Below are 144179 nucleotides of genomic sequence, written 5' to 3'. Positions count from 1 at the left end.
ACCATTGGCTATGCTGGGAGGAGTTCAATATCTGAAGGATGCTGTGTTGGCCACCTGTGATCTAATGGGAAGCTGGCATTTTCAGGAAAAATGACATTTTGTCAATTATGTTTATTGATTTCCCATTTACTTTTAACAGATTGTCACCAAATTAATACAAATTTAAAAGCTGACATTTTGAATGTGATTTGTTTGACAGTAGAACCAAGAATAAGTTCAGGAGAAAATAGAAGCAAAGCAGTACTGTTGAAAGATAGAGTTTGATTTGAACCAAAGCTTCCTTTGGGTTTAGTCCCAGAATCACGTTTTAGGCTTAGCTCTTGGGCATATGAACAAATAAGGGAAGAGTCCTTCTGAGGATGTGCAGAAGCCCTTTGACCATGTTCCTGAGTTCTCTTGGGCAGCCCTTGAACATCTGCAGTTATAAACAAGACCAGAAGTCCTCCAGATGTTGCTGGACTCCAGCTCCCATCAACCCCTTCCGACAGCATGGCTAATGGTCAGGGATTTGGGGAGCTGGAATCCAAAACCATTTAGAGGGCTGCAGGTTCCCCAACCCTGATTTAAAGGCAGGCTTAAGACTCGGTGCGTCTCCCTTGAGAAATTTAGCACTGCCACAGACTGGTCTTGTTTAAGTCTTGATGTCTTGATCTGTGCAAAAAAGGGAAGAAGAAAAGAACACCTGGGAAGGTCATTCGGCAATTCTAGCCCCATGAAAAGCTGTCTGTTGAAAGCTGCCAACAACAGCTCATTTGCCCGGCCTGCAACTGAGCTGACATTTCCAGACCAGGTATTAAAATCTGACTTAACAAAAGCACAGATTGTTGGATAATATTTCTCCCTTTTGGCAAAATGCTGAGCACTGAAGCAACGCTAGTTTGGCCACAGGTGGGGGATATCACTGATGAATGCTCCACTGTGTTCAAACAACAACAGCAACCCTACAGCCTACAAGTGGAGAACCTCCACATCAGGGAGAAAGGGGTCAGCAACCTTTTTCAGCCATGGGCTGGTCCACTGTCCCTCAGACCTTGGGGGGGCTGGACTATATGGGGGGGGATGAACGAATTCCTATGCCCCACAAATAACCCAGAGATGCATTTTAAATAAAATGACACATTCTTCTCATGTAAAAACACACTGATTCCCGGACCATCTGTGGGCCAGATTGAGAAAGTGATTGAGCCACATCCGGCCCCTGGGCCTTAGGTTGTCTACCCCTGGTCTAATCCAACCTTATTGCTGTTCCTCTAGTTTTTTTATTTCAGGGAAGCATTCAGAAAGTTCCCCCCTACCCCTATTCACACACTTATGTGGATCAGTAAATCAAAGCTGTTGCTAGGAGTTTTGGCAGCTAAAAGCATTACAGTGATTAGCAATAGGAGTGCTATAATGGGCAGGCAGAGACTCCTGACCCCACAGATAGTAAGGGCAAGTTTATATATGCACAGAGCAGGGGGTAATGCACCAGGGTCACTTTGTGTGCTTAAGAGCTGTCGGATTCTGCCCCATGCATATAGCCATAGACTGACGAAGGAGCACTATAAACAGAGACTGTTCTCATTTATGTATACAGGTAAGAATCATCCGCAGGAAACAAGGCAAGGGAGATTTCATCAGCTGGGGCCAAGCTGCATTCTATTTCATTATGTCTATCAGTGTGTTGCCAATGGTTAAGTAGTGCTAATAAAACATATTGAGGTCTAGTAACTTTTATAGTCTTTCTTACATGGCTGAATTACAAAGCGAATTCTGTCCAGCTTCTCATTTTCTATCTGGTTAAATTTTTCCTGCTTGTTGATTGTCTCTTTGCCATTTCTCATATTGCCCAATGGATGACTCAAACCGTGTGGTGTTTTCGGGGGTGTGGGGGGGAATTATTGCATAAGCCAGAGGCATGCTGATAGAAAGAAAAGCTTCATTAAACTCATAATAGTATGTCATTACTTCTGAGAAGTGATCGCTGTGGATTTGCTCAATAAACAATGCAGCATTAATTGCTTTAGGAACGAATTTGTATCAGCTGGCTGAGAGATCTTATCACACTGTGATGGGCAAGCCTCTTTTGAAAAATGCATTGAAGAGCTTAAGGCCGCTCTGACCCACAAAGCTCCCATCAAAGTCAGTTCTTTAAACACCCACACGTATCAAACTTTGCAGCTCTCAGATAAGTTATTTTTCAGATAAAGTTATAACTATTGAAGAAGGGCCTGTGAAATATCGTCTCAGCTTCCAGCACCCTTCATGCACTTCTTCTTCTTCTTTGGTGATTCCTCGTAGCCGAGTAAGATTGTCTTCCATGAACACGGTTTTAACAGTGAATCCGTAAGTGACTGTGGAGGCCAATTTTGGATCCACACGTTCTTCCACTGTGGGGACATAGGCAGGAGTTGATCACGGTGAGGGTTTGCCAAGTGTGCCTTCCTCTTAGCACATTTCTCCCTTTCCTCCTGAGTTCGAGCATCTTCAAAGCCCATGACACCTTTGGTAAAGGCTGTTCTCCAGGCTTGCAAGCCATTGTTTCCCAGTTGTGGGTGCTTATACTACATTTTTTTATATTTGCCTTGAGAGAGTCTTTAAACGTCTTTTGTTGACCACCAGCATTACACTTTCCATTTTTATTTTCGGAATAGAGAAGTTGCTTTGGAAGATAATAATCAGGCATCTGTGCAACATGACCAGTCCAATGAAGTTGATATTGAAGAATTATTGCTTTAACACTGGTGATCTTGGCTTCTTCCAGCACACTGGCATTAGTTCTCCTGTCTTCCCAAATGATGTGTAAATGTTTTCGGAGACACCGTTCATGGAATCTTTAGAGGAGTTGGAGATAATGGCGTCACAACAGGGGGTGGGGGTGGGAGGGTGCCATGTCTGGGGGGTGACAAGAAGGCACTCCGTGGGGGCTCGCAGTGTTGAGAGCAGCCACCGTGCCTCCGCAGCTGCATGTGAAGGATCCTCTGTTTGTGGCTGCAGCCGTGAGCAGAAGATCCCAGTGCCAGTGGCAAACCGCTATGTACAGTGCATGCGCTGTACATAATGATGCCACACATGCACTGTACATAGTGGTTTGCCACCATCGTCGCTCGAGTACCGTACGGACGGCGCTGGGATCCCTCCATCGCTGCTACAGCCACATGTAGAGGATCCTCCGTTCACAGCTGTAGCAGTGATGGAGGGATCCTGGCACTGTTCATATGGTGCTGGAGTGGCGCTGCTGGCAAACCGCTATGTACAGCGAATGTGCAGCATTGCTATGTATGGCGCATGTGTCGTACGTAGCAAAGCCCTGCCCCAGGTGTTACAATGCCTTCATTCTCCCCTGGTTGGAGATGGCATTTATAAGTGGTCCACGTTTCACAAGCATACAATGAGGTTGGTAGTACAATAGCTTTGTAAACAAACATTTTGGTTTACCCGTGAATGTCCTGGTCCTCAAACACTCTGCACTTCAATAGGGAGAAAGCTGCATTCACAGAGCTCAGGCCCAGGCAGATGCTAGTCCAAACCTGAAGAGTATTGAGATGAGTTGGGGAGACCCTTCTAACCCCTGGATTCAGCAACTGTGGAAATATAAGCCAGGCTAGCTTCCTGGTGAGGTGATTGCCTGGGTGATGGGCCATTAAGTGGAACAAAGGAAGTGGGTCTGTGTGAGATGACAAATGGATGGGGCCCTCTCCCCCAACTTGTGCATAGTTAGAAGGATGAAGTCAGTGTTGAGGGCATAGAGTTGGAGTGATTTGAGCTAAAAGCAAAGCAGCAAGCTGGAGAGAAGAAGATAATCCTTGCTGCAGATTTATAGTGTTACCCCCCCACCACCACCACTCAGAGAGAATCCCTGAATTCTTTGTTGATTTAAATGTGTTGTCTTGCTCCCATCTTCACTGAGGGAATTTGTCACAGCAGGGACAAGAAGAAAAACTCTTTATCTACCCGCTACAAATCAGTCAATGATGCAAAGCTAGGTTTGTTTTTGTTTCTTTAAGAATTCTTACTTGCTTTCATGTCTTTTAAGTTCTTTCATTTTCTTCTCCTTTTATATTTCCTTTGCTTGTTCTTTTTGGATATGCGTATTTGTTTAGATTTATGTATCTATGATTTGGTATAATAACCTTATTGTGAATCATATGTAAATATTTTTATTTATTCTTTATAAATAAAATAAATTGGCAAACAGGTACTTCTAGAGCTAAGCCAACACAACACTCTTCACTAAGAAGTAACTGGCCATAGTTAACAGCAGCAAGGACATCTTAGACACTGCTGGGTAGAGCTGTTCCCCCAACAAACAACCTGATCAAAAGTGCAAAACTAAGGTTTGGTCTCCCCTAGCCATAGCTGCCAACTTTTCCCTTTTCTTGCGAGGAATCCTATTCAGAATAAGGGAATTTCCTTTAAAAGGGGGAAAAGTTGATAGCTATGCCCCTAGCACAGCAATCATCACTGCCAACCTTAGGGGAAAAGACTGGAGAGTATAGCATTAATTCAAAACACGATCAGGTAAGCTATGGTTTGTGAGCGCTCCCTGCAAGAGCTGGTGTAGCTGCTAGGAAAATGTTAAATAAAACATTCAGCCCCTGGTGAGGTATGGAGAACAGCCCCACACCTCGTGTCAGGTGTACCTGCACTATCATTACCAGATTCTCTTGAGCCCAGCCCTGCTCTTTGTCTTCCTCTGCACTCCCTTCCATCACCAATATCTGGAGATGGAAGTTAATTGGGAGAGGCGAAGCAGGAGCAGAGGTAGGCAGAATTTCCCAGAGTGTGTGTGCTATAATTTGCAGCTGGTTCCTGCTGGGCTGAAGCTTGCAAGCTGCGTGCACCGTCTCCTTATTTTTATAGATTCAAGCTCTCTACCTGCTACCTGGAGGGGGCTAGGCAAACCTGCAGACTTCAGATCAGCTCTGGAAAACCAGCAGCCCTTGCTGTATTACTGCAGAAGCAGTCAGGGTCCCAGGTACAAATCTGAGGCCTTATCTACACTATATACTTAAAGCATTAACAAACCACCCTAAAGAGTCATGGTTTCCACCCCAAAAATCCTGGGAATTATAGGATGCTGAAAGTTGTGAGGAGACCCCTGCTCCTCTCACTTGGCCTGTTTTTGTTTTAGAGGAGCAGAGAGGAAATCAATTTTGTGGACAAGAAATACCATCCTTTTTGACAAATGGCTTATAATTTAGATACTTCTGTTTCATCCCCTGGCCTTTGAACCTCAGTCCTCCTTGCATGGGGGGTGGGAAGCAGGGTAATTTTCTGGTGTTCTTGAAGACATAATTGCTTCCTCTGTGACACAAAATCAGTACTTATTGAGTTGTCCTCAAAAAGCCAAGTATTAAATATTGGTTTAATAGCTGTGGTAATGTTTTCATGGGAAACCTATCCTTAAAAAGCCACTTCTTTCCTTCCCCTCAACAACTGCAAAAACCAGGGGCCAAAAAAGTTCCCAAAATACACCTGACGTTTAGGCCTTCAGACAGCAAACATCGATTTCTGATTGGACTCAGCAGAGGTCCATGCGACAGAAGTGACAGAAAGGCTTCCAAAAATTCCATGTCAAAACTAATCCATCAGAGCTGGTGCGTTGTTAAGAGGTTATTGTCTGCTTGGATCGATTGAGCCATTTTGCAAATGAAACTTTAATATTGATAGTAACTAGAATTTTAATACTGGCCCAGCATGACACTATTGATTGGGAGGCTGGGAGGAAAGTTTTTGGTTTTGCTGCAAAATAAATCCTGCTACTATCTCTGATGCCTTCCTCTTGGACGGGTAAATTACTTTCATCCCTGCAAAATGGGAAAAGGCTACAGTGATCTCCATCGTCCGATCTTCCACATGCCTTGATTCACCTGGCTGAGTTTTCTGTAGCAGTTTATTGCAGTGTCCAGTCTAGATTAATTATGAGCTATATATATCTCATGAGCTCCTTTTAAATGCTCCTTGTTTACAGAGGACATTTTGGATGAAGTGGATTCTAGTCCATGAAAGTTTATGTAACAATAAATTTGTTAGTCTTTATGGTGCCACAAGACTCTCTGGGCCCCTGCGGACTGGCGTTTTATCGCAGGTGTTTTCTGCAAAATATTCTTGGCTCAATAATAGTGCATTGGTGGTGTATTTATTCTGCTTTAGTTTGTTTTGCGTGCTGAGGTCCCACAAAACCCCTACCCCAATAACTCAGACATCACACATAATTTTTGTTTGGTTTTTGGCATAATTTTTGGCCACAACTTTATTTTATACAAATTGAGAGTGGTTGCTTAGGCATTGGTATGACTACCTGTCCCCCCCCCCCCCGCCTTGGGGGACAGCACTGACTCCTTAGCCAGTCCCGGAGGAATCATGGTCAGAGTCAGATGGAGCTGCGTAACAGACTCTCACTGCTCCGCGCATGTTCCTTGAAGCTTACGCGGCCCGCACCCTGCCGTCAGGGTTTGGACGAAGGGGATGGTAAGCTTCAGAATTCCTTTAACGGAATACCCGTCAGCAGCAGCATTGGAGGGGCAGGCACAGCCAATCCATACCCCTCCACCAACCAATTTTTACCAATGCCTAACCGCCAACCTTACAAGTTGTGACGATTTGCTAAGCAGTAGGCAAAACCCAAAGGCACGCACTAATCAGCCAATTGGGCAAATTCCTACTGGGCCCTCGCACCAATGCGAGCGACCCCATGACAGGCAGAGCAAGGTCAAAGCGCAAGCCCAAATCAAGGGAGGGCGGGCGGGAGATCCGATGTCCACAGCAAAAGAGAAAGAGAAAGCTGTGGACCCTGCTTATATATGGGGACTAAACCCACCCCTAAATTGGCAACATCATTTTTGCCCCAGTAACAACTTCAACCAATCTGCTCCAGCCCATTGCCCTTAATGGGCTGGTCACTAGCTGGGTTTTTGTTTGGCCCCATCCGCAACACGTGCTCTCTCTTTTATGAGAACACGCTTTGCGTGCTGAGGTCCCACAAAACCCCTACCCCAATAACTCAGACATCACACATAATTTTTGTTTGGTTTTTGGCATAATTTTTGGCCACAACTTTATTTTATACAAATTGAGAGTGGTTGCTTAGGCATTGGTATGACTAACTGTCCCCCCCCCCCCCCCGCCTTGGGGGACAGCACTGACTCCTTAGCCAGTCCCGGAGGAATCATGGTCAGAGTCAGATGGAGCTGCGTAACAGACTCTCACTGCTCCGCGCATGTTCCTTGAAGCTTACGCGGCCCGCACCCTGCCGTCAGGGTTTGGACGAAGGGGATGGTAAGCTTCAGAATTCCTTTAACGGAATACCCGTCAGCAGCAGCATTGGAGGGGCAGGCACAGCCAATCCATACCCCTCCACCAACCAATTTTTACCAATGCCTAACCGCCATTCGAGCTCTTATGCTCGCCGCCAACCACTCACAGATTAAACCACACCCTCAGCCTGGACACTAGAGCATCCAACCACACATCATTCCCAACTGGCGAGAGATGAACCCCATCATCCCTATAAAATTCAATCGCCTTGAATGAAATCAGAGGGTGAGGGATTACAGCCCCGCCCAGATTCACCACCAGATTGCTTGCTGCGGAATTAATCCGCCTCCTTACACGTTCGGTGGCAACCGGGCAAGGACTACCTCGCCAAATACGGCGTTGCAATAGCTGTGACCAAATTAGCTTAGTTGACGGCACCAGTGCCGCCAACTCTCCAAGGTCCTGTAATATGGTAGCACGCAGCACATAGCAGGAAGAGGAAACCATATCGTTCTCCCCGAGCTGCACCACGATCGCTGAAGGAGGGCCACATTGGAGGACACGCCTTCGCATGAGGGGTAAAAATTCCCTCCACAGCATCCCCCTTCTGGAAATCCAGGACAATACGCTGGTGAGGAATTACAAACCCACCCAGTCCTACCACCAACTTTCCCACCGCGGAATTAATCCGCTTCCTTGCGCGTTCGGTGGCAACTGGGCAGGGACTACCCTGCCAATTACAGCGTTGGCGTAATTGTGACCAAAAAAGCCTGGAATCAGGCACCAAGGCCGCCAGATCCTTTAGAGCCTGAATGATGGCAGCACGTAACCCATAACACGAAGAGGAAACCAAAGCATTTTCCCCAAGCTGCACCACTATTGCCGCAGGAGGGCCTGCCAGGAGAACGCGCCGTTGCATGAGTGGCAAAAATTAAAATGCTTTCCGGCCTCTTCGGTGGTAGTTTGTCTAGGCATTGGTTCCCAACTAGCTGCACCTGACCTCAGCAGGGCAGCACTGACGACTGGGCCCCACCATATCATCAGTACAAGCAAACATTGCGGGGGAGCAATGAATTCCAAAGCAACCGCATCTAGCGGTTGGAGGGGACAGGTGCTCCAACCCCCCCTCCAGACCAACTTGAACCAATGCCTTAATTATTTTGAGTCCAGGGAGAGCTGCCATCAACTCGAACCAAGCCCTCTTGCATGCAGGAATGCAAACTTATGCTGGAGGAAGACGGCAAATCATTCTTGTCCAGCTGTACCACCAGCACTGCGGGAGGACCAGCACAGGTCACACTCGACCGCCAAAGGAAGGATCTCCTCCCAAAGCATTCCCCATCTGGACATCCAGTATATGTTCACATGGGCAAGAAGACTGAGATGGCGCCCAGTCCAGACTCGTCAGCGCGCTTGCCAGCCCAGCGTACAATGCTGTGGCCCAAATGTGCACAGCTGCTCCTATGAAAAAAGGAAATAACAGACAAGCATCAGCAGAGACATCATTGTGACGCTTCCTGAGATCACCCTTCTCAGCATCAGACATTCAATGACTTCACAAACCTGTCTACTGACAGGCCCCCAGTGTGCAGCCTTTGCAGCAGCCCTATTTGGAAGGAATGAGGCGTGTTCAGCGGTAGGCAAGCCGCAGGCTGTAATAACTGGTGCACAACGTAACTGGGCAAGGGCCCTCCTTACCTGTGACAGGAAGCCAGATTGTGGCACTCCTGCCCACTAAGTCTGTTTTAGAGTTCCCAACTCTAATGACAAGCTCCAAAGCAGATAAGGAAAAGTCCTGAAGCAATAAGCCTCCAGACTCTCAGCTCCGTGCTAGCTACAACAACCATTTCCCCAACCCTCAGTGTACCAAAAAGCAATGGAATACTGAAAGGAGTCTCGCCTTGATCTTTTACCAGCAGATAAGTTTTAACTTGTTGCAGATACTGCATAGGTAATAATTGACCGACTTCCTGCCCACTGTCCTATAAGGTTGGAGCCTATTCCAACCTTCCAAGGCCCTGCACACAACAAACTTTATACAAGGGTCTCTGAAAAATAAAGCTTCAGTATAACAGACATTGCAGCGGACTGAATTCTTATAGTTATAACAGCACACCCAATCTGCAGCAGGTGGACCAAATACTGCAGGATCTGCTCAGAGGATGGGGGCCAGTTCATCTGAATGGCCAAGGACTGCCAGCTTAAAGCTAAGAAATCCATCCAGGCCTTCCCATAAGAGCTAAAAGCAGAAGGGGAAATGGAAGCTGCTGCTCTCTGTAATTACTAATTGTGAATGCCACAGGTGGTCTGGAAAAGTCTGGCAGTAGCTGAGTGTCTGGAGCCCAGGATCTGAAGCGCTCCATCTGAAAATGGGATAGAGTGTCAGCGACATCATTAGAGGATCCCGTAATCAGGAGCAGAAAGCACAATATTGAACCTTAAGCGGCGCAGCTCAAAAGCATGAGCGGAGGGGCGGAGACTCAGCTAGAGCGTGAGGACCGTTTTGCCAAGACGCTCACCACTGCCTGGTTATCAGACCAAAAGCAGATCCAATGTTCACTGAACTCCTAGGGCCACATGTGAACTGCTATTACAATGGGGAAAAACCTCAAGAAAAGTTAGGTCACATGATTGCCTCACCACACCGGGCTTGAGGCCATGGCTTTGCACCAGCAGCTCCTGAAATAAATAAATAAATAAAATAAAATAAAATAAAATAAAACCAAAGGGCAAAGATCCAGCAGCATCAGCATGAACCTGAAAATCCCTGTGCAAGTTCCAGGTATCCATGCCATGGCCAACTACTATTGCATACATTTTGGAATTGCAACCATTGCATGAGATCCCATTGCATGAGAAAGGCAAGGGGACCTCAATATTTAGGAATTGCAACCATTGCATGAGAAAGGTAAGGGGACCTCAGGCCGCAGGCAGCCTGGCCTAGTGGGAAGGGAAGGGGCGGCCTGGGGCAACCACTCTGCATGCAAGATTAATTAAGTGACCCAGCAAGATCGGATCTGATGAAGCATCACTTGCTACAGAGGAAGTATTACAAAATAAATTCCTTCAAGGCAGACAGCTACTCCATAGGCAAGTGGTATGTTTTTGCAACGATATCCATCTGGATCCCCAAATAAAATGGGAATATGACAAAAGGTATTGAGGTATTGCTTGCCAGCTTCCAGCCCCCTCTTGGGCAGGGGGCATCTTGTGCTGCCATCATAATACGTAAATTTACAGGGCCGACGCTAGCCAGAACCCCTAAAGAAGTTCTGACAAAGCTGCCGCTGAGCCAGCTTCCTTTTCAGACACACACTCTGTGTAATGCAAAAAACACACTCCGTGCAGCACACACACACTCCATGCAATGCAACTACACTCCGCTCAACACAACTACACACTCCGTGCAATGCAAAAACGCACCCCGTGCAATGCAACTACGCTCCATGGAATGCAGCTACACTCCATGCAATGCAACTACACACTCCGTGCAATGCAACTACAAACGCCGTTGAATGCAACTACACACTCCGTGCAATGCAACTACACACTCCGTGCAATGCAAAAACGCACTCAGTGCAATGCAAAAACACACTTCAAGCAATGAAACTACCCTCCATGCAATGCAGCTACACTCCATGCAATGCAACTACACACTCCGTGCAATGCAACTACAAACTCCGTTCAATGCAACTACACACTCCGTGCAATGCAACTACACACTCCGTGCAATGCAAAAACGCACTCAGTGCAATGCAAAAACACTCTTCAAGCAATGAAACTACCCTCCATGCAATGCAGCTACACTCCATGCAATGCAACTACACACTCCGTGCAATGCAACTACACACTCTGAGCCATGCAAAAAACACACTCTGTGCAATGCAACTACACCCTCCGTGCAATGCACACACACTCCATGCAATGCAACTACACACTCCGCGCAATACAACAACTAGCTCCGCGCAATGCAACTACACACTCTGTGCGCTGCACACACCCTCCGTTCAATGCAACTACATACTCCGTGCAATGCTCACACACTTGGTGCAATGCAACTACACACTCCGTACAATGTGCCCACACCCACACACTCCGTGCAATGCAACAACACACTCTGTGCAATGCAACAACACACTCTGTGCAATGCACACCTCTGTGCAATGCAAATGCAAATCTCTCACGCAATGCAATGCAAATGCAGACCGTGCAGCGCTGTGCCCTGCAATGCACAGAGCAAACTGCAATGCGGGCACGCAAAGGTGCTTTCTCCCGCTTGCATATTGCAAACGTGGTGCCTGTTACATCCCTCGCAGTGAGGGAACCACCAAAAGGCCCTCGACACTAGGCCTAAGTGTCCAGGTAGAGCAATGGGGGAGCATGCAGCTGTCCCATATAGGGACCAATCCTGCAACCTAGGCATTACCGGCACTATGCACTGACCAGCTGAGCTATCCAGGATGATCCCTAAAGACGCAGGACAGCCTCACCCTGACCCCTATAGAGGTCCTGTCATAGTCTGCAAAAACTAAACCATGTAGGGAACCGGTGAAACCAATGCTTCATGGACCACATGGGGACAATATTCAGGCCGGAAACGCTTCCAGGCCATCGAATTCTAGGGCAAAGCCCTAGGATCACCTGCTAGGCCAGGCATAAATGTCTCCAGTGAAATAGCAGAGTTGAGGTAGCCCACAGCCTGTCCAGGTACCCCTGCTTGCCCTTTTAGAGGGAAGCACCCCTTCAAGAAACCCAAAGTTCTTTTACCACAAATGGGCCGAACTACAGAATAGCCCAAAAGGAGCAGTTTGTTCTGCTTTGTGATAACAATGGCTAAGAGGGGGATATGAACCCTGTCTCCCAGGTCCTAGTCCTACACTTTAGCCACTAAACCACAATGCCTCGTCTCTAAAATGGCAGTCGCCACTATCAGGGCAAAACAAACTCAACGAAAATAAACTTGTTCAGAAACAGCATAGTTCAAGAGCATATACAGAGTGCTCATAGTCATTGGAGGCACAGGGAGCCTCTGCCGCCCTGTCTGCCTCAGATATACATTAGCAGCAACTGAGCCTGCAAGCAGGTACATTCTTATAGAGAGGTCAGAGACTTAACAATTAACTGCTACCTGTAGCAAACTTAGGCTTGGAAATTATGTGCAGGCCAAATAGGCCTCCCCGCCTCTGCTCTTGAGAATCTTAGTCTCCTAGCAATATTAAAAGAACTCAAAATAGTGCTCCTGCCCAAGGCTAGATTAATATTTGGCCAACAGCGCTGCACACACTCAAATAAAGCCAACCTTTGGGGGTGCTATAAACGAAAATGATCCCAGCTAAGCTGGGAACAGCCCTGACTAGCCCCACAATTTACAACAGGAGGAATGGGGGAAACCTTTTTGCGAAAGAAAGCCCCTACCAGGGGCCCTCTCCCTATTGGGAAAGGCAAGCCACAGATACAGGGAGAATCTTCCCATAGGGCAGGGTAAGGGGTGGGGTGGGAAATCGAACAGGAAAAAGGGGGGAATTAAATTATTTAAGGGACTAAAGAGGTTTAAAAGAAGGGGGAAATAAATAAATGTAACCAGACAATGAGAAGATTGCATCACTGTCCTCCAGACAGTCCAAGCACTCCATGTGATCCGATGTCCACAGCAAAAGAGAAAGAGAAAGCTGTGGACCCTGCTTATATATGGGGACTAAACCCACCCCTAAATTGGCAACATCATTTTTGCCCCAGTAACAACTTCAACCAATCTGCTCCAGCCCATTGCCCTTAATGGGCTGGTCACTAGCTGGGTTTTTGTTTGGCCCCATCCGCAACACGTGCTCTCTCTTTTATGAGAACACGCTTTGTGATGCTTCCCCAGTGCTACCACATTATCAATGTCCAAAAGTTCTATAGCACAACAAAAATGTAACCAGAACACTTGTTGGTAAGTTACAAGATTTCAATAGGACATTATGGGGCATGCACTGATGGGAAACGAAACAGTGCAACCACCCAATAAAATGGATGTCTGGAGAGGTCCTCTGTTGATTTTGCTACAACAGACTAAGGCCACATTTACACCATATGGTCACAGCACTATCATGGCTTTCCCCAAGAATTCTGGGGGCTGTAGTTTGTTAAGGATGCTGAACGTTATTAAGAGACCTTCCATTCTCCCCACAGAGCTATGATTCGCAGAGTCCCCTGTGAATAGGGAATGATAATAATTAATAACAATAATAATAATAATATTTGGCTGGGTTTCCCCAGGCACTCTGGACAGCTCCCAACAGAAAATTAAAAGCACAATAAAACGTCAAACTTCCCTAAACAGGGCTGCCTTCAGATGTCTTCTAAAAGTCAGAAAGTTGTTTACAGTGGTACCTCAGGTTAAGTACTTAATTCGGTCTGGAGGTCTGTTCTTAACCTGAAACTGTTCTTAACCTGAAGTACCACTTTAGCTAATGGGGCCTCCTGCTGCCGCCGGGCCACCAGAGCACGATTTCTGATCTCATCCTGAAGCAAAGTTTTTAACTTGAGGTACTATTTCTGGGTTAGCGGAGTCTGTAACCTGAAGCGTATGTAACCCGAGGTACCACTGTATTTCCTTGACATCTGATGGGAGGGCAATCCACAGGGTGGGTGCCACTACCGAGAAGGCACTCTGCCTGGTTTCCTGTAATCTCACTTCTTGCAGTGAGGGAACCATCAAAAGGCCCTTGGTGCTGGACCTCAGTGTCAGGGCTGAAAGATGGGGGTGGAGATGCTGTTTCGGGTATACTGGGCTGAGGCCTTTTAGGGCTTTAAAGATCAGCAGCAACACTTTGAATTGTGCTTGGAAACGTACTGGGAGCCAATGTAGGTCTTTCAGGACCAGTATTATATGGCCTCAGTGACCACTCCCAGTTACCAGTCTAGCTGCTGCATTCTGGATTAGTTGTTCTACTACCCTGAGAATTGTAGCGCTGTGAGGGGAAATAGGGGTCTCCTAACCACTTTCAGCACATCACTTAACAAACCACAGTTCCCAGGATTCTTTGTGGAAACCGTTTAAAGTGGTTTCACAGTGCTTGAAATGTGTACTGTGAATGTGGCATAATACAGCTACAGAGCACAAAGAATAACCTCTGGAAATGGCTAGTTTTGTCTCTTAGGGATGCCTTGTTAAACGTTTATTAGTTCAAGTTGCTAGAGTTGCCACCTCAACTGACCCTTGTGAAGAACCCCTGCAAGTAGTTCTGACCCCAGCTGGAGAATAAGGATGCCCTCTGAATGTTTTGGACTACAGCTCCCATCAGCCCAATGATATAATGTCTTATTGAGATCAGTGAACTGCTCACCAGCACAGGTGAAAAGTAATTAATCAGCAAAGTGCCTTGGTGTTGTGTTCCTTCTCTTGATATGTGTTGTGGCTGTGTAGGTGTGTGATTGTACTTGCTTACCTTTGGATAAAAGAATAAACTTGTTGTGGCATTCGTATGGAGCCCCTGGTCGTCTCATGGACTATTGACCCGTACACCACTAATCCGCTGCCACCAACCAGGTTCTCCCTGGTAAATCACTTAGTCTCAGTCGGGTTCTCAAGTTAACAATGAAGTTTGTAGTTTATTGCAAACACAAATAAACTTTAAATGCATTTGAAACGCTGTTACCCTTTACCCTCTTAGTCTTATTTTATCCTGTCTCTAATTCTTCTAGCTCCCCTCACACAAGAACCAACTGCACTAACTGTCTCTCTTATTTCCATCTGTCTTCCAACTGCTCTGTCTTCCAACTGCTCTTTCCCAACTGTCTAAACCTCTGGCTAAGCCTTTTAAAAACAGGTAGGCTCCGCCTCTGGCTTTCTATTGGTCTACCTATTAACCCTTTCTCTCCCCCTGTACAGATGTTTCCAAAAGAATGGGCAAACACCACATTTGTATGCTGTACGGGGGGGGGGGTGTTGAGCAGCATCGAGTTTGTTCCACAGAACCTTTGAGAACCAGATATTACCATTACTAGCCAGCACAGCTGTGCTGCCTGGAGCGGTTGGGAGTTTTAGTCCAGAAAATAATGGAAGGCAGCTTTGGGATTTACAAAACACAAGACATTTTGCAGCCTTGGAGTGGGTGGTAAATGGCTTGCAGGGGTGGATATTGGGGGAGGTGGACAATAGGGATAAAATACAACACTTTTTTCCAGCCAGAATTTGCCAAAACTCAATTCTGGCACCTCTCAGAACATTTGGTGCCATTGCCATCCTAAGAGAATGAGGGAAGTGTTTTTGGTGAGTTCTGGCACCTCTTTTTCTAGAAAAACAGCACTGGTAAAAGAGAATTTGGTCTGATATGACTATTGAAATTGTAGTCTGCCTATATTTTCCTTTCAGCCTGTCCATATTTGGGGTTGGTTTAGAAGGCATCTCTTATCACTGGAAAGGTAAGTGTTTGGCTTATTGCACTGAACATACATAGCTTTGCCTTTCATTGGCAGAGTCCACATCTCTTCAATTTAGGTGAGGTGTGTGTTCTCTGGACAAGCAGCAACTGTTTTTTTGGTAACATCCAGCATGTTTTAACCCAGGCTTTCCCAACCTGGCAGCCTCCAAATGTTTGGAAATACAATGGACATACAGGTTGGTGCTGATGGGGATTGTATTACAAAACATCTGTAGGGCATGGAGAAGGCTGCCTTCAACCATGCCCGTGTTGACAGGCCACTCTTCAAGATTAAATAACCTCAGTCCTAAACATACTTACACACATTTGCTTGCAGTCACTTTAAAATTAATGGGACTCACTTTCAAGCAAAGGTGGCTAGTCTCTCCATTTACATTCTGTGGGTGTTTGTTTGCTGCTTGTTTTTAAGTGGAAGGAGGTGGAACAAACCAAGTGTGACATTTAACCAGCACTTCTGGACTCATCACTTCTGCAGGCCTCAGTTTTAAATAGCCTTGCATCATGCTGTTAAATGTTTAATTTCTCGCGGATAGGCAATCATGTTTGTTTGCCGTTGACTTCATTTCCCTGAAGGTGCTTTGTTGTTCTTTAAAAGCCCATCTCCAATATTAAAGATCTTTGTTTTCTTCATGTAGAACAGGCTTTGTGTACACTGAGAAGGATTTTAATGGCATCGGCTGAGCTGGCGTCCTCTGGGGGCAGCCTCAATGAAGGAAGTGTTTTTGATGCTGGCTACCATCTTGGAGGTGCGCTCCCGTTGCTCGGTCCCAGCGCCTGCCAACCTAGCAGTTCGAAAGCACCCTCGGGTGCAAGTAGATAAATAGGGACCGCTTACTAGCGGGAAGGTAAACAGCGTTTCCGTGTACAGCTCTGGCTCACCAGAGCAGCGATGTCATGCTGGCCACGTGACCCGGAAGTGTCTTCGGACAGCGCTGGCCCCTGGCCTCTTGAGTGAGATGGGCGCACAACCCCAGAGTCTGGCAAGACTGGCCCGTACGGGCAGGGGTACCTTTACCTTTACCTTTACCATCTTGGAGTAGGTTTGGTTATGTCAATGCTACAAAAGCAAGCAGGTGTACTTGTAGAAGGTCACCTGTGTAGCATCTGGCCCCACAGACATGGAATATGTTGTTACCGTCTTCAAGAAGATGTACTGGGACACCGTTGTCAAGACAAGCTGATAATATTGAACCAACTCAATGTATGATGATAAAAGAGTGTAAGAAGAGCCTTGCTAGCTATGAACAGGTTTCTTGGATCATACCAAAGGTCCATTTAGTGCAGCTCATAATGATCAACAAGATTCATCTGAGAAGCTCAAAAGCAGGGGACAGTGGGTTTTTTTGTTTAAAAAAACTCAGAAGCCTTTTTATTAGGAATTGTAGGTACCAATATTCCAAAGGAGCAGAAAAGACTTGTTATGTATGTGACAACAGCCACACGGATGCTACTAACCCAGAGATGGAAAGAAGGCAAAGTCCCTACCAGAGAGGAATGGCAAGCCAAGCTGGTGGACTACGCCGAAATGGCAAAACTGACCAGAAAACTCAAGAACCAAGAAGACAAAAGCTTCAAGAAAGAATGGGAAAAAAATTATAATTTATTTAGGAGACCACTGTAAGCAGATGAAAACTTTAGCAGTATTTTAATAAGCCTTGTAATGTAACAAACAATGTGAACAATATGGACAGATACAAAATATAGATCATAAAATAATATGCAGTTGAAAATGTTGACAATAAGACCCATGGAGGGAAGTCTCGAGAATCAGATAAATCTCTATATGGATATGTATTTGGTACTGTTATAACTTTGTAAAATGAAATAAAAACGATCTCCCCCCCCCCAAAAAAAGCAGGGGACATTGCTAACCGTCCTCCTGCTGGTATTCAGAGGCATTCTGCTTCTGAGGTTGTGGCTATTAAGAGTCTGGATGAATCACTCTGTTGTTGTTGTTTTTAATTTTTATTCAAAATTAAAACAAAACATATTATCCAGAAACATATCATCCTTATTTCCCCCCCATTTTTCCTCCCTCCCTCCTCCCACCCTCCCACACAAAAACCCCCCACCCCCACCCCCCCAGCTTCCCTCAGTTCCAGTCTTTGATTTCTCTAAGAATGCTGTTTTCTGCATGATACACAGTTGTATAGATCCTCAAACTATTTTGCTGATTATTATCAATAAAAAGTTTGTGAATGTTTATTCAAAGCCAGCCAAGGAGTCCAGTTCTCTTTGTTGCGTCTTCAAATACTTTGTATTGAAGGGTTCCCATTCATCTTTAAAGTCACAGTTATCTTGTCCTGAGAATCACTCTGCTTTGAGCCCTTCTCCCATTTACATTTGTTCAGATATAAGTCCGTCTCCATATTAATCTGCTAAAAAGAAAATACGCACAACTACTTCCATTTAAATACATACGTTTTAAAGCAAGATTGGGGATTTGACCTCCTTGAAGAATCATTGCCCTATCACTGGCCTCAGCACCTATGGAGTTGAAGATGGAACCTATGGAGATGGAGTGGAACCTGGGAAATCCCCTGAAGAACACCATTCCAGGATGTGCCCCATTCAAGAATGCAAAGATGTGGTGCACCCTGACTCATCTCACCTCATGCCGGGGAAGGGTACTTCTTCACACAGCACATAGTTAATCTTGGAAATCGCTCCCACAGGAGGCAGAAATGGCCTCCATCATTGAGGAGAAGGCTCTCAATAGCTACTAGCCATGATGGGTATGCCTTGTGTTATGTATTCAGTGGTCGGTGTTTGCCTGAGGTTGAGTCTGGACCAATGATTCTGAGCTCCTGTGTTCTGATTCAATACATGATGTCCCATCATAGAACATTTCAGGATTTGGGCCTCTGCCATTGGCCCTTGAGCTCTGAGTCGTGATTCGCAGCTTGGAAGTTTAGACAGCCAATCACGTTGGGACTGGGAGTGGCCCAGATTTTCAGGAATGTATATAAGCAGCTGCTTTGCCCTTGTTGTCCAGTTCTGTAGTTCAATAAAGGTTCTTGCTCTTATACCTGTGTCTTGCCTCGTGGGAACCTACCTACACTTCACTTTGCCTCCATGATCAGAAGCAGTACACCCAAGAGGCTCCGTGGTTTAGACCACAGCACCACCCGCATCCTAGTTGCTGAAAACTACAAATAGGAAGATTACCCTAGTGGTTAGATCCTGTTTGCAGGTTTCCCATGGGTATTTGGGTCATACTGTGAGAACAAGTTGCTTGACTAGATGTACAATATTGGTCTGATCCAGCAGAATCTTCTTATGCTCTTAATGAAGGGGACTCATCTTCTGCCGCATGATCTGACTCAGCAGAAACAATTCCCGGAGGGTGCTGAGTGCCAGTTTGTTCCCCTGGTTGCCTTTGATGTTCTGACTTAAGAAGTTTGCGAAAGCCAATAAAACTGGTCCTAAGCCATCACAACAACACTTACCAAAGTGGGCTTGATTCCAAGGTATTGTCCTCTAGCTAAGCAGCTTATCTTAACTTTAGTGCCGCAATTAATCATTTGTGTTGCTCTTGTTAAAGTCCCTATTTAGTTTGTTCTTACAAGGACTCTGGTTAGCTCATTACCGTCCTTCCCATTTTTTATTTTTTTATTTTTGCAATGTAGAGCTCAAGTTCAGACTCAGCATTTGCTGCCAAAAACCACTTGAAAAACATTGGGCACTTGCTACTTTTGCTTTCATGCCTAGTTCAGTGAACAAGTACATAAGAACATATGAACTACTACCCCTCCCCTAACACCCCATACAACATGACCATATCATTGGCTCTGGGTTGTATCCAACTTTTAAAAAAAAGGTAAATGACAACTCGGCGGTTAAGTCCAGTCAATGGCGACTATGGGGTTGCGGCACTCATCTCGCTTCCAGGGCAAGGGAGCTGACATTTGTCCACAGACAGCTTTCCAGGTCATGTGGCCAGCATGACTACACTGCTTCTAGCACAACGTAACACCATGGCGGGAACCAGCATGCACAGAAACGGTGTTTACCTTCCTGCCACAGCAGTACCTATTTATCTACTTGCACTGGCGTGCTTTCGAACTGCTAGGTGGGCAGAAGCTGGGACAGAGCAACGGGAGCTCACCACCGTCGCATGGATTCAAACCACCAACCTTCTGATTGGCAAGCCCAAGAGGTTCAGGGGTTTACGACTGCAGCGCCACCCACATCCCAACTAAGCTGTACTCAAGCAGACATATTGAAATGAATGCATCCAAGTGACACATGTTCATTCACTTCAATGGATTTACTTTGAGTAAGCAACATTGGCTACAACCCTCTTTTTTTCCAAGGCAAGAATAGGGGACCTGTGGCTTTCTAAATGTTGTTGGACTCCAGATTCCATCATCCACGGGCAATACTGGCTGGGCCAATGGGAACGGTTCTCTCTCCCTGTTCAAGTGAATTTAAATCCATTCACTAGAGATAATAATATTGATATTGTTTACAAGTCAAGAACATAAGAACAGCTCAAGGTCCTCCCTGTGGAATGTCTTCCCTTCTGATGTCAGGGAGATAAAGAATTACACAACTTTTAGAAGACATCTGAAGGCAGCCCTGTATTGGAAACTTTTTAATGCTTGACGTTTTTATTATATTTTTTGATATGCTGTAAGCCACCCAGAGTGTCTGGGGAAACACAGCCAGATGGGCGGGGTATATTATTATTATTATTATTATTATTATTATTATTATTATTAGCCTCAAGGACTGCCTCTCCCCGTATGAACCAACGCAGACCCTGCAATCATCATCTGATTCCCTTCTGTGAGAGGTCTAAAGGGCGGCAGGATGAGAAAAAGCCTTCTCTGCGGTGGCTCCCTGCTTATGGAATGCTCTCCCCAGGGAGCTTCACCTGGCACCTTCATTATACATCTTTAGGCACCAGGCAAAAACATTCCTCTTCTCCCAGGCCTTTGGCTAATTATAAGATCTATGGCCTTTTGAACTGTGGGGAAGCATTGCTTTGTTTGTTACTATGGTGTGTATTTTTGTGTTTTTGTATTGTAAGTTGGTCGACATTGCCTCCTGTAGGAGTATGTTCCATAGTTTTGACTGCACCATCAGAGGTGAGTTAGTGGCTCCTGATCTTGCAAAGGATTTGCTAATTCTCCTTTGCCTGCTTTAACTTCTAATTTGTCCCTGGAACAGGTCAACAAATAAGAAGATGGAGTGGCTTCAGCTGGAGAGGGGATTATCCCAGGACCACTGGGATTGCATCAATAACTCTAGACAGGCAAGGCTAAATATCCTGAAAATTCCTATTTATCATTACTAAGCATCCAGCTCTCCAACAGGGAGGAGGGAGGAACCTATGAAAATGCTTTGGCAAGCCGCACAAAGGAGCTACAATTCAATTTTGTTTCCCTTTATTTCTTTTGATTCTCGTCTAACGAGATATTAGATTAGCTGCTTTTGCAATTAGGAGAAGAAAAACGAAAAAAGAGCAATCTTATTACTTAGGGGGGAAATTGTCCTTCTGTGGAAAGACAGTTCTGGTTTCTGGCAGCTGACCAACACATGTTACTGGGTCCTTCTCTCCCCCCCCCCTTTAGAAAGCTATCCTTTTGACATTTCATTGCAGCTGTTCTCCATGTATGCTTATGAAATTGCCCTAATATGGACACCTGTGCACAGGGCAGCTGTGCTGCCAAGCCTTAGGGTCAGCAATGACCAACATTTTCCAAGCAGTAGCTTACAGCAGAGGGCATAGAAGAACTTGGTAAGCCGATGTTGACACATCGTTCCACATTTGTAAGAAATCAGTCTTTCAGTGAGGCAGCACCAACCCTTGGGAACTCCCTGCCTATTGACATTAGGTAAGCAATTTCACTGTACCCATTTTGACACCCGCTAAAAACGTTTTTCCCCCCTTTTGGCAGGCCTGTCCAGACAAATAGGATATCGACATGTGTTTTAATCCAGTTCATCACTGATATAGATTCATAGATAGATAGATCGATAGATAGATGACAGATATAATCGTTTATTTTAATTACTTTTCAACATCACTAGAGCATAAGACTTTACCTCAGGATAAGAAGAGAAATCGTGCGTGGGGCATGGGGGCAATGGGAGGCCCCATTAGCTAAAGTTGTACCTCAGGTTAAGAGCAGTTTTAGGTTAAGAATGGACCTCCAGAATGAATTAAGTTCATAACCAGAGGTACCACTGTAATCCATTGGTAGCCTCATTATAACAGTTCCAAATTATATTACAATTACTAATCCCAATCATTCAAATGCCAAAATATATAATTTAGGTGGCCTCATGCATGCTAGAATTGATGGTTTACTTTGTTTCTGCATTTCAAAATCTTATTCATCCTCAATTACATTCCAGTCATAATAATAAACCCTTATACAACAACTGCAATATTAACGACATCCATTCATCTTGACATGTTGAATGATTTATAAACCCATAGCGAAGCATTCCTTATTCCTCCTGTGTGTGACAATTATTCTGTCCATGGTGTTTCTTCCCGTCCTTGTAAAATGTTACATCTATCTATTCCCAGCCATTGCTGCTCTCCATCGCGCCTTGGGAGGAGCTGGAGTCCAACAACATTGTTGTTCCAGAAGTTCTCCATTGCTCTTAAATAGTTGTTTTTAACTGATTATTTCATTGCTTTCTTCTTCTTTTGTATACAGCTTGGAGGTTTTTATTGCAGTCAAGTGGTATATAAATCTTGAGAGATAAAGTGAAAAATAAATAAATATTGAGGTGGAAGAATCAGGGGTAGGAATCTTAACAACCTGGGCTCCACCCTTTCTGCCCACCTCTGTACAGCAGCCTGTTTCCACCGCAAACCTAGTAGTCTGGCTTCTGTGCTTTGCAGATGCTGTCTAGGCTGCAGTACCAACCCCATCACCTGACTATGTCAGCTGACAAAAAGAGCCGATCCCTGATCCTCAGACTCTATAAAGTACCACCATGTCTTAAATGTCTATTTCACTCTTGTGAAAGCAGTCTCAGTTGTGCTTCTTGAACTTGTCTTTGACAGTAATAATCAATTATTAGTATTACTATTACTAAAGCACCACCAAAGTGTTTGGTTTGTTTGGGATGGCGATGAGTTTGACGCTTTTAACGAAATCTTTACATTTGTCTCCAATGTTAATCTTTCCCGGAATAGGCCTATTGACGTCAGTGGAAGCAACTGGTTTAGATCCATTGATTTCCACAGGTCCACACTGCATATGTTAGTTGGATGCAACCTTTCGTAAGCTGGGGAGGAAATGCTTTTGCACTGTAGGGTAGGAATTCATAAGATGAAGCAAACAGAGGAAGTATATGCATTTCTTTCAGTCGCATGCATCTTAGCCTGACTACAGTGGGTTATGCCAAGGGATTCGTTGAAAAAGTCGGCTCACATGGGATGTCAAATGTGTAAATGCATATATCCATTTTTGCCTTTTGCACAAGGAGCAGTCTTAACACCCTTGCCCTCCCACCCACCCCCATCCCACAATACTGTGGTCCCAATGAAAACTGCCCTACCATGTTGAAGTTGGTATTAGGCCCATGATGGAAACTTCCATTAGCAGGGTTTTTTTGGGGGGTGGAAGGATTTTCAGTGGCCTCAGTGGTGATAAAAGTTACCCCCTCCCATCCCTGTGTGCCATGGTCCTGAATGGCCAAGCCCTCCACCACCCTTGGGCTCTTAATTTGAGAAAGTCAGAAAACAGGCATGCTAATTGCATTCCCACATACAGTCGTACCTTGGCTGTCAAAAGGAATCTGTTCTGGAAGTCCGTTCGACTTCTGAAAACCTTCGACAACCAAGGCGCGTCTTCCGATTGGCTGCAGGAGTTTCCTGCACATAATCAGGAGCCGCAGAAGCTGCGTCAGATGTTTGGCTTCCAAAGAACGTTCGCAAACCAGAACACTCACTTCCGGGTTTGTGGCATTCGGGAGCCAGAACGTTCAGAGTCACAAGACGTTCGAAATCCAAGGTACGACTGTAGAACCTTTTGCCTGTTTTGCAGGCTAGCAGATGAAGGAAGCCACTGTGGCATCACCCTGGTTGCATATAAGATTGCAGGACTGTCCAGAAATGTCACGATTGCAGGAATCCAAGCTTGGAGCATGACTTCAATAAACAAAAACACCCACCGCAGATTTATTTTCAGTGCATCCGTTCCCAGAGCTTGTTGCCCAACAAGTTCCCTGGATGTCGGAAATGAATTGGCCCTCGGCCTCCCCTAAGGTGATATTTTATCAAAGCTCGGGGGGGGGGGTTAAAGCAACCCCCTCGTTTCCTGTTAAAGAGGGATGCCTTTCGCAGCCTGCCATCCAAAAGTTGCAATTTCACAGCGGAACATTAAATATTGATTTGAGGTAGGAATAGTGCAGAGCAAAGCCCTAAGTGCAGAAAAGGGTTTCTTGGGAACAGATGCCAAGAAAGGCAATGGAGCCGCGATGCATATCCGGTGTCAAGAGAGGCTTTTAATCACCTGGTGTTGTGGGTTTATGACAGACCCCCTCCAGGCGTTTCTGAACCCTCCACCTTTCTGTGGTTTCCTTGTGGTTTTATGAGCCTTTCTTACCAGACTGAAATGTGTACGACGGTTGACTTTGGGGTACTGTGATCTGTCAGGTGTCAAGCGAATCTGCAAAAAGGTGAAGTTGACGTGCCAAGGGATTTCTACTGTTCTGAAGGAAAGGCTCCTTCTTGGGTTTCAAAGGCAAAGCCATCCCTTTTCCCCACCTGGAGGGTAGATGACATCCACATATGGCATTAGCATCTCTTCCATTGTTTAAGCCAGGCATAGGCAACCTCGGCCCTCCAGGTGTTTTGAGACTACAGTTCCCATCATCCCTGACCACTGGCCCTTTTAGCTAGGGATCATGGGAGTTGTAGTCCCCAAACATCTGGAGGGCCAAGGCTGCCTATGCCTGATTTAAGCCATCAGAATACAGTGGTACCTCGGGTTAAGTACTTAATTCGTTCCAGAGGTCCATTCTTAACCTGAAACTGTTCTTAACCTGAATCACCACTTTAGCTATTGGGGCCTCCTGCTGTCACCACGCCGCTGGAGCATGATTTCTGTTCTTATCCTGAAGCAAAGTTCTCAACCCGAGGTAATATTTCTGGGTTAGCAGAGTCTGTAACCTGAAGCGTATGTAACCCGAGGTACCACTGTAGCTCATATCCCCCCCTCCACATAGTATTTTGCATTCATTTTTAGCCTAAATGTTAAAGCCCATTAACGAATAAAAGTTCTAATAAACATTGCAGCAGATGAAGTAATTGCTCTTCCATTGTTTCAGCAGTATTTATGCTCGCTCTTTTCTTCCCAAATGACAGCCACTGAGGTTTTCTGACACTTTCTCATCAAGCCTTATTAGCATCTCATTATGCCAGCCCCTGAGTGATGGGAGACCAGCTTAGCATGGAGAATGGCCTAATCCAGCAAAGATTGGCTTGAGAAGAGTGGGAGGCCAAGGGAAGGGGAGGGTCAGGTGTCTGTGGCATGGTGGACATGCCAAATTTCCCCTGGATAATGACAGCCATAGCTGTCAAATCATCCTGCTGATCTACCCTTCACACCAGCTCATTACATTCTCCTAGGAAAATATGAGCGACAACTGGCAGGTGCTTAAAGGGAATCGATCAGAGGTTTGGCACTTGAGGTTCTCTTCTCGGATTGAGCAGAATTCACCCGCCCCTCAAAGATCCAGAGGGTGGATGGAAGGCAGAGAAGGTGCTGTTTCATTCATCAAGGGGAGGCAGGTTGCTCCCTTTGTGCAGGTTCAAAGTGGGTGCTCTCGGCCTCTTGTGCTGTCCTGTGCATTAGTTGACAGACGCAGCCTTTCACTGTGAAATGTAAAAAGGCAACGGTAAATGAACCCTGGACAGTTAAGTCCAGTCAAAGGGGACTATGGGGTTGTGGAGCTCATTTCATTTTCAGGCCGAGAGAGCCAGCGTTTGTCCACAGACAGCTTTCTGGGTCATGTGGCCAGCATGACTAAACCGCTTCTGGAGCCACAGAACACCGGGTTGGAAAGCAGAGCAAGCTGATCGGGCACCTGGGGCGACATGCATTCCCTGCACCCAGGGGTGGGGCCAGCTGGGGCAGGATACTCTGTGGGGCCTCCGAGGAGTACGCCTACCTCTTCCCACTCAGCTGCCCTATGGCTGAAGGGGAGGTGGTGGGAGGACTGTTTGGGGCAGCACAGAGCCTGCAGGCACCCAAGCCACAGTGTCACTCCCAGGAGAGACGCGTGGCTCAGGCGTGCTGCAGGCCCTGCAGTGAATGCCATCCAGCATTTTGTTACCCTCCTCAGTGGTGACACCCTGGGCAGCCCACTCCCACTGCACCCCCCTTCCTCTGCCCCTGCAGAGCACATGGAAATGCCTTTTACCTTCCTGCCATAGCGGCACCTGTTTATCTAGAGTGGAACCTCGGGTTGTGAACGTGATCTGTGCTGGAGGCACTTTTGCAACCCACAGCATTCGCAACCTGCAGTGCCATGCCTGTGCATGCACGGGTCACAATTCGGCACCTCTGCGCATGTGCAAAGCACGATTTAGCGCTTCTGTGCATGAGTGAACGCAGAAACTGGAAGTAACCCATTCCGGTACTTCTAGGTTCGGCGCATTGCGCAACCCGGAAAAACGTAACCTGAAGCGTCTGTAACCCGAGGTACCACTGTACTTGCACTAGTGTGCTTTTGAGCTGCTAGGTTGGCAGGAGCTGTGACAGAGCAACGGGAGCTCACCCAGTCGCAGGGATTTGAACCGCCAACCTTCTGATTGGCAAGCCCGAGAGGCTCAGTGGTTTAGACCACTGCGCCACCTGCGTCCCAAGTGAAATGTAATTGTCTCCATTTATTTGTTTCCATGCAACACCCACAAAGTACAAGAGGACATAAGAGCCTGCTGGATCAGCCAAGGGGAAGTCATCTAGTCCAATATCGTTTTTCTTATAGTGACCAAGCACATGCCTCTGGGAAGCCTGCAATTAGTATTCTCTCCTCCTGCAATTTCCAGCAATTAGTATTCAGAAGCATGCTGCCTTCAATGGGGTGTATGGGGTGTTAGGGGAAGGGTAATACCTCTGGTGTGGGACACGTCATGCTCCTTCTGAGGTAGTTGGCCCACCTTTGTTCCCCAGCCTGCACTCACCTGTGGCTCCTAGAAGTTGTCACCTTGTGACAGTGGCCACACCTCAAAAATGGCTTCAACTCACTGGCTAAACCAGGTGAGATTTGAAGTACAATAAATAATTGGGGGGGATATAGGGGGAGGAAGAACTGTAAAAATGCTCAAAGGGGCTTGAACATGGTCACATCCACACCACTTTCCTAAAAGAAATCCTGGGAAATGTAGTTTGTTAAGCGTGCTGAGAATTGCAGTTCTGTGGAGGGGTCTCCTAACAACAAATGATTTCTTGGGGAAAACCATGAGTGCTAAAGTGGAAAAGAATGCTTTAAATGTATTGGGGGGGGGGGCTGACTTTGGTGGCTACAAAATGCTGACTCTGGGCAAGGGGAAATGGAAATCTGCAGCAAAATGCAATGGAATATCCGGCCTGAAGGCATAGCTGGAGCAGAACAGAAGTGTTGCAAAGTGAAGCATTTTACTGCCAGTGCCATTTGTCTTGACTATAATGTGAATCGGGCTTCCAATCTCAGTCCAGTTTCTCTTTCAATCCAATCCAATTCCAATCTTGATTCAGAACAGTGCCTCTGTTTGGAAATACCTGGTTTCATTTTTGCAGGAACCTCACTTAAAGCTACCCAGTATTTTTCATGAGGTACTATCAACAACAACAACAAAATCTATCCTAGTACAGGAAAGTACAACTCCTGTTTCTGGGTCCAGAGGTGTTTTGCCGTGGAAACCATATCCCTTTCTGTGTGCACTTGTGTGTATGTCCAGCCATCAGACTTTTGATCCTGCTCTGCCATCAAATGGCAGTGGGACAGCAATTCACCCTGGGGGCCAGGACATCTTTCAGGACAGGAAGATATGGGAGTGTACTATTCCATCGTGAGGCTGAAAGCTTTTCTTGCACCCTAGTTGGTTTGCATTGCCTAATAAACCCAGAAGGATTCTTTGCATTTCAAGTGCCACTTTTCTGCATTGGCAAGGACTTCAGAGCTGCATGAACAACAAAGTGCATAGAAAAAACACCTCTGCTGTCATAGAACCATGGCTATTGTCCTGAGCCCTGCACAGACTTTTGCCCAGTGAGGCAGACTCCCTTGCACATATCTTTGAGATTTTTGCCTTCAGCATCTTTATTAACATTGGTTGCGATTGGAGGAAAGACGCTCCTTCTGTAATTGGACAGAAACTGGAGCCCCAGCAGGAACAGCATTGGACATTAAGCTCTTGCTACTTCTAATTTTACTGCAGCCTGCCAGTTGTTTAAAGGCACAGCCTTCCAAGCAACAAGATATCTGGCAGTGCACACCTAGCATCACACCTTATTCCGACCTACTTCTGCCTGCGCAGCGCTTTGCCTGGATGTTCAAACCAGCCAGAACGGTTGTTTAGCACGTTAAGCAGCTGTCGTTCCCTTCTGATTTGAAACACTATCTCTCCTGATGCCTGCTTCAGTACTCTGTCACAAACCATGTCAGGAGCAACATGCAAATAATCTTGTAAATAACCTTATAAATAATCTTATGCGGATGGAAGCAGTTAGCAAAATGTGTGAAGTTGACTTTTGCCGATAGAACCTTATGAAAAAGACGTTTGTGAAAGGAAGGTTTTGAGTGTGTTGTATCTTTTTAGTTAATCCTTACCTTTTATTCCTTTGCGATTGACATTTTGATTTACTGTGGGTTTTAAAGGGAGTATGTGCATAATATGTTTTATACATATGAACTTAGTGATCTGGCTCCAGAAAGGCAAGTAACCTTCTCTGCCAGGTAGCTCATGCCAATTTGAATTCTGGATGTCGTAGCAGTTTTTTTAAAATAAATAAATAAATATTTTTTAAGAAAAAAGAAAAAACACCTCTGCAAATGAGGTGCAATAAATAGCAAAGCCATACCATCCAAAATAGGGACCGCCTATTCCATTTGTTGTTGTTGTTGTTGTTGTTGCTGTTGTTTACACCCCGTCCATCTGACTGGGTTTTCCCAGCCACTCTGGTCAGCTTCCAACATATATTAAAACATAATAAAACATCTAACAACTTCCCTAGACAAGGCTGCCTTCAGATGTCTTCTAAAGGTTCTATATTTACTTATTTCCTTGGCTTGGGTGCTGCACAACTCCATGGCTTCTAACCTTTCTCCAATGAAAATAGGGACATTCTAAGCAAAAGCAGGACATTCCAGGATCAAATTAGAAACTGGGACAGCGACCGTAAATCTGGGACTGTCCCTGGGAAATAGGGACACGGAGTCATAGGGACACAGTCATGACGGCTTCTGGGCTTGATGAGGCATGTGACCTGAGCCATCTCCAGCTAGCAAGCCCCACCTGGGCTGTGGGTCCTTGCCTGCCTTCCCTTAGAACTGACAGCTGTAAGTTCTGGAATCCTGAGATCAGGGATGGTCCTATTTCACCACTTAAGGCAAAACAGGAAGTGCCATCCTGCTCTCTGCCACACTACCACCACCAGTGGGGCACTCACCACCACTGAGCCACCTGCCAGTGGTACTGCAGCTGTACCACCAGCTGTGCCACCTCTGCCGCTTGTGGAGAAGCAGTGGAGGCATTGGTCCCCGAAAGAGCTTGCAAGATCTCTCCCAAATCTCAAGAGATACTTTGCTCTCCTAGACATCTTGCAAGACTTTGATGAAAACTCGCAAGATCTTGCAGGAAATCACCTATCTGTTTCCCTGCAAGCACACACCTTTATTTATGTATAATACAAGTTTCTCAATCTACCAGATCTGCACAAAACATCAGACTGTGTGTGTGTGTGTTGCTTCAAGGAAGGAAAGCTGAGATCCATGGGTATTTGTTTACATGTGCACATACGCCTTTTGTGATCTACCATGCTTGCACAAAAGAGCAGTCCAAGAATGAAAATAAGTGATGCCTCACTCCAGACAAGGTAAGGATTGGGAGTTGTTCACATGAACAGCCTGTTGCTTCATATCCTCATGCAGGCGTGGCCAGGATGCAGGCCATCTTGCAAGACTTTGATGAGATCTATCAAGATCTTGTAGGAAATCTGTAGGAAATCAGCACCTATCCTGGCACCACTTCTTGGCCAGGATGCAGGCCTGGTGTGAGGGTGCTGTCAGCGGCTCACGGATGTTTGCCTAGGAAAGTATAATGACAAGGGAAAGTTTTTTAGTCCTTTTTTATTTCAAACTTTACAGAGAGAGGCTATAAAACCCAGCCTCTTGGATAATGGTGTTGTCCCGAGTGAATCTCCACCCTCCCCATCTCTTCCACTTCCTCATTTGTCATCATCATCACCTTCTCTATGAGTGCCGCTAAGTGCCCTCTGTCTTTGAACTCTCTGCTCTCCTACTTTTAAGGCTCAACGGGTTCTGGGAGATGGAGGGTCTGGAATGCTTTCTAGTGGCAACGTGTCAGCCAGCTGCTGCTCCTCCTCTCCCATAATTTTCCCACTTTCCCCCTCATCTGCCTCTGAGCTGTGACCTCCTGCAAATCACTGTTGTAAATCTATACTGTCTTCTTCTTCCTCCTCCTCCCTGGAAGGGTCAGGATGAGGAGATGGTGTCCACAATTCCTCCTCCTCTGCCCAGCCCCTGACACACAGTTTCACCAAAAACCCACCATCATTCAGTGAAAATGCTGCGTTTCACTGCCTTACCACAAAATGAGCTGAGCCCTCGGTGCCCTAAACTGTGGGGTCATGGTTTCACCAGAAACCCAACATTGTCTGATTTTCTCCCAAGTGGCACCAAACACCTGCAAAAGGATTCCTACAATGTTTGTTGGTGAAAATGCTGTGTTTCACAATGCCCGACAAAATCAGCCTTTGGCACCCTAGCTCAAAGGTGTCCCATACAAGGGTTGTTTGTGTCCACATGGAGACAAAGTAGGCCATGCCTTCTTTGAATGTGACCTTCAGAGAGAGGAACACAATAAATTGTCTTGTCCCCTTATGAGGAAACACCCTGGAAGGACACTGGAATGTTCCCTGGAATATTTATTGGCTGATACAAACAAGCTAATAGCAAATCTAGTGCCCATGTTCTCTGTTCAAAGGTGTTGCAAGATAATGATATCATTTTTACCTTTTGCAGCATGAGATATTCTAAATATGTGTGTTATATCCTTTGTATTATATTGGATTTTAACCAAATATATATTTTAATGCTCATGCTTTTATTCTTTGTTTGCTGTGTTTTCATGGGTCTGTGACCTTATAATAAGAGATTTGATTGATGCTTCTCAAATTGCATTGGGGACAAATAACAGCAGAGACCCATTGTGTTCATAGCTTGCTTCTGTTAAGCTGCTCAGCACTGCCTGGCTAATCACAAGGGTCCTTGGTGCAATCCAGCAGAACTCATCTTATGTGCTACCTGCTCTGTAGTTAGCTCATCCCAGGACTATGACACAGGGCTGTAGTTCAGGGGCAAAGTACCTGCCTTGGGTGCAGAAGGACCCAGGTTCAATCCTTGAATGTCTCCTGTGTAAAAAGCCTGGAGAGACATTGCAGATCTGTGCAGACAACACTGAGTTAAATGATCTGGTGGTCTGACTTGATGTAAGCAGCTACGTATAATTGTTGCCTTGCATACTTAACGCACAAGCTGCTCACCCGAAACTTATGAGTGGAACCTGAACGCACCTAACCCAGCTACAATTTCTACAGCTGTTGTAAGGGGGGATTTTGCAACCCACAATTGTTCTTAATTTTCCAACTAACTGAACCTGATCAAATGGAACTCTCGCCTTCTGCAAGTTCCTCCGCCTTGCAAAGGTTTGAAGGACTGTAAAGAGTCTAACAGGTTCCCCCAATTTCATACCACAATAGTTCACTTGCAGCTCTGGAGCTATAGAGGGGTTTCCACAATCCACAACCACTTTTCTGTAAAACAATTTGCTGGGAATTTGCCATAAACCTATTCCCAGAGGAATTACAGTGGGGTTCCTGAACAGTTCGGGTAAGACTACAGGTGATTTGAGAAAGAGGGATCTTGGTGCTTTTCAGCACCATCTTTTAAAGTTTGTGGCTTATTATACTTTCTATCACCTTCCCTTCATGCTCTCCAAATCAGCTAAATTCTATCCCTTTACTAAACTTTTTTTTTTGAAATAGTAATAATCATAAATAAATAAGAATAAAAATGTGCACCCCACCACCAAGACCATTCCATTGTAACTATCCAACCTCCCAAAATTTCAACTCCTCTTGTGATGGTTTGACCCCTTTCTGTTTTAACAGTACAAATTCTACAAACACCCTCCATATCTCCTCAAAATCATTTCTCCTGCATATGCCCTGTCTTACCTTAATGACACATGTTAATTTATCATTAATAGCTATATCCCACACCTCTTTATACCATTCTTCCATTTTATGTTTTGCTTGCCCCTTCCAATTCCTAGCTATTATAATTCAGGCAGCAGTCAATAAATTTGTGAGCAAGTCCTTCATCGCCTGTGAACCTTCCACCCCATTGCAAATTGATAATAATGCTGCCTGTGGACTTTCGGTCAGCTTTAACCCTGTGATTTCTGCTATCTCCTTAAACACCCTTTGCCAAAATGATTGTACGTATTTACACCCCCACCACATGTGAACATATACTAAATTTAAGCTTATGGGGAGTCTTCCCTCTCCACAGTCTGTGTACACATCAGTATATACACTTTCACAGAACCAGTTGTGCATGTGTAGAGTCAGCTTGTACCCATATTCAGTTAATGTGTGAACCAGCCTATAGCTAACCATTCTCGGTTCTGCCTTAAGTAAATGTTTTTGTGAAGGTGCATAAATCAACAGCATGAAAAATGCTTTGTCCTTAGATGCTGTGAGTTTAGTTCCTCAGCCTTCTCACTCAGTACTCCCTCCTCCTCTTTAACTCCCTCTCTTTACCTATAATTAATCATGATAAAGTTACATTCGGTAGAGAAAACGTCCCTTGGAGAAATGGCAGTTCATAATCAGTATGATCGCAAATAATTAAAGGTACCTGTGGCGAAGCAAAGAAAGGATGGAGCAAAATTTGCCAGCTCGATATTAGTTTCCAAAATGAAGAAATACCTGCCCGTTTGCATTCAAAACTATTCCCAATTAAAATTGGTTAGTTTTGTTAAATCCGGCCCTAGCCAAAGTTTCCATTAGATTTCTATTTTTGTTGGACCGTCTGGTGTTTTCCCTTCATCCTTCAATCTTCCCTCTTACTGCTATTATATTTAAAATCCATTTGACATCTTCTTTAGCTCTCCCACATCCCAGCAATAAATGCAAAGGCTCCAGAGGGATATTGTATACAGTCATTATTAATGCCTGAGCCCCACCACCAGCAATATATAAAACTAGAGTTTAAATGTACCATATTACCAATAAGACCAAATTAGAATGATAAATCTTATTCAAGTATCATCTGTAATAGACTTTCAAAGAAGCTTATTTTACATTAGATGCTAATATAAAGATTTTATATTAGCAGTTATTTTTCTTTATAATCCTAAAACTCATTCTGATTGAAATAAGAATAGAAACTGGGGGGCAGGAATTAACAGCATGTCATATATTTCTCTTAGAAGTTCTTTAGGTTGCTAGTTAGAACTACGACACAGTGCCTCTCTAGCCATGTGAGTAGTCCCTTAATATTTTATCTTTCTCACTGAACAAATCTCTACGGTAGTGGTGGGGAACCTCAGTGCCAAGCCTGGATGACCCTACTTCTCCAGAAGTTTCACCACATGAGCAACTCATCACCTCCATGGCCTGTGCAGCCATCTGGGGACTCCAGAAACCACCAAGGAACCGCAGTCTCCTAAGTCTCCTAAACAGCACAGGAACCAACATTTGCTAAATCAGCCAAGGTTCGTTTAACTACAAGAGACACTTCCCAGCCTGAGTGGCTGCTTTATTTAAGCGTGGCTGCCTTATTTAAGTTTAGTGCTGTCTGCTGCTGAAACAACATCCAAGCCTACTTGTGTCAGTCGCCAGCCTGAGTGCCATTTGAAGCTGTCTGAGGTGCTGCCTTGAACTGGAACTCTTGCCTTGCCTCTATCCCTCAAAGCTGTGTTCTATTTATTCAGGGCTTCTAGCTTTTGTGGGCTGTAATCCACGAAAAAGTCATGCTTAGAATTAAATAATTCTTATCCAATAAATCATTTTTGAGCACCAGAATTGGACATATCTCACAGTCCTTCCATATATCAAAAACACACAAATGGTTACCTCAACCTGCTGTTAAACAGTTGGGATCTTGTGTTTATCTACTGCAAGCCACTCAAAGATCCACTAGTACAATGTTCTTGTGGGATGTAATCCATCGGAGCAGTCAAATACAACATTCCTTTTATCCCTAGAGTGGGCACAAGCAGGGGGATGTTACTCCAGTCAGTATAACTTCCTGTTCCACTGGTCTGGAGTGTCCCCTCCCTGCATGTGACCAGGGAGATGGGTGTGACCCTGGTTGACTCCATAAAAGAGCCGAGTCACGCAGCCATCTTTCTCTCTCTCTCTTGATGCCATGCTGCTCTCCTGCAGCCATTTTGTTCGCTTGATGCTGTTCTCTTAATGTATTTTGCTGTCTGCTGGCTCTCAGCCAGCAGCACATGGGCTCAATCCCCATAAGGGATGAACTCACACTATGTTCTGAAACTACAAGCTAAAGCCTGCCTTCAGGGATCATTCTGTGAACTGAATGTGAGTTAACTTCTTGTAACTTTTAAGGAAAGACTCTTGTGTCTTGATTCTTTTAAGAGGGATCAAAGGGGATACCAGGAATAATCTTAACTAAAGAGATTCAAACGATTCTGCAAACTAGCTTCCTGCTGTATTGAGGGGGATCTGCTCTCCTACATGACTCACTAGCATGAGTGAAGGAAGGATAATCTTTAATCAATATATCCTCTTCTACTATCCTTAACAGCTTTTAGCAAATGCAAGCAGGGCAAGCAGGCACGGATTTGCATCTGCTTTAATTGCAACATGCTTTCATACTTGCAATTCTTAATTATCTGCTTTTTTGTTTTGGTTTTTTGCAATTCATCTTTACTGATTTCTTTTACAAACATTCATAAAATTGCATTGTAACATTACAATTTTTCTTGTCATTAAACATGTGATTGTGAAACATAATAAAGAAAAAATATACTCTCAATCATTTAATTCATTTGAACTCCCATTTACCCTTGATGTCCCTCCCCTTCTTACTTGGGTCCTCTATTTTACTTAGTTGAATGCCCGTATATATATTTGGTAACCTACTTTTCCACTATATTTTAATTTATCTCCTTACAAGGTTTATTCTAAACTAGTAAAAAAAAATTACTTCTCCATAATGGTCTTTCAGATACTGTTTAAATATATTCCAATCATTTCTAAATGTTTGTTTTGTTTGATCTCTTATCTGCCCTGTCAGCTTATCCATTTCAGTGTACTCCATCAATTTAATCAGCCACGCTTTCTTTGTTGGTAAGATCTCTGATTTCCAATTCTGAGCGTAATTATCTACTTTTAGTGTATTTGTTTACAAAAACATGTCCTGTGATTCCATTGACATTAAAAGGTGTCATTACATCTTAAGCCCTGTAAATGTATGGCACAATATTATTTTCCTTCACAAGTCTGTGTCGAATTCCCTGTAGTTGCTCCAGGTGGGTATACATTCCTGCTTCTACAGTTCTCACTGCAGGTGGTGCTGTGGTCTAAACCACGGAGCCTCTTGGGCTTGCTGATCGGAAGGTCAGCAGTTCGAATCCCTGTGACGGAACGAGCTCCCATTGCTCTGTCCCAGCCCCTGCCAACCTACCAGTTTGAAAGCACACCAGTGCAGGTACATAAATAGGTACCACTGTGGTGGGAAGGCAAATGCCGTTTCCTTGCACCCTGGCTTCCGTCACGGTGTTCTGTTGCACCAGAAACAGTTTAGTCATGCTGGCCACATGAGCCAGAAAGTTGTCTGTGGACAAACATTGGCTCCCTCAGCCTGAAAGTGAGATGAGCACTGCAGCCCCATAGTTGCCTTTGACTGGACTTAACCATTCAGGGGTCCTTTACCTTTACCTTACATCACTGTTTCTACAGTTCTCACTGCCCACCCGCCCCAGTTTTGCACACCTTGGCAAAGCTAAGGAAGACCTATGAGCATCTTCTCTCTTCCAAGCAGTGGTCTCAGGTTAAGCAAAGTTCAAGTCCCAGCAAGGGAAGGTCATGGAAACCATAAGCTAAGTCCAGAAAAGCAAGCTCCACGTCCCAAAGGCAAACAAGCAATGTGAGTAGCACCCTGGACAGTTCCAAGTAGAACAAACACAGACCGAGTCTTGAATGGAACTGCAGCTTCTTTTGAATAGTTAGCCCCAGCCCTGATGAGAGGTTTTTTTTTAATTTATTGACTCCAAATATTTTTCCGAGCACAATTCAAAGTGTTGCTGCTGACCTTTAAAGCCCTAGACGGCCTCGGCCCAGTATACCTGAAGAAGCATCTCCACACACATAATTTAGCCTTTACACTGAGGTCCAGCTCCGAGGGCCTTCTGGTGGTTCCCTCACTGCGAGAAGTGAGGTTACAGGGAACCAGGGAGAGGGCCTTCTCAGTAGTGGCACCAGCCCTGTGGAATGCCCTCCCATCAGATGTCAAAGAAATAAACAACTACCCGACTTTTAGAAAACATCTGAAGGTAGCCTTCAGGAAGCTTTTAATGTTTGATGTTTATTATTATTATTATTATTATTATTATTATTATTATTATTATTATTATTTTCTAAGGGGCCCAACCTCATTTATGAGCCTTGGACTCTGGTGGTGCAGTGGAGGCCATGGTTCTACTATGGACCCCAAAGCTGGAGCCACTGGAGTCTGAAGACAGTCATGTACCCTCTTCAGGCCATAAAGGCACTGGAACCACCAGTTCTTCTAATGCTGGGATGTCTCAGGTAGTGGGTGCATCAAAGGCTGGTTCCGAGAGCAAATGCTTCGGGTTAGATATCAACACACACACACAACACCCATATCATGTGATATTAAGGACAGAGGGAAAGTAAATGGTTTTGACATATAAAGTCTTAAATGGCTCAGGACCACCATACCCGAGCCTCTTTCCATATGCCTCTTTCCATATGAGCCTACCCAGACCCTGAGATCATCTTCTGAGGCCCTCCTTTGTGCGCCCCCTCCTTGAGAGGTCCAGAGGGTGGCAACACAAGAACGGGGCCTTCTCTGCAGTGGCTTCCGATCTATGGGATGCTCTCCCCAGGGAGGTTTGCCTGGCGCCTTCATTATACACCTTCAGGAGCTAGGCAAACCAAGCCTTTGGTTGAACTGATTTATATTCTATGCCCTTTTAAAACATGTGTTTTTTGGGGGGGGCTATTGAGTTGTTTTTATTTTTATTAGGTATATTGTGGTTTTACATCTTGATTTTATTCTGTGAACTGCTCTGAGACCCCCGAGGTATAGGGCAGTATATAAATTCAATCAATCAATTAATATTGAGTGTCAATTCCTGTTCTTTTAAAAATATAACATTGCAAACTCTACAAATTTAATGCAGAAATTAACAATCAGGCATAAGAGTACATCTTGGAAAAGGCCCAGAAATTAAACACTCGTGTCTGAATGATGTTGAAGAGCATTCATTTATATAAACTTTTCCAGCACTATTCAGGAGTGCATGAGGCTTAATAGCAATTTCTATTTTCCTTTTGCCCATTTTCAGAGGACCACAGAGGCAGCAGCTGCAGCTGCCTTTCTCCCCCAGAAGGGAACAACCGAGCGCAGCTAAAGTTTTCTGCTCAGAAGTTTCCTAAGGGATGCTTGAAATCCCCAAATGAGTCAGCAACAGCATCTTGGCAGAAGCCCCAGGCGAGAGAGAGAAAGAGGGATAAGCAGGAAGTTGATCAAATTGTTCTCATTTCCCAAGATGGATGGCACACCATCAGCTTGTCAGGGAAACTGACGGGTTTTGACTTGCAGCAATTGAAACACATGCTGTTGAGCAGATAAGAAGCGTTTAATGGAAACACATGTCTCAAAGAGTGAAATTCCCAGAAGATGCTATATAAATGAAGCCCTTTTTTCCCTTGCACAGAAGCACACACACTTGGCAGGGGGAGTTCACAGGAAAGGTGGGGGGAGCTACTCAGAAGATAAAGCACTTCTCTACCTTCTGATGGTGGCTTCTAGACCATCTTTAGGGACTCCCCAGGGGTAACCAACATAGGGTCCCTTTGCCTGAGGAAGCACAAATCTGTGACAAGGGATCCAAACTCCTGGAGTCAGCAGGATTCAAGCCTGAAATGGAACGAATAGGCAAATCTTAGTGGCTGCCCCAAAAACCCAACTAGGAAGAGTAAACAACTTCTGGTCTTGGCATATATTAAAGTCTAAAGGAGTGCTCTCTACCTCTTCCAACGATGTGTCATATGGCTCAGGAGTTGAGAGTTGGTAAGTCCTGTTACCTATGCAGAGAACCCTCCACCACTTCCCCACTCAGTGCATGGGATGTTGTGAAGAGATGTTTGCTGAGATGACTCTCTCTCTCTCTCTCTCTCTCTCTGGCTCCAGAGGATGCAGAAAAGTCCCAGAAGCCCTTCAAGCAACAAAGTTGCATCAGCTCCTTTAAAAGCTAGTTAATGTTCCTCCACTAAAATGGTGATAACTGATGTCCCAAAGAGTGGCACAAATGGTTTTTAATTAGGAGACTGTTGCAGCACATTAGGCTCAATGAGGATTTAAAAGTCGATCTCTTGGCCAGCTTCACTTCATCACGAAAACCTATTCCTTGCCATGAGCATTGAGGGAAGGATGATTCGGGTGTCGTTTGATGGGTCACATTTTCCTAGAGCAATCCTCCTCCCAACCGTAGACCCCATTAAGTATGCAAATACTTCATCCTCTGAATTGTCTGGAGCTCTAGTGTGGTTCTGCATGATAACACCTTTGTAGCTGATCCCAGGAAAGCACAAAAAGGAACAGGGCTCTGATCCAGCACTCTATTCTGGGTGGAGGGAAAGCCCAGATCTTGCACTGTGCTCCCTGTCTCCACAATAGCACCCACATGCATTTCAGTGATGAAGTTGCCAGCTGTCAATCTATCTCCCCTTGAGAAGCACTGGGTTGCCTGTTGAGAGCCCCTCTTGTGTCTTAACCACAGAAGCCTGGCAGGCTGCAAAGCATTCTGGGGTTCAAGGATGCACACACAGTTCATTCAAAGTGCCGCTGACCAAGCCTGTTGGCTCACCATCCCCACTGTGATTTTTTTGGGGGGCGGGGGGTTAAAATACTGTAAGCTGCTTCAAGTACAGTGGTACCTTGGTTCTCAAATGCCTTGGTACTCAAACAACTTGGAACCCAAACACTGCAAACCCGGAAGTAAGTGTTCCAGTTTAATAACTTTCTTCAGAAGCCGAACGTGCTCCATTTTGAGTGTTACACTTCCTTTTTTAAAAATAGATTTTTATTAACTTTCTTTTCTGTCATTACAAACATCTCATATCACATACATATTACACATCTTCACCTCTTCCCTCCTGGGCTTCCCTCAGCTTCCATTTCTGGTTTGTTACCCTCTTATTGCATACTGCTGTTTCTTACAATCCACTGTATCATTTCTGAGTGTTACACTTCCAATTTGAGTGCCACACTTCCCTTTTGAGTGATACGCTGAGGTCTGATTGTTTCGGCCATTTATTTTGTGTTTTTCTTTTTGCAGCTCTTTTTTTGTTTTGTTTTTGTGACTGTGTGGAAGCCAGTTCAGCTACTGATTGATTGATTGATTGATTGATTGTGTGACTGTAGTACATCGATTGCTGCTTTCATTTTATGGATCAGTGGTCTCGTTAGATAATAAAATTTATGTTAAATAGCTGTTTTAGGGGTTGTTTTTAAAAGTCTGGAACAGATTAACCCATTTTGCATTATTTTCTATGGGAAAGTGTGCCTTGGTTTTGGAATGCTTTGATTTTGGAAAGGACTTCTGGAAGGGATTGATTTTGAGAACCAAGGTACCACTGTACTTCAGTTAGTAGCCATTATATAAATATGTCAAATAAATAAATACCTCTTCTACAGATGATTGATCTTCTCCCTGAGGAAACCTGAGGTAGAGAGATTGAGAAGTCTTGTATTGGAGCAATGGCACCCTGTCATTTGATGCTGATTTACACCATCTCCTATGTCAGAGGGAGGGAACCTTCCTTGGCTCAGTGGACCAGAGCTTTATCTGCTTCTTCCCCACAGGCCAGCACTGACGGGTAGGCGGGGCCACCAATTTGTCAGTCACCTGACATCACAATGCGATAGGACCCATGCTCTATCATAATGCCATGGGCGAGCAGCTTCTGAAACTCTTTCCCCTCTCATCTTAGTATATAAATCCATGAATAAAGTTACATTCCATACACACAAAGCATATGTATGGTGTTAAAGCAACTTTGCTCTGTTGCTAGGCAGGGTTCGAAAATGACAAAATTGTCTGCCTGGTGGCATCACTGCCTTTTTCAATCAGATCTTTTTGGAACGGCTTACTAGGCAGAGGGAAAAGCGTAAACTTGGAACTCTTACATGTGCTTGGGATATTCCCTTTCTGCCTTTTGCAGTAATATGCCTCTTTGTAGAATGCCTGTTAAGGCGGGGGCAGGGAGATTTGTTGTAGGGATAGGGAATGTTGAAACAATATAAAGATCTCCCCCCGCCAATGTGTCCTCAAGTTTGGTGACCTTTTGCTAGTAAATCAATAATAAATTGCATATTTTTTTATATGAGCATGGCAAGCTTAACTTTTCCCATCAGAAGAATGCTATCAAAAGGACAGTTTAGTTAGCTATTAATTTCCCAGCTACAAACCCATTATTGCTTAACATTCCCCACAAAAGCCAATTCAAAGCTCCCCCCATAATCTATGAAAATGATACTGCAGTTAATTAATACATTATGTGCACATCTTCAAACCTCCTAAATCCATATTGTGAAAATGTTAAAATATGAGAATTAAGATAAGTTTAAGTTTCCTGCAAATGAATTCAAGTCAAGAGAAGTTGCTTTGGAATGGTTGGTTGCTCCTAATCTGTTTAGCAAGCCTGATACAATTTGTATTTTTTCCAGGATACTCTCTTCAAGGACAGGGTCCAAATTCTATTCTTGGCCTGCTCTCACCCTCATTCACTTCCCTTCTTCTGCCATTGTCACCCAGTTGACACTTCACAGGATGCCATTTTATGTCACCATTTCCACATCCATTTTCACAAGGGAGCTGTCGCGAACGTGTGAAAAATGTACATACCAAGGCACTCCCCAGGGTGAAATAGTAGGAACTCAGGGATGGTGAGTGCTTCATCCTCCACAAAGGTCACCAAGATTCTGTGCCTGATATACTCCAGAGACCACCAACATTATTCCATCCATGTGATTGACTCAGATACTCTTAACACCCTATTAGTGTTTGCTCAATAAACAATGGCGAAGTGACCTAAGATGGGTTAGAAGAGTTCACCATTCGGAACGTCTTCAAAAAAATAAATTCAGAAATTGTACTTGAAGGAACTCTTAGTGATGATTTGACAAGGAACCTTGAGAGCTGTTTTTCTGAGAGTGTTGAAGATCATCTCACTGCCAAGGGGATACGGATCTGTCTCTGTCCTAAGGAAATATGAAAAATCCATTCTGGATCCCTGGCAGAGCATCATCAAAGCCAGTGACCATTCTGGTCCAGGTGATGGACGCAAAAGACGGAGGGATGAGGGAAGACATTTGGGATGGACAGCTCCATGTGGTGCTCAACTTGGAGCAAGTTTGGGAAGTTGCTTCAGCAACAAATTACCCTATCTCAGGGCTTATCTACGTTTACCTTTTGTTCACTCTTTCCAGGCACAGCTTTTTCTTTAACGCACCATGCCTAAGCACCTTTTTGGTGCTTGGCTCCAGAGCTTTCCCCATGAAAAAAATGCTCATTAAAGTTCAGTTGGAACAAACAGCAATCTGGAAGAAACCTGATGCTTGCTGTGATTAAATGTTAAAGAGCAGGCAAAAACAAACAAACCCCAAAACACCACTTTGACATGGAGCTTTCCTGTGTCTGGAAAGAGCAGAGAGAAGTTGAGTGTGGACAAGTCTTCAGTCTGAGTGGTTAGCTCTGCTTTGCAGTGGAAGAAACACCTCTGGTACAAGATGCCCTGGCTATTTCAGCACCTATACATCTCCACTGTGCATGAGAGACAGTAGTGCTGTTACAGCTTCTGGGCTGGAATCTTTAGAGCAAGCTTCAGTGCAAGCTTGGACCAGAGAGGTGTTGGCAGAATGACTTCCTATTGTGCTGGAACTTCTGGGTGCAGTGCCGTCCATTATGGCCGATTGTAAAGGACTGGGCAAAGGAGGAATGGTGGAGACCGCCTGCCCAGTCTCTCCCTTCCAGAAAAGAAGACAACAGTTCAGAATTACAACAGGGGTTTGAGGAAGGTCACAGCTCAGAGGAAGATGAGGGGGAAAGCTGGAAAATAATGGGAGAGGAGGAGGAGGAAGAGGAAGAGGAAGCACCAGGAGAGCAACAGCTGGTGGACACAGTGACTTTAGAAAGCATACCAGATCACCCCTCTCCCAGAACCCGCCGAGCCTTGAAAGCAGTAGAGGAAAGGGTTTAAAGCCAGAGGGCCTTCAGTGCCATCCATAGAAGAGATGATGAATGAGGAAGTGGGAGGAAAAGGGATTGGAGAGTCACTCAGGGAAATGCCATTCTTTGAAGAGTTACAGATAGCAACTTATCACCAAACTTAAAACCATGGAGAGACCTGGTCTGAACAAAGACATTGGATTCTTATCTCATTATACATGACAAAGCCATTTTTCACCTTCTCACCCCTTGCTTTTTCCTGTAAGACCTATTGCAGTCGTTAGGAGTCGTCAACAGGCTCATCACAGCTATCTGCCAATCACCCATTCCCACCACCCTTCTGAGTAATACCCCTCCCCACCTTCTCACTATATAGAAGGGTCTGGAAACTTCTGTTTCAGTGTATCTGAAGAAGTGTGCTTGCACACGAAAGCTCATACCAAGAACTAACTTAGTTGGTCTTTAAGGTGCTACTGGAAGGAAATTTTTTTTGTTTATTCTTTGAAGAGACTGCATTCCCAAGACTCTCTCTGTGAATATTGAATAAAAGCAGATGGTAAGGACTTTTCCTTGTCTCACCCTTTCCTGGCAATCTACCAGGGGTGTTGGATCCTGTGCCGCCTGACACTGATGGTGTCAGACCCTGAGGTCTTTAGAGTGGCATGGAAAACTGAACATTGACTCTGGAGAAGACTCTCAACAAGAGGCCGGCAGCTGAGACAGCATGCAGAAGCCCATGGCTCCTTCTTCCCATACATCTTTCACTCCATCTGACCTGGGCTGAGTTCATTGCCACAAAGTTCCATCTTTGCAGCCTTGTTTCACTCTGAATAAGGAAGAGTTAACTGAAAACTTCTTCAGAAAGCATTTGGAGGGCATGCAACTACTCTTCTCCCCCATACACCCTGCCTTTGTGTACAGTAATTATATAAGTCTGCCCAGAGATGGGATGAGCACTCTCCATTAGCCGAGAAGGACCTGATTGGGAATGACATTTTGCCAATAAATTCATTTTCTTAAGAAAGCCAGAACTCCTGAGCACCCAGCCTTGCTCATCTGCTTCTGTTTGCCTGTTTAGTCAACTGTCTAATCTTCTTTATGAGAAATGGGATGAGCAGGGAAGATCGGGGGAACTACTTTGGGAGTTGAAAACCAGATGACAACCTATCTGTTATTTGCATTATTCTATAGAAAGCTGATAAAGGGTCCCCTAGACTGCCACTGTTTTGCAGGAGGGACTCAAACACTGCAATTAAAATGGGTTAAGGAGCTCTGGAGCCTTTTTGCAAAAAAAAAAAAAAATCTACTTTTTAATATAAAAGCTGATTTTTTGCAGTTTGGAAAGCAATGATGGAAAGCATTGGAAAGTGTGGAATGAACAAATGGGGAAATGTAGAAAAAACATCCTGCAAACAGATCAGGAGGAATTCAAGATGAGAGCTCATTATTGTATCAGACTGAAGAGATTGTCTGGAGGGGCCCTGAGTGTGTGATCAGTATACTCTTACGTTCCTTTACCCAAAATGCTATTCTTGTTTCAGACAATTCCAGTAATCAGTGGGAGAGGACAATTCAATGAATGGCAGAAAGTATTGTCAAGATTTATCTGGCAAGGGAAGAAACCTAGAATAAAGTATAAACTTCTTACAGATAAGAAAGAAAGAGGAGGATTCTCATTGCCAGATTTAAAGATATATCATGAGGCATCCTGTCTGACCTGGCTAAGAGATTGGATGAAACTAGAAAACACAGCTATATTGGATTTGGAAGGTTATGGAAACAGGTTTGGGTGGCATGCATATTTGTGGTACAATAAAGTCAAAGTAGATAGAAGTTTCTTGAATCATGCTATAAGAAAGCCATTATACAAGATATGGTGTAGATATAAGGATTTTCTAGAGCACAAAACACCATGGTGGATTTCACCAGCAGAAGCAATATCAGTAAAAAGGTTAAATATGAAAACTGATTGGCCTACATATAGAGAGTTCCTAACAGAAAGTGACAAGGGGTTAAATTTGAAACCATATGATCAAATCTGTGAAAGGTTAATAGGATGGCTTCAGTACCACCAGATAAATGATATATTTAATAAAGATAAAGCCAAGAATGGCTTTGAGACTTCTAGAATGAAGCTGGAAACCGAATTGTTAGAAAGCAAAACAAAAACCTTATCAAAAATGTATGATGTACTTTTAGAATGGCATACAAAAGATGAGGAAATCAAAGAACTAATGATAAAATGGGCAATAGACATCAGGCATAATATTCAATTTGATACATGGTCTCTAGGCTATGGAATGGGGGTATGAAATTCACTGCATGAATGACACTAAAAGAAAAATTGTTGAAAATGATGTGTAGATGGTATTTGACTCCAACTAAATTAGCAAAAATGTACAGAATAAGAAATAAAAGTTATTGGAAATGTAATGTCAAAGAAGGGGATTTCTACCACATGTGGTGGATGTGTGATAAAGTGAAAGGTTTTGGGGACAGTATTTATAATGAATTAAAAAAAAATGTTTAGATATACTTCCCAAAGAAACCAGAAGCATTTCCCCTGGGAATGGTAGGAGTGGAAATACCAAGAATAGACCATAAACTGTTTATGCATGCGATGACCACAGCCAGAATTTTATTAGCCCAAAAATGGAAGCAGCAGGAGTTGACGACTACTGAAGAATGGCAGGTGAAGATGATGGAGTATGTGGAAATGGCAAAGCTGACCAGGACAATCCAGAACCAGGCTGACCAAGTGTTCCAAAGAGAATGGAGTAAGTTTATAACATATGTGGAGAATCACTGTCTACATATAAAGTCACTAGCAGGACTGAGATAAGACTCACAACGTTTAAAATTAAGGAACGTTCTATTTGTGATTAAAGTGTACAATAAGTAAAGCGAGATATAGGGTGAGGACGATATAAATGTGCAGAAATAAAATGAAGATTTAAGGAAATCAGAAGAGGGAGGGAGGGAGGGAAGTTGAAAGCTCAGCAGAGCAGAAAGATATTATGATGTTATATTATGATGTAATATAATTGTTGAAATTCAGGAAATCAATAATACACACACACACTTAGGTTCCCTTGGAGGGATATGCATCAATCATGTTAGCAACCTTAGCAGATGACTCCTTCATTTACTGGGAGGTCAATCCATCATCTGCCTATTCCCCTAATTCCTTTCCAATCCCTCACAACATCTAGCCTGTATCTTCCCTTCTCCAGAGTACAACTCTTACCATCTTTATCATATGCTTTCCCAATGCTTAAGGAGAGCTGTCTTCTAAGTTAGGAAGGAAATGGAACCAAAGTGGTTAGAACACACTTTTCTTAATTAAAAAAAAAAAAGTCACACTGAATTCAAAATCATGTTAACAACTCTACAGAATGGGAAGGAAGTGTCTGAGCTTATTAGGCAGCTGAGTCTAGCAGTTTGCATCCATAGGTGGAGACTTTCTAATTCTGACTCACAGCCTGCAATGAATCAGTAATAGGCATCAGCTTATAGTTGATGGAGGGACCTATAATTCCTCTCATAACCATTCACTGAAAGGGTGATCTAAAACAGGGATGGGCAGAACTGGATCTATTAGTACAATGTTTTTCTGCCTTGGGTCCCCAGGTGTTCTTGGACTACAATTCCCATCATTCATGGCAACTGGATAAGCTGGCAGGAAATGATGGGAGTTGTAGTCCAACAGCATTGGGCGACCCAAGGTTGAAGAACTGTGGGGACGTTAATGATAGTAGGAGAGGATATATTGATTAAATATTATCCTTCCATCACTCACGCTAGTGAGTCATGTAGCAGAGCCGATTCCCCTCAATACAGCAGGAAGCTAGTTTGCAGATTCGTTTGAATCTCATTAGTTAAGCAATCCAGTCTGGTTTGATCAGACTGGATTATTCCTGCTGTCCCCTTTAATCCCTCTTAAAAGAATCAAGACACAAGCGTCTTTCCTTAAAAGTAACAAGAAGTTTACTCACATTCAGTTCACAGTATGATCCCTGAAGGCAGACTTCAGCTTGTAGTTACAGAACATAGTGTGAGTTCATCCCTTATGGGGACTGAGCCCATGTGCTGCTGGCTGAGAGCCAGCAGACAGCAAAATACATTAAGAGAACAGCATCAAGAGAAGAAAATGGCTACAGGAGCGCAGCATGGCATCAAGAGAGAGAGATGGTTGCGTGACTCGGCTCTTTTATGGAGTCAGCCAGGGTCACGCCCATCTCCCTGGTCACATGCAGGGGGAGGACACTCCAGACCAATGGAACAGGAAGTAATACTGACTGGAGTAACATCCCCCTGCTTGTGCCCACTCTAGGGATAAAAGGAATGTTGTATTTGACTGCTCCAGTGGATTACATCCCACAAGAACATTGTACTAGTGGATCTTTGAGTGGCTTGCAGTAGATAAACACAAGCTCCCAACTGTTTAACAACAACATCGTGGTAACCATATGTGAGTCACTGGACTGTGATATGTGTCCAGTTCTGGAGCTCAAAAATTATTTATTGGAGAATAATTATTTAATTCTAAGCACGTCTTTTTCACCAGGCTCAGTTTGGTGGGTCTTGGGGTTTTAGTAAAAAACAACAACAAAGTAGACCCCCCCCCCAGACTAAAGCCTGAGTACTCCTGATCTAAAAAAAATCAATTCTTTTGGCAATCTTTAACTGTGAGCACAACAGGAGCTTTAAAAAGAGGGTAAGGATGGAGACAATCTGCTAAAAAAAAATCTTTTTGGTTTCTCATTTTTTTCTGTTCTTAAGTTCAGTTCTCCATGTTTCCAGATCAGTCTGAGATTTTTTTTAAGTCCTCATGAAAAGCCATCAGCATTCTAATATGAATTTATCCTAAGTAAATTTGCTTAATATCCTTTTTTTTGCGAAGCCATTTCCCTTAAAATAATTCATTTTTCTGTTATTTACGCCAATATGCAATATGCAAAAATGCATTTATAGGCATTTTTTTACAGATTGCTTGGCATTGCACAGATTGATTGGCAATGCAAAAATCAGAGAAGTGCAAATTTTGAAGGATGGTTGTGTTTCAGTCTGTGTGTTGCTTCGGAAAGCATGAATTAGGTAGAGTTGTCTTTGCATCGCTGTTTTTTGACTATGGGAAGTCAATCAGATTTTTACACCCAGCCCCAGAAAAGAATCACTAATTTCCCTCCAAGTACTTGCAGTTACTCCCCCCCCCCCCACACACACACAGTATGGAACCAGCCTCAAGATCCCAGCAAGAATGCAGTGAAAGTCTTTGCTGGGCTGACAGAAGAGCCTCTCTGCATTTTTTGTTCTCCAGAAATGAGCTGAGTTTTGAAATAAATGGCTGTGATGGGTTAGTATGACAGCTCCAGCTTGCTCTCCAGAAGAAACTAGCTCCCTTGAAATTGCTTCCATAACAACTGCTACATAAATTCCCTCAAAAATGAACCCTCCTCCCCAAATAACAACAAAGAGAGTCTTGGAGATGGTGGGAGAGAATTTGCTTGCCACAATCCATTTTGCTTTAATTAGAAAAGAAAGAAAAACAAGTGAGATGAGGGATGGACAGATCTATTTCTCTCCTGTTCCTGTCAATTTGATATGTGATAATTCTTAGGCCCCTTTTATTCTATTTCACATCAATCTATCATCCTGCCATTTCTAGAGGGATCTGATTGGCCACTGTGGGGAACAGAATGTTGGAGTTGGTGAGTCTTCTGTCATTTGTTACAGGTGATGCTCAGCAAGACCTCAGAAGCCAGAAGTGGGTGGTGAATAATTCTCAGTGGTCAGAGGGTAGAACTTGGTTGCCCTGTAGAGGTCCTTTCTTCCTTTCTCCATTCACTGTCAGGCTTCATAGAATCCGATCCCTCCCATGGTGGCAGCTAAGAAGTTGATAAACAAGAAGAGTTCTTACCAAGTCTTTTATTCAATATTCACAGAGAAATGCCGTCTCTCTTAGATAATGGCATTGCTCCGAGTTAAGTTCCACACCCTCCGTCTCTCCTATTCTACATCATCCTGATGCACACAGAGACCTATAAACTCAGCTAACTAGCCAGGGTAGAGGCCTTGTGCCTTATCTTGTGCTTTGTTGTTGTTTAGTCGTTTAGTCGTGTCTGACTCTTCGTGACCCCCTGGACCAGAGCACGCCAAGCACTTCTGTCTTCCACTGCCTCCCGCAGTTTATTCAAACTCATGCTGGTAGCTTCGAGAACACTGTCCAACCATCTCATCCTCTGTCGTCCCCTTCTCCTTGTGCCCTCCATCCTTCCCAACATCAGGGTCTTTTCCAGGGAGTCTTCTCTTCTCATGAGGTGGCCAAAGTATTGGAGCCTCAACTTCAGGATCTGTCCTTCCAGTGAGCACTCAGGGCTGATTTCCTTAAGAATGGACATGTTTGATCTTCTTGCAGTACATGGGACTCTCAAGAGTCTCCTCCAGCGCCATAATTTAAAAGCATCAATTCTTCGGCGATCAGCTTTCTTTATGGTCCAGCTCTCACTTCCATGCATCACTACTGGGAAAACCATAGCTTTAACTATACAGACCTTTGTTGGCAAGGTAATGTCTCTGCTTTTTAAGATGCTGTCTAGGTTTGTCATTGCTTTTCTCCCAAGAAGCAGGCATCTTTTAATTTCGCGGCTGCTATCACCATCTGCAGTTATCATGGAGCCCAAGAAAGTAAAATCTCTCACTGCCTCCATTTCTTCCCCTTCTATTTGCCAGGAGGTGATGGGACCAGTGGCCGTGATCTTGTGCTAGGAGCAGCTTTAGTCCCAAGGTTGTAAACAACATTCATAAGTGTCTACATTTGACAATGAGACGTGCTGTGTTCAAATGCCCTAACCCCCTCAGGTAGAAAGGAATGCAATGAGACCACGTGCAATGGGGGCTGCTTAGAGAGAGAGTCCTTTCTTTCCTTACCTAATGAATAGGTAATGAAGGAAAGACCATACATGGTATAATTAGTATTGTGCTGTAACTTTAGATTGGAGGACGTTTATGCATATGTATTGCTTTAACAGATAACAGCTATGTATATTAAGCAGGCCCACCCTTTGGGGCTTGCTCAGCTTTCGGAGAGTGATCCCACTGAGCCATTATTGCTAGCAATAAACACCCTTTGTTTTCTCACCGCTGCGTGGAGATTTCCTTCAGCCTCAAACATTAATTTTGCTACAATCCCTGCGTCGGCTGATCTGAGCTTTCTGCCTCTGAGCTTTCTGTTCTCCTACTCTCAATGCCCGCCGGGTCCTGGGAGAGGGCGGTGTCAGGAATGCTTTCTAAAGACACTGAGTCTGTCAGCTGTCTCTCCCCTGGCGCTTCTTCATCCTGCTGCTCCTCTCCCAATATTTCCCAGCTTCTCCCCTCTGCAGCCTCTGAACTGTGACCTTCTGCAAGCCACTGTTCTAAGTCTATACAGTCCTCCTCTTCTTGGGGAGGTTCAGGAGAAGGGGGAGCGTCCCCAGCATTCCTCCTCAGTCCAGTCCCTGACAGTGACTAGCAAAGGTAAGAGGAAACGTGCAAAATAAGACAGACCATTGAAATTAATTTGTGCAGGTTGCAGCTTCCAGCTTTTCTCGTTGCAGAATGTGGGTTGGCGAAGGATTCTAATGGGTGTGTGTTTAAAGCATCTATTCTGATATGTGAGGTCTTTTATTCTGGCACTGATTCAAAACTATTTTGGAACTCTTCTGTCTAACAGCCAAATAATATCTGAACTGCCTGGGGGCACTTTTTCACTAGCTGACATTAATTATATTTAAAGAAACACTCCTTCCGAAGCCTCAACCATTGTAATGTGTTAATTGCCCCCCAGGAACGGAACTCCTCAGCAAATGAGGCAAAAGGGGTTTCGATTCCCAAGACATTCCACTTTCATTTGGTTTGGGGAGGGCCTTTCCCACCCCAGCATGTTCTCAGAGCCCTCTCAATGGTGGAGATACATCAGAAATCACACAAGCCAAGTTTACATTCCTCAACGGCTTCATATGTATTCCTTTCCTCTTTTTGGATGCAGGGAAACTTCAAGTTAGCAACATAGCAAGACTCTCCCCCCCCCCCAACCCTGGTCGCTTCTTCTTCTAGGCAAATGTTGTAAAGAAAATGTGTATAAATAGAGCGGATTTGCACTTACGCAGTTGCCTATGAATAGCAGTTTTCTGCCAGATTAGACAGTGATATGAATAATGGGGATGAGCATCACATTGTTCTGAGGGAGGAGCACACGCGAAAAGGAGTGACAACCCAATGCAGCCAAATTCTCACTGCAGGCAGTGAGAGAACATCCCCGGGGTTATATGGCAGCAGATTTTCTCCTTTTCTGAGATCCCTGGGGGTCGAATGTCTTAAAACCTGGAGGTCGATTTGGAAAAACCAGTCTTTGTCAAGTTGAAGTTCCAGGAAAAAATATATAATTGAAAAAATCATTCTTTCTGATTCCTCTTGTGCTTAATCCAAAGTTTTGGGGTGAGTAATGAGAGCAGAAAAACCCACAAATTGAAAAATGCATTAAATGGAAATAGCCCCTGACTTCCCAGATGCTGCTGTGAATTGGGACTCACATTATTATTATTATTATTATTATTATTATTATTATTATCGTCGTCGTCGTCATCATCATCATTATCATCATCATTATCATCATATTTAAACCCCACCCATCTGGCTGAGTTTCCCCAGCCACTCTGGGCGGCTCCCAACAGAATATTAAAAACACGATTAAACATCAAACATTAAAAACTTCCCTAAACAGGGCTGCCTTCAGACATCTTCTAAAAGTCAGATAGTTGTTTATTTCCTTGACATCTGATAGGAGGATATTCCAAAGGGCAGGCACAACCACTGAGAAGGCCCTCTACCTGGTTCCTTAGTTGGAGACAAGTTCTGTTGTGTCAGTCTCATCCTGGAAAATTCCAGGCTGCACAAAAATACATTAAAGCACTCTTTAAAAAAAATCACACCAAGAGCTGGAGGAATCAGAGTGGGTCTTGCTGTTGGAGAGGTTGAACAACTTCTCAGAACTGCAGCCTGGAAAGGCCGCTGAGCATTGCCAACATACAGGTGAAACTCAGAAAATTAGAATGTATTAGTTTCACCTTTTAAGTTGAATTACTGAAATAAACAAACTTTTCCACGATATTCTAATTTTCTGAGTTTCACCTGTATCTCCTAAAGACCAGGGGAGAAAGAAACCAGGCAGCAGTAGGAAGGACCCCATTGCTGGGCCAGCCTTCCTGCAACCTCACACCCTCCAGATGTTGGACTCCAGTTCCCATCAGTCCCATGGTCTTTGCATGCAGAAGGTCCCAAGTGCAAAGCCCAGGATCTCCAGGAAAGACTGGGAATGTCCTGTGCCCGAAATCCTGGAGAGCTTCTGCCAGGCAAAGTAGACAATACTGAGCTAGATGAACCAATAGCCTGGCTCAATATAAGGCAGTTCCCTATGTTTGCTTGACAGAAGCTATAAGGCCAACAGCATCTGGAAAGTACCAAATGGGAGGGGGTCTGCTCTGGATCCACACAAGGGTTGCTCTTTTTGGCATCTGGTTACAAGAGGGAAGGAGGGTTCTCAACCCTGCTTCATGGCTTCTTCTAAGGCTCTGGCTCTGTTCTGCCTCCCAGGAAGGGATTCTTCTGCAGCTGGGACAGGGCAAAAACCAACACCTGCCTGCCATGTTTACATTCACATTGAGGAAGCACCAAGAAGCGACAACGGACAGAATATCGTAAGGTGTCAGGGACTGGGCAGAGGAGGAGTGGTGGAGACTGCCTCCCCATCCTGACCCTTCCAGGGAGGAGGAAGAGGAAGACGGTATAGATTTATGACCATGGTTTTGTTACGATATTGAAGCAATGCTGCTGCAAAGTCCTAGCTTGAAAAGTAAACATGATGGGAATGTTGGGACTGCCCGTGGGAAACAGAGGGACAGTCAATTCACAGTGTGAAGCACCAGAATTAGCTCAGAGTGTAATATGAGCTCTTCCGTTTGTTCCTGTCCAGGAAGTGCAGGAAGTGTGTGTCACTACACTGCTGGAGTTTGAGGAGAGCAGTCATGTTTTTTGTAATGCTGCAAAGACAGAAATAAAGGCATGTAAATACGTTTCTGTCTATCTCTTTCCCCTGCCAGGGGGGGCAGGAAAGAGGGGCTGTGTTCTTCTCACGTTTGAGAAGAATCGCCGATCGAGACCTAGCCTGCGCTTGCTGGGGAATGCAGCCAGGGAGGTCAACAGGGAATCAAGCCGGGTGCCTGGGATTGTTGCCAGTTTCTCCTGATATGGGCTTGAATTCCCGACAGGTTTGTGGGAGGTCACAGCTCAGAGGTAGATGAGGGGGAAAGTTGGGAAATAATGGGAGAGGAAGAGGAGGAGGCAGACATCTGAAGGCAGCCCTGTTTAGGGAAGCTTTTAATGTTTAATAGGTTGTTGTATTTTAATGTTTTCTTGGGGAAACCCAGCCAGATGGCTGGAGTATAAATAATAAATTGTTGTTGTTGTTGTTGTTGTTACCAGAGTGGCAGCTGGCTGACATAGTGTCGTTAGAAAGCATCCCGGACCCTCCATCTCCCAGAATCTGGTGAGCCTTAAAAGTAGGAGAGCAAAGAGCTCAAAGACAGAGGGCGCATAGCAGCACCCATAGAAGTGATGAATGAGGATGTCGGAGAGACAGGGGGTGGAGATTCACTCGGGACAATGCCAAGAGACTGGGTTCTATAGTCTCTTTTTGTAAAAAAAAGGATGGTAAAGAAACTTTCCCTTGTCTTTATACTTTCCTAGAGCCGCTGACAGCATCCTGACATAAGGGGAGAGAGGTGAACTCCAGTTAAAACTTGTTTGAAATATGCACCTGCTGCACAGCGAGGAGAATCTTGTTAAGTATAGTAATTTAATTCACTGAAATTGTAAGTGCTTGCATGCTTTACTATGTGTTTAAATTTGATTGGTTGATAACTGAATTCTAGATAGTTCTCTAGTAGTTTGCATGTGAAGGAGAGACTTCACATTTCATTTGAAGTGAGATGACTGTGTTTTAGAATCCACTGTGAACACTGCTAAGTTGAATAGAGTGTTCGAGTGCTTCTTCTCTGCTTGAGGGAAAGGGAGCAAAGCTGAAGGAAAAGGTAAAAGTGGAAATCTCTCACAGCAGCTGCAAGACATGGCCTAATGGAGATACAGAAGGCTGAAATTGCTGAGCTCTGGAAAGGGAGGAAAATACAGTTGTTTAGAAGTTAGAAGAAGAGACTGTAAGCCCATGCTTGTATAAGCATGTGACTGTAAAGATTATGATTTAATTCATCTGTAAGTTTCTGCAAGTAAAGTTTTTGAATGTTAAAATATATTTATTTATTTGAAAACGTGTATTTAAATGTGTATCTAGATTTTCAAGCCGGCTTACAAAAGAGAACCATAAAACAGATCAAAAACATTAGAAATAAAAGCAATTATCATAGCAACAATAAAAATACAAAAATCAGTAGATATAAAATCAATTAAAAACCTGGGCAATTTTTTTTGGAAAATGTCTAAAACATGGCTCTCTGGGCAACCCAGTCAGGTAGGTGGTGGCATATAAATAATAATAATTATTAGGAAAGCCTTGACATTGACAAGTCTTGGCATTGGTTTAATTTCCAAAGCAGATTGTCAGTCATATGTGATTAATAATAATAATAATTTATTTATACCCCACCCATCTGGCTTGATTTCCCCAGCTACTCTGGACAACACCCAACCGAATTTTAAAAACACAATACAGAATCAAACATTAAAAACTTCCCTAAATAGGGCTGCCTTCAGATGTCTTTTAAAAGTCGGATAGTTGCTTATTTCCTGGACATCTGATGGGAGGGCATTCCACAGGGCAGGTGCCACTACCAAAAAGGCCCTCTGCCTGGTCTGAGCTTCATAGCTGTGTTTTTGCCACTCTTACTTCAACAAATGTGCCTGCGATCAGAGCACTAAGACATTCTCAAAGGTATCTTTTTCAGCGTCTCTGGGACTTAAATCAAGCCTGAGAATGGGACCCAGTAAAGCCCCGGTGTTTTCTTCAATTACAGAATGGAATGAAGCTGGGTGGCATCAGATCCTGTGACTGGTAAGGAGGGTGAAGCCTTTGGGTTAACAAGGTAAAGGGACCCTTGACCATTAGGTCCAGTTGTGACCGACTCTGGGGTTGCGGCACTCATCTCGCTTTATTGGCCAAGGGAGCCGGCGTACAGCTTCTGGATCATGTGGCCAGCATGACTAAGCTGCTTCTGGCGAACCAGAGCAGTGAAAGGAAACGCCGTTTACTTTCCCGCTGAAGCGGTACCTATTTATCTACTTGCACTTTGACGTGCTTTCGAACTGCTAGGTTGGCAGGAGCAGGGACCGAGCAACAGGAGCTCACCCTGTTGCGGGGATTCAAACTGCCAACCTTCTGATCAGCAAGTCCTAGGCTCTGTGGTTTAACCCACAACGCCAAAAATGTGACTTTCTGCTTCTCTCTGGTGGACAGAGCAGAACTGGCTGCTTTCTGCGTTTAAGCCCCAGCAACTCACCTGAAAAAATACTACAGGACCCCTGGCATGCTTATGGGTTGCTGGTGACCACTGAGACTATTTGCTAACCTTCACTTCAAATTGGATCTCAGGTCAAGGTCCCACCAGGCATTATTTCAGGCCAAGCAAGTCACCCGCACCATTAGCTCTCTCCGTAATGGGAAGGCGATTCCTCAGTGGACCATTGAGCTGCAATGCATGTCAAGGTAATTGCCAATTAAGGAGACCTTGAGATGCTGGCACCATAATCTGCCAAGAAGACTCACTGGGATCAACTAAGCAGCGTGATCTCATCCCATTTCAGCTTCACTGGTGCTGTGCCCCCCTGTTTTGTGTGGATTTTAAAAATAAATAAATAAAGCACACGAGTGCACATTTAAGTTGCACACACACTTTTTACATAACATATGCTTTTTTTTCTTCAATGCACTTTTCCACAAAATGCACATTTTAAAATGTAATTTCTCTGTACGTTTTACACACCAAAACTGCATCAAAAAAATCTTGGAGGAATGTGCAATCTGAGTGGGTGTTGTTGCATCTGAATCTGCAAGCAAGTGTTGGATCAGGTCAGTCTGCTGCAGAAAAACAAAAACAAAACAGAGAGATTAATTTCCTCTTCCACCTCTGCTGACAAGTAGGAATGACAGAGAATTCTGACGAAAATTGGAACAGGAGTGGAAATGGTGAGTGTTCACTTATTCATTCTGGTATAGAAATCAATCCAGTGAATTTTTTTGGTATTTACTGGTTGTTGTTGTGAGGATCACAATTACAATTGTTGCCTTCACCCCAAAGTCCCAGGGTAGGTTACAGCGATTAAACACAATACAGTGGTACCTCGGGTTAAGAACTTAATTCGTTCTGGAGGTCCGTTCTTAACTTGAAACTGTTCTTAACCTGAGGTACCACTTTAGCTAATGGGGCTTCCCACTGTCACCACACAATTTCTGTTCTCATCCTGAAGCAAAGTTCTTAACCCGAGGTACTATTTCTGGGTTAGTGGAGTCTGTAACCTGAAGCGTCTGTAACCTGAAGCATCTGTAACCCGAGGTAAAGGTAAAGGGACCCCTGACCATTAGGTCCAGTCGTGACCGACTCTGGAGTTGCGGTGCTCATCTCGCTTTATTGGCCGAGGGAGCCAGTGTACAGCTTCTGGGTCATGTGGCCAGCATGACTAAGCCACTTCTGGTGAACCAGAGCAGCGCACAGAAACACCGTTTACCTTCCCGCAGGAGTGGTACCTACTTATCTACTTGCACTTTGACATGCTTTCGAACTGCTAGGTTGGCAGGAGTAGGGACTGAGCAACGGGAGCTCACACCGTCGTGGGGATTCGAACCGCCAACCTTCTGATCGGCAAGTCCTAACCCACAGCGCCACCCGTGTCCCCGTAACCCGAGGTATCACTGTATTAAAAACATTTGAAAACAAAATTCCAGAAATAAGGTTGGTCCTGAAAATATACTTCTCAAGTGTCAAAAGATAGGGTAAAGTAGTGTGTCTTCCGCTTTTGCTGGAAACAATGCAATGAAGGTGTCAGACACACCTTTACAGGGAGGGAGTCCCACAACTTAGGGCCTGCCACAGCGCAGGCTATCTCCTGGGCTGCCACCCCACAAGCTTATGAGGACAGAGGAACTACAAAGAAGGCCTCTGTTGCTGATCTTAGCATCTGACAGAGTACATAGGGAAGGAAGTGGTCTATTAGGTATTTTGGGGCCTGAATCAAAGGTCTGGAAACTAAGTCTTACGAGTGCACTTGAAGGAGCTTGGTACGTTTAGCCTGGAAAAGAGGAGACTGTGAGGAGATCTGATAGACGTCTGCAAATATTTCCAAGGGCTGTCGCATGGAAGAGGGAGCAAGCTTGATTTCTCCTGCTCTGGAGGGTAGGACTCGAACCAATGGCTTCAGGTTACAAGAAAGGAGATTTCAACGAAACATTCTAAAAAACTTTATGACAGTAAGAGCTGTTTGGCAGTGGAAGAGACTCCCACAAGAAGTGTGGACTCTCCTTCCTTGGAGGTTTTTAAGCAGAGGTTGGATGGCCATCTGTCAGAGATACTTTAGCTGAGATTCCGGCATTGCAGGGGGTTGGACTAGATGACCCTTGGGACCCTTCCAACTCTAAGATTTTACAATTCTGTGAGACATTTGGTGCACCAGCAATATGCATTTGATTACATTTTCGCCCATTTGCACTGTGCTTCCTTTGCACTGAGATGCATGACCAGGTAAGTTATGTAATTAGATAAGTTATGTAGTTTTGCCACAACAAGACATATACCGTATTGGCCTGAATATAAGCCTTGCTTTTTTTCCAAATTCTGACAGTGAAAAGTTAAAAGTGCTGCTTAAATTTGCGACCTTACAAAAATTGGCTTTTACGATATCGCTGCTAAAACAGACATACGGTAAAACGGAACGGGTGTGAGTACCTGTGGAATTTTATGAGAGCGGCTTATATTCGGGTATTGTCTTTTTTCTTTCCCCCCCTTGAATTTTAAAGGTGTGGCTTATATTCATGCAGCTGAATGGAAGCAGTGCTGCATGCAGTGAATATGGAGCAGATTATCCGATTCAGAGTCCAGACGGTACATGGAAAACACAGAGAGTGGCCAGATGTTCTCTCCTGCTGTGAACATGGTTTTTGGAGCTGCTGAGCTGTGTTTTTAGCTGCCCCTTTGACCACAGGAAAAGCTAGACCATCTCATAAGTGAGTGTTAAGGAAGGCAGGAAGGTAGGTTAAACAGAAATTTACAACGGAGAAGGATCAAAGGAGCGGGGAAGAATTCTCTTTGAATTACCTGCTTCATTCTACCTCAGCTTTGAAGCTCACCACTAAGACTAGCAGCTAGTGTGTGTGTATGTGTGTGTGTTTTCCAAGTTTTCTGCAAAATACAAACACAAACAGCTCTTCAGTTGTCATCTGTCAGCTTTCCAATTGTAGCTGCAGAGACAGGGCAATTTACTCCTGTGGGCTCACATGCATCAGGTCTCTAAAGTAGAAGTTAATTTCAGCTGTGCATAAAAAAAAATATGAAGATTCTGGGAGTTCGTGGAGAGACGGTGGTGTGGGCAGTTGATAGTCTCTGACTATCTCTATTTGATAGAGATACTCTCAAATAGAGATACTCTTTATTTGATAGAGTAGCATTGGACCACATCAAGGGAGGACAGAAGAGTCTCTTCTCGAGCTCAATAAATAAGAAACACGGAAGGAAGCAGCTTGATCTCCCTCTGTCCACAGAGTAACAACACAGTGCTCATGGTTGAAAGCTGAGTTTTCTCCTGAGAAGATCAATCAAAAATCGCAAGAGCCCTGCAGGTGGATCAGACCAAAGACCGTCTAGTTCTGTATTCCCATGGTGACCAACCAGATGACTTTGGGTGATGGCTCTGCTATGGAAATATTTCAAGGCAGAAATCCAGAGCCCTGCTCAGCAGAGAGAGAAGGAGGGGGAGACTAGCTTTCCATATATATATGTGTGTGTGTGTGTGTGTGTGTGTGTGTGTGTTTTTTTATTGGTTTCCATACATATATCATCATTATTCAACTTAACCACCAAACAATCGTTTCATAAATTCCCCTCTCCCCCTTGGCTTTCCTCCATTTCCATTTCTGGTTTGTTGCATTCTGCTGCTTATACAGTGGTACCTCGGGTTACATACGCTTCAGGTTACATATGCTTCAGGTTACAGACTCCGCTAACCCAGAAATAGTGCTTCAGGTTAAGAACTTTGCTTCAGGATGAGAACAGAAATCGTGCTCCGGCGGCGTGGCAGCAGCAGGAGGCCCCATTAGCTAAAGTAGTGCTTCAGGTTAAGAACAGTTTCAGGTTAAGTATGGACCTCCGGAATGAATTAAGTACTTCACCTGAGGTACCACTGTATATAGTAGTATATTATCACATTATTGTCTTTCTTGTTCTATCTAATTGCATTATGCATGTTTATTTAAACCCTGCCAAAGAGTCCATACTTTTACATTGTTTCTGCAAATATGTTACAAAAGGTTCTCATTCTTTTCCAAAGTCACTATTATCTTTTTCACGCAGTTTATCTGTCAATTTTGCTAATCCTGCCATATTCCATCAACTTTTCATGCCATTGTTCTTTGGATGGTATTTCTCCCGTCTTGCAGTTTTGTGCTATTAAAATTCTTGCTGCTGTAGCTTTCCATATTTTTGAATTAAGGCCATTAAGTCCAGAGTCTCTAAAATTGTCTGACTGGCCTCACTGCCTCTGGGAAATCCACAAGCGGAACAAGGGAACAGCTCAGTGACAGAGCATATTCTGTGCATGCAGAAAGTCCCAGGTTTGACACACACACCTCACATCTCCAGGTGAAGGGGGAAAATAAAGGTAAAGGACCCAGTCAAAGGAGACTAGGGAGTTGTGGCATTCATCTCGCTTTCAGGCTGAAGGAGCCGGCATTTGTGCACAGACAGATTTCCGGGTCATTTGGCCAGCATGACTAAACTGCTTCTGGTGCAACAGAACACCATGCCAGAAGCCAGAGCACAGGGAAACACCGTTTACCTTCCCGCCGCAGCAGTACCTATTTATCTACTTGCACTGGTGTGCTTTCCAACTGCTAGGTTGGCAAGTGCTGGGACAGACAATGGAAGCTCACTCGGTCATAGGGATTTGAACCACCATCTTCTGATCGGCAAGCCCAAGAGGCTCGGTGGTTTAGACATAGCGCCACCCACATCTCCAGGTAGGCTCATTTAGTTCAGACCAATTCCAGTGACAGCAGGTAAAAAGATGAAAAACCAGTGGCACAGCTTTCCCCCACTAACACACTTCTACAAAAAGAATGGTATACACGCTGCATGTATACCATACATTTAAAGCACCCGGTTTCCCCCAGAGAATCCAGAGAAGTGTAAGGGGGCTGAGATCCCCATTCTCCTCCCCCCCCCCCGAGCTACAATTCTCTGAATCCTTTAGCAAGGTATTCCCCTTCCCAGGAAACTCTGCAAATTGTAGCTCTGAGAGGGGAGTAGTGGATCTCTTTAACAACTCTCAGAACCCAAAACAAACTCAACATCCCAGGATTCTTTGGGAGGATCCATGTCTGTTTAAAGTGGCATGATTTTGCTTTAAATGTGTAGTGCAGATGGGGCCTTTAACTCTTAATTTTTTAAAAAAATTGTACCCTGCTCAGTTTTAATTTGCAATATTTCGCTGTGTTTTTAGGTAGTTTTTACAAACCTTTACTGAATGTTGCTGGGGTTTTTTATTGTTTTCATGTAACTCAAGAGATTATTATTGTGTGAAGCGATTAGATATTTAAAATAAAGAAACGGCAACAGCTCTCTGGGTAACTGGGAGCTACAGCTCCCTACTGCCATCTGCTGACTACTTTAGATGAGACCAAGGAAAAATATCTCCCAAAGCGGCTGGGAGGCTGTGGGGAGAAATACTGGTGCTACTTAGGGAAGGAGAAGCAGAGCTACCCCAAAACTGGCAAAACAAAGCTGCTTGTTGTTTGCTAAGAAAATAGCTTCTTCTTTTTCAAAGAAAATAAATCCTCTCTCTCAGGTCATATCTTCACAGTCCTCATGAAACCGAATAACTCCACCAAAGTCCTGAGGCTTTATAGGGCCTGGATAAATCCTATTGGACCTTGAAAATCACCTGACAATTGCCCAATCCCTTAAGTGCAGCTCCTCAAGAGGGAGCAAATCAGCCGTCTCCTTGTTTCTAGGGTGATCTCCTTGTTGTCATGGGGATGCAGAGTGATGGGGACGGGCTGCGAGAGACTCTGATTTTAGATCTCCAAGCCCACCCAGGGACCTTAAAATTTGTGTAAGTTTTGAGGAATGGCTGTGTTTCCGTTCCTATCTTGTTTCAGAAAGTGCAAATTATGTAAGTTTGCCTTCAAATGAAACCTGAACTGAATTTCTGCTACCATTCCTCTACACATCCCTGTGTCTTATGAAGGGGTCAAGCCCAGTGCTTACTGCCTTTCCCTGTTCAAAACGACTCCAAGGCGAAACTGTACTTGACTAGCCTAGAACCTGAGTCTGGGATCACATATCTACATGCCCTTGTATTTTAGTCTTAAAAGCAACTGGGAGAGGGGGGAATTGGGGGTCACAGTGCTGGTCAAGGGGGTTAACCCTTTCCACACATACCATTAACCTGCTTTAAATACCTCCCCCGGGCCACTACTATCTGCAGGCAAAATACAGCTGCTTGTCCTTTTTCTCTTTACTTTCCACAGCTAATCAAGGCTTTGGAGGAGGAGTGCACAGTGGTACCTCGGGTTACAGACACTTCAGGTTACAGACTTTGCTATCCCAGAAATAGTACCTCAGGTTAAGAACTTTGCTTCAGGATGAGAACAGAAATCGCGCGGCAGCAGCAGGAGGCCCCATTAGCTAAAGTGGTGCTTCAGGTTAAGAACGGACCTCCTGTTGTCCGAGGCCAGGACAGCAGGCAGGCTGCGCACATAGAGCGCTGGGCAGGCGGCTCACAGCTCACCCTCCAGCTGCTCCAGTGTAGCCGCTGAGGACGCCAGCAAAAGCAGCGCTGAGCCAGGCGCCAGGTACGAGACCAGCAGGTGTGCCAAGCTCCGGCTGAAGCCCCGCAATGTGCCCATCATGATGCCCATGGCCCAGACCCTCCGGCCTCTCCGTCCATGGCCACACCGGGTTTACCTCAGTGTGTGGGCAACGAGGCTTCGGATTGGCTGCAGAAGCCTCAGCACTGCCACCCACCCAGAGGCATCTGCAGCTTCGGATAGGCTGCAGGAGCTTCCTGCAGCCAAGCCAAAGCCGTGTCAGTGTCACAGAAGTCAGTCCCTGTGAGGTGAGGCATCCACGGCGGTGCCAATTTAGCTCTGCGCACAGGGACTAACCGAGCGGACGGAAGGTCCGTGGGCCGGATCTAGAAGCCTGTTTGCTGACACTTGGGCTAAAAGGTATCTCAGGCGACCTAACCATGGATGGTTCACATCACATTTAGTTTGGCCTTAAAATACTAGAATAATTGGCACCCACCCAGTGACTGAGCTGGTTGCTCTGGCACCCTGAGCGGCACAAATGCCATGCACCCAGGGTTCAGGTCAATCTGCCTACAGGTGTGGGGACCATAGCTGTCAACTTTTCCCTTTTCTTGTGAGGAATCCTATTCAGAATAAGGGAATTTCCCTTTTAAAAAGGAAAAAAAATGACAGCTGTGGTGGGGAAGATCCACCCAAGGGGCAGGGCGATCCACCCACAGGGCCGATGGACGCGGCTGCGCAATCCTCCCCGGGGGGCAATCTCGGCACGGGGGGGCTGAATGTCACCCCTCTTCAGGCTGAAGGGGGTTGACATTTGGCGCCCCCCCCCCGTGACTCCCAAGCCTACAGCAAGCTGGGGAAAGGGGGAGAGCCGCAGCAGATGCTTTGCCCCTTTCTGGGCTTGGGGGAGTCACGGGAGAGGGGGGCCATGCCAAATGTCACCCCCCTTCAGGATGACACCCAGGGCGGCCCACACCCCCCCACACATACACACCTTCCTACGTCCCTGACCCACCCACCAGAAGATGTGTCCCTGCCTCTCTGTGTGTTTGAAGTTCTCTTTTTTAATCCATCAGAAGCCAGGGTACAAAAAGAAAGGCTTTGTTACTGGCAGCCGTTGGAGAGAATGAGAGCATTGAGTGGCAACCACAAAGGAGGGCTGTCTTTGTCCTGGTGAGAAAGTAATGAAGGTTGAGGAAAGTTGGCTTTGAAATGTCACAGCCAGCAGGCAGAGAACAATGAGGCTGGCTGGGATGGCAGCTGTTGAACAGGTATTCTGCATTGCCTCTCTCTGCAGCCAGGGCAAATCTGGGGTAAGGCATTGTTAAACAAGTTCTCTGAATGCCAATGAGCTTGCCTTAATATACACTAGTGGCCAAACTTGTGGAAACCTTTTGGAAAAAGTGTATTACCGAGGTTTGATGGCTCATAACACCACAGTGGTGCCTCGCAAGTACAGTGGTGCCTCGCAAGACGAAAATAATTCGTTCCGCGAGTCTTTTCGTCTTGCGAGGTTTTTCATCTTGCGAAGCACGGTCCGTCGCAACTGCGCCTCTTCAAGCGGCTTTAGGAAAAAAGTGAACAAACTCGCGAGACGATAGGGAAATTCGTCTTGCGAAGCGACACAAAAACCGAAAACCCTTTCGTCTAGCGAGTTTTTCGTTTTGCGAGGCATTCGTCTTGCGGGGCACCACTGTAATACCATAGAATTATATATCAATGGAAAGATAATTTAATGAAGAATGTAATGCAATAACTTTTATGAAGGATTATTTATTACAACAACAGTCATAAAGAAGAAACATGCAACACATAGGAAAAATGAGATATATAGAAATTCTCACCATGTCAGTTAATACTTAGTTGGAATAAATAAAAAAATAAAAAAATGTCCAGTAGCACCTTAGAGACCAACTAAGTTTGTTTATACTTAGTTGGGTAACCTTTAACTTTAATTATGGCCTTACAACGCCTTCCCATGGAGTGAACCAAGTTTTTTAGTTCTGCAGCTGTAAGAATGTGAAACCAAGATTGAATTATTGCCTCTATTAATTGGGTCTTATTGATGGGTTGCTTCTGACTAGCAAGTGTATTTAGTCAACTCCATAGATTTTCGATTGAGTTAAGGTCTGGGTTATTCCCAGGCCATTCCAGCAGTGGAATATGATTCTCAGGAAACCACCATTTGCACACAGCAGCAACATGATATGGAGCTGAATCCTGTTGAAATAGAAATGCTTCATTATCTGGGAAAATATATATTATATATATTAATTTAACATTTTATTTTGAATTGTTCTCGATATTGCCCGTTTTGAGCACTCTTGCAATTAGGGAGTTTATAAAAAAAGAAATCTGTCAAAGAAGAATGCCCACTCCGAAATTAAGCATACTCAAGAAAACCCATTGATTTCATTCAAGGCTACCTCTTTGAAGGGCAGAAATTGTATTACATTGGTACAGGATGAAACAACTTTGCTAGCAGGCACAGAGTTTTGAAATACGGAATTTTTAACATAAATTTTATAGGCGGAAGGCGTGTTTTCTAGGTGGTACGGGGTATATCTTTGACAACAGAAATCAGGATGCTTGCCAGAGGTTGTTGGACTCCAACTCCCAGCAGTCAGCAAGGGCAATGGTCAGGGATGATGGGAGTTGTAGTCCATCTCTAGAGGGCTACAGATGTTCCACACTCCTCTCTTACAGTCTTTGACAGCTCTGGGGGATTTAAATTATTTTTCTGGCGCCTCTGGTTCCCACCAATCCCAGCCAGCAGGATGAACGGTCAGAGATGATGGGAGACCAACAATATCTGGAGGGCCACACACTTCCCACCCGTGTGCTAAATATATGAAACCCCTTTCAAATACAGTGGTACCTTCATTCTCAAACTTAATCCGTTCTGGAAGTCCGTTCCAAAACCAAAACGTTCCAAAACCAAGGTGCACTTTCCCATAGAAAGTAATGCAAAATGGAGTAATCCGTTCCAGATTTTTTAAAACAACCCCTAAAACAGCAATTTAACATGAATTTTACTATCTAACGAGATCATTGATCCATAAAATGAAAGCAATAATCAATGTACTGCAGTCACACAATCAATCAATCGATCAATCAATAGCTGAACTCGCTTCCACACAATCACAAAAACAAAACAAAAAAGCTGCAAAAACAAAAATGCAAAATAAATAGCAAAAACAGACGGACCTTGGCATGGCACTCAAAAGGGAAGTGTGGCACTCAAATCGGAAGCATAACACACCAAACAGAGCATGTTCGGCTTCCGGAAAAAGTTTACAAACTGGAACACTTACTTCCAGGTTTGCAGTGTTTGGGTTCCAAGCTGTTTGAGTACCAAGGCGTTTCAGAACCACCAGACACCATGAAAAGCAAGTTATTCTGGATCACTGTCATAGTCTTTCACTTAAAAACTGGTACCTCTTTTCCTCTCCATCAAATTTTGGTGACTATACGTCACACAAAGGAGCCATGTGTTGGATGGACAGCTGTGGAGCTTTGGTGATGACGACATGGCATGTGACCTTTAGAGAGATGGGAATAGGAGTCCATTTCCTTCAATAATTACAGTGATTTCTCACTTCCCCCATAACATTTATGACTCCAGCCAGAGAGAGCCCTTGTCCTGTTTTCCTGCTTTCGACACTGTTTCATCAACTGCAAACATTGCTCAGCCTTTTCACTCTGAGCAAGCACACAGGAAGGTTGTCCTGCACCATGCGGGTTGGGGCATCTTTCCTGGTTTGGGAGAGAGAGGAGGGGTTGCTAAGCAACCACATGCTTGTCTCTCTTTCCAGGTGTCCCATCAGCTGGTTGGCGATAAAGGGGAAATCAACCAACCAGCCACCTGACCTCCTGGCTAAAACAATGGCTCTATTCACTGTTGGAGTAGGAGGTGCATGGATTTTGCATGCACAAGGAGAGGAATCTGAGCCAGTGGCCTATTTAATGATGGGTCACCAGCTTGGCCCTATTCAGCCTCCATCTCCTACACCTTGAAGCGATGAACTGAAGCTCCAGACATCATTTTGACCCACTGGCATTCCCTGCAATGGTAAGATAAAAAGGTAAAGGGACCCCTGACCATTTGGTCCAGTCGTGGCCGACTCTGGGGTTGCGGTGCTCATCTTGCTTTATTGGCCAAGGGAGCCGGCAGGACTAAGCCGCTTCTGGCTAACCAGAGCAGCACACGGAAATGCCGTTTACCTTCCCACCAGAGCGGTACCTATTTATCTTCTTGCACTTTGACGTGCTTTCAAACTGCTAGGTGGGTAGGAGCAGGGACCGAGCAACGGGAGCTCACCCCGTTGCAGGGATTTGAACCGCTGACCTTCTGATCAGCAAGTCCTAGGCTCTGTGGTTTAACCCACAGCGCCACCCGCATCCCATTTAATGGTAAGATACCCCTGTTAAATTCTTCTCCGGTGGCTACATGAGCTGCAGAATATCTCAAGCATCTCAAGCGTGACTCTGGCATCCTAAAGTTGTGGAGATAGGAGAGCAAGGGGCAATCTGGAAATAAAATGACTGATGATGTATCTATCACTCATCCTCCAACATTCCCTGCCAATTCAAAGTCAGAAACATTGGTAAATCACTCTGCCTATTTTTTGTGTTTTGCAGGGGTGGTTTCTTCAAACATTCTTGGTGTGTGTCACTAGATTTGTCATGAAATATAATTAGATCTTTTTGACCAAATTTGATTCAGTTTCCGTTGTGGTCCAAGCCACACACACCCTTCAGGTAATGCCCCTTTTGCAGTGTACTAACAGGCCAGTCTCTATGCAAAAGAACAAATGGAAACAAAATTTCTGACATCAGAAATAGCAGCATTCAGAAACCAGAAGTGGGATCATTTCAATCTCTCCAGACACTTCTGACTTAAGCGTTTCCTTTCTCAAACAGAGGGATTTCAGAGGGAGACTCCAGGATGAAACTGTCTGGTTAGAACCAATCAAGAAGTCTGAATCTATAACTCTAGCCTTGAATTGAGACTATGGTTTCCTGTTCCCACTGCTGGGGGTAATTTACACAGCAAAACCTGAATGATGGGGTAATCACCAGTTTTTCTTGCTGTGAATTGGTTGCTTTGCTTATCTACAATTGCTGTACTTTTTGAAGTTTCATTCCCATACAGCCCCATTCTCTCTCTCTCTCTCTCTCTCTCTCTCTCTCTCTCTCTCTCTCTCTCTCTCTCTCTCTCGGTGTGGGTTGTGTGCATATTAACAGTGACTAACAAAGCAAAAATATTACCATATTGCATTTGCTGAAGCTAAGTGGTGGCAGGTATTACTATGTCCCAAAGTGGGGCCATATGGTCTCAAGGTTAAAAGTCTATAAATCCAGACATTTTATCTTGTTTCCAGTGTTCCTGGAACAAGGTAGTTTCTCTCTTGCAGTACCTGATAAATCAGAGGGGCTGTGATTTTCCAGACCGAAGTGCTTTGCAAGTGGTTGTTCTGATAGATATATTTTTGTCAAGTTTGGAGTGGGTTTACAGTATGATTCCTAAAACATGTGTGTGGGTCAGTTGATGTTCTTACACACAAACAGACTGTGGCATCTCACACTCAGCATGATAAATGACATTGGAGACCTGCAGGGAATGTTTTGTTTCATTTAGTAAGTCCTGACAGTCCTTGTGCTCTTGAAGGGAACTGTCTCCATAAGATAAATACTGATAAACGTTCAGTGGTTGGTTCTGTCAGGATGTGATTCAGAATGACTGATGGGTGGCTTACATACAACTCTCACTTACATAAATTTGGAGGCTGGCAGAACGGTATTTAACAGTATATAACACTTTTGAAATGGACTTCAGACTTTGAAAACTTATGCTGTGAGACCATTCTAGCCTTTCAGTTGCCACAAAACTGCTGTCTCCACCCACCCAAATAGTGTTGACCTTCAACCATCTCCCTCTGCGAATAAATGTCATGTGTGGTTTTGACCCTCAGGTTCAAAGTCACAATCCTGGTCCCTCCTCAGAGGCAAAGGGGGAAGAGAGATCATGGGTGTCGGAAGAGAATGGTGAGCTATTTTATGGGATTGGACCTGGGAGTTATAAAAACTGGGTGGGCAGTAGACAGGGCCAGCCCAAGACATTTGGCACCCCGAAACTGCCATCCCATCTGGGATGTTTCTGATCCCCCTCCCCACCAGGGAAGAAGAGGTGAGGGACGATTCACATCAGGAACAAGTGGGGAAGAAGAAGAGTTTGGATTTGATATCCCACTTTATCACTACCCTAAGGAGTCTCAAAGCGGCTAACATTTTCCTTTCCCTCCCTCCCATACAACAAACACTCTGTGAGGTGAGTGGGGCTGAGAGACTTCAAAGAAGTGTGACTAGCCCAAGGTCACCCAGCAGCTGCATGTGGAGGAGCGGGGATGTGGACCCAGATCACCAGATTACGAGTCTACCGCTCTTAACCACTATACCACACTGGCTCCCACACTGGAAGGAAGACTGACATCGGGATCTGCTGCCCTGACGAATCCTAGTCACCTTGCCTCATGAATGGGCTGGCCCTGAATACAGGTTTCTATAGTGGGACCTCGGTTTAAGAATGATTTGGTTTACAAACTCCTCAAAACCAGAAATAGTGTCCCGGTTTGAGAACTTTATCTCAGTCTAAGAATGGAATCTGAATGTTGGAAGGGCACCAGCTGCAGGAGGCCTCATTGGGGAAAGCGCGCCTTGGTTTAAGAACAGTTTTGGTTTAAGAACGGACTTCCCCAACAGATTAAGTTCATAAACCAAGGTACCACTGTATTGGGATCTGCTGCCCCTGTGGCTCCTGTCGCCTGAGGTGGTCATCTTCTTCCTCCTCCTGCTTTCCACCTCCTGCCATCAAGATCTTCTCAAGATGAATCCCAGAGCACTAACAGGATTATAGGAACAAGGAGGAAGCTTCCTTATACCAAATCAGATTCTTGGTCTGTCTAGCTCAGTACCTGCATCAACTCTCTGGGGCTTCAGGGAGTGGACATCCTCAGGTCTACCTGATAATGCTATTGGGGATCTTTTGCATGCAAAAAGCTCTGCCACTGAGCTACAGACTTCTCTGATATTTCAGTTTCCCACTCCATTATCTAATTTCTCTCTCCTTTTGTATCAAGTGTCTTCAAAAACATTTCTTGCAAACTCCTGCACAGCCCAGAGGTGCCTCTTGGTCCTGGGATCCTTTGGCTTGCTGATGGGAACAACCATTGGGGTTTGGTTTCTGGGTAAGTACAAGTCAGCTGGGAGGTTGTGCATAGCCAGGCTTAGGTGGGCACATGAAGAAAATAATAATAGTAATAAATTATTATTTGTACTCCGCCCATCTGGCTGGGTTTCCCCAGCCACTCTGGGCGGCTTCCATAGAAACCAAAAATACACTAAAATATCACAGATTAAAAACTTCCCTGAACAGGGCTGCCTTAAGATGTCTTCTGAATGTCAGGTAGTTATTGCTTTGACATCTGATGGGAGGGCGTTCCACAGGGCAGGCGCCACTACCGAGAAGGCCCTCTGCCTGGTACCCTGTAGCTTTGCTTCTCACAATGAGGGAACCGCCAGAAGGCCCTCGGCGCTGGACCTCAGCGTCCAGGCAGAACGATGGGGGTGGAGACGCTCTTTCAGGTATACTGGGCCGAGGCCGTTTAGGGCTTTAAAGGTCAACACCAGCACTTTGAATTGTGCTCGGAAACGTACTGGGAGCCAATGTAGGTCTTTCAAGACCGGTGTTATGTGGTCTCGGCGGCCGCCCCCAGTCACCAGTCTAGCTGCCGCATTCTGGATTAGTTGTAGTTTCTGAGTCACCTTCAAAGGCAGCCCCACGTAGAGCGCATTGCAGTAGTCCAAGTGGGAGATAACCAGAGCATGCACCACTCTGGCGAGATAGTCCGCGGGCAGGTAGGGTCTCAGCCTGTGTACCAGGTGGAGTTGGTAGACAGCTGCCCTGGATACAGAATTGACCTGCGCCTCCATGGACAGCTGTGAGTCCAAAATGACTCCCAGGCTGCGCACCTGGTCCTTCAGGGGCCCAGTTACCCTATTCAGGACCAGGGAGTCCTCCACACCAGCCCACCCCCTGTCCCCCCAAAACAGTACTTCTGTCTTGTCAGGATTCAACCTCAATCCATTAGCCGCCATCCATCCTCCAACTGCCTCCAGGCACTCACACAGGACCTTCACTGGTTCTGATTTGAAAGAGAGGTAGAGCTGGGTATCATCTGCATATTGATGGACACCCAGTCCAAACCCCCTGATGATCTCTCCCAGCGGCTTCATATAGATGTTAAAAAGCATGGGAGAGAGGACGGAACCCTGAGGCATCCCACAAGTGAGGGCCCAGGGGTCTGAACACTCATCCCCCCCCCACCACTTTCTGAACCCGGCCCAGGAGGAAGGAGCGAAACCACTGCATAACAGTGCCCCCAGCTCCCAGCCCCTCTAGACGGTCCAGAAGGATGTTATGGTCGATTGTATCAAAGGCCGCTGAGAGATCCAGCAGAACTAGGAAACAACTCTCACCTTTGTCCCTAGCTCGCCGGAGATCATCAACCAGCTCGACCAAGGCAGTTTCAGTCCCATGATGAGGCCTGAATCCCGATTGAAAGGGATCCAAATGGTCCGCATCCTCCAGGCGTGCCTGGAGTTGTTCAGCAACCACCCGCTCAATCACCTTGCCCAAGAATGGCAGATTTGAGACTGGGCGATAGTTGGCCATACTGGCCAGGTCTAAAGATGGTTTTTTAAGAAGCGGTTTAATGACCGCCTCTTTCAGCGGATCTGGGAATGTTCCCTCACAGAGGGAAGCATTCACCACCCCGCAGAGCCCATCGCCCAGCCCTTCCCGGCTTGCTTTTATTAGCCAGGATGGGCAAGGATCAAGGAGACAGGTGGTTGGTTTCACGCGTCCAAGCAGCCTGTCCACATCCTCGGGGGTAACAGATTGAAATTGATTCCATGCAACTTGACCAGACAGAGCTCTAGCACTCTCCCACCCCAGCCCTGCTCCCACGGTGGTGTCTAGCTCCTTCCGAATATGAGTGATTTTATCTGCAAAAAACTTTGGAAAATCGTTGCAGGAGATCTTGGGGTCTTTACAAGGCCCCGGTGGTAAAGGTGGTTCCGTTAAATTGTGAACCACCTGAAAGAGTCTCCTGCTACTATTTTCTGCAGATGCAATAGAGGCGGTGAAGAAAGTCTTCTTCGCCGTCGCTATCGCCACTTGGTAGGCTCGACCTTGAGCTCTAACCTGTTGCTTCTTTGGTAGCCCAGTTCTGGTGGTTACTATGTGGGGCGCAGTATCTAGGCTGTTGTTCCACCCTCCTTCTGCCATTGTCCTCTTAGTGAAACAACTGCAGAAGCCCCTTCCCCTTCAGGGGTCGTTCCCTCTCCAGGACCCAGAGGCTGCTCTAACAAGGTGCAGGGAAACGATGCAAGAAGGGGAGATGGACCAAGACACCCTCGCTGGAGACGCCGGGAGCAAAAAAGGTGTGGAATCTCCAATGTAGCACTAAGTTAAAGGCACTAAAGAGGTGTTTGCATTTTGCCCATGAAATGCTTTGCACCAGCGGGGTGTTGTTGCGCAAAAGAACGCATAACCACGTTGTTGGTAACTTTGTTGTGCAATGGGTTGCACAATGTGTTGCACAAGTTTCCGTTACTGCAGCTAGGGTTGCCGGACCTCCAGGGCGCCAGGGGGCGGGCTTGAATCTCCAGGTGGGCAAGAGTGCTTTTGATTGATTGATTGATTGATTGATTGATACTACAATTATGCATGCTGTTCCCAAGCTTCAGTTACCAGGAACCGGCTTCAAAATTGCATAGACTCTCCACCGTGAGCTGCCCATCCCTGTCCCAATGAACCTCTATCTCCAGGGCTCAGTGGATGGAGGGTGTGCAGAGGAAGAATCATCAGGGTCTGCCTCTGTGACACCACCAGGGTCTCAGGTTTGGGCCCTGAAATCTCAGGGTCTGGGACGTTTTTGATCTGGCAACCCTAACTGCAACTGCTGCATTAGATTCCTCTGTTGCACAACATTAAAACTCACCTGTCTGCTGCTGCAAAAGTCCTAGCGCTAGCAGACAGAGAATGCGGGATACAGGTGATATATATATTACAGTGACTAACACAACATTTTTTAAATGAACTCTTTTAAAAAATGGCAAACTCTAACGAACCAAAGACTGGAAAAATGAGAAAGTGAGGGAACTCAAAACTGACAGGTTCATCCATATGTGCTTAGAAGAAAGGTGGAATGTGTTTTTGGGGTGCTGGCTTTATGGATAACAGATCTTTTGAGGAGCACAACTCATCTGAGTGAAAGATCCCTAGTGAGGCTCACAGAAGGAATCTAGCTATTGCAAACAACCAGGCAAAAGCTGAAAGAAGTAGACACAGCTGCATACTCCATACACCGCTTGCTGCCACTATCTCCCCCTTCCCTTAAAAAAAAGGCCTGATTGCCCCAAAATGATGGATAATACAGAATTCCTTCCCAGCAGTAACAGATCAAGCCCAGCAGGATGAGGTTTTTAATCCACCCCGTTTTAGTATTTTTCAGAATAAACAGAAGCAACTTCTTATTGGAAGTGCAGGCTGAGGGTCAATCCAACTGGTTTCTGGTATGCCATGAAAACTGGGATGTCTCCCTGGGGATGCAAATCTGCAGGTGGTTGGGTCACGCCCGGTAAGTGCAGCAAGATGGGGTGACAAATCTTCCCAATTCCCCACGCTTTGTTGTCTTGTCTATGAAAGGCAGTTGCATAAATCAGTCCGTCGGCTCACAAGATATGGAACCTGTCCTGGGTATCTACAGAACCCCTCCAGAGGTTTCATTATTTCACATCACTGAAATTGTAGTCTTCCAGGTCTGGTTGTAGCACACTCTTACATGCACACAAACACACACACACTTTGCTAATTTTCTGGGTGACATTTTTATTTTTGGTGCCACTTCTGCCTCTCAAACTTTCCACTCAGAGACACTCTCCCATACCACTTAACATTCATTCATTCATTCATTCATTCATTCATTCATTCATTCAAATGTATTTAAATCATTCCCATACCATTTCACATTTACAAAGGAATCTGCAAGTGGTTTACAACCTGTCTTTAAATGACAAAATGTTGAATTGAATAACACAGTGCAAACTAGAATCTGATACAGATCACTTTCTCTTATCAGATCTTGCTGCTATCCAGGCTTCAGCCAGCCACAGATCAACATCTCCCAGGCTTTTAAAAAGGCATATATATATATATATATGCATGCAACTTTCAGCTTTGATTATTAATATGTATTTTTAAAAATACTAGCTTTGATTATTTTGAACACTTTTTAAAAATTGATGTGGTCTTTATCATTTTATTTGCAAACTCACATGAAAATTCATGTTGCAGTGTGGTGTAGGCATCCCAGCTAACTCCAGTTAAAATGAGCAGCCAATGGGCAGCCAATGTCTGGCCTTCCAGATGTGTTCTGGACTACAACTCCCATTATCCCTTGCCATTGGCCAGGCTGGCTGGGGCTGATGGGAGCTGAGGTCCAACCACATCTGGAGGGCATCCCTGGAGTAGTCCATACCAATGTAGGAAGAGCCAGTGGCTCCATAGATTCATGAACACACACACACACACACACACACACACACACTGGTGTGATTTTTTCCAAAGTGATAACTCCTATCTGTCACTCCTGCAGGCTCACCCACCACAAAGGGGTAAACCTAACGGATGTGAAGCTAAACACCACCCAAGAGTTTGCTCAGATTTTGCCCAACTGGAAACGAAACATCAAGGATAAGTGGCAAATGAGGTGGGTCCCCTGATTAAACTGAACTCCCATTTTCTTTTGTTTTCTTTTGTTTAATGTCAAAACATGATTTCAAAATTTTTGGGTGGCATCCAATTTCTTTCTTTTTTAAACAAAAAATATTAGATTTTTCAATCATACAAAAGTAAAAATCACCATAACAGAAGCACTAGTAACAAACACACACAACTGTATGCCAAAACAATTTCAAATCCAAAAATAGGGATTCTTTGAATCCCGTGACTCCCCTCCCCTGGGTACTGTACATTTTATTTTATTTTTATTTTTTAAATAATATTTTATTGAGTTTCTTTTCTTACAGACAATAAAGCTTAGGAAAAAAAGAAAAAGAACAGAGAGAGAAAGAAATATATAAAAAATCCAACTTTCCGTAAAATTTTTTAACAATCCAACTAGACTTCCCCACATCCTCCAAACCCTGCATTCTTTGTAGTAAAAACGTCAGCAGTTTGTTACCTTGTTTCATAGCTTATTGTAACTTTCAATTTATCATGTTTCTAAGTATCCCAATTCTTATATACTTATATACTTAAAATAAACATGATAAAATTATTTCATGATTCCGCCTCTTCTTTCTTATACCTTAATTCTGAGTTCACATCATCAAGTTACTGAAGCTAAATTTTCCTAATCATGCATTTTTCTTAACATTCATACAGCTTATAATGTTTTTGCAAATAGTCCTTAATTTTTTTCCAATCCTCTTCCATTGTTTCCTCTCCCAAGTCTCGGATTCTGCCAGTCATTTCGGCCAGTTCCATATAGTCCATCAACTGCGTCTGCCATTCCTCCAGCGTGGGTAAATCTTGTGACTTCCAGTACTTTGCCATGAGGATTCTTGCTGCTGTAGTAGCATACATAAAGAAAGTTCTGTCCTTTTTTAACACTATCTGTTCCACCATGCCCAGAAGGATGGCCTCTGGTTTCTTGGGAAAGGTATACCTAAATACCTTTTTTAACTCATTGTAGATCACTTCCCAGAAGGCCTTCACTTTTGGGCAGGTCCACCAGAGGTGAAAGAATGTCCCTGTACTGTACATTTTAATTCATTTTAATTCACACACCCCTGCAACAACTTGTTAAAGATTTTTGCTCCAGTAATTTGATCAGTCAAGAGGATTCTATCAGCTTACCAATTTCCTCAGACTGTTGTATCCAGAAATTGTCGTGGCTGTGCATAATGGGTCTGTTTGGGCTTCACAGCATTTAACCACCTATTTGTTTTATTCAGGAGTAGATGCCTTTCAGGTCGCATTGTGGCCCTCAAATGTTCTGGTAAGTAACCCAAACTCACCTTATGGTACTTGAGAAACCATCCCACCAATAGCCCAACCCAATGTTGTTAACATTCCAGCAGTCTTTCATAAACAAACAGCTAAGGCAGGCATAGGCAACTTCAGATGTTTTGGCCTACAACTCCCATGATCCATAGCTAACAGGACCAGTGGTCAGGGATGATGGGAATTGTAGTCCAAAACATCTGGAGGGCCAAAGGTTGCCTATGCCTGATCTAAGGCAATGTACACTCTGGGTGCAAAATGAAATGTGTGCAGCCATTTGCACACCGAGAGCCTTTATCTGCATTAAATACACATGGTTTATTCGCATCCTTTGCTGTGACTGAGGTCCAATCTGCACAAAACAGAGGTGTGCCTCAGGAACCTTCACATTCTTAAAGGATGCTGGGATGCGGCCCTTCACCCTAGGAACACCTCAACACTCTTCCAAGCAAAGGTTGTTTTTCTCTGAATTTTATTATTTCGGTCACAGACCAATTCCAGCCCACATACAATATCAAGGAAGTCATAAAACACGATAGGGATACATTTGAATTTGCAATTAGGTATAACAGGAACAATACAGATATAGCAACAGTTTAAAAATATATAAATTAAAACTTAGCCACTAAAATTATCATTTAAAACCTTAATCATTATGATAGCACAGCTTGTTCCCTAATTTTTATGGCAATCGCACAGAATTTGGCTACCCTTAATGTGATCTCAGGATCCTTGTCCTCTACCAGGGATTTTAGACATTGAAGTTCGGATTCATTTGGAGATTTTTGCATAGCAGGGGTAATAAATACTGAGCGTATATCCCCGTAGAAGTGGCAGCGTAACAAGGCATGAGAGACAGTTTCTACCTCCATGAAGTGGCAGGGGCAGACTCGTCCCGCGTATGGTTTAGCCTCAAATCTGCCCTGCAATAAGGCAGATGGCAGCACGTTGAATCTAGCGGGGGTAAATGACCATCTGTATTTAGGTATTTGTAATTTTGACAAATAATTTGCTGGGGCAGATCCTCTCCCATTATCTTTTATTGCTGGGTGTTTATTCATCTCGCTCATGTGGCATTGCAGTCCCACACCCCAAATTCTTTGGCGGATTATTGCGCTAGCTTTCTCATAACCTACAGCTACCAGGGCCTGTGGGGAAAACCCCAAGCCTCTTAGCTTTTCATGCAGTGTAGCTTTCCATTTGGATTGGTAGGAATCCAGTAGGGTTAAGGGTGCCAACCCAACAGGTAAAAAGATAAGTTTTTCCCTTCTCAGATTCCTTGAGAGCTAATCTGAGGAGTGAGCCCCTCCACCTTTCATCTTCCCCACAGAGTGTGGCTCCAAGGCTCCACAGGCAATGGAGAGAAAGGACCCATCTCCGGGGCACTGGCCGTGGCAGGTCACCCTTTATCACGAGGCCAACCATTTCTGCGCAGGCTCTATGGTGTCGCAGGAATGGATCATCACAGCTGCTCACTGCATGCACAAGTAAGTGTGGGAGAATCTGACTCCAACAGCAGGAAAGAAGGTGCAGATTTGGCCAAAACTTTGTCGGTTTTTCATAGAATTGTAGGGACCACAAGGGTCAACTCGTCCAACCCCGTTTTCGCCCAGTGTGGTGCTCAGATCCACGACTCTAAGATTAAGAGTTTCATGCACTGTCGACTGAGCTGTCCCAGCTCTTCTGGACAGTTTTGTGTAGAGATGCAAATTTGTAATTGCATGGACAAGTCCTCCCGGTGCATAGCTCATAGGTAAGTCATTGGCCACCTACCATCTTACTTAGTGGATAATCGGCTCAGATTTTTATCTGGATGGAGGACCATGCATGGAGTAAAAAAGGGAAGGCTGCTCTCCTCTGCTAATGGCCCCCATCAATTGATAGCAACAGAAGCAACTTAGCAAAACTTAATAAGGTTTCTTGCATAGGGAAGCCAGTGAGGGTCACTGGGTGTCATTGGCTTTGAGGAGGGAACAGAATGGGTGGTATTGAGCCCAGAAGATGTCACTGTTGGGGGAATGTGCAACAACCTCATACTGAGCCAGAACATCGAGGTCCATCCAGCTCAGTATTACCCACCATAGCTGGCAGAACCTCTCCAGGGACTTAAATGGGATATGCTGGGGATAAAACCTGATACCTCTTGCATGAAGAACAGATGCTGTACCAGCAAGCTATGGTCCTTACCTGTGGAATGCACTTGATGCAGTCCCATCTCCAGGTTTTTTGGGGTGTTGGGTAATGAACTCTTCAGGCAAGGTCTTAGTATATAGGAGAGAGGGTATGCAAACAAGTTTTCTCACCCACTGTTTCCAAACATGTTGGGCTTTTCCATGCAAAACGAGACAGGTGGACCACTTGGGCTACTGCAATGTGCTCTATGTGGGGCTACCTTTGAAGGTGACCCGGAAACTACAATTAATCCAGAATGCCGCAGCTAGACTGGTGACTGGGAACGGCCACTGAGACCGTATAACACCGGTCCCGAAAGACCTACATTGGCTCCCAGTATGTTTCCAAGCACAATTCAAAGTGTTGGTGATGACCTTTAAAGTCCTAAACGGCCTCGGCCCAGTATACCTGAAGGCGTCTCCACTCCCTTCGTTCAACCCAGACACTGAGGTCCAGCTCTGAGGGCCTTCTGGCGGTTCCCTCACTGCGAGAAGTGAGGTTACATGGAACCAGGCAGAGGGCCTTCTCGGTAGTGGCGCCCACCCTGTGGAATGCCCTCCCAATCCAATGTCAAGGAAATAAATGAATCTGACTTTTAGAAGACATCTGAAGGCAGCCCTGTTTAGGGAAGTTTTTAATGTTTGATGTTTTATCACATTTTAAACATTTTTAATGCAGCCAGATAGGTGGGGTATAAATAATATACTATTATTATTACTATCATCGTTGTTATTCGGGCTTGAAACCCTTTCTGAATATCTGGCACATTCATCCTCTGGAGCTGGAAGCGAAAAAGCCCAGTGAGGCAGAAGTGGAAGTTCAAGCATGTTCAGGATTTTTGTTTCATTCCAGACTTTCCGGCTGGGTGGCCTTTGCTGGGCTTGAAGACCACACCAGTGGCAAAGAGCAGGTGGAAGTGGCAGTGGAGATGGCAGTTCCCCACCCCAACTACAGCAGCAGGAGCCCCGACTATGACATTGCAATGCTGAAGCTGAAGGAGCCTCTGCATTTCTCAGGTGAGTCTTGCCAGCAGCCGGCGACGGTGGACCATTTATCCATAACAAAGGATACTCTCAGCAGCCAGAAACACCATAACAAGACACTGGAGAGACCTGTCAGGAGTAAGCATGGACCAATGGTGCCAAACAGTATGGGAAACAGCCTTACTAGAAAAAATTAAACAATAAACTGAATCTGACACGGGGACAAACAGAAGAAGACGCCTTCACCCCCTTTATCACATACACAGCCCAACAAGACAATGACAATAATCCACCAACAGCATACAAATCAGTATGGCTAACCTGATCCAAAACACCCACCCGCCCCACTCACACATGAAAACAAAGATCACCACAGCCAATCACAAACAAACAACCACACCCTAGGCCAACCCCAACCTCTCTCACCACCAAAGGAACACAAGTGAACAGCACAAGAAACGCTGACACCAAACCCTACATACATTAAGCATAATAGAAACATCGCCACCCGACCCCCACCCATCTTCCCTCCCTCCACCCCCCCTCTCTCTTTTTCCTGTAATGTCTCAACAATTGAAACGGATTTGTAAAAATGTTACATGGAAAAAATATGAGAGACATTACACTTACTACTGTAAAACAAGAAAATCTTTAATAAAAAAAAAAACAAAGGATCCAGATTTGCAAAGGAAGCTTTATACATGTAAGTGCACATTTATAAATAATTGCTATAATTCAAATGGAAATGCAATTAGTTGCACCATAGTGTGCTTCCTCAGTCTGTTGTCCAGGTTTTGCTAACTGTTGATGGGTAACTTAGTATAGTGCTTAATATTTAAACCAGACTTGGGCTGGGCATCCTTTTAAAGAAAGGAGTGGCCACTGCAAAGCAGGACACACAGCCACCATCCACCCCACTTTGAGAAGGACTCTCACACCATAAGCTTTCCTTTTGGCACAAAGGCTAAAGGTGGGAACTGGAACTCCTACACCAGGGGTCGGCAAGGCTTACTGGGCGTGGGACGGATCACTCCCACGGAGAATCTCCGTGGGCTGGACCGGTGCAACGCGATGCCAGGAATCGTATCTGCACACATCCGCAGTGCCAGAAATCGCTTCTGCGCATGCCCAGTTGCCAAAAGTTGTGCCTGCGCTAAAGCGATTTCCGGCGTCTGGGCATGTGCAGATGCAATTTCTGGAGCTGCAGAAGAGAATCCCCACGCCACACTGCGCCGGCTTAGCATAGCATGCAGGGACTCGCTGAGCAAGCAGCTCAGTTTGGGGGCAGCTCATGGGCCGGTTAAAAGGCCTCCATGGGCCGCAGGTTGGGGACCCCTGTCCTACACCATCAGTTCAATGGCTATAAGATGTATCCTTCCTTCCAAGATACTGTTGGAGCTGTGTGTTTGCCCCAGTACCATCAAGGCATCCCTAGCGGAAGCACATGCTGGATTTCGGCTCAGGACGCCACAAGATTAGAAAATGGTAAGTAACAAACCTAGAGAGATTTTATTTAAAAAATGTTTATGTATATAGAGATACCACTGTTGCAAGGAACAGGATGTTGCTGCTTGTTTTGCAGCCACAGGTAACCCTGCTGAGACGCTGATGGAAGTGCCAGTGACCCTGCTCAGCACCCAGAAGTGCAACAGCTCATGTAGGATGACAGGGGAGCTCAGCCCTAGAATGCTCTGTGCCCACTACTTGGATGGAAACACTGAGGCCTGCAAGGTAATAGCTGGGGAGTGTGTGGCTTTGCAGTTGTAGTGGGATAGGGGGCACATGGGGTCAGAAATACCGGGGTGAGAGCAAATGCAGACTTTGGTCTTGCAAATTTCAGCGGCACACTGTGCGAGACCAAAATTTGGCACTCCCACCACCTCTTGCCTTCCGTTCTGCTCAGTTCACAATGTCAAAGTTGCAGCACCCCCTAGGCATAAGTGCCCATTGCAGCAGAATCGTCTGCGCTGCCTAAATCCATCTCTGGTGAGGAGTCCCTAAAGGGTGAGGGAATGCCTACAGAATGGCCAGAATCCAAGGAAAAGTAGTTTAAAATACTTGATTGTTTTCAAACTGTATTACATATTAGTGAAATAATCATTTGACAAAAGTTATTTTATTAAAAAGTAAAATCAGAGCCCAGGGTTCTGATAGCTTTCCAAATTGCCTTTGCATTCAGGGAGGAGCAGGTTTTAATTTGAGCAACAGAATACAGTATTTCCTGCGTTACTTTTCCTTACATCAGCTGAAGTCGAAGGGCTCAGAGACTTCATTTTTAAAACTGCATATACATATTCACAGAGAGAGAAAATGGAACAGAGCTGACAGTGCCACGGTTTTAGCCAATGAGGTCTAAAGAACCTTGTCTAAGTTGCTTTCCTGTACAAAATGGATATTTCCCAAGAAAAAAAGCAAATGTTTATCAATCATTCTCTACTCCATAGATGGTAAATTCTTTCCCTTTCTGTTTAAACATGATAAAGCAGCACTCTCTTCTGGTGGTTTCATTTATGTCTTCTCTTCTTCTGCCTTTTTAATGCTAGAATTTGTTTACTGTTCCTCTACCTCTGGCTATTACTGGATTTTAATGTTTTATTGTTCATAAGCCACCCAGAGAACACAGTCATGGGAAGGGACGCTATAGATGTTCTAAACAAGCAAACTTGGTGGAAATAAGTCTCCTCCCTGAATTAAGAATACAGTAGCTTGGTAAAAAGCAGAGTGACTAGGTTACAGAAGAGGGCCAGGTAAAAAATAAATAAACCCTATTTCCCTCTGGATTGAGAGACCAGGACATCTACACATATCAAAGCCAATCTCCTTGCTTTTTGCAGGCCAAGTGGGGAGGACCTCTGGTTTGTCTGCTTGAGCACATCTGGCGTCTGGTGGGAATTGGGAGCCAGAGGACCGGGTGCAAGGAGCCTGGACAACCTGGTGTTTACACAGAGGTGGCAGAGTTCCTGGACTGGATCCATCATGTCATGGAGGTGAGTGGGGGTGAGGCTGGGAGAGCTGGAGCCAGTTCATGCAACCATCATTGCAGCGGAACACTTGGCTGCAATGATGTTCCTGCCACCTACCCAAATATTCACCATGTGAGAACACACATTTGGAGCATCCTGAGGACCACATAATCCACAGGGATGCTGCAGGGAAGAGGATGCTGGACTAGGACAGCTTTGGTCTGCTCCAGCTGCAGGGCTCTTATGTTTACAGAGCCCTTTAACAGTGCAGGAGAGACTCACACAGGTTCTTGCACTTCTGGGACAAAAGGGGTGTGAGGACACGAAATAAGGAATTATGTTCACATGTGGTGGGGGTGTAAGTATGTACATTTTTCTTCCGGCAAAGGGTGTTTAAGGAGATAGCAGAAATCACGGGGTTAAAGCTGACCAGAAGTCCAGAGGTAGCACTATTATCAATTTATGATGGGGTGGAAGGTTCACAGGCTATGAAGGACTTGCTCACAAATTTATTGACAGCCGCACAAATTACGATAGCTAGAAAGTAGAAGGGGCAAGCAGAATATAAAATGGAAGAATGGTGCAAAGAGGTTTGAGATATAGCCATTAATGATAAATTAAAGTGTGCCACTAAGGCAGGGGTCACCAATCTAAGGCCCATGGGCTGGAAGCAGGCCGTGGAGGTTGTTTGACCGGCCCACAAGCCACCCCCGAACCGAGCTGCCCTAAACCGGCACAGTGGGGCACAGGGACTCACTTCCGAGGCGCTGGAAATCGCATCTGCCCACGTGCAGACGCTGGAAATCACGGGCGCACATGCGATCCAGCCCATGGAGGGATCTCCGCGGGACCAATCCAGCCCAGGCAAGATAAAGCTTGCCGACCCCTGCACTAAGTTAAGACTGGGAATATGTAGGAGAAATGGTTTTGAAGAGATATGGTGTTTGTAGAATTTGTATTGTTAAAACAGAAAGGGCTTAAACCAGTGCAAGAGGTGTCAAAATTTTGGGAGGTTGGAGTTATAATGGAATGGTCTCGGTAGTGGGGTGCACATTTTTATGATTATTTATGTATGATTAATAATTTAATAAAATGCAAAAAAGGGAGTGAAGCAAAAAGGGAAGGCCCCTTAGCCCTCCGCTCCCCATAAAAGTAAGATGCTACTATTTCTACTTCATTTTAATATGAAAAATGCCCTCCAAGAGCCATGCTGGTGCCAGGTTTTCCCAAGGCAGAACCAGCACAGAACTCTTAATAATCAAGAGCCTTTCAGAATGTTTTCTCTTCCTGCTGTGCCCCAGCCAACCCTGCACCCAGCTTTAGAAGCAGCCCAACCATTAGGCAGAAGGAAGCAGCTACCTTGGGTGTGCTGCAGGGCAGGGAGCCAGTGTGGTATAGCGGTTAAGAACAGTGGACATGTAATCTGGTGAACTGGGTTCGCATCCCCGCTCCTCCACATGCAGCTGCTGGGTGACCTTGGGCTAGTCACACTTCTCTGAAGTCTCTCAGCCTCACTCACCTCACAAAGTGTTTGTTGTGGGGGAGGAAGGGAAAGGAGATTGTTAGCCGCTTTGAGACTCCTTCGGGTAGTGATAAAGCAGGACATCAAAACCAAACTCCTCCTCTTCTTCAGAAGTCAGCCTGCCCTGTACTCCCAAAGCTAGACTGCTGAGTAGGTGGAGGACTTTCTCCTATCACTGAAGAGGCAACTGCCAGTCCAATTGGCTTCAGTACATTGAAAAGGAGGGGTGCCATCTTGCCCTTTCCCCAAAATGTGTTGAGCCACTATCGCTAGGGACAATGACTTGAAAGGCATAGGATTAGCCTACTAGACAGACACAAACCCAGCAGCTTTCATTTTAGAAATTCAGGGTTAAGCAATGGCTCAAAAGCTGTCCCGTTGCCTTCCAGAGCTACTAGTCGCCAGTGGGTGAGCACAGAAGAGCCTCTGCACGCCCCGCATCCAGAGTCCATCGTCCCACCTTGCAACAGCACAGAATCCAGATTTCAAACCAGGAAGTTTCTCCTGCCCCTTCAACATTCCCACTTCTGAGCTCATGGGGCTGAGAACCTGTCGTTGTAGAACGTTCTGTTCCAAGGATAAAATCTTATGCAATTGCTCAATAGCACATTCTGCTGGGTGAACAAGCACACATCTGCCTTGCCAAAAAAGAAAACCACCTTCCTAAGCCCTCACCTGTGCTAATATCATTAGCTTTTAGCTGAAAGAGGGCGCAACAAGCACACCATCAGACAGCCACTGGATGAATGGGTAAATGTGGTTCCAAGTAAGTATAAAATGATGCACACTAAGGCAATACAGTAAAATCACAACTTCACAAACACACTGGTGGCCTCGGAGCTGGCAATGAATGACTTGGAAAGGAATCTTAGGGGCTGTGACGGATTGCTCAAGGAAAATGTCAGCCCAGGGTGCAGCATCTGCCAAAAAAAAAGTTAATTCTGTTCTAGAGATCAATAGGGAATGGACTGCAAAAATTCTAATGATGCCATTATATGAATCTATTGTGTGAACAAACTGGGAATATCGTGCACAGTTCAGATCACCCCATCTGAAAAAACTGGAAAGGGGCAACCAAAATGACTAAGGAAAGAGGCACTGGCCATATTTCACAGTAAAGGAGACAATGACATTGAGGCTAGTTTTTTATATGCCTATTTAATGGCTCCCTAAAAGAAATAAGTATGAGAATACAAAATAATTTGTAAGTAATGATTAATCCAGTAACATTTTTTTCCACAGTCTTGGATTTTATCTTCTTAATGAATGCTAGACAAGACAGTGACTGAATTTTAACCTCTGTGAATGGAGGTTTAAATGCTTGGGGTGGGGGGGACACTAGAAAAAGGGAGTGTTCAACCAAAAGCCCCACCTCTCCCCCAAATAACCAGAAGACCGAGGTTTCCATATTAACCAATGCTCAATCTCATATTCTGTAGATGGAGGTGGGGTATGTGGGAGAGAACATCTGCCTAACCTAATAAGCGAAAGAGGAGAAAGCTTATGAGCAGCCAGTTTTGATTAACTATGTAGTTATTAAGTCAAGGAAAGAATACTGCAGTTGTCAGAGAGACAAGTAGGCCTCTTCTGTTGTTCTCCATGAACGTCAGCAAGGAACAGCGGGACTAAGCCTCTGGCCCCACCCTCAATATCAAACATACCACTGGCTTGCCCCCTGAACATCTGTAGCAGCGGCCCTAATCCATACTCTGCTGTTTGTGCATAGTTCCCTGAACAAACATAGGCTTCCATGCTGTAGATGCCACAGGATGCATGTGACGTACCTCCAAGGCAGGAGGGTGCAACTGGCAGCATGGCTGGCCTTCTCCACCCGTAGACCCTATATAGGAAGAACAAAAGAAGAGGACTCGGGGTAAAAAGACAACTTCTGAGGCGTGCTGCATGGGGTACACTAAAGGCAGCAGCTGGTAAAACTACGGTTTGGCACTTTAAAGCCCTTCAAAGGGCACAGAGAGATTTTTCAAGTCTTGAGTGCTTCAGAAGCCATTTGCAAAACAGATGAGGTAAGATGCACAAAGGGGAGGTACCACCCCCCTCAAAAAACATTAAAACGCTGCATAGATGCTCTGCCACAAGGAATCAGATTACCCCAGGCCACTGAGAGCCCCACATCTCCCAGTCAGATGTACTGCAGGGGCGCGTTTGCCATGAGTTCCACCGGACCCAAACTGGTTTTACCAAACACCCAAAGCAGAGGGAAAGGGTTGGCAAGACCTGCAGGCGTGCACGTCAGGAGTTAACATCCGACAAGCCAGGATTCCCTCTGGACCACAGGTGCCAGGTCATGTCAGGCGATCATCTTCGGAGGCCTGGGAAGGCAACACAATCACTGTGCTGGCTTGAATGCCTCAGGCGATGCTCCTCTGAGAAACTCAACCTGGTCTACAGGAAGCTCCTGCCACAAAAGCCAGGAAGTCATTGTCAAGAGATACGGTCAAAGTGGATGAGTGTGTGTGTGCAGGTGGGGGGTGAGAAGACACCGGCTCTGCCAACTGCAGCGTGTCCAGGAAGACAACATTTTAGGAACAGCAGAGGCACTGGAGCTACTTGATCTTTGCCAGGGCAGCTGCCCTACGCTCTGTGTTCTGGAACAAGGCTCTGATTAGGTTCTTCACCTCGCTTGCGGAGAATGCGGCTGCAAGGGGCCCTTTGCCATCTGCCCACCTAGGAGAGTCAAAGACAAAAGAAATGGAAAGAGCAGGAGTGGTTATTTAAACAGCTGAGGGAGAAAGGAAATAAGGGCAGGGAGAGGGAGGGAGGGAGGGAGGGAGGCCTTTTTGTAAACCTCTCTGCCCATGGCTTTCTGTGGTCAGTGGGTTGGGATCTGGGGTCCTTGTACCGATGCCTGTTCTTTGCACATTACTACAGGACCCTGATCTATCCCACTTCAATTCCTGCCCTTTCCTTCCTTCTCCAGCATCTTTTAAAGCAAAGATGTCACATTCTTTAAAGAAACACACCTGGATCTTGGAAGATTAAATTTATTATTATTAATTATTATTATTATTATTATTATTATTAAATTTATACACGCCCTATACCTGGAGGTCTCAGGGTCGTTCACAACAAAACATATAAAATCAAACCAAAACCAGTAACCCAATACCCACCCCAAAAAACCCCACATTTTAAAGGGTGTTGGGCGTCAATACAGTTGTACCTCGGGTTACATACGCATCAGGTTACATACGCTTCAGGTTACAGACTCCGCTAACCCAGAAATAGTACCTCGGGTTAAGAACTTTGCTTCAGGATGAGAACAGAAATCGTGCTCCAGCGGCACGGCAACAGCAGGAGGCCCCGTTAGCTAAAGTGGTACTTCAGGTCAAGAACAGTTTCAGGTTAAGAACGGACCTCCAGAACGAATTAAGTTCTTAACCCGAGGTACCACTGTAAAATCAACCAAAGGCCTGGTTAAAAGGGAGCATTTTCGCCTGGCATCTAAAGGTGTATAATGAAGGCGCCAGGCGAACTTCCCTGTGGAGATTATTCTATAGAAGGGGAGCCAATGCAGAGAAGGCCTGTTCTTGTGTTGCCACCTTCCAGACCTCTCGAGGAGGGGGGCACACAAAGAAGGGCCTCAGAAGATGATCTCAGGGACCGGATAGGTTCATATGGAAAGAGGCAGTCCTTGAGGTATTGCAGTCCTGAGCTGTTACAGGTCAAAACCAGCACTTTGAATTGGGCTCAGAAACTAACTGGTAGCCAGTGCAGTTGGACCAGGATCGGTGTAATATGCTCAAACCGCCTTGCTCCAGTGAGCAACCTGACTGTTGAATTCTGCACTAGCTGAAGTTTCCGAACCGTCTTCAGAGGCAGAACAACCAAAAATGTGTACCGCTACAATAGTCAAAATGTGGGTTTCTCTGGTGAAAACCACCTCTTGAGTGGGGCAGGGGGCAGGCACAGAACAAGCATCCAAGCCAGGCTATATCATGCCACTGTCTGGTGTTTTCAACTTCTCCCAGACAATCCTTACTGGTCTGGGAGGGCTAACAGGAATAGGGAGGATGCAGAGCAGACGGTATGGAACACCCACCGGTCCACAATTACTTGCAGGCTGGCCTGTAGCACCGTCATGAGCTCCTTGAACGTCATCCATTTCGGCACGTATACGGGGACCTCCTCCTGGAAGGGTCTGTTCTGTTTTTCTTCTGGCAGGGGCATGAACACCAGGGGCCCCTCGTCCACCATCGTCTGACAAAGCATGTGCAACCTGTCTGCGTTCTCAGCAGAGATATCCTGAAATATGGCAGAGAGCAAGAGCAAATGGGTGGTGTCAAAAACCAGGCTCTCTGTGATGTAATTCATTTTCCTCTAGATGAATCAGAAAGAATATACTTTTTTTGTTACATGATTTATATACCACTTAATTAAAAAAAAAAACTCTAGGGTTTGCATAAAATATACATTTAAAAAACCAATAAAATCAAATGTTAAAAAGAAATTAGCATGAAATTTATCTGAACATTTGCACATCCCAGCCCACTTTCCAGAAACCCACAAGCCTATCATCAGATTAGCGAGAAAAGTGTTTCAAGTAGCACACTTAGATCGCTTTTACAAGAGATGCAGAAACTGGAGGTTAAATTTTGCATGTCTCAGAAGACATCAACGCTTGATGCGGACAAGCAGATTTATTCTTATAGTTTTAACTTCTGCTGCCACCTTCTGTTGAGAATAGTCCCCCCCCCCGCCACCCCCAGAGGAGAACCCAAATATTTCCCTTGAAGTAACAGTCCAAGATGAGGTCTTTTCAACCAAGATGGAAATTACGTGCCCATCAGGACATTCAGAATAATCTCCTGCATAGGAAGTGTGTAACACTTGACTTCTCTCTCTCTCTTTTAAAAGAAGCCAATTCCCATGCAAGCAGCATATTCACAAGTTCAAAAGCAGCTGTATTAAACTTAAAAGATGTAGATCCTGACAGAGATGAAATTGCCATTGTGGTTTTGTTGTTGTTGTTTTTAGTGGAGTGATTCCATGCTACGGAAATTGGAAACATCAGGCTTGCAGAGCCTGAGAAGCTGCTAGGGGAGGCTTTTCCATCATCGTAAGAATTGGCTCTAACTTTCTAAAACGTGAACCAGATCCACAGGAGAAAGGCTGCTCACACTAAGAGAAGCAACTGGGTTTGTGGGGAGGAGTAGACCTCAGCTACATTGAGAAACCACCTGTGGCCCACACGGTTCTCACCTCCAAGGCAGCAATTCTGCTGATGATCTCAGTGAGAGCGGTGTTAAGCAGAGTTCCCATGGCCTTGCAGTAGATATTCACTGGAAGGACGTCCTGCCAGACCATGCCAAGCCTCTTCAGCTGGTGCAAGACCTTGAAAGAAACTGCACCTTCTTAATACATACAAACCCAAGACGACTCACAATGTGACTGGTAGGGATGGGGAGGAACAGGCAGTGGCAGGATGCAACTTAGAAAAGTAGGAACATTGATGGAGAGATTCTTGGTTCTTGAACTTAATCCCGGAGTCTGTTTGAAAACCAAGGCATGGCTTCCGATCGCCTGCAGGAGCTTCCTGCACTCAATCGGAAGCCGTGGAAGTCACGTCGGACGTTTGGCTTATAAAAAATGTTTGCAAACCGGAACACTCACTTCCAGGTTTGCGGCATTTGGGAGCCAAGCCATTCGACTACAAAGGTACCAACGTACTAGAATTTGGAGTCATTCCAGGAAAACTGGCAGGCAGCAAATTCAGAAAGTTTCAGAAACGGTTTCTTTACACAACTCATAGCCAAATGATGGGTGTCTCTGCGGCAAGATGTGTTGATGTTCAGCAGCAGAGATGGCTGTGAAAGGGGGAGCTTTGATGATTAAGTAGAACCTCCAGGTTCAGAGATAGTATACCACTCAATACCAGTTGCTGGGGGGGAGTGTGGGGAGAAATGACAACAGGGAAGGCTGTTGCTCTCATGCCTTGCTTAGAGGTTTCCTGGTGGAATCGACATGGCCAGGGTTGGAAACAGGAGAATAGACTAAACAGACCCAGTAGGGCTCTCCTGATCTCCCTTCATTGTTCAGAACAGTACCTGCCTTTCAGTGTCAGTGTAATGTACAGACTACAAATGATGGGCACTGTAAAAGCTTGCAGCCGATCCCTCAAGAGCTTCACCTCCACTCACCTGCCGCATAGCTTTGTTTGCCGCTGAATAGTTGTCGTCATCATCCACACTGGAGAGATCCCTGGCGCTTGAGAGTCTCTCCAGGAGTTCCTCCTTTTGCACTCGCATCTGGGCCAGGAAACACTCCGTCCCTGTGGGGAAGAGGGAGAAGTCTCAGTTCTGGCCTTGAGTTCCAGAACCGTAACACCACCAGGCAAGTTTCTGAACTACCCAAAGATCTACCTCTTCATAAGCAGCAGGTTCCTGCAAAGTACACCAGGATAATTTTCAAGGGACTTCAGGGGAATGTTCCTCTGCACTTGTGAGGAGTCCCACAGAAATACAATACAAAAGAAGATCGGGCAGAGGGATTGTTTCTGTGGGTTGGCAAATTTACTAGTTTGCAAGGTCATCTGTGGTTCCTTCCCCCACCCCTTTCCCGCTAGAACAATCTTCCCCCCCTTGCATCCTCCAGATGCTGTTGGACTACAACTCTTATCTTCCTTAATCATTGTCCATGCTGGCTGGGGTTGATGGGAGCTGGATTCCAAATTTCTGGAGAGCATCAAATTTCTGGAGAGCATTTGTTGATATAACAAAAAGAAGAACCTGGACTGTACCACAATGCCACACACACCACACCACATATCCCTGTTGTAATTGAATCTCTGTTTGCATTTGAAAGGTACGCTGCTTTGAAAATCCAGCTAGGCTGGAAAGAAGGGTGTAAATATCCATAAACATGAACAAGTAAGTTTCCTCCAGGCTCACCAAGTTTCCTGAAACCAGGCACCAGGTCAACAAATGTGGCTATTCCATCCATTAGGTGGCCCCGGAATTGGTGGCCCAGGGTCAGAAGGTGGTGTGCAATGTACATGCAGTTGTTGTGATGTATAGCAGCCAGCTGGGGAAGTTTCTGAAGGTTTTCTCTAGGGAGGAGAAAAGAAGGGGGAGAGCAGATGTTCCCAGATGGTCATGAGACAGTTTTTGATCATTTTCCTCTGCAACCACCTAAAGAACATAAAGCCACTAGGTTTCCCAGAGCAGGAATGTCATTCTGTCTATATGCTTAGAACAGATATGTGATCCCCTCGGATGCTTTTGGGGACCAACTCCCAACATTTCTGATCATTGGCCCTGCTAGCTGAGGCTAATGTGTTTCGAAGCCCAACACTTTATGAAGGACTACGTGCCTCCCATCCTTGGGGTAGAAAACCCCTAATGGAGGAAGGGCGAGAGGCGAAGGCAGAGGGAAGGCAGTCCCTTTGGGATCATGCAGTGCCCATTTGGAGTTGGCATAGCAATGAGATATGTTAGCTGTCAGTGGAGGAACCTGCTGTTGCATCTTACTTCAGACTGTATGGGTTTAGGCAAGCTGTTCTCTGGCACCTGCATGGAATGTAAAGCTGCTGTTGCTCAAACATTTCTGAAATTTCCAAAGGATCACTGTCCAAAGACATTAAGCCATGTCTTAATAAAGGTTTTTTGTTTGTTTTTTTAAGAGAGAACAAAAGGAGGAAAGGGGGACTGAAGAAACAAAAAAATTTCACTTCCCCGGCGAGGTTTTTCATGTCACTCACTTGTGATACATCGGCACCACATCACAGAACAGATGAAAGATGTTCCGCACGGAGTAGAAGAGCTGGATGCAGCTGGGAATGGGGGGGGGCAGGGAGAAGAAAGGAAAAGCAGAAACATTATCTGGGTTGTGTGACTAAAAGCATCACAGCTACAGCACAAAATGCTTGGAGGACTTAAGCATTTGTTGGCTGCATGGCAGGCCTACCCACTCAACACTCCCAAAACAATTCACTCAGAGTCCTCACCACTGATCCGTGCTGGCTGAGGCTTCCTGGAGCGTCTGATAAGCCAACACCATCAACTTCTGTACAGATTCACTGATGCGGCAGGCAGGAAACGAAAAGGTGTGGCGGCTCAGCCTTTTCTCATTCTCCAAATTTGTCGCCTGCTTGTCAAGAGCCTCAGATACTATTTGCACCTTTAACTGGTCACCTGCTCCGGGGTCAGGCATTTTGGGCAGAATTACAGAGGAGTCTGGGGTAACCTAGGAAGGGGAAATAAAGATGTACACTGGAAGGGAGGGATGGGAGTGGAACTGCAGCGCAAGCAAAATACCAACTTAGGGCACAACACATAGGTCAAGTGTTTGTGTTGGGACTGGAATGCAGGACTTTTAACGTGTCTGGAAGGAAGACCAATAAAAGTTAAATGATCTTCCGTTTTTCCAGAGAGAGCAGAATACAAGTCCAATTAGGAAGAGGGGAAAGGCTTACTACAAGAGTGCCTAGGAAGACCATAGAAACAACCCAGGTTAGGTTTACTGCACAGCCCAGCAGGCCCCAAACATACCGTACTGGCCTGAATACAAGCCACACTTTCCCCCCAAATTCTGACCTTGAAAAGTTAAAATGCAGCTAAAATTCGCCGCCGTACAAAAATTGGCTTTTATGATATCACTGCTGAAACAGACATACGGTAAAACTGAACAGGTGTGAATGGCTGCGGAATTTTAAGGGAACAGCTTATATTCAGGTATTGTCTTTTTTTTAGTCCCCCCCCCCTTGAATTTTAAAGATGTGGCTTATATTCGGGTGCAGCTTATATTCAGGCCAATACGGTACTAAACTGATCTATGCAGAGCAGCACAACTCTGTATAGGGATCTTGAATTTCCTGTTTCAAAAACTGGACTTTGCTCAAAATAAAGAGCTATCCCAGAGCACTGGGATTCACATACTTTGGAATAACTAAAAAAGACCCCCCCCCCCCAAATGCATATCACTAAAATGTAAGCATGGTTAACAACACACAGGATTACGCAATCCACCTGGAAAAATACTCAAACACTGAGGAAATAAGCAGAGGTTCTATTGGCTCAGCTACCTTTATGGTGTTGTGTATTTCCGATGTCATCAGATTTCTGGCTGCCACTATCACATCCTGGCATTTCTTATTAGCAAAGTGGCAGTTGACGTTACGGGCGTAGGTCAGCAAGTCGGTGGCATCCTCCTTTAGGAACCGCATGTCCTTTAAGGCTTTTTCAAACTCCTCAGTAGCTTTAATAACCTAAACCAGGGGGTGGGGGAGAGAGGAGGAACAGTGAGCCCCGTAAATGCTACCTATGGGTGGAACAGAAGGCCCAGCATTGGGAATGAATGTGCCAATGTGTCTCCAGCTTTCAGGCCTTGAATCCCCATAAAATAAGGAAATTATGGATCATTTGGTTTAGTAGCAGGCCATGGGAAGCTGACGCATTAGAATTTATCAGACGCTATGCAGCCTACTAACAACAGTGAAAAAAGGAAGACAGTCAGGAAATGATCAGTTATTTTAGTATGTGCATATTTTGAACTTTTGCCTTCATCCGCTAAGCAAACCTTTACAACGACAACTCAAGGGCTAACTTTGAAGGCAAAGGGAAGAGGGTTTAGGGAACTGTTCCACAGGCCTTTCCCATCCTTCACAGTCCCTCAGCTGCTGCAACGCTCACCTCAATATACTGCCCCAGTTTGCTGCTGTTGTTTGGGATCGAATGCACCAAGCAGTCGCGAATGAGACAGTCCGAAATGTCCTTCCAGATTGTGTCACCCAACACCTCTGCCAGGACTAGATTGGAGCTGTTCTCCTCCTCTGCACAGTGCTCAAGTGGAACACCTGGGAAAACAGATACAGAGTTCAGAATGTAAGAATAATCATGGCCCCCTCGATGCCCTGGCACAAAACACCAGCATGCACAATAGGGGCAGCTCCCCTTTGCAGATTTCCTCTGCATTTGGAAAACAGTGGCATAATTTTTAGAAGCCTCAATGGCTAGGTGAACCCTTGTCCCTCCAGATGTTGTTGAACTACAACTCTTATCATTCCTGACCCCTGGCCATGCTGGATGAGGCTGATGGGAGTTGCAGTACAACATCTGGTAGGCCACGGGTTCCCCGGTCAAGTTCTGTGGCATCTTCTTCAGCAGCACACAAGAAGTTCTCCTGACCCACTCTGACGGCCACCTCCCATGGTTCCGGCTAGCAAGGAGCTCCGTACCTAAATGATACTTGTGAAGGACCTCGAGTACCAGCTTGATCCTGGCAAACACCTCCACGGGGGACGGGTGGCCAAGATTGGAGCCCACAGACCTAAACCTCAGCGTGACGGCATCAGGGTGCTCCTCAGGCAAGGGCTGCAATGACGGGTGGGAGATGAGCGGCTTGAGGATGTACTTCAGCAGCAACTGTCCTGGCACAAAGAACAGGGAAGGAGGTAGCCATTAATAGCCGGGGTTGAAAGACAAAGTAGAAGCAGCATGCTGGGCGGCATTTCCACTTGGGCTGCTGCAACATTCCTTGAATTGGTCTAGCTTAACTTAAGAGTGAAGATAGTACAAGGGGGTGGGCAAAAAGAAGAGGACAGTAGATTCTTCTGGAGCAAGCAAGAGGAATTCCAAAATACTGCTCTTAACGAAGAAAAGGTAAAACTGCAGCAATTTGTCTCTGTACATTTAATTAAACTCTTTCCCACATCTCCATGAATGTTTCAGCTACTGAGCTACAACCCTTCCACGCTTACAAGAGCACCACCCCAGTCCAATGCTATTCCTAACTGACTAGGCAAAATAATAATAATAATGAGGTGGGAAAGAAAATATTAACGGAGCTATACTGAAGATAGAAGAAGGATGCCTCTCCACTGTTTTAGGAGCTGATTAAGAGCAGACTGCTGTGAGGGAAGAGGGAAGCAAGTCTCTGATTTTAATCCAGAAAAACAACTATGCTTCAGGTATCTAAAGTTTGGAAACCTGATCCAATTCAAATGACATATGGTTTTAACTACAGCCAAATTTCGGTTGTCGCCAGTGAAAATCACTTACCGAAGTGCCTGAACTTCAAACGCAGCTCATCCAGGATAGCAAATGCCTGCAGCACAGACGCTACTGTTGGGCCAGGGACCACATCCTCCTTGGAAAGCACCTTGCACAAATGCAGTTCTGTCTCCATGGCTGACTCCAGGCTGCCCGCTTCTAATCAAGAAGTAAACAGGACAAGCCCCCGTTACATGAAAACATTGGCTTCAAAGCCAAAGCAAAAGAGCAAACAGAGAGGATGGGTTTTGCATGGCCTCCCTTTCCAGACTTCAATAGACTTTCCAGGTTCAAGGCATGACAGCTCGGGGGGGGGGGGGGAGGCGGTCAGGTAGCATGCAATGGAAAAGACCTGCCCTTGCAAATCATTAGTACTAAACTAAATGTGCAAATAACCTGAGTCAGTATAAAGCAGCATTCCATATATCAACCATATAAATGTAATCATGGTTTCATATTTATTAACAAACTAGAAATCTTAATAAACAGCAGCAATAATAAGGCAGCTACCCATGTTACTAGCTTTAACTTCTTGGGATAGATTCCTCTATAAAACAGGATGCATATAAAACACAAAACATTAGATAGGACAGAGAAAACTCATCCTTCCTGAATCGAAATTGCTTTCCTTCCCCTGTTACACTCTGCCACAATCCTGCCAGAGCTCAGAAACATGTAAAGTGCAGAGTGCCAGGAGACATAAAATCTTCAAGATGTAACCTGCAGAGTATGCTTGACCTGTTTCAAATCTGCAAACCCAAACAGTTCCTTGTCAACATTCAGAAAAAAGGCAGGCAGGATGGCAGGCTTTGAGAAAGGAGTCAGCACAAGGTGAGGGGGGCACAGAACGTCCATAATTTTTAGTTGGTTCTGCACTTTGTGAACACCAAACTGAACACAGCCCACAAAAAATGCACTATGGTCTGTAGGTCCTTGACAAGCCACACTCCCACACTCTCCCCGCCCCCCCGCCCCAGTCTGTTTCTGCAGTCACAGACAAGCAGAAAAAAAAGGAAGCTTATCAGCACCAACCACCCAAATTTTTCCCAGGCACTCTGAAATTTGATGCCAGTTCCTACAAGTTTCAGCCAAGACTTCCAAGTGCTCTTCAAAATCTCCCAACTCTTCCAAGTTTGTCAACACAGACAATAATATTACAATAGACATTGCTAACCATAAAATTCTAGGCATTTCAATTACTTTGGTTGCACTACCCAAGGACAAAAGGAACCATTACTTTTTTGTATAGAACTTCCAGCACTTGTGAATTTCTTTGTATCTCTTTGCTTGATTGTTGTTTTCAACAGGGCCATAAGGTACATTACTAATACTCCCATTGCCCCCACCAGACAGAGAACAGTGGTTGAGAAAGAGTAGCCTACGTATAGTCAAGAATAAGTCCACAGGAAAGCAGTTCTTGAACCAAGCCCAATAATTGAACCACAATAACTCTGGAGGGGAAATTTGTTTATAAGCCCTCTTAGATTCTATTATGTGGTCAAACAGGACAATAAAGCCCAACAGAACCACATATACTCTTTGCACATTTTAGTTGTGCAAAGACTACTAACGTCTTAATCTTATAAAAGCCTACACATATATGAATATGTATTTGTAGGACCATTTTTCCAATTTGCAACAGGGCTGGGTCACAATAACTTAAGACACAACTTTTTACTAAGTGATACTATTTGTCCAACCAATTAAGTACCATTTACTCTGACTGGCAATGGCTCCAGCACCTGCTACCTCACTTTCTTAAAAATCTGGAGATGCCAGAGCTTAAATCTGGAACTTTCTGAACGCAGAACACATGCTCTACCACTGAGATATCCTCCCCACAACCAGAGATCAGCCAAAGTCAAATTGTCTGCCGTTTCATCTCTGCCCTCCAAAAGGTACACATTTACAACCCTGAAACAATGCCCCCCGCCAAACCTTTTGATTGAGGAACCTTCCACACAGCCATTTGCTGCCACTCCTGACCCAAGAGGTAGATAATGTTTTGGGTCTGCATTGTGAGCTCCCTGCGGAGCGCCTTCAGAATCTTCAGCTCAAAGCCTCGACGTGACTCCAGGGTTTTCAGAATCCTCCGGGCCTGACAGAAAGGAGGATAAAGAGACAAAGAGTAAGATACTGCACAAACAGTAGCCAAGCAAGTCCGTTCTTAGAGGGACACAAAAGTCCACAGCAGTCACAGAAGTCCCCAAAGCGACTGGAATTACCTTGTTCAGGTGGCAGGCTGCTGACACATACTTCTTTTGTGGCAGCAAGGCATTGAACTGTTTGAGAGCAGTTTCGAACTTTAAAATAAAAAGAAGGAAAAATCACTGTTGACTATATTCAGAATGAGGTCTGAAAAAACGAAGAAATAGACTGGCATTGCAACTGGGGAAGAGAGGCCCCCTCTCACCTCCTGCAGCTGTTTCAGCCCAGTCAGAACTAGCGTGTCTCTCTCCAGTTGCTGTTTCAGCTCAGAAAATTCTGCAATGGCCACGTTCAGGTCATGCTGAACCTGGGAAGGAGCCACAAAACCAAAGCATTTGTACAAGTCTGGGTTGCAAACATTATTTAGCTGCTTTTTATTGCATGTCGTACCTCCTTTTTGTAGGGCTAGGCACAGAAAGCATGCTTCTTAGCATCTAGTTAGGTCTAGATACAGTATTATTTGAGGGGGGAAACCCTGTGCTGTGATGTTCAGGCAGCAAGGTCACACAAAAAAGTTACTTTCCAATTTGCAGTTCTTTTATGATCATATAGTTTTATGGGGCTTTTTTGTCAGACATAATATCAAACTTCTTAGTCCTTCTAACTAGCTGAAGACTCAGTTCTGGGAAAGGCCCATTATTTTTCTTTGCATCACCTCCATCTCAATCCTGGACTTCAGCTGGTCAATGCTGCCAGAAAGTTCCTCCACTTGGGACTCCAAATCCTTGGCACTCTGCATACTGGGCAGAAACTCTATGTACCTCTTGTTGACCATGCTGCAGACTTCATCCTGGAAGAGTGGAAGGGAAAGTCACTTCAAACTTACATAAAATCACAGAAGTGCAATAACTCATGGAACCCAATCAGTTGACCAAAAGCATGACTCTCCATTTGCCAGTTCCTCAGAGATTGCAAGCAATCCAATTTAACACAAGTAGATAAAAGGTGTAACAAACAAGTTCCCTGCACAGCAAATTATCTTTAGAGGCCTCAAGTAAGCAACACGTTGTATGCTGCAGCAGAAGGCAAATAACCCCCAAGGGCACAGTAGTCATATTGATCCAGAGAGAACTTCTCTCTGGTCCAACTGTCAGTAGTTGTAGTAAGCAGTGGATTTGTTATTATTTAACCCTGGGATGTCATATGTTGCTAGAATACTCCCATCACCCCTGCCAGCTCAGCCAACAGTTAAGAGATCCTAAGAGTGGCACTCCAACAACATCTGGTTGATGAACATGGGAGGACTAGACGACCATCTCTATAGGAATGGGCCATAGCTCAGTGGCAGAGCATCAACTTTGGATGCTGAAGGTCTCAGGTTCAATTTCCAACGGCATCTCCAGGTGGTCCTGTAGTTGTCCCCTGGAGAAGCTGCTGCCAGTTTGTATGTAGACAATACTGAGCTGGAAGGACCAAAGGTGTGACTCAGCATAAGGAAACATCTTACATTGCTATTCTATGGCAGGAGAAATCCTTTAACAAATTAAACAAAAAGCATTACACACACCAGTGTCAAACTCTGAAAAAACTACCTACGGGTGAAAAAGTTAACCTGCCAGCTCATCACAGCATGGAATAGTGGTTAGTGTTGCACTAGGGCTAGCACAGTGTTTCTCAAACTTGGGTCTCCAGCTGTTTTTCTGGACCACAACTCCCATCACTGCTAGCTAGCAAGACTAGCAGTCAGGGATGGTGGCAACTACGGTCCCAAAACACCTGGAGCCTTAAATTTGGGAAACTTTACTGGCCCAGCAGATCAGGATTCAAATCTCTACCCGGCTATGAAGCTCAGCAGGTGGCCCTTGAGCCAGTCACTGTCTCTCCCAGCCTAGCCTACCTCTCAAGGTTGTTGTGGGGTAAAATGGGGAGAATTGCAAAAGCTACCTTGAGCTCCTTGGATGAAAGGTGAAATATGTTGAATGGTCTCTTTAAATGTGAAGGTTCATTATTGTTCCCCAAGATGTGTATGTCTTTAAGGGCCAGAGCAAATAACATGACCTAGTTTTACAGCTGTGAAACAGTATATAAGGTGCTGGTAAGTTGTGTTAATTAAGCTGTGTCAGCAATTGGGTATAGTACAGTGTTTCCCAACCGGTGTTCCGCGGCACACTAGTGTGCCGCGAGACCTTGCCTGGTGTGCCGCGAGTCGGGGGCGAGAGGCGGGGCGGCGGCGGCGAGGATCCGCGTCGAGCCGGGGGCGGCTCCGCGGTGGTGGTACCGAGGTTTCTCTCTCCATTCTCCCCTCACACACACACACAGGAAATAACACAGGATCAGCTGACAGGACCCGGCCAATGGGGCGGCGGCGGGGCAGCGCGCGCAAAAGGGAGGAGCGCGAGACAGCGGACGAGGAGGCCGGCATGTCCGGGCAGCAGCAGCAACAACAGCAGCAGCAACTCCCGGCGACGGCTCCTCAAGCCCCGGGCAACCCTACTCCCTCACCGGCCTCGGCTGCCCTCCTGCTCCACCCGCCGCCGCCTCCCCCGCCGCCGCCGGCCACCTCGGCCCCGCCGCCGCCCTCTCCTCCGCCCGCTATCGCCGCCACCACCACAACAGCCGCCGCCGCCTCAGCTGGGCTCATGCCTGCTGGGAGCGGCGGCGGCAGCAGCAGCAGCAGCGCCCCGGCGCCCTTCCTTCACGGCGGCGACCCGGCCCTCCTGGTTCGGGAGGTGGGCGCGAGAGCCCCACCCCTCGGCGCTCGCCAGCTCCGCGTGCGTCCTTGCCTGGGCGACGGTGCTTCTTGGACGGGAGGCTGCGGCGACCAAAGACCCCGGCGGCTGTCAGGAGGAAGCGGAGGAGGAGCGGGAGGCTGACCCCGAACTCGTGGGAGGAGGCGAGAGAGAGAAGGCGCTTGGGCAGCCACCCCAAGCCGGCGCACGCGGGCGCCCCTTTGGAGCTGCCCACCTGAGCGCACGGGACAGGAGCGGCGATTTGATTCGCGCCAGGCCACGCTTGCTGCGGAGGGAGGAGAGCGGCGCCTTCCAGCCTCATCTCGCTTCGTGACAGCGCCGACCGAGCCTGAGAGGGAGCAGATCCGAGGGGGATCTCCCCCACCCAGCCACCCCCTCGCCGCCCGCCCTGCTCCTGTCGTGGCAGCTGACGAGCCAACTCGCCCTGACCTGCGGGGTCCCCCACGCCGCCTCCGCTCACGGCGGCGACCCGGCCCTGAACGAGCAGGAGAAGGAGCTCAAGCGGCGCCTCAAGCGGCTCTACCCGGCCGTGGACGAGCAGGAGGAGGAGTTGGAGGAGTCCCTCAGTCCCTCGCTTTGCTGCCTCCTCCCCCCCCCACCCCCAAAGCTTGGAGGTTCCCCGGCAAGGGGGAGGGGAAAAATTGAAACTTACACTTTCGTGCGTCCCTCCCGGCGTGACGCTGCGCGCTGACGTCACGGGGCTGTAATGGTGGTGTGCCTCGAGATTTTTTTCATCAATCAAGTATGCCTTTGCCCAAAAAAGGTTGGGAAACACTGGTATAGTATATGAAGAGCAGCACCTAGCAGCACCTGGGGGATGGGTTGGTGGTTGGGTCGTGCTTGTTGATATATTTTGTTTAAAATGAGTTTTTGTTTTTGTTATTAAAACCTAGCTAAAGTTATTTTGCATTCCTTGTAATGTGTGGTTTTCCCCGCACGCTTTCTGCAGTGCAACTAATCTGCAAATAGCCAACACATGGCAATGAATAAATAGAATACATAATACAGATGTGAAAGAAATAAGCAGCTATCCTATCTTTAAAAGACATCTGAAGGCAGCCCTGTTCAGGGAAGTTTTTAATATTGAATGCTGTACTGTTTTTAACAGCCAGATGAGTGGGATATAAATAAATTATTATTATTATTATTATTATTATTATTATTATTAAATTCCGCATGGGCTCAGGAACACTCTCGCTTAGATCACTCCATTAAAGGATTTCAGCGGGTAAAAGGAAGACTTCGAAAGGGGCGGCGCCCATGTAAGGCCCGCCCCTCTGCGGCCAAGGCCCGCCCACTAGGTGACAGGTCCCTCCTCGGAGGCCCCGCCCACCTCTCTCCCCCTTCCTCCCTCCCCTTCATCGCACCTTGAGCTCCTCCACCCGGCAAGAGAGGCGGGAGATGCGGCCGCTGAGGCCCTCCTTCTCCAGGCGGCCCGAGCAGGCCAGCACGGCTTCCACTAGCGAGGCGCTCCTCGCTTCCACCTCGGCCTTCTCCGCCATGAGGGAGCCGGTGCCTTCGTCAGCAGCCGCCACCAGCGCTTCTTCTCCTCAGCCGCGCGAAAGGCATCACGGGAAAGGGAACGCGCGTCAGCCTTTCCCGCCGGGAGAAGCCTTACATTCCCAGAGTGCCCTGCGCCCGCCCCGGGAGGACCGCCCGTGGAGTTGGGCGCTGGGGAAGGGTAGAGCGGCGCACGCAGGATACGGGCTTCCGGTCTCACGTGAAAAGTCGTTTCTCAGGCCGGAAATGCGGGCTTTGACATCTAAAAACTGAGACACCGGACAGGGGAGAAATGGCACCGAGGGGGCCCCTCTCTAGAGTGAACGTGTGCGTTTATTAAGTAATAAAACGTGGCGTGCTTTCGCATTTACGTGCTTTCGCAAAGCTTACATCGGAAATGGGAGCGGGGGGCCATAGAGCTGCCGAAGGGTAGAGCGCCGCAGCTCCCGAACGAGGCCCAATGGCGGCTGCGTATATGTGGCCATAGATATAGAAAAACAGAGCAGCTTCTGCTTTGGATTGCTTTTTGGGCCGCTTGGCGAGTCTCGTCTGGCCGTCATGGGGTGGAAAATGCGCCTTGCGTGGGGACAGGATTTATTTTTAAATACTGTATAGAAATGCAAACCAGGCAGGGAGGCGGTGCTGCATAGGGACCTCCCTCAAATGAACATGCTGTCATTCAGCATAGTACTGAAAATTTAGTTGTTATAGTTGTGCGTTTTCTTAATTGTTGTTGATGAGCAGAAATAAACACTTAACAAACACATCGGTCGGTTTTCTTTCGCCTCACGTCAAAAAGGATATCGCAGAGCTGAAAAAGGATCGGAAAGGGGCAATCAAAATGAGGAAAGGGATGAAGCGACTCCACTAGGAGGAAAGGTTGCAGCGCCTGTGGCCTTTTTAGTTTAGGGAAAGTGAGTGTTCCGGTTTGCAAACGTTCTTTAGAACCCGAACGTCCGACGCGGCTTCCGATTGGCTGCAGGAGCTTCTTGCAGCCAGTCGGAAGTTGTGCCTTGGTTTCTGAACATTTTGGAAGTCGATCGGACTTCTAGAACGGATTCCATTTGACTTCGGAGGTACACCTTAGAGTCAAAAGGCTTGTAGATTATAGCCCTGAATATGTGTGTGTGTGTGTGTGTGTGTGTGTGTGTGTGTGTGTGTGTGTGTGTGTGTGTGATGAAAAGAACCAGCAAAGATTCATGCTTACATCAGGAACATCCAAACCTTTATATTTTAATTAAATAAATGGCATTTCCTTGTGAAGCACCCCAGAGTTTTCTTGCAATCACAAGGTATAAACTTAGTAAGTGAATGAGACTGCAAATACCTCAAAACACTGATACAACTAATTGGCATCAAACATCCAGGGTTTCATGCAGGGTTCTTTCCTGAACCAGGGACACTTCTGCCTGCAAAGCTTTACCACTGAGCAACAGCCCTTCACATGAGTGGTGCTGGGGTAAGCCCTGTCAAGCTGAAGCATACAGAGCCTCTAATTGCTCCTGGAGCAGCTGCTAGCTTAGGAGAGGATGATTCGTTGTCTGAGTCTGCTGTGACATACTAAAGAAATATCAAGGTAACTATTAATTACCTCCTCGCCAGTCTTTCTCTTTCCCTAGAGTTGAAGTTCACAGAGGCTAAATGTGTTTGGACAGCTTCTTTATATAGTAGAGTAACTGATGAAATATGCAAGTATATTCAGGAATAGATGTCATTCCTCCCAAAGTGACATGTTTTGCACAGTTCTCTCCATTTCCCTTGCCCCTGTTTTTCAGTTTTTGCCCTCTGTTTCCTAAATGCATAGCCTGGAGCATTGCACTTACTTCATGTCATACAGTGGTTGTCATACATCTAGTTACGACCTTAATCCGGTTTGGAGGTCCGTTCTTAACCTGAAACTGTTCTTAACTAGAGAAATGCTTTTGCTAATGGGGCCTCTTGCTGCTACTGCGCCGCCAGCACAGGATTTCCGTTCTCATCCTGGGGCAAAGTTTTCTACTTGAGGTAACTCTTGCAGGTTAGTGGAGTTTGTAACCTGCGGAGTTTGTAACTCGAGGTACCACTGTATTAGGAATTTGCCCCCTACTTGGTCTCATTGGAAAACAAGCTCATTTAATCCTACATGAGCCTTCTGAGACCTGATGCCCCTGTGAAGTTTTGGATGACATCTCTTTTGGGAATTGTAATTCAAAGCACCAGCAGGGCACCAGTTTGGGGCTGTCTTACATACTTGCTGAAGCTAGTTGCTTCATTGGAGACCAAGCCAACAAATCTTTTCTTCTGCATAAAACTACTGAGCAGTTTTGTTTTATTTTAATAGCTCAGAGTAAATTCAAGACAAGTGTGGATTGTTCAGGGCTTGTAATCTGTTTATGAACGCAGCAATGGCTACAACTCTAGCCTTGTCAATAACGGCTTTGACACACCATGTTGAATTCACACACATGTAGAGCCTACACAGGAACATAGGAAAGTTGTCAGTACTCTACAAAGTATCCGGCCACCTAGGTCAGTATTGCTGGCATAGACTTGAGATCTTTTGCATGCAAGGCAGATGGTCTCCCACTGAGCTATGGCCCTTCCATGCACAAGAGTAGGCTAAATAAGACCACCATATGGAGGCTGCATGCAAGGTTCCTTTGATCTCCCCTTGAAGCTTAGAGCTACTTATGCATATTTGAAAAGAGGAACAGCACGGTATAGCATGCACACTTTCCATGGGGCAGCTGGTTTAACTATTATTTTAATTGTATTTTTATTTGTATTTATTATTAAACACCATATTAGGTTAAGGTCTGCTTAACTACTATTTCCCCCCTTTTTGTAATGTAAACAATATCTTTTGCTGTTGTTGTTCTGTTTTCTTTCCTACACGGGTACTGTCTCTTGTTCTTTCTTGTGTGTCTTATTTTACTCTGTGCACTTGAAATTTTGTACCTTTTTGTTTTTCAATAAAGAATAAAACTGAAATGCAAGCTTTGTAGTAGGCGGGGGAATCTGTGGCCCTTTAGATGTTGCTGGACTTTCTCTTTTCCCCAGAAATAATTTTTATTTGATTTTACAAGTATAAAATTATAAAGATAACACAGAACATATCCTCAATTACGAGATTCCAATGAATCTCTGGCCTTCCCACCTTCCCCTCCATGGGTTCTATTATCAAATCTTTTCTACTACATCCTTTTCAATACTCCCATTTTTATATATATAAAAAACCCCTTCCTTATCTCCATAATACTCATTACATTACAAGTGTTATTGCAATCCTGCTAATGTTTTCATCTGTTTACAGTGGTCTCCAAGATAAATTAAAATCCCTCCCCCCCCATTCCTTATTAAAGTTTTGGTCTTCTTGGTTCCTGAGCTTTCCGGTCAATTTTGCCATTTCAGCATAGTCCAACAATTTAATTTGCCATTCTTCTCTGGTAAGATGTTGCTGGACTTTCACTCCCGTCAGCCCCAGTAAGGCCAGTGATCAATTACTATGGGGGCTGTATTTCAGCAACATCCGAATGCTAGCATAGGAATACCCACCCCTGCTCTGTAGACAGGAGGGCATTCGCAGTACAAGTTAATGTGAGATTGAGATTGAGTTAAAGAGATACAGACACAGCCCATGTCACCTTTCTCATTATTGCAGGACAGGCTCTTCTTCCCAAATTATCTTCTTTTCCTCACCTCTCCCACCTCGTTTCACTCTAAATATCCAGGGGAAAGACACCTGCAATGCTTTCAACATTTCCAGATCATGTCTCCAGTTGATATTTGCCTCACAGCACTCATCTGCAAAGCATGAAGGCACACAATATATCATTGTTCAAAGAATAAACTTTATTCGCTTTCCCATTTCCCCTCCCAGTGTCCTTGTTGGAAAAGGGTGTGTGGCTTTGTGTAAAAAATAATTCCATTTAGCAGCAGCCACAGCAAAAGAGGGACCGTAAGACTGGTGAGTCCAGAAGCTAAAGGCTTCCATTAGGCAAAGGAGAGAAATGGGGCCAGCTAAATGCACGTGGGCAATGAGGGAGGGAGGGATAGGACAACACATCCACCAAGAAAGAGTTCTGTATGGCACTGTGACAAGATGAGACACTTTCGCATTTGCGCCTGGAGGGAGCTGCAGTTGGGGGTGCTGCCTGCAGCCCAGGCACCCACTGCATGTGGCATAGAAAAGGGGGGAGCCAGAGAACTGGACAGACCCCAGGACACCCAACGCAAAGCTTTTTCCAAAATGGTTAAACTCGAAGCAAAGAAAGATTCTGGTCAACGCTTGCGAGCTATCCAACTTTGACAGCAATAGCTATGCCAATAAAAGTACTCAAAAAGGTTTTGGGTTGTTGTTGTTTTCAAAGCAACAGATTCAGCGTTGAACTTCTGCTTGCAGAAACCAGAACCCCCAATCGGACATTGATTCAGGAACACAAAAGTTGCTCTTTGTAAGGGATCCGGCCCCAAGAGCTGTCCTGTAGTGCAATTTTATTTCAGGGCATCGTCTTAACTCGGCAAACCCAGAGAGAGCTGATGGGAAGAGTCCCCAGAAGTCAACAATGGCTGGACAGGGGGACGTCTTTGAGGACTTGCTGAAACAGAACAAGCCGCCTTTCCATACAGCTCCACCCGGGAGTGCAACAACCACAACATGATGTGGAAAAAATAGCAGCTACCCTCGTGCGAATCTGAAGGGCATCGCTTTATTCTTGGTTCCTGTTGGTTGAAAGAGAAGCCCTGAATGCCTGAGGTTGCTTAAACACTGGCCTCTGGGTTTTTGTATTCGCTGCTTCTCTCCTCTTCTGTGATGTTGGAGAAGCCCAGCTTAGAGAGGCCTTCCTCACTGGGACCATCATTGTTGAGGTCTGTCGACAGACAGGGGTGCAGCAGATGGTCCCAGTACAAGCTGAGAGTCGACTGGTCCTGGTTTTCCATCTCCCGCTGTTCATACATCTCTCGTGCACTAATCACTGGCGTCTGGACTTCGAAGGTCTTCTCAAAGCGGGTGTAATCTACACGGAAGGCGCCTTTCTCCAATGTCATGCAGGGCTCAAAGCGGTGGCCCCACAGGATCTCGTCCTCTACGTAGGAGGTCCGGGCTTGACACGTCATTCCTGGGGGGAAAGGAATGTCAGTGGGTGGTAGGAAATGTGGAAGACACCATACAGTCTAATAATAATAATAATAATAATAATAATAATAATAATAATAATAATAATAATTTATTTATACCCCGCCCTCCCCAGCCAAAACCGGGCTCAGGGCAGCTAACAACCAATAATAAAAACAAGTTGATTAAAATACAATTTTAAAGATTAAGATACAGCATTAAAACTTTAAGATACAGCCTCTTTACAACTCTATTGGGTTTAATGGGACTTTCCTGGGGAAGCATATATAGCACCGCAGATTAAGTTATACATCTAAGTTATGTTGTTTGCAGGAAAAAAAGTGGAGGGCAAAGAGTGGAAATTGAAACATTGGCACTGTCTGAATTTGGCAACCCCCATATTTTTGTGTAGGGATTGCCATATGGGTCAAAAGTTGTTTTACTTTAAGGGGGTGCAAGAGGGAGAGTGTGGGGTTCAAGTAGAAAAAGGAGGGGAACAAAGGCCCCCAGAAACCTGGAACTGGCTTTGTGACTTAGTGTGTTGTATGAAATGAGGACTTTGGGGTTGTTTCTGTAAGACACATGTGCCCAACTACAGTCATACCTTGGTTCTCAAACTTAATCCATTCCGGAAGTCCATTTGACTCCCAAAACCATTTGAAAACCAAGGTGCAGCTTCCGATTCGCTGCAGGAGCTTCCTGCACTCAAGCGGAAGCCGTGTTGGATGTTCGGCTTTCAAAAAATGTTCGAAAACAGGAACACTTACTTCTGGATTTTCTGTGTTCCGGAGCTGATTCGAGACCCAAGGTATGACTGTGTCTTGAACTTCCCACATTTAGGAACGTGGGATACAGCTCTTTTATTTCATCAGGCCATTGGTCTATCCAGCTCTGTACTGTCCCCTGTGACTGACAAGGGCCTTTGCAATTTCAAACAAGTCTCCCAGCCCTATCAAAGATTTTGGAGATTGAACATGAGACCTCCCTCTCACTCCTGTACAACCATGAACTCTACCCACCAAAGTTAACAAGCTGCCTCGTGTTGGCAGGACAACTTATCCCAGGAAATAAGGAGCTGAGTCAAGACACCTGACCTTGCCAGGCATTGATGATACTGTTCCATCTATCGCTCTCAGGGTGATCAAGTGCTCTGCTGCAGCGAGCAAAACCCACCAGGAACTGACCTCAGGCATTTCTACATTTCTCTCTTTGATGTTTGTGTTACAGGCAGTGCTTTTCTTCTAGAAAAAAAGGTGCAAGTACTCTGTACCCTTGAGCAATGCCCCCTCCTTGGAGAGGGGGGAGTACTGGTTACAACTACAACTTTTAAAATGTTGGTGCCCATTTTGTTTCACTCTGTGCTACTTTTTTATTGTATCGTTTTTACTCTGTTATGCCCATCTGGATGTGTTCAATGTGCATCTTATCTTGGTGTTTTTTATGATGCACACTGACTGTAATAAATATTGGATTGGATTTGACTCTTCCATAGGAAGTGGCCTTATACCAGGTCAAACTCTGCTCATTTTGCCCATTCTGGTTTTTTGTGGTGGTCCAGGATCTCGAGTGGTGGCAAAGGGGATTCTTTCCCATCACCTGACCCCTTTAACCAGAGATGCTGGGGACTGAATAATTTTTTATTCTGCATGCAAAAAAGTGAGGCCCAAACAACATCTTCCACTGTGCCTTCGGTCTACCTAGATCAGTATTTTCTGACTGGTACCTGTGCTCCAGGATTCCTAGGAGAGGATCCTTCCTATCTATTATCTGATCCTTTTCACTGGCCACATCAGAAATAGAAACTGGGGCTTTCTGCAGGCAAAGCGTCTGCTCTGCCGCTCAGCTATGATCGCTTTTTGAACAGAGGCTAAGTGGTTGTCATATCAGGTATCCAATTGCACAAACAAGCTGCTAGTCACCAGGAATATTGGCTTCATAGAATCAGAACTGGGAGGAATCTCATTCTGTGCTAGGGCAGTGATATCTGTCATATTCCGTGTTTGTTCCAATCAACTCCACTACTGTATGGGCTTCTGCTAAAACCTACGTTGTTTGTCTCACTATCTGCTGTGACTAAGACCAATTTCGGTGCATTTCAATGGAAAGGGAATGCCAAAAAAAAAAAAACAATTCAGAAAACAACAAATTTGTGTAACATTTGTAGATTAAAAAAATCACAATAGTGAATACTGCTTATATTTACGTGTTTTCCCTTCCTCATGTCAGTCAAATGTGCAAATAATGGCAATTTCTGCTCCCATTTCTGTTACTGATTGAATTATCTGACCTTATTCTGTGCATGTATTATAGGGGGAGAAGGGTAGGGGACCCACTTAAGGGGAAAACCAGTCCCACTTCGACTCTCCCCAATTTTACCCTGTAACGTTCTACACACGGTAACCAGAATTATTTGAGGGACGCAGCGTGCTTTAAATGCATGGTACGGCAGCCAGTGTGCAAAAATTCACAAAACTGTGACAGTTCATGTTCTAACTTCAAGGGACAGTATTTATATGTGAACAGAATTTGAACACCCAAGCAAGGGATTTTGGGGCTCAGGTGCTGGCCTGAGAAAGCAGCCACATTTATCAGGCCATGCTGCCCAAGTTGGGCATTCTCTCCCCAGCAAGGAGACCTACCAGCCTCCAGACTCTTAAATTCCACCAGGAAACAGGTGAAGACACTTCAGGCAGGCTTGAAGAGGGGATGATATGAAAAGAGCTTTTGCTGGAACATGGCCAGCTGTTTAATAAGCTCTTTTATGTGGATTCAAGTTGTTATTTTTAACCCCCATTAGATGCTTTCAGTTATTCATGTTGGTGGTTTTTTGTTTTGTTTTTTAAGCAGGGAATTAAATAATACTTTTTTAAAAAAGGAATTGTCCAAGCTGCTGCTCCCTCTTCCAACAATTTTGCCGGTATGTGAGAAAGGGCACTTCTAGGATTTTGCTGTTTTGAGGTGGGATTCAGTCACAGACCAGCAAATTCAGGCTTTGCAATTAAAGTATCGTTTCGCTCTATAGGACGCACCGGACCATAGGACGCACCTTGTTTTAGAGGGGGAGAACAAGAAAAAAAACTTCTCCCCATCTCTGCTCAGCGCCCCTTCAGCAAAGCGACAGGAGAAACAGAGCCCCTTCCATTTCTCCTCCCGTTTCGCTGAAGGGGCGCTGCGCAGCTCTCCCTCTCTGCTGAAGCCAGGAGAGTCTTGCTCTCCTGGCTTCAAGCAAAAGGAACCAAAGCCTTCAGAGCACAGCACGAGTTCCCGCTGCGCTCCGGGGGCTTCAGGGTCCTTTCGCTGAAGCCAGGAGAGCCGGTGTGCACCGACCCCTCTCGCTCTCCAGGCTTCAGCGAAAGCAACTCGAAGCCTCCGGAGCACAGAGGGAGCGCTCCCTCTGCGCTTCGGAGGCTTCGTGTTGCTATCGCTGAAGCCAAGGAGCCTGCATTCGGTCAATGGGACGCACACACATTTCCCCTTAATTTTTGGAGGCGAAAAAGTGTGTCCTATAGAGCGAAAAATACAGTAGTTCTGGAGTTCTCGCACAACAAACTCACTTCCCCTGCCCCAGCAGACATTTTGTGATATTTGGGGATCACGCTTGCTTGATACAGTACTTTATAACCTTCCCACGAATAAATCAGAATGAATGTTCAGTAAGTGGTCAAGGTCATCTAACCTCCCCACAAACTTTGTGCAAACTAATCATGTTGAGTGCTTAATAAGCAGGCCCTCTGGAAATGACAAGACAGAGAGGAATGACCACCAGATGGCAGAGGACACAGCATCCTGCATTGCAAATAATTATGTTTTGATTTGATTTGTCTCTGTGATGTTTATTCTGTGTGCATTTAATTAGGGCTGCCATATATCCAGAATTTCCCGGATATGTCCATGATTCGGACACTGAAAATAGCTTCCAGAATTTTCAGAAATCAGACAAAATGTCCAGGAAAATCCAGGCATATTGCAGTTCATATTGGAAGTGTTGATTTTTTTGACCAGTGCCCATAAAAATACAGTGGTACCTTGGTTCTCAGGTGGTTTGGCTCCCAAACAAATCAGCTCCCAAATGCTGCAAACCCAGAAGTAAGTGTTCCGGTTTGCGAATGTTTTTCGGAAGCCGAAAGTCCGATGCAGCTTCTGCTTGAGTTGAGGAAGCTCCTGCAGCCAATCAGAAGCCGCGCCTTGGTTTTCAAATAGTTTCAGGAGTCAAACGGACCCCTGGAAAGGATTAAGTTTGAGAACCAATGTACCACTGTAGGTGCACAACTTTTGTGTCCGGATTTTCACTTTTTTAAATATGGCAACCCTAATTTAATAAACGTCCACATTTCTTTCACTTGAGAGTGCGGATTCCACTTTAAAAACAATTGAACAAAAAAATCCTAATTGATATGCTCAGAGATGGCAGTGCTTATACATGCATCTGCACACAGAAATTATTGGCTGAATGAAATATGCTAGTGTGTTGTCTTGCATAATGCTCCCTCCCTCCACCCGCAAATACTGTAAATGTTACTTTTGTTTAACAGCAATTCCTTTGTTCTTGAATTGCTTATAAACTACTCTGATTATGTCTCTCAGCTTGGTTAAAGGTAAAGGTACCCCTGCCCGTACGGGCCAGTCGTGACCGACTCTGGGGTTGCGTGCTCATCTCGCTTAAGAGGCCGGGGGCCAGCACTGTCCGAAGACACTTCCGGGTCACGTGGCCAGCGTGACGAAGCTGCTCTGGCGAACCGGCACCAGCGCAGCGCACGGAAACGCTGTTTACTTTCCCGCTATAAAGCGGTACCTATTTATCTACTTGCACTTAGCGGTGCTTTCAAACTGCTAGGTGGGCAGGAGCTGGGACCGAACGACAGGAGCTCACCCCGCCGCGGGGATTCAAACCGCCGACCATACGATTGGCAAGTCCTAGGCACTGAGGTTTTACCCACAGCGCCACCCGCGTCCCTCTCAGCTTGGTTACTTGAGCACAAGGCGATGGTGCTCACCTTTAAATTCCTTCATGTTGTTGAACATGAGGAGGAAGCATACCCACATCAGCCTGTCCAAAGACTGATTTTCTTCTGAGTTGCTCCTCTGGAAACTCCAGCCATATGACTTAAATTGGCTGGAGACTGAGGAGAGGCCCTTTTCAGTTGCGGTCCTCCATTTATGGAATTCTCTTCCTGGGAATGCTTGCTTGGCACCAGTACTGATTGCCTAGAGGTGTCAGTTAAATATCTTTTTTTTAAAAAAATAACTACCAGATTTTTTAACCTTTGATGAATTTTGACTGAGATGGTTTTGATTACAGTGGTACCTCAGAACTTAATTCGTTCTGGAGGTCGGTTCTTAACCTGAAACCAAGGTACCGCTTTAGCTAATGGGGCCTCCCGCTGTCTCTGTGTGATTTCTGTCCTCATCCTGAAGCAAAGTTCTTAACCCGAGGTACTATTTTGGGGTTAGTGGAGTCTGTAACCTGAAGCGTCTGTAACCTGAAGCGTCTGTTACCCGAGTGGTACCGAGGTGCCACTGTATTGTTTGTTATATTGTAAATTGTGTATTGTAAATGACCCAGATTTGTTTCCTAACTGAAAGATGACATATGAACCTACCCAGACCCAGAGATCATCTTCTGGGGCCCTCCTTCGCATGCCCCCTCCTCAAAAGGTTTGGAGGGTGGCAAAACAAGAATGGACTTTCTCTGCAGTGGAATGCTCTCCCCAGGGAAGTTCGCCTGGCGCCCTCATTATACACCTTTGGGTGCAAGGAAAAACGTTTCTTTTAAACCAGGCCTTTGGTTGATCCGATTTATATCCTATGCCCTTTTAAAATGGTTTTTTTTGGGGGGGGGTATTGGCTTGCTATTTTTATTTTTACTAAGTATTTTGTGGTTTTAGATCTTGATTTTGTTCTGTGAACCGCCCTGAGACCCTCAGGTATAGGAGGTATATAAATTCAATAAAAAATAAGAAAAAAGAAAGAAAAAAGTATTTCTTCCAACTTGCTTGATTATCACCAGCCCATGCTGCCTAGGGATGATGGGACTTGGGAATCCAAAACATCTGAAGGGCATGAGGTTGCAGAAAGGTTGGGACAGACATTTGAAGCATGCTATGTACAGAACAGGAGAACGAGGCGAGTGTAAGTAGCAAGAAAGGTGTGCCGAGACACATATATTCTGGCTCTCCTATAGATCCCAGGACCCTCTGCTCTCCTAAGAAAAAAGAGGTGAGATGGTTTCTGGCCACGCCAATGAGTTAATGGTGGATGTTCTTTGTAGCCCTCCAGCAACTGCAGAGAAGTTCAGGCAAGAGAAAGAGAGGAGATGAGGCAGAAACCATGGATAGGCAAACTAAGGACCGAGGGCCAGATCTGGCCCAATTGCCTTCTAAATCTGGCCCACGGACGGTCCAGGAATCAGCATGTTTTTACATGAGAAAACTGTCAGAGAAACTAAACACACCAAATCAGTCCCTACCACAAAAGGTTTTTCTATCCTACCCCACCTCCTTACAAATACGCCAGACTCCACTGCCCTAAAGAATCAATGGCTGAAAATCTCCAAGGGTGCCCAAAATCCAAGAATCAGCCAGTGCCCTAAATATCCTTTTATGGAATGTGGCCGGTTGGTCTAGATGTTTATCTCAATCTACAGATATTCCATTCTATAGCCAAAACTTTAACATCATCGCCCTTCAAGAGACATGGGCGGCGGAAACTCCAGTAAATGAGTAGAATGAATATGAATGAATTCTTATGCCCCACAAATAACCCAGAGATCCATTTTAAATCAATGGACACATTCCATTGATTTAAAATGGATCTCTGGGTTATTTGTGGGGCATAAGAATTCATTCATATTCCCCCCCCAAAATATATATATATATATAGTCTGGCCCCCCACAAGGTCTGAGGGACAGTGGACCGGCCCCCTGCTGAGAAAGTTTGCTGACCCTTGGCATAAACCCTCTCAATGCCCCTCAGTGGGGAGTTCATTGCATGCCGCAGTGTAATGCAATCCTGTGTCTGCCAACTTGAAAGGCAGAACAGGAGCAACCTGGGAATGTCCCCCTTGCCATGGACGAGCAATCGTTACTGGCATGATTTGTGGACAGTTCCTCCTCAATCTGGATAATTGACGATAATCAAGAGGTGCTCTCGAAGCATCATATGCTAATAAGCTGCAATCAATCAGCCACCGAAAGAACCGGGACTGGTTTTCTGAAGGTATTTGAATGTTTTCTTAAGCTTGAGAATCCTTACAACAGCCTGAAAGGGAAGGGGGGGGGAGGAGCTTTGTGCTTTCTTGTGGTTTTTTAATGGTCTTTTTTTCCCTTGTCCTCTGCTACAATGAAGAGACGTGTGTAGTTGCTAATTTGTTTGACACTTCGAAAAAGAGGGAGGGAGGCTTTTGATTTATGTTCTACAAGGAATTTAATAAGGTTTTGCTCTGCCCCCCCCCTTGACTGAAGTTGAAAGGATTTTAATTATGATACCACTGGACAGGGGTGTTGTTGGAGAAATGCTGTGGGGGGAAGAGAAAAACGATCCACAGCTGGATAAATGCTGAAATGAGGTTGAATTTTAGGAAAGACATCGCTGTGTATTGTGTGCTGAGAAAGAACTCCAGAGGGGAATTTAATGGTGGATGTCTGGAAAGTTCACTCCGTGAGATATCTATGGCTGCCATTCGCATGTCAGCTTGATAACAGTGGAATGATATGGAATGTGACCTTGTGCCACTCAGATAAACACTGCAAAGGATTGAATGGCGAGAGAAAGAACTGAACTCTTTCAACATCCCAAGTCTGGAATAAAATTGTACATGAAGGGCTACACACTTGAAATTTATTACAGTGGTACCTCAGGTTAAGTACTTAATTCGTTCCGGAGGTCCGTTCTTATCCTGAAACTGTTCTTAACCTGAAGCACTACTTTAGCAAATGGGGCGTCCTGCTGCTGCTGTGCCGCCGGAGCACGATTTCTGTTCTCATCCTGAAGCAAAGTTCTTAACCTGAGGTACTATTTCTGGGTTAGCGGAGTCTGTAACCTGAAGTGTCTGTAACCTGAAGTGTCTGTAACCTGAAGCGTATGTAACCCAAAGTACCACTGTATATATTTACAAGATGAAACTGAGGTGCTGTTTTGTAAGGTGAAAAAGCAGACAGCTGGAAGAATGGTTTGATGGCCAGTGAAGGATGTCAACTGGAGACTAAATAAGAAATGAAGCAGCTATAGGGTGGAAAATCTTGGTCATATGATTGCAACGAGAGCAGGGAACTTGATTTTAAGAAATTGTATTACAGCAATTTGGTTTGATCTGTAATAATTTGGGAAATCAATGAAAAAAATTTTTATAAAGAAAAGAAGAAGAAAAGAAAGAAGAGGTGAGGTAGGGCTAGCAATCAGAACTGCATGGATCATTTCTCCAAAGCTCACTCATGCTGAGTTTGTAGGGTCACCCAAACAGGTGACCCTAATGCTGAGTTTGTAGGGTCACCCAAACAGGTCTCCAGAATATGTCCCCTTCTTTGATGTTCTACTCTACAATGCACCCACCTGTCGCTTCCACAATGCCTTCAAGGATGATGATGATTTCAAACTGTTCCTTCTTCAGTGTTTCCGCGGACATCTCCCAGAAGGGGCTGACCTCATTGATGACATGACAAATTATCTGTGGCTCCACCAGGAACAGTCGGTCCTCCCCCGTATCATAGCCCAGGTTCAGTTCTGACTGCTCCAGTGGGATGAACTCCCCCTCCTTTGTTTGCCTGGACTTGATTAGCTTGGCTCTTATTTTTGCATCTACCATGTGACTGTCCCGGAGATCTCCGATGCGGAACATGAGGCAGAGCTTCTCATCCCGGTGGGAGATGACACACTTCTTGCTGAATATTAAGGTCTGGGCACGCTTCTTGGGTCTGGAGATCTTGACAAACATGCAGCCCACCATGAGGGCATCAATCATAGAACCAATGATGGACTGGGCCATTAGCAAGATGACCCCTTCTGAGCAATTGGCTGTCACAATCCGAGATCCGTAGCCAATTGTCCGCTGACTTTCTACAGAGAACAGTAAGGCAGAGATGAAGTTATCAATGTTCTCGATGCAAGCCTTCCACTCAGGGTCACCTATGTGGTTGACATCATCTCGGACCCAGGCATCAAAGTAATATATGATGCCAAAGACCACCCAAGTGATGATGTAGCACATGCTGAAGACAAAGAGGAACCAGCGGTACTTGAGATCCACAATGGTGGTAAAGATATCTGAGAGGAACCTCTTCTTTTCCTGAATGTTGCCCAGGTTCACCTGGCACTTGCCCACCTTAGTGACGTAGCGCTGCCGCTGCTGCTTGTTACCCCAGCCAAACTGCCGGTCATCGTCTATGAGTTTACAGCGCCGGCTCTGCCCTTTGTCCGAGGAGGGCACAGAAATGATGCTACGGGTTGGGGTTTTGTTCCGCGACGAGTTGATGATGTTGGGCGCACTGAAAGCATGCTGGGGATAAAGCCGGGCATTGAGGTCCCGCAACAGAGAAGGTGGTGGTGGGTCAGTCCTGGAGGACCGGTGGTATCTGGGCAACTCATCTGTATCGATTGAGACTCTGGGACGGTGCTTGATAGGCACAACTTGCTCTGCGGTGCTGAGCCTCCGCTGGAGAAGGACTGTCCTGTCATTGGGGATGTTTGAGCTGCAGGGTACCGACACGTAGTTGCATGTCAGGGCACTTTTCTTGGTGGCTGCAGTTTCCGTTTGCTGGGGGCTCCTGTCTAAAGGACCCATCGAAACGGCTATCATTTCAGGCTGGAAAAGAAAACAAACTTAGTAAGCTCTCCATCTCTGTCTTCCAAAATAGTGAGTCGTTAGTTAAGGCTTGATCATGGAAGCTCTTCACTGAAGCACAACCCCATATTGGAAGCTGAAGGACACAAACACAACCCCCCCCCCCGAAGATAAGGATAGAAACCTGGAAGCTGTCTTATATCACTTTTGTCCCTTGGTCCACCTAGCGCATTGCCAACAATGGCTGGCAGTGGCTTTTTGTGGTTTCAGGCAGAGGACATTCCCAGTCTTACCTGAAGATCAAACTTGGGATGCTCTGCTGGCAAAGCACATGTTCTACCACTGAGCTGTAGCCCTCCCCCTAACAGTATTTTGTTTGGCAAGGATGTATTTCTCCTATTGAAGGAGAAAGAGGTGCTGGAACTCACCATGAACGCCTCCCTTGTTCTCTTATAATGGCAGTGGCACCTACCAGAGAGGTGATGGAACTGAATTCCAGTGAATTCACACTGGAAAAAAGCCCTGCAAACATTCTGAAATCCCTTCTAGAAATTGCCAACAGGTCACCAGGGCAACTGGATCTGTCCCACCATTTATTTATTTGTTCATTTATTAAATTTGTATCCCAGGATGGCAAAGAACACAAGATAAAGCATCTTACAAACAATTCCTGTACAGATTCAGACTGGAAAAAAAAATCTGAAAACGCTTGTTGGAAGAGGGAGATCTTCAGTAGGTGCCAAAAAGACATCAGAGACAGCACAACTCTGATGTTCAGATGGAATTGCTCTACAGTGGTACCTCGCAAGACGAAATTAATTCGTTCTGCGAGTTTTTTCATCTTGCGAATTTTTCGTCTTGCGAAGCACGGATTCCCATAGGAATGCATTGAAACCAAATTCCCATAGGAATGCATTGAAACTTGCAAGATGTTTTCGTCTTGCGAAGCAAGCCCATAGGGAAATTCTTCTTGCGAAGCAGCTCAAAAAACGAAAAACTCTTTCGTCTTGCGAGTTTTTCGTCTTACGAGGCATTCGTCTTGCGAGGTACCACTGTAACCAAGTTTTGTTCAAGGTAAGACAATTCACTCAAACTTAAGAGAAGGAAGCAGTAATCAAGTCAAGCATTTGTTGTTGAAATTAGGGGTGGCCCACCTTTTAAAGTAAGGGGCCTGTATTCTCCTGTCCCCAGCCAACACTCCAGGGCCCACATCCTTAAATTTTTTTATTTTTGACAAAGTAATAATCATAAATAAATAAGAAAAAAAATGTGCACCCCACCACCAAGACCATTCCATTGTAACTATCCAACCTCCCAAAATTTCAACACCTCTTGCGATGGTTTGACCCCTTTCCGTTTTAACAGTATGAATTCTACAAACACCCTCCATATCTCCTTGAAATCATTTCTCCTGCATATTCCCCGCCTACCCTTAACGACACATATTCATTTATCATTGATAGCTATATCCCACACCTCTTTGTATCATTCTTCCATTTTATATTCTGCTTGCCCCTTCCACTTCCTAGCTATCATAATTCGTGCAGCTGTCAATAAATTTGTGAGCAAGTCCTTCATAGTGTGTGAACCTTCCACCCCATTGTAAATTGATGCCCACGTCCTTGTATATACACAAGCAGGCTTCACCCTGAGGAATTCTGGAAACTGTAGTTTGTTAAGGGAGAGTTGTGAGGAGACCCTCTGCTCCCCTCGGAGAGGTGCGATTTCCCAGAGTGTTTCAACCAGCAAGGGAGCTCTGGGTCCCCCACCCACATACCTTCTGAGGAAAGGTCCCATATTGGCTTGTTTCTGTGGGGGGCCGAGGCAGGTAAGCCAACATGTGCTTGGCAATTGGAGCCTTCGCTGGGGGGATGGAGTTTCTGCGGCTTCGCGACTCTTCAGACTTCAGCCTCCAGTCACCAGTGTTGTTGCGGACACAGAGCCCATTGTCTGGCTGCAACTCCATGCTGCTGCTAGCCAGGGGCAGAACCATCATTTGTTTCAGGCCAAGGTGGGGGCCTAACCCAGGGCCTTACGCTTCCTCCGGTGAAGGATCCTTCCATTACAAAAAAGAGAGAGAGCAAAGTCAGAAGGAAGAAAATAAAAGGAGAGGAGAAAACAAGAAAAAGGGGAAAGAAAGAAAACCAAAGCAAGTCGGAGTAAAATGAAAGAACTTCCTGCTCTCTGCAGCTACATATGGTATTCTTTAAGGTCCAACCATTCTATCTTCTATAAACTAGTATTTTTTCGATCGTCAAATCCAGATATTACAAGCTCATTTTCTCTTTCGCACCAAAAGTCCATAAGAAATTGCCCATTTTAGATGAAGTAGCTGTTTTAGTATATTATAAAAAATATACTTTGCAATGGGTATGTAATTCTGTATATCTTTCAATAAGTATCAATAAATAAAATTTAAAAGAGAGAGAGAAAGAGAAAGAGCAGGGAAAATCCCTGGATAATTTCTCTCAAAGTCATTTCATGTATACAGTGGGGTAGGAAAGCTGGAAAAAGAATTAACATCTGGCAACCTATGAGCCCTTTTGGTTTCAGATAGGATGAATCCAAAAAGTCTGGGACACAAAATTTTGCTGCCCCCTACCAGCTATGGTGGAGGGGCGCGGGTGGCGCTGTGGGTTAAAACCACAGAGCCTAGAACTTGCCGATCAGAAGGTCGGCGGTTCGAATCCCCATGACAGGGTGAGCTCCCATTGCTCGGTCCCTGCTCCTGCCAACCTAGCAGTTCAAAAGCACGTCAAAGTGCAAGTAGATAAATAGGTACCACTCCAGTGGGAAGGTAAACGGCATTTCCGTGTGCTGCTCTGGTTCACCAGAAGCAGCTTAGTCATGCTGGCCACATGACCTGGAAGCTGTACGCCGGCTCCCTCGGCCAATAAATCAAGATGAGCGCCACAACCCCAGAGTCGGCCACAACTGGACCTAATGGTCAGGGGTCCCTTTACATTTTACCAGCTATGGTGGCTCATTTACCAGAAGTAATGTATTTAGCATTAACTCTGGAAGTGTGTACTTGATTCTGACCGAACTAAGCCTCCTAGAGCAAAATATGCATCAGGAAGTTTAGTTTGCTCAGAATTAAGTAGACACTTCCAGAGTTAATACTAAATACATTATTTCTGGTAAATGATCCACCATAGCTGCTAGACGGCCACAGAAATCTGTGTCCCGGGCTTTTTAGACTTGTCTGCCCATGTACTATTTGAAACCAAAGGGGCGCATTGGTTGCCAGATGTGAAATATATTTTAATACATGTGAAATATATTTTAATACATTTTTTTTCAGCTCTCCTACCCCCGCCAATAGGGAGGGGTCACAGCTCAGTGGAAGAGCACTGCTTTTGCATGCAAAAGGCACAACGTTCAATTGTCAGCACCAGCAGGCAGCGTTGGGAATGTCCCCCATCTGAAACCCTGGACAGCCACTGATACTGGACAGTACTGACCTAGGTGGTGGACCCATGGTCTGACTCCGTAGAAAGCAGCTCTCTATGTTCATTCCTCTGGGTGGCGCCGTGGTCTAAACCTCTGAGTCTCTTGAGCCCACCGATCAGAATGTCGGCAGTTCAAATCTGTGTGACAGCGGTGAGCTCTGTCTCAGCTCCTGCCAACTCAGCACTTTGAAAGCACACCAGTGCAAATAGATAAATAGGTACCACTGCAGCAGGAAGGTAAACAGTGTTTCCGTGCGCTCTGGCTTCCATCACGGTGTCCCATTGCACCAGAAGCAGTTTAGTTATGCTAGCCAGATGACTCAGAAAGCTGTCTGTGGACAAACACCGGCTCCCTTGGCCTGAAAGTGAGATGAGTGCCACAACCCCACAGTTGCCTTTGATTGGACTTAACCATCCAGGGGTCCTTTACCATTTACCATACCTGTGAGGGACAATCTATCCACCTGGGTCTTGTACCCCTTGAGGTTCTAAATGGCCTCAGCTCAACATACCTGAAGGAGTGTCTCCACCCCCACTGTTCTGCCCGGACACTGAGGTCCAGCTCCTAGGGTCTTCTGGCGGTTCCCTCACCGCGAGAAGTGAGGTTACAGGGAACCGGGCAGAGGGCCTTCTCGGTGGTGGCGCCTGCCTTGTGGAACGCCCTCCTATCAGATGTCGAGGAACAACTATCTGACTTATAGATGATATCCAAAGGCAGCCCTGTTTAGGGAAGTTTTTAATATTTGATGTTTTATTCTGTTTTTAATCTGTTGGAAGCCGCCCAGAGTGTCTGGGGAAACCTAGCTGGATGGGCGGGGTATAAGTAAGAAATTATTATTATTATTATTATTATTAGCTCTCATGAGATTCTCTCAGACAACCTTCCATACCCAGACCAGTTCAAAACCTCATTCTTCAGAGTATTATGTAAGCTGCACAGAGGAGATTCCCAGTTACAACATGATTACGAAAGTTGAACTGGCTTCCTGGGTCAGGAAGGGGCTCCTCCCTAGCGAATCCGCAGGAGAAATATGCAAGCTTTCCATTTTTACCCGCCTTTGCTCAGAATACACCTGATTTAGGCTGAGGTCCTCTTAAGCACCAGATCCTATTAGAGTCTGGCAAAGGTCATTTCAAAAGGTTAGCTGGGCTGCCCTGTTTGTGAGCGGGCACCAGAGGCCTCTGTCCTCAAAGTGAGAGATATATCAGTCCCCAAAACATCTTGCCTATCCAAACAGACAATTTCTTAAAGATAGGGGAGGGGGGAATTAGATTCAGTTTGCATTAAAAAGTGAATTCCCTTAATTCACGCTTTCCAAAACAATTTGCGAACAACACAGCCATCTTTTGAAATCTACGCTTCTATGAATTTTTCAATGCATGCAAAATTGTGTGCACTAAAATGTGCCCAAAAGGGTATTTATGAGGGAAAATATTAGGGAAAATTCCTTTACAAAAATGTATATATTAGGAGAAATTTGCAGTAAAAGGCTGATGAATTTTCAAGACGATTATAAAAACACCCACCCACAAATTGATGTTAGAATGTGAGGAATTGAATTTGAGAAATGGAGAGTCACAGATTTACCTACCCCTACCTAAATGCTCCGATGTTTCGTAATCCCAGATTGTTACGTTTGGATTATTAAAGGCTCCCATGTTTCACAGATGGAGGTAGCAGGATTGCAGCAGGACCTTGGGAAAGAGAAGGCTACTCCACACTGTAATCCTGATGAAAATCCTGCTGCCACTGCTTCTAACTGCATTGGGAAAGAAGCCTTCATTAAAAGCATGGGAAGCTTTCTTGTGCTGAGTTAGGCCAATGGTATATCTTGCTTAGCACTGCCTTTGCCCTGAGTGGCAGCAGATCTCCAAGGTTTCAGACAGGAAAGGTTCCCAATCCAACATTATGCCTTGCCATTGGCTTTGCAGCCTCTGAGCACATACCACAGTACAACTAACACCCTCTTGCAATCAAGGGCAGAGCAACTGGGGTTCTCCCGATGCTGGATTTATGCACAAGCTAAATAAACTACAATTTGTTTTTTTTTTAAATAATTTTTATTAAGGTTTTCCAAATTAAAACAAATAAAATCCAATTCATAAACTTTTTCCAATATCCAGGACTTCCCCTCCCCACCCCCTCTTGTGTTCCAAATCTTCCAAAAAAGCAATAATATTCAACAAATTCTTATTCCCAAAATACACTCATCATCAATAACTCAATTTATCCAAATTTCCATCCCCTAAGGTCGACCTATTCCCTTCCACGAGTTCCCCCCTTTCAAATATAATACAGATAAAAATAGAATAAAAACAAACAATAATTTTACAACCTTTGGATTCCAAATTTCCCTCCCCTCTTTCCCTGTTGCGTTCCTCCTATCCCTCCACTTCTAATGTCTTCCTGATGAACCCACCTTTCACTAAACCCACATCCCTCTGGTTCTTTACCGGTCTTTTTTTTTTTTAAAATGGCATATATTAAACTTCTGGCATTTTTAAAATTACAGATGTCCAATCATAGAAGGAGTCTATCAAAGGGGGCCCATTTCTTCTATCCAGATTTTTATATCCAGGAGTATAAACTCCAATTTTAAATCCATAAGCTTGTCAAATCTGGATATCCCAAATGTTCCCACTCCAATTCTGTCCAGTTCTTGTTGTTTCCTTGTTCTTGTCAATCACTCTCCTCCTTTTTACTTCCCTGTTCCCTCACAGAAATGTTCTTTTTCCAAAGGCTTCTAGTGTCTCTACAGAGGCTTGTTATTCAGGAGCAAAACATTACATCATGTTCCTTTCATTTTTCAACAGATTAATCCATTGTTTCCAGTAAAGTGTAGGCCTCTGTAGACAAAATAATGTTCCATTTCTGCAGTTTCCCAGGAGATTAAAAGTTCTATCCAACTGTTCAAGTTTCCCGTCGAAAACACATGCAATGTCCCTCAGCTCCTCTAGGTGGATTACAATAACAAAGTTCCCTTCCAGATCACATCCGCCAGTCCAAATAACTTATAAATCCTTATTTGAAACAATTTATCTCCAATTTATAACAAATGTAGCCGGCAAAGTCCTCATAACAAAGTCTCAATTTCATTCTTCCGTTTTGACAGCTCTTTGACAGCTGTCAAAACCTCCGTTGTTCTTCTCCAGGCATTTTCACGAATCGCTCCAGGGATTCCGGGGGGGTTGCTTTTTAATACAAATTCCACTTTTCTCCTCCAGCTCAATCTTATAAATTTCCCTCGCGAAGTTGCTAGTTCGGCAAGATAAGGTTCTTCTCGATCTTAGTTATCCAGTCCTTTGTTTTGGCTCTTCTACAATTTGGGGGGGGGCTGACTTCCTTTTTTCCACCTCCCCCGTTCGCGCCAAATTCTAAAAATTTATCCCTCTTTTTAGTCCATATTCCAATTACTCACGGGTTCTTCTTTTGGGTCCAAATTTTCAATAGAAGAAGTCAGCGCTCTCTGCCGGATGGCATGCGGCTGCGCTCGGCAGGGATAGCAGAGGACTCAAAGCACCACGCTCCTCCCCGGCACCCGATCCGTAGCCTTTAAAAAGGCTCCTTCACGAATCGAGAGGGCGCTGACGGTGCCAGCCGAGTCTCCATGTCCACGGCCTCCGTGGCCATGGTTTTTAAGGGTCCCCGCATCGCCGGTGCGGTAGGACCCAGCCCTAGGAGCTCGGAGGGAGCCCGCCATTCGGCGATGGCGCCGACCCGGAAGTCCTAAATAAACTACAATTTGGAACCTCAGGTTATGCTGGGCCTCTAAATGCAAACATGTTACTAAATTTAAAGGTATTTCATATGCAAATACAGATGTACCTTGGAAGCCGAACGGAATCTGTTCCGGAAGTTGGTTCAACTTCCAAAACATTCAGGAACCAAGGCGCGGCTTCCGATTGGCTGCAGGAAGTTCCTGCAGCCAATCGGAAGCCGTGGAAGTCACGTCGGACATTCGAAAACCGGAACAATCAATTCCGGTATTCGATTTTTCGGGTGCCAAAACGTTCGACTCTCAAGACGTTTGAAAACCAGGGTACAACTGTAGGCTTATTGCAAGATACATGTTTTAGTTTGATGGTTAGCTTTTAGTTGCATCCTTGTCTATGTACTGGTAAATAGAAAAGTTTATTGTTTCTGTTAGAATAAGACACCTTTCATTTTTATTTTGCCAGTGCTCTAGGGCAGGCATAGGCAAACTCAGCCCTCCGGATGTTTTGAGACTACAATTCCCATCATCCCTGACCACTGGTCCTGTTAGCTAGAGATGATGGGAGTTGTAGTCCCAAAACATCTGGAGGGCCGAGTTTGCCTATGCCTGCTCTAGGGCCTTGATGTAATTTAGGGGATCAGCACATCTTAAAGCAGCCTGGGGCAGGCCACTCATCCTTCTGGGAATCGTCTCTGCAATTATGGATCTTCTCATTAAAGAAAAACCTCTGACAAGCTACCAGGAAACCTTCAAGTTTCCATGGAAACAGTTTGAAAATTTATTTTTCTAGTTTTTCATTAAGATATAATCAAGGCACGCACATCAAAAAGAACAAAATGATAAATCTACAAGTGTTTGAAACTGTAAAATGGGACTGCTCCAACTCAGCTAAAATTGGATATACAGTGATACCTCGCATTAAGAACTTAATTCTGGAGTTCCATTCTTAACCTGAAACTGTTCTTAACCTGAAGCACCACTTTAGCGAATGGGGCCTCCTGCTGCTGCTGCGCCGCTGCTGCACAATTTCTGTTCTCATCCTGAAGCAAAGTTCTTAACCCGAGGTACTATTTCTGGGTTAGCAGAATCTGTAACCTGAAGCGTCTGTAACCTGAGGTACCACTGTATAAGAATCTGACACTGGCTGTATGGCTCAATTATTAAACATATGCATTTCATAGAATTGTAGAGATAGAAGGGACCCCAAGGTTCAAGGCCCTGCCATTGGTTCAGGTCCTACCCTCCAGAGCAGGAGAAAACAAGCATGCTCCCTCCTCCATGTGACAGCCCTTAAGATATGGCTATCATATCTCCTCTCAGCAGCCTCTTTTCCAGGCTAAACATACCCAGCTCCCTCAACCATTCCTCATAAGGCTTGCCTTGATCATCTTGATCCTCCTCTATACTGGATTTACCATGCAGGAAACGTGCAACTGAGGCCAGCCAACCAAAACTTTAAAAACTCCAGCCAAGGACAGCCTACTCTCTCGCAAGGCAGGCTGCTCCCCTATCAAACAGCTCTTCCTTTTAGGAAGTCCTTCCTAAAGTTTAGCTGAAGCTAAAGTGTCACTTGATTAACCAGCATTTTTGATAATTACTTTATATTGCTTTTGTATGCTTGCCTATAATAATGTACATCACCCTGGTGTTTTGTGAGAGGACAGTATATAAATACTTTTATAAGCAAATAAAAACTCACCCACTCATTCTATTCCTGCAGCAATGGAGAAAAAGGATCTTCCATCACACAGAGCCCTTTAGATATTTGAAAAATGATCTCATGTGGCCCTCCCCCCCTTAATAATAGTATTAATAATAATACCTTTATTGTCATTGTACAACATGTGTACAATGAAATTAAATGAGCTTTCTTCCCTTAACCTTCTTATCTTCAGGCTAAACACACCCAGCTCCCACAACCACCCCTTACAGGACTTGGTTTCCAGATCTTTCAGCATTCTCCATACATGATCCAGTTTGTCAGGGTCCTTTCTGAAAACTGGTGCCCACACTGGCCTGAGCAGTGCAGAATAGAGTGGAACTTCCTTCTCATCATTCCGCTGTGCACTGGACACTGCTTATCAGCAACATTTGGTTATGGGCCCAGAAAAATGCAGTGTTTTGAGATTGGTCTTCAGAAGTCGGGCTCCTGGCAAAGGAATAAAGGAGCAAGAGACAAAGTGCCGGCAAAGGATCGGAACAGCGGCAGAGGCACGGATCGCAAGGTATCTGCTCTGCGCGTCAAAATGATTGATGAAGGTATGTGCTACTGCTCCGGGCAGCCTGCCAGCTTCTAATTAATGGCTTTATGGCTGGACTTTGAACTTTTAATAGCCGGTTTTGCCGCGGCACAGGCAAATGGCTCAAAGGGACGCTATGCTGGGGGAAAACGAAAGTAAAGTGCTGTTGTTTCAAAGCAGCTGCAAATGTGACGCAGCAAAAATTAAAGGGCAACATTGAGAAAGCACTTGGGGACTATCACTTTTGAGCTTGCTTTTGGAATGCAGTTTGAAACAGCTGCAGATAAGCAACGCAGCATACAGAAGAGCGGCGCAGGCTCAAAGGCAGAGGCTGTTTTTGAAATTGCCTTTGGATTAAAGCAGCTTGATTTAAAGCAGCAGCAGACAAGCAGAAATGGCGACTGCAAAGCTAGCTGATGCTTGTGGGATTCCTAAGCTCAATAAGAAAAATTATGCGGACTGGGTTTTGTATGCAGAGGCAATTCTGCGGAAAGAGGGTCTGTTTGAGGTGATTACAGACAACCCCCCAGCTCCAGTTACAGATGAATGGAAAGCTAAGGATTCCAAGGCAAGGGGAACTCTTACATTGATAGTATCCCCAGAAGAGCTCTGTCTATTGCGTGATAAGACCTCAGCCAAAGAAATTTGGGATGCTTTGAAAGAGGCTCACTTAAGGACAGAAGCTGGGTCCACTATGTTTTACTTCAACAAGCTGCATAATATGGCTCTTGCTGAAGGTGGAGATGTGCGTATACATCTGATGGAGATGCAGAATCTGAGACATGAGCTGCAACAGAGAGGACTCAACTTTCCAGAGGCTGTGTATTCCTTCATGATACTACAATCTTTGGGTTCAGGTTGGGAGTCTGTTGCAACTCAGATTGCTGTACAGCCAACTGCTCAGCTGACAGTGGACTATGTTACTGCCGTGATATTGAATGAAGCGGATCGGCGGGGTGCTGGCTGCATGGGAAATGGGGAGTCTTCACAGACGTCATCCCATAGTGCAGTGGAACCACCAGATGGCGCCAAAGCTTTGAAGGCAGTGAAATGCTACTCGTGTGGACGTCTAGGCCATATGAAGAGGGAATGCAAATATCCCAGGGCCAAGACAGAGCAGCGCAGCGGAAGCTCATCGCGTGGAAAAGGCCAGAGCAAAGGCAAAGGTCCGGTGTCCAGGACAACGCAGCACAAGGCAATGGTCTCACGCTTCGCTCCAAAGGTTACAAAGGTTGCAGAGGTTGCAGAGGTCCAGAAGACGTCTAGATCTTTCTTCGTTGTTGATTCAGCTGCAACGCATCACATGTGCAACGATAAGCGACTGTTCGTGTCTTTTACACCGCAGGAAGGTGCGATTCACCAGGCGGATGACCACACAATCCCCAGTAAAGGCTACGGAACTGTTGTTCTTCACAGTTTGGACTTATCGATACAGGATGTTCTTTATGTGCCGGACGCGAAACATAATCTGCTTAGCGTTGGACAGCTGATGGAGCGGAAAATAGACGTTTCCTTTAAGAACAATAGATGCATCATCACCAAGAAAAATGATTATCAATTGTATGCTGAATTTGTTGATCGTTTGTTTCTTTTGTATTATGATGATGTTGTGCAGGATGACACTTGTTGCATTGCAGGTTCTAACAAAAGTTTGCATGCAGAATGTATTCACGATTTTCACAGGAAATTTGGACATTTGCATTTTGAGGCAGTATCTAAAATGCCTGCTTTGGTTGAAGGTATGACTATTAAACCCTGCAGGTACCACATGAAGTGCAAGGCATGCGCAGCAAACAAGGTGAAAATGGCTGCGAAAGGTAAGGTGTCTAGTAGGCAAGCTACAGAACCATACCAAATTATTCATGCTGATTTGGTTGGACCACTAGCGCCCTCTTTGGGTGGAAATAGGTACTTCATGGTTCTTGTTGATGCATTTTCCAGGTATATTTTTGTGTATAATCTCAAGCAGAAATCAGAGGCTTTTCCTAGGTTCAAGGAATTCTGTGCTTGGTTGGAAAATGTGCATGGTAAGAAGATTAAGACTCTTTTCTCTGACCGGGGGGGAGAGTTCACTTCTCAGCAGTTTGAAGCTTTTCTGGCTGAGAAAGGAATTCAACATGATTTGTCTAGTCCTCGCTCGCCATGGCAGAATGGGCTTGCGGAACGGGCAAATCAGACTTTGCTTCAAGGGTTAAAAACCTTGCTGCATGATGCAAATCTTCCAGAGAGTTATTGGGCCGAAGCTCTCTCATGTTTCACTTACAGTTATAATCGCAGGTTATCTTCAGCGATTGGTTGTACCCCCTATGAGAAGATGTTTGGCAAGAAGCCATACATCAAACACATGAAAATTTTTGGTTCGGACATGTGGGTTCACTCTCCACAAAACTCCAAGTTAGACAAGCGTGGATTGCATGGTATCTTTCTAGGTTATCAGAAAGGGTCTTACAGAATAATGATGACTGAGTCTAAGGAGATTAAGCTCACAAGAAGTGTTGAGTACAATGCCAAGTGGGGGGAGAATGTGGGAATTTTCCAATGTTATCCTGATGACAGTGATGAGACTGAGGATAGTCAACAGCAAAAGCAACCGCAACAACCCACACCCACTGATGAAGGTTCTGATTCTGAGTCTGAAACTGAATCAGATGATTCAGAGGATTTCAAGAGTGCGAAAGCCTCTATGCGACCCTCTGAAAGCTCTGATCAAGAATTGGAGGAACCATTGTTCACAATAGGTCACTTTTCTCCTAAGAAGGAAGAGGAGAGCGTTGAAGACTTAAGGCTAATTCGCAGGTCACAGAGAGCCACAAAAGGCAGACCTCCAAAGAGATTTGCTGATGAGTTTGCTAAGATAGCAATAACAGCTGTTAAAAGCTCCAAGAAGGTTTTTGAACCTTCAAGTTTCCAAGAAATCCAGGATTTGGATTCAAAGGAAGCTGAGCCATGGTTAAATGCCATGAAGGCTGAGCTTGATTCCTTGGAAAGGAACAAAACATGGGACCTAGTTCCAGTAGTTCCAGGAATGAAATTGCTTGGAAGCAAATGGGTCTTCAAAGCGAAGACTGATCAAAATGGCAAGATAGTCAGACACAAAGCCAGATTGGTAGCCAGAGGATTTGCACAGGTACCAGGTGAAGACTATCACGAGACCTACTCACCCACAGTGAGGTATGAGAGCATTAGGCTTATGCTCAAGCTAGCTGCAGAGGAAAATCTACACATTAGTCACCATGATGTGAATACAGCTTTTCTGTACGGATCTCTAGCTGAATCACTTTATATGCTTCCACCTGATGGCGTACAGGTAAAACAGGGATTTGTTTGTGCTCTGAAAAAGTCGATTTATGGTCTCAAACAAAGTGCACGGTGTTGGCACACAAAACTCACTGAAGTATTGTTTTCTCTAGGTTTTCAGCAAGGGAAAGCTGATCCATGTGTATTTGTCAAAGAGGAGGGGCAAAAGAAACTGTATTGTTTGTTTTATGTTGATGATCTTTTATTCTTTTGGAAAGATGTCACAATGTACAATAACACCCTAGCTCAACTGAAAGAGCACTTTGACATGAAAGATCTTGGTGAGGTAAACAACTACCTATCTCTGGAAATAGAGAGAGATCAAGATGGTAACATTCTAGTACACCAGTCACGGAAAATTGCTGATGTGTTAAGCAAGCTAAACCTGATGGATGCTAACCCTGTGGACACACCGATGACAACAGGTTATCAGGTAGATGACACTGAAGAAGCATTTTCTGACACTACACTGTACAGAAGTGTGCTAGGCAAGCTAAACTTCATTGCCAGATGTTCAAGACCAGACATTGCTGTTAGCTGTAATTTGCTAAGCAGACAAGTCAACAATCCCACTGTTAAGGATTGGAAAGCTCTGAAACGCATAGCGCGGTATTTGAAAGGCACTATGCATTACAGACTGAGATTTAACAATCAGAAGTCTGGTGGTCTTGAGATATTTGCAGATGCAAGTTTTGGAAGTGACACTACAGACAGGAAAAGTACATCTGGAGTTTGCTATAAGTACAATCAGGGTCTATTTGATTGGTCATGCAAGAAGCAAACAACAGTTAGCTTAAGTACTTGTGAAGCTGAACTGAATGCACTGTCTTATTCACTTAAAGATTGTGAATGGTTGTTACAATTGTGCAAAGACATGAAAATTCCTGTCAAATGTCCAATCCAGGTTTACCAGGACAACAAAGCATGTTTGGCTTTGCTGAATTCTGAAGGTTGTAAGCAAAGCACGAAGCACTTGCAATTGAAGGTGCAACATGCTAGGGAACGTATTCAGAAAGGACTCGTAACGGTGTCCTATATGCCAGGTAATGAAATTCCTGCTGATGTATTGTCCAAGATTGTATCAAGGGATCAACACTGTACCTATGTGCAGAAGTTGGGTTTGTACTGATATTGTACGAACACGCTGCCCAGAGATGTTCACAGAAAGGGGGAGGATGTTGGTTTCTGCTTTCTTCTCTGTGCAGCGAAGTGCTTGTCACAAGACAATGTTTACATTCCACAGGATGTACTGTTGGAGGTTTTCCCACGGGAAAGGAGACTGGATGTGACGTACACTGGTTTCCTGTTTTTCACTGCTCTTTGCAGTTTCAGTTTGTGATTCTCTCCGTGCCTTAGAGGAGAGATGACGCTTTCTCTGCTCTGGCAGAGGGAAGATGTTTTTCTGTAACTTACCAGCTTTGAACTGTAAATAAAGTAGTATAGAGCATGTTGGCTCATACTTCTCATCATTCCGCTGTGCACTGGACACTGCTTATCAGCAACACTTCCTGTCATCTGGACACTAGGGCTGATCGATATATCGTCCCAAACCAGTTTGAAATCCAGATCGTGATATCGGTTTCATAGGTTTTTCAGATATTGTGATATATCAGTATATTGCGATGTTTAGCTGGTGATGTATCGCTATATTGAAAAGCAGATATCACCCAGCACTGCCGGACATAATAATAATAATAATAATAATAATAATAATAATAATAATAATAATTTATTTGTACCCTACCCATCTGGCTGGGTTTCCTCAGCCACTCTGGGCAGCTTCCAACAAAGACCAAAAACACACAAAGATGTCACACATTGAAAACTTCCCTGAACAGGGCTGCCTTCAGATGTCTTCTGAATGTCAGGTAGTTGTTTATCTCTTTGACATCTGATGGGAGGGCGTTCCACAGGGCGGGTGCCACTACTGAAAAGGCCCTCTGCCTGGTTCCCTGTAGCTTTGCTTCTCGCAATGAGGGAACCACCAGAAGGCCCTTGGAGATGGACCTCAGTGTCTAGGCTGAATGATGGGGATGGAGATGCTCCTTCAGGTATACTGGGCCGAGGCCATTTAGGGCTTTAAAGGTCAACACCAACACTTTGAATTGTGCTCAGAAACATACTGGGAGCCAATGTAGATCTTTCAAGACTGGTGTTATAACTGTGTTAGGAGAGCCTAAGATTGCAGTAGCCTTTAAAACACCTGCATCACGTGCCTCACCAGTGTTCAGCTTATCCTATTCTAAAAGCAATATACAGTGGTACCTCAGGTTACAGACACTTCAGGTTACAGACTCCACTAACCCAGAAATAGTACCTCGGGTTAAGAACTTTGCTTCAGGATGAGAACAGAAATCGTGGGGTGGCGCGGTGGCAGCGGGAGGCCCCATTAGCTAAAGTGGTGCTTCAGGTTAAGAACAGTTTCAGGACCTCCAGAACGAATTAAGTTCTCAACCCGAGGTATCACTGTACAGCATACATGCTAAAGGGAGGATTCAGCTAAGTTGTTTCATGTGTGGAACAAGGTCCACTCATGCTACAATTTCCCCTTCTCATCCTGCACCTTCTAAATTTGAGCTGGGGGATTGAGGGGAAACCTAGAACAGGTTTAGGGGGCAGACACAGGGAGGAGAGGGAGGAATAATAGCACTGTAGTGTTGGAAGGGACACCAAGGCCCAATGCAGGAATTGCAGCTATAGAATTCCTGACAGATACTAATTGGAAAAGCTTGCAAATACCAGATAGGCTTAGGATTTAAATATGTAATGTGATAAATCGATATGTTGAAATTTAGATTAGGAAAGTAAGAAAGATGTTAAGTGATTAAGTTAATTTTATGAGAATATAGGTTTTGGAAAACCGTTAAAATGATATACATTGAAATTCAAGCAGAGGGATACAAGGAAGTCACTTAACAATGTTAATAAGATTAGTCTTAATAATGTTATGATTTATGTTTTTTGTTTATTTGTTGGTGTGTTCAAAAATTTGTGGAAAACCAATAAAAATTTTTTGATCCCTGACAGATGACCATTCAAACTCTGTTTAAAAACCTCCAGTGAAGGAGAGTGCACCTGATTCTGAGGAAATCCATTCCACTGTCAAACAGCTTTTACCGTCAGAAAGTTATTCCTAATGTTTACTCAGAATTGCCTTTATTTCAATTCAATCCTCTGGAGCAGCAGAAAACAAGCTTACTCCATCCTCTACGTGACAGCCCTTCGCATATTTGAAGATGGCCATCCTATCACCTCACAGTCTTCTCTCATTGCATGGGTGTACCTTATTTCTTGTGCACACGCCCCACTTAGCATGACATTGAATTCCATCCTAAGGGCGATGGTAATGATGATGATTATATATATGGCAGGGGTAACCAACGTGGTGCCCTCCAATTGTTGATGCACTCCAGATCCCAGTAATAGCCCTGATGGGGGGGGGACCCTTGACCATTAGGTCCAGTCGTGGCCGACTCTGGGGTTGTGGCGCTTATCTCACTTTATTGGTCGAGGGAGCTGGCGTACAGCTTCCAGGTCATGTGGCCAGCATGACTAAGCCGCTTCTGGCAAGCCAGAACAGCACACGAAAACGCCTTTTACCTTCCTGCCAGAAGGTACCTATTTATCTACTTGCACTTTGACGTGCTTTCAAACTGCTAGGTTGGCAGGAGCAGAGACCGAGCAACAGGAGCTCACCCCGTCGCGGGGATTCAAACCGCCGACCTTCTGATCGGCAAGTCCTAGGCTCTGTGGTTTAACCCACAGCGCCACCCGCGTCCCCATAGGCCCTGATAAATGAGGACAAATGTATTCCATAGTGTCTCCTGATGGTGAGTGGACAGGGAAAACCAGGAATTCTAGGAACACAAGGCTGGAATTTGGGGGATATGCTTGTTAATGGCACAATCCAAAATGACTTGTGTACATTGGGTGTGACCAGCCATGTCTGAAACAGCTATGGTCGCTTTTCTCCATGGGTTCATGTGACAGCAGCTGGGACCAGTCACAGTTCCTCATTCCAAGGTTTAGAAATTACATGGACCCTTCAAATATTAAGAAGTACAAAGCAAGCGCTTTAGAGTGCATTTTGAGTCCAAATGAGCTAGAAGCAGCAAAGGCTGCCATTTGCATCTCGGTCTTCAGAAGACATCCATGAAGATTTGAAAAAGTGCAGGCTAAGAAAAACAGAGATGCAAGATTTTAGTTCAAAGTGACCTTCAAAACCAGGGATCTGCCACTCGGGCCGGCATGAGGGATGGATGATATGTCGATTTCATTTTTTCAATCTTAAATTAGGTTCTCCACATTTCTACAGCAATTTGAGATCCCTTGAAAATCCCCATGAAAATTCATCAGCATTGTAGTGTGAATTTCTCCTAATGAACACACCCTAGCATGCAATGGTGACTAATATACACCTATTTGCAAGCAATTTCCCCCTGAGGCAATGCATTTTTTGCATGTCGCTTGCTCGAATATATGCATTTTTTTGTACACATTGGCTTGCGTCCAATACTCATTCTATTCAGAGTAAACCCATTAAAGTAAATGGACGCATCTAACTTAGATACATTCATCTCCATGGATCCACTCTTAGTAGAACTTAGCTGATACAGCCTAATGTTTGGGTGGAGAATTGAAATTGCAAAATGCAAAGGTTTGCTTTCTTTCAATTCAAGAAGTGCAAACTTGATAGTTTCTCGTTAAACCTGCACAAAACCAAATTTCTCCTCCATCCCTATTGACTGCTCTGCAGGAAATGCTTGAAACCATAGCATTGCCAAAACTGCAAAAGAAAAAAAGGGGGGAAGGACCCACCAGGGATCTATACTGCAGATGGGCATTAGTGGTTTTTTTATCTTCTCTCCCAAGAACATTTGGTGAGGGTGCTAAGAATGATCCATTAGAAGAGCTCTTGCTACCCACAACATATATAATCCACAGAAGTAATCTGCATGCCTCTCTGTGGAAAGAGGATGTCTGTATTTGCACAGACCCCTACAGGGCAACCCTAATGCTCCCAGCTGGAACTAGCTGGGGCAAAAGAGGACGAAAGCTAAGCAGTCTAAAGTCTAGCGAGAAAAACAGCCTTTCCTTTAGCTGGTGATTTGCTGTGATTTGCCTTCCCCCTTCCCATCACGCCCCTGTCCGTGCCAGATGGCAAGTGGTGGCAGGTTAGAGGTTGGGTTTGACCGCTCTGGTGAGGGATCTCCCGTCTCAGTCACGGGTGTGTCAAAATAATGGGTTTACAGCCAAGTCCAGTTGCACATCCATGTTTGGTTAGGGTGTGGGGGCTGACAGTGTAATAGCAGATGGCTAAGCCAATTATGTGACATAATAGCATTGCCCAGGCTGAAGAGGCAGCAAGCATCTCTTAGCCCTTCCCTCCAGGTTCAAAGCAGTCTGAGCAGGTGCCAGGTGGGAGGAGGAGGAGGTGGTTGGATGGGCGAAGCCTGAGAACCTTCTGCCCCGTGACCCTGGCAGCATTTCACAACACTTAGTCAGGGAACTGGTTTCATCCAGCATTCATGCAAATAGATGCACACTTTCATGTACATATTTGCACAATTTCTTCAGCATGCTGGTCCTGTGCTTCGCTCCCCCTCCTTTTCGGGTGAGAATTTTCCTGCTGGAAAATTTTAAAACCCTACAATTCTGCAAGTGTTCGCATCGTGCAAGAGTGGAAAACTGCAACAGAAAGCCAGCTAGTTCGAATTAAGGGCCAATATACACATTGATCCTTCATGAGAATTGGATACTGGACTAGATGAGCCTTTGGTTACGATCCAAAACAGCATAAGCACTGCTGCCAGGCAGGAGATCCATTCCCCAACGTCACCAAAGTCCTCATCTCACTCTCACCTGTATCTCTTGTCCCACAAAAGGTACATTTTATTTGCCCTTCATACTTTACATCAGTCCCTCCCCTTAGCAGGTCACCTTCTCAAAGCTCTGATGGCTAATTCTTGCAAGGGTGACCTCTTCCAACTACCAGCTTCTGCTGAGAAAACATCAGCCACCCACTGTGGGCCATTAGCAAGCAATTTCCCAATCAAAGGAATGACTGGCTAGCAACCATGACGGATTCCTTAGAGCAAATCTGGGGAACCTGCTGCTCTCCATATATTGCTGTGCTACAACTCCCATCATCCCCGATGAACTGGCTATTCTGGGGGGAGTGGGCCACATATTTCCTACCCTTTACAAGTGCCTTGTGACTGCAGTACTAAAGCTCCTGCGATGCTCTGCTTCTAATACATCTCATCCTAGATGCTCAAAATACATGCCAGAGGTTCAGAGTACCCACAGGCACACCTGTCCAAGCCACCTTTTTGATCCTTCCTGATCAGGTGTATGTGAAAAGACATCTGGCAGCTGGGAAAGGGAACACAGTGGTTCAGTGGCCCAGTTGTGAAACTGGGGAATTGGAATGGTCTGGGGAATTGGATGGGGGAATCACTCAACTGAAGAACCTGTGCTTTGCTCAAGGAAGGCTTCCAGTTAGATCCACTATGTCTCCACCTAAAAGGGTATTGGACTCCAATGGACCAGTTGCCTGTCTCAGTCAACATAAGGCAGCTGCCTATGAACAGGACTTCATGGCCCAAGAGTGTGGCATCACAGCTATTTGTATTGGTTCTCCCCTCCGTGCCCCAACATCAGTTGGAACATCAGTTTGGAACACTCAAACAACGGGACCTTAGGAATGTTGAGTCTTGTCAAGGAAGAAGTCAGAAGCAGAGGAGAAAGGCAATACATTTAGAGCAGCGGCTGGGAAACATCTGTAGATCTCCAGATGCTGGACCCCAACGTGACTGCCAATTAGCTACTGGGCTAAGTCCAAGGTGCTGGTTTTGGTTTATAGAGTCCTATACACCTTGGGACCAAGATACAGGTATATATGGGTTCTCTCCACCAGCAAGAATTTCACTTCTGGCATCTTTCTGTATATGCATCCTGAGAATGAACTACTGTGTTCTTGGAATTAAACATGCAGGGGCATAGCTCTAAGAAGAATCAGGATTATAGCAGCTGGGAAGGGGTGATGTAACCCTTTCCTCCCCTGCTACCGTCCTGAGCAAAACCCTTCTTCTGAAGATGTTCTCTGCACGAGGGAGGGGGATTTTCCTCTTTGCACCTCCCAAAGCAAATGTCAATTTCAAAAGAGAGATTTTCATCAGAACTATGTCAGGGCAGGAAAGAATGACATATATTCTTCACGGCAGTTATGACACCAAGAATTATCACATTCACATGCACAGCCAGCTAATACTATTTGCATTTAGAAAAAAAAAAAGAAACCTTCATGTTAAATGCAAACACATTAATGTCAAGCTTAGACTCTGAAGGTGCCTATTGGAGTGAGGGTGGCATCATGGTATCGGGCAGACACCAAAAACATTGGGTGGCATCAGGCAAGCCTGTCCCTGTTAATCTACCCTACCCTGCAGGGTTACTGGGAGGGCCAAATGGAGCAAGCCCATTCATGCACTCCTTGACAAAGTCCTTGAAGGGACAGAAAATGCCAAGTGACATCGATGTTCACACTGAGGTGTGGATTTTAAGGCAAGCATGTGTAAAAAGGTAAGAAACCAAAGGTAAGTCTGACAGTCCAGCCAGACAAGGCAAGGGCTGCCTTGATTGAAACTACAGTGTCTGACATTTTAGCAAGTATGTGTGTGGAGACAGAGGGGGGATTCTCAAGCACCATTTTGCCCCACTGCCATTTTCCTAATGAAAATCTATGCAGACACAGAGGTTCCATGGCCCCATAGGGATTAAAACTAGCAAAGGGTGGTCCATTAAGGAAAATGGGGCACTTTGCCACCAACGTCCATCTGCCTCAGCAAGCTCCCACCTGCCTGCCTTCTTACTTTATTATGATTATTATTACACTTATATTCCACCTTTTATCCAAGGAGCTCAATGTTGCTTACATAATCCTCCCCGTTTTATTCCTGTTGCTGTTGTTGTTGTTGTTGTTGTTGTTATTACTACTACTGCTGCTGCTGCTGCTGCTATTATATCTCTAGCAGGACTCAAGGTGGCTTGCAAATAAAAATGGGAACCACTAAAATAAAACATAGAATTCAAACTATATACATATATAACATCTGTATAAAAGCATACAAATTATTACAATGAAATCAGCATGGCCCCAGTCCTTTCAATAAAGCACTTAATCCGCCCAAAGCCTGTTGGAACAAGAAAGTCTTCACCTGCCAGCAGAAGGAAAACCAAGAGGGAGCCTGTCTAGATTCTCCAGGGAGACCATTCCAGAGTCTGGGAGCAGCCACTGAGAAGGCCCTCTCCTGTGAGACTGCAAGCATGGCGAAACTAAGAGACAGGCCTCCCCTGAAAATCTCAAAGCCCAGACAGGTGGTCTTTCAGATAGCTTGGGCCTAAGCCATGTAGGGTTTTAGAGGCCATATGCAACCACGGCTGCACGGATGTTATTGGCCCAGAGATGGAAAGAAGATAAAGTTCCTACCAGAGAAGAATAGCAGATGAAGCTGATGGACTAGTCTGAAATGGCTAAAATGACCGGAAGAATAAGAAATCAGGAAAACCAAAATCTTAATAAGGAATGGGGAAAATGTATAACTTATCTTAAAGACCATTGTAAACAGTTAAAATCGTTAGCAGGAATGGAATATCACTTGTAGATTAAGGGTGAATTCTGGACACAATGGAAATGTGAAAGATTTGGATGATCATAAAAGATGTAGGAGGAAGTGATTAATAACAGGACCCACAAAGGGGAGGATGGAAGTCCAGGAGATTCCTCGGAATCTTGTTTTAATGATTTATGTTTGATATATCTCTGTAAAAATTTAATTTGAAAAACCAAATAAATATTTTTTTTTAAGAGGTCATAACCTGCACTTTGAATTGTGCTGGGAAACAGCCAGTGGAGCTGTTGCAGCAAAGGAGTCGCATGCTCCCTATAACCAGCTCTGGTTAACAATCTGACCACAGTTATTTGAGCCATTAGAAGTTTCTGAACTATTTTCAAAGGCAGTTGCCCTGCAGAGCATGCTACAGGAATCCAAACGGGATCTAACTAAGGCATGTGTCACTGTGGCCAAATCAGACATCTCAAGGAACGGGCACAACTTGTGCACTAGATTTAACTGTGCAAATGCAATTCTGGCCACTGCAGAGACCTGGGCATCCATACTCGGGGCTGAGCCCAAGAGCATGCCTAAACTGTGAACCTGTGTCTTCAGGAGGAGTATTAACCCATCCATGACAGACTCAATCCCTCTTCACTGCTCTAAAGGTAAAGGTAACGGTAAAAGGACCCCTGACAATTAAGTCCAGTCGTGAACAACTCTGGGGTTGCGGCGCTCATCTCGCTTTACAGGCCGAGGGAGCAGGCATTTGTCCGCTTCCACAGACAGTTTTTCCAGGTCATGTGACCAGCATGACTAAGCCACTTCTGGTGAAACCAGAGCAGTGCATGGAAACGCCGTTTACCTTCCCACCGGAACGGGACCAAACAATGGGAGCTCATCCCATTGCGGGGATTCGAACCACCGACCTTTTGATCGGCAAGCCCAAGCGGCACAGTGGTTTAACCCACAGTGCCACCCGCGTCCCTTCCTCCATCTGACCAAGGGCATCCCTGCGCTGTCTTGTTTTGTCTGTCTGGATAATGATGCTGCTGATGATGATTATACTACCCTTCACCCGGAGATCTCAGGGCAGTTGACAAAATAAAAACACAGCATAAAACCACAAAATAAATCGTTAAAAAAAGTAAAACAATACTCCCCACGCTCTCCCACAAACACATTTAAAAGTGTATAGGATGTTAGCCAAAGCCTGGTTTAAAAGGAATGTTTTCGCCTGGCGCCTAAAGATGTACAGTGGTACCTCGGGTTAAGTACTTAAATCATTCTGGAGATCCATTCTTAACCTGAAATTTTTCTTAACCTGAAGCACCACTTTCGCTAATGGGGCCTCCCACTGCCACCGCACCACCGGAGCCCGATTTCTGTTCTCATCGTGAAGCAAAGTTCTTAACCTGAGGTAATATTTCTGGGTTAGCGGAGTCTGTAACCTGAAGCGTATGTAACCTGAGGTACCACTGTATAATGAAGACGCCAGACAAAACTCCCTGAGGAGAGCACTCCACAAATGGGGAACTGCGGCAGAAAAGGCCCGGTCTCATGTTGCCACCCTCCGGACCTCTTGTGGAGGAGGCACAAACACTGACAGACACTGGTGTAAGACAGAGACAGCCTCCTTGGATTCAGGTGGAAAGGAGAAATAAAGCTGGGTGTCGTCAGCATACTGGAAACCTCGAAACTCGGGGCAACTTCTCCCAGTGATTTCATGAAAGTGTTAAATAGCATATGAGGTAGGTTAGGCTGAGGCAGACAGTGATTGATCTAAAGTTCCCCAGTGTGAGCCTCATGGCTAAGTGGGGATTTGAACTCCGGTCTCCCAGGTCCTAGTCCAGCACTCTAAACACACTGGCAACCAGTCAAGGGGTGGCTTTGCCAGTCATTAGCTCAGGCCCCAAAGTCAGCTGGTCTCCCTGCCTTCTGCCCCACCAGTTCTACTGATCATCGGCTACCACTGATAAAAAGCCTATCTGTGCACACAGGCTGTGTATATCTGACTTAGCTTACCCCGTCTGCCTTTTGCAGATCTCGGCGGCTCACAAGGAAATCCTCCTTGGTCCAGACAGAAGTCGATGGAGGAAGGATTCCCCCCTCTTACCACTCACAAAATATACCATGTGCCTAGGCTGCTCGCGCATGCATAGCCCCTCCAAAACAAGAAAGATGAACACACCTGGCAAAGATTGCCAATTGACCCACCACCTCCTCCTTATGAACATATTGAGTCGGGGTTATGTTTCAAACCCAGGAGGAGGAGGAGGAGGGAGAAGGGAAACCCAGCTACTCTGCACCAATCGGATTTGTGGTGTTCCTAGCCGTTCTTGCTGTAATCCTCGCTGGCGCACATATTATGAAATGCCAAGTTCCTGGAAATCCTTCAGCGGTGAGAGAGCTGGCAGGCAACACTGTGGGGAGAAACCCTGATTGGCAACACAGGCAGTGCCTGCATCCCGTGCTGCGGTGGAGCAAAAGGGATGAGGGTGGTGCCCCTGTCACCCAGGGGGATATTTGCCAACCTTCAGCAGACCAGGTGAATGATGTTTCTCAGAGAGAAACCCACCAAAGCTAAGCAGAGGGAGAGAGGTGGTTTCCCTTAGTCTTGCATGCTGTCGTAACATAAGAAGCTGAGGTGAGACCATTGATCCATCTAGCTTGGTTGTGTCCACACTGCCAGAGAGTCCTACCAGTCCTACCTGGATATGCCAGGCATTGAACCTGGGACCTTCTGTGTGCACAGCAGATGCCCTACCACTGATCAGTGGCTCTTCTCCTAAAACCTGGCATTTTTCTCTTTTGAAAACCCATTTATTATGACAAGGGTTTCCCAAACTTGGGTCTCCAGCTGTTTTTGGACTCCCATGATGCCTAGTTAGCAGGACCAGTGGTCAGGGGTGATGGGAACGGTAGTCCAAACAGAACTGGAGACCCAAGTTTGGGAAACCATGATTATGACGAACCAAAATGTCACAAAACAGCAAGCAAGTTTCTGGGTCCACCAGAACTCTTCATCAGGCTGGACATTGAGTAGGTCAACAATGTTTAGGCAACACGATGACCATATATATACGTAATAGACAATCTTTATAGAATTCCTTCAAACAATAACAAGTTCAAAATGAAATCTTAGACTCAAAGTCTCTGAAAGTCTTTGAATGAAGCGAGTTACCAAACTTTGTAAGATGAAAGATAAGCTGTGAAGCTTTGTGTATTCAGCAAATATAATGTCCAACACTGAACAGAGATTCCGGATATTGACTGCTGTTTCGTAGATCTTCGTCAGCGGGGTGGGAGAATATAGAATTGTTTCATAAACCCATCTTATTTTGAATGAATATATGTGAATGAAAATATCAAATGCTGTGGAGCAGTGCTCATGTAATAATTATCTCTTGGCAGATGGCACCCCTATTGCATCAGTGCTGTCACGACCATAACATAGGTAGCCAATTGAGGCCACAAACAAGTGGCTTATTTAGGGCTACTTGGCAAATGCATGCAGTGGCTAGATCCAAACAGAGGACAGCCTGGATCAGAATTTGACTCTCAAGAGTGAGTCTTGGGAGGCCTAGCAGATGACCTCAGTTAGACCACTGTTTGTTCACCCTTGGTCTAAACCAGCCTTCCCCAATTCAGTGCCCACCAGATATTTTAGCCTATAACTCCTATCAGCCCCAGCCAGCACAGCAATGGTGGTCAGGGATGATGGGCGCTGAAGTCCAAAACATCTGGAGGGCATGAGGTTGCAGAAGGCTGGTCTGCATCACAAACAATATGTGACCATCAGAAGAGACCTGAAGCTGGATGAGAACACAGGTCCATCTAGCCCAGCTTCCTACATCCCACCATAGGCCTCTAGGAACCCAGAAAGGAGAGTTTGAAAGCAACAGGTCTCTGCTGCTCTCTCACTGCCTCTGATATTCACTGTAAGAATGAGCAACAATTCATGAACGAAAATTCATCAAAATCTGCACTTTGATGAATTTTGCAATGCAGTTCTCTAGCCAAGCTTTGTGTTTGAAAATGCATATAGGGTTTGCATAAAAATGCACATATTAGTAAAAATGGTGTAAAAATGCATTATACTGGGAACATGGTGTTGCAGACATGTGTATATTAGGCAAAATTGCATACCAAAACGGTTGAGTGGTATCCAACTAAAGTGTCAATGATAAAGCAAAGACTTCCACTTGTGCAGTGGGATTTCCCCCTTCCCTCTCTTCCCTCTGCACCCCCCCCCCCAATCTGCTCCCGAGAGTTGGGGAGACCTTTAGAGCAGATTTAGGGGGTGCATGGTGGGGAAAACGAGGAGAGAAAGTTCCTTTGGGAAAGTGGAAATCCTTGCGCCAACAGAATGAGTTGCACAGCTCAACTTTTGAGACAACCATACACTGGAAGAACTTGGCACTAAAATGCTGATGAATTTCCAGAATGGCTTTTAAAATAAGAATAATTTTAACAATTGGAAGCTGGTGTGGAAATGTGGAGAACCAAAGTTAAGTCTGAAAAAAATGAGGAACAGTGGAGAACCGAAATTGACAGGTGCTTCCATTGACAGATGCCTTTGGTCTCACTTCCCAGAAATGAGACAAGATTCCAAGACCCACCCCACTCTGGATCCCTCCCACCAAATTGTCATCTAGGCAGCAGGGATTGGAAACAGCTTGCAAAAGCTGTCTGGAAATTCATTCTGCTGCTTCCAGGCAGTTTTGGAAAGACAATGCCTAGCAAGAGATGGTGGGCCAGATCAGGGAAAGAGGTGTTCAAGGTGTTCACAAGGGAATCAGGTGCTGCAAGAAACAACCAGGATGAGTTTCCAAGCTGGTGCCCACCAAAGGTTTTGGACCACCAACTCTATCAGCCCAGCCAGGGCTGGAGGGGACTAGGCTGGGAAAGGCTGGCCTAGGAAAATGCAGGCAGAAAGCAGAAATAGTTCCTTCTCACACCTGACAGCATTTCAGGTCCTCCCCGACTCCTGCTCTCTCTCTTTGACCTGACAAAATGCAAGCCACTTGGTATATCCTATGCACCCAACTAGCCCATTTTTGGGGGACATTGCCAATCCTTGTTCCTGACAAAACCCTGCCCCTATTTTTTGCCATTTTGAAAGCTGCTCTGTTCTGTTAGCGGGTGCAAAGATGCACATGCTAGAATTCTTCGGGTTTCAAATATCTCCTGCATCTATTGTTTTAATACATCAGATGGGAGGTATCTGAATGCCAGCAGTGGGGTGGTGAGTGTGTCAGACCAGGGTCACCAAAACACCATCTGGAATCCCCATTTGGACCTTCTCTTCACTTTACCTTTCTGAGAGTTCTGCCATGAAGATAAAACGGGAGGGGGGCATGAAACGCCTTGGAGGTAAAGAGGAGTATATACCTAGCAAGCAAACAATTTGTGCACCAATCACACACATGTGTGGATGCAAAAGTCCCCACTACCATTTCCCCCTTCACTGCCTGCACCTGGGTAGCAAATACGGGCTGTGTTTTGCGTAACACCTACTCTCCGACAAATACGAGAATTCTCTAGCAAAACCCTGTAGGCGTATTTAGTTGGAAACAGCAGCGCAGTCCTGGGCATGTTTACTCAGAAACAAGTCCCACTATATTCAGTGATGCTTAGTTTAAGGCAAGTGGGTAAAGGATCACAGCCTATCTCCCCTTAAGTTCAATGGGGTTTACTCCCTACAAGAACTAAGTGTGTGTGTGGGAATCCAACCCAAATATCCTACCAAAACACTCTCACAGAGCAATTCCATCTGTATTTATTGGCAACTGAGTCTCAGTAGGCTTGGTGGAGTTTACTCCCGTGTAAGTGTGCATAGGACAGCAAGCTTAATTATTCTTTTAAGTCAACTGCTATGGTCAGGTTAATGGGCAGCAAGCAACAGTGGGCAGTGGAAGAATGTACAGCACCTCGGGCAATGACGCCTGGGGAAAGCAGAGGCCTGTTACAAGCAGTACCCAAGAATGTTCCAGTTTTCATCTGTGAAATGTCAGTGGGGACATTAAATGGCTACTTGCACAAAGACAGGGATTTTTTTTTTAAGTCATCCAGGAGGGCCTTCAAGTTAAGTGTGCTCACAGGATAATTTCCTTTCTGGATTCATGAGCTGGGATTGGGAGGGGGGCATTTCTGTAAACCACCAGGCAGTGATCCCACTAAAGCAGAGGTGTGTGTGTGACGGGGAAAGGTAAGATCCACAGACAGCCTCAAGGGAGCTTCCTTTAAGATAAATGTAAAATCGCATTGCAAAATAGCATCGGATTTAAAGATGTTTAGCTATGAACCAGGATATATCGGTACACCTATTATAAGATATAGGTAACCGCAAGGAAATAGGAAGTGGTCTGAAACACTGGGATGGGGGGCGCCACCCCATCACCCCCACCCTAAACAACACCCAAAAAAGGAGCCGGCTGCCATGCTAAATTCTGAGGGACACAGACATACATTGAATTACCAGTCCACTTATAGACAGGGGGAAAAGACTGGGGGAACCCCTCTTCTTGGGCGAAGAAGGAACCTGATCATATATCTATGTCTGATTACATAACCAACTTTTTGGGAGAATCAAAGGTATTGGGGGCGTGAAGGGAAGCCATATATACTATACATTCACTTATCCACTGTAGAACTGTCACTTTCCTCCAAGAGTTTCCCCCGGTTGACTTCAGCGAAAGCGAGAGACCCAACCACCATCCCATTCCAGCCCCTCGGTGTTCAGAGTTGGTGGCAAGCAATACACCTACCTCATCTCTCCAGCGGAGTGTGCTGCGGGGGCCGGATCCAGCGAGCCCCAAAGGCACAGCAAATTCCCGTCCTTTCGGCTGTCGCTCCTACCGGATTGTTAATCTAGAGCCCCTTGCTAGGTCTTCAGCTCCGGGGTCATTGCACTCCCCAACACGTCCCCATCCATTCTGGAAGAGGCAAAAAAAAAAAGCCAACTAAACCCCCCCCCCTTTTTTCTTCCCCAGTTTGTCCGTTCAGAGCTGGTGGGGGAGATGGAGAGAGCCAGGCGGCAGCCTTCCAATCCTGTTCTGGGAGAAGAAGGTCACCCGTTAATCTGTCTCAATGACACGCAGAATTACCTCAAGATGATTTAATCAGAGAGGCCTGGGCAAGGAGGAGAGACGCTGGCTGGGAGACTCCAGGCCCCACAGGGTTAATCTCTTGGAGACTGAAGCACATGGTGGGTCCATGTTGCCCCCTGCCCCCCTCCCCACATGCACATCTGCCAGCATCTGCTCTAAACTTCCAAGCTCTTCCATGCGTTGTGTGGGACAGACTGAAATGCTAACCGTCAACTAGAATGAAAAAGCGATGGTAATTTAAAGGGGAGAGTAAGACACAATTCCTGACCTGAGTGGGGAAAGGTGTCTGGATTTCTGCTCCTCCAGAGAACCAGGACAGAACCTGTCTACCCCAACGGCCCAAGTTTCGCTTTCCGCACCTAGAAAAAGGCCTGAATGACACCTACCAAGAGGAGAGATTAAGAGTCTATATTTACGCCTGCTTATGAAGGAGCTAGGAGGAGATGTGCTCACAGAGAAGGCAAGTGGAAGAGAAAGGAGAGGGCCGGCCGAGAGAAGACATTCAGTGGTGGCCCTCGCAAAGAGTTGGGTGCTGAGTGCCTGAGGAATGATGCTAGGAGACATTAGGGGTCACCACCTTGTTTGGTGCATGGGGCAGATTTGGAAATGGAAAAAAAGCATCATGGGCTCCACAGAATAGCTACTTCACAGGACCAAAGTGAGTGATGCTCAGAACCAGCCGATTCCAAAGACAGATAAAACATCTGCACCTCTCTTTCCCCCTCCAAAAAACCAAAACAACACAAAACAACAGGCCAGAAATCAAGCAACAGTTCTCCACCCCAAAGAGGCAAAACATGCTCCCAAAATCCCAATATTCCTCAAACGAAAGGAAAAGCAGGCAACTCACTCTCAAACAAACCAGAGCAGGGAAAGAACCGCCAAACAGAGCCTAAAGCATTCTGGGGAAGAGGAAGTATGAGGTCAGGAGAACTGAACTGAGCTTTCCAGTCAGATCAGCATCCCCTTCAACCCAGGTAAAAGAATTAATTTCCAAAACATCAGCTATAAAAAAATAAAATTTTGGAGGGGCACCAGGGTCTTGACTGGTAGGGGCAGAGGTGCCATCTTAAATAAAATGTATCATGATATATCGATATATTGGAGTGATAAGCTGGTGATATATCACAATGTTGAAAACCTGATGTCACTATTTCTCAGTCACCAAAATGCCTTGGGCCATAACTGCCTACATTAGGTCTGCCGTAGCTGGGATTCATCCGTCAAATATAGCGTCTGGGCAGAATTATTGAGTATTGGTTA

At 45.3% G+C, this 144179-nt stretch overlaps 3 protein-coding genes across 5 annotated transcripts; 1 reads left to right on the top strand and 2 right to left on the bottom strand.

The window, feature by feature from the left end:
• The first annotated feature begins 65382 nt into the window (after positions 1-65382).
• Positions 65383-81406, top strand: TMPRSS5 (transmembrane serine protease 5). The gene is given in 13 exon segments (XM_081889932.1): positions 65383-65510; positions 67414-67486; positions 68578-68685; positions 70799-70942; positions 72006-72141; positions 73159-73272; positions 74522-74565; positions 75901-76057; positions 77595-77758; positions 79112-79210; positions 79308-79456; positions 80560-80724; positions 80726-81406. Coding segments are annotated over 13 exon segments (1455 nt in total). The 5' UTR covers positions 65383-65507; the 3' UTR covers positions 80825-81406.
• Positions 81407-83349: 1943 nt separating this feature from the next.
• On the bottom strand, positions 83350-99657 carry ZW10 (zw10 kinetochore protein). Its single transcript, XM_081889798.1, has 16 exons — positions 99482-99657; positions 96080-96214; positions 95630-95731; positions 95442-95519; positions 95155-95314; positions 93226-93375; positions 92403-92594; positions 91858-92021; positions 91251-91433; positions 90174-90412; positions 89928-89999; positions 89119-89276; positions 88369-88499; positions 87431-87562; positions 86271-86473; positions 83350-84895 (listed from the first exon to the last, which is right to left on the bottom strand). Exons 1-16 carry the CDS (start codon positions 99614-99616, stop codon positions 84775-84777), a joined length of 2355 nt encoding a protein of 784 aa, XP_081745924.1. The 5' UTR covers positions 99617-99657; the 3' UTR covers positions 83350-84774.
• Positions 99658-102500: 2843 nt separating this feature from the next.
• LOC309357591 (G protein-activated inward rectifier potassium channel 4-like) lies at positions 102501-143233 on the bottom strand. 3 transcript variants are annotated; one of them, XM_081889863.1, is made up of 5 exons: positions 143185-143233; positions 142575-142742; positions 116262-116540; positions 113257-114505; positions 102501-104713 (listed from the first exon to the last, which is right to left on the bottom strand). In XM_081889863.1, the coding sequence occupies exons 3-5, from the start codon at positions 116478-116480 to the stop codon at positions 104355-104357; spliced, it is 1827 nt and encodes a 608-aa protein (XP_081745989.1). In that variant the 5' UTR covers positions 116481-116540; positions 142575-142742; positions 143185-143233; the 3' UTR covers positions 102501-104354. The 3 variants fall into 3 exon arrangements, with proteins under 3 accessions (XP_081745989.1, XP_081745990.1, XP_081745988.1); XM_081889864.1 differs by lacking the exon at positions 143185-143233 and having other exon boundaries at positions 142575-142759; XM_081889862.1 differs by lacking the exons at positions 142575-142742; positions 143185-143233 and adding an exon at positions 137830-137985.
• Between the last annotated feature and the right edge of the window lie 946 nt (positions 143234-144179).

Source organism: Podarcis melisellensis, assembly GCF_964234715.1.
Source record: "Podarcis melisellensis genome assembly, chromosome: 15".
In the NCBI taxonomy this organism is placed as follows: Eukaryota; Metazoa; Chordata; class Lepidosauria; order Squamata; family Lacertidae; genus Podarcis; species Podarcis melisellensis.
This window is presented reverse-complemented; position numbering and strand designations above follow the sequence as displayed.

Bases quoted from the DNA above. Each gene is read 5' to 3' on its own strand.
- ZW10 (XM_081889798.1), bottom strand. From the start codon at position 99,616: ATGGCGGAGAAGGCCGAGGTGGAAGCGAGGAGCGCCTCGCTAGTGGAA. The intron at 96,215-99,481 runs GTGCGATGAAGG...CCACTCTTCCAG, and splicing joins GCCGGGTGGAGGAGCTCAAG to GATGAAGTCTGCAGCATGGT. The intron at 89,277-89,927 runs GTGAGTGACATG...TCTCCTCCCTAG, and splicing joins GTGGTGCCGATGTATCACAA to AGAAAACCTTCAGAAACTTC.
- LOC309357591 (XM_081889863.1), bottom strand. From the start codon at position 116,480: ATGATGGTTCTGCCCCTGGCTAGCAGCAGCATGGAGTTGCAGCCAGAC. The intron at 114,506-116,261 runs GTATGTGGGTGG...TTTCTTTTCCAG, and splicing joins ATGGGACCTTTCCTCAGAAG to CCTGAAATGATAGCCGTTTC. The intron at 104,714-113,256 runs GTGGGTGCATTG...CTTTCCCCCCAG, and splicing joins AGGCATTGTGGAAGCGACAG to GAATGACGTGTCAAGCCCGG.